Source organism: Ursus arctos, unplaced genomic scaffold, assembly GCF_023065955.2.
Source record: "Ursus arctos isolate Adak ecotype North America unplaced genomic scaffold, UrsArc2.0 scaffold_31, whole genome shotgun sequence".
NCBI classification, from domain to species: Eukaryota; Metazoa; Chordata; class Mammalia; order Carnivora; family Ursidae; genus Ursus; species Ursus arctos.
Window position 1 is genome coordinate 30,859,131 of NW_026622997.1, and position 137,080 is coordinate 30,996,210.

The 137,080-nt window shown below is 40.8% G+C and overlaps 3 protein-coding genes, 1 long non-coding RNA gene and 1 pseudogene across 4 annotated transcripts in view; 2 read left to right on the forward strand and 3 right to left on the reverse strand.

The window, feature by feature from the left end:
- The window catches only part of CLPS (colipase), a 1,894-nt gene extending 197 nt beyond the window's left edge, over positions 1-1,697 (reverse strand). The window contains exons 1-2 of the mRNA XM_026482447.4: positions 1,612-1,697; positions 458-580 (exon numbers count right to left, since the gene is read on the reverse strand). Of these exons, the coding sequence (XP_026338232.1) occupies positions 458-580; positions 1,612-1,695 (207 nt within the window). The 5' untranslated portion in view covers positions 1,696-1,697. The remainder of the gene's footprint in view (positions 1-457; positions 581-1,611) is intronic.
- Positions 1,698-11,245: 9,548 nt separating this feature from the next.
- Positions 11,246-17,943, forward strand: LHFPL5 (LHFPL tetraspan subfamily member 5). Its single transcript, XM_026482462.4, has 3 exons — positions 11,246-11,657; positions 16,905-17,141; positions 17,831-17,943. The coding sequence occupies exons 1-3, from the start codon at positions 11,246-11,248 to the stop codon at positions 17,941-17,943; spliced, it is 762 nt and encodes a 253-aa protein (XP_026338247.4).
- Positions 17,944-29,896: 11,953 nt separating this feature from the next.
- Positions 29,897-110,722, reverse strand: SRPK1 (SRSF protein kinase 1). Its single transcript, XM_026482739.4, is given in 16 exon segments — positions 29,897-32,416; positions 33,882-33,974; positions 37,746-37,815; positions 42,585-42,692; positions 49,952-50,052; positions 52,011-52,430; positions 52,810-53,023; positions 53,451-53,476; positions 54,989-55,154; positions 56,030-56,136; positions 62,930-63,017; positions 64,559-64,646; positions 65,602-65,710; positions 67,185-67,303; positions 110,101-110,629; positions 110,632-110,722. Coding segments are annotated over 16 exon segments (2,499 nt in total). The 5' UTR covers positions 110,708-110,722; the 3' UTR covers positions 29,897-32,231.
- LOC130542214 (uncharacterized) lies at positions 61,728-62,894 on the reverse strand. The gene is made up of 2 exons (XR_008956589.1): positions 62,236-62,894; positions 61,728-62,140 (listed from the first exon to the last, which is right to left on the reverse strand). It is a non-coding gene; the product is annotated as an uncharacterized LOC130542214 (long non-coding RNA).
- Positions 110,723-119,637: 8,915 nt separating the features above from the next.
- Positions 119,638-122,742, forward strand: LOC113243695 (suppressor of cytokine signaling 5-like; annotated as a pseudogene).
- The last annotated feature ends 14,338 nt before the right edge of the window (positions 122,743-137,080 follow it).

A 137,080-nucleotide genomic window follows, 5' to 3' on the forward strand; every position in this document is an offset into this window, starting at 1 on the left:
CAGAGCCAGTGGAGTCACAGGCTGGGGGCGGGGGTCTACTTCGGGCATATCTCCCCCCCGCCCCCCAGCCTGACCCAGAGAACCCGAGGCCCGGCTCTTTTCAGTCTGTCCCCTCCCGACTGCCACGCCAGGGGGCGCTGTGGGCCTGGAGGACCCAGGTTCTGGTTCCCACTCTGTGCTGCTTTCGCGCTTCCGAACTAGATCTCTCTGGGGAGCCTCTATTTACCCATCCGCGAAGTGGGGATGACGAATCCCCGGCCCCACCCACCTCACTGGTTAGTTGTGAGGATCAAAAGAGATGAGCGGATGGTCAAGCCTGTTGATCTCCCTCTCCTGACGCCAGCGTTCGACGTCCAGGCTGCCCCTCCCCCCTGCTCGTACCCCCAAGCCGGAGGGCCCTCCTCCTCTGGGGTGTCCCCCTTCCCACCAGCAGCATACCGCGCTCGCCGGCACCCACCTTGGCAGAGCACTCGCTGTTCTCGCTGGCCTTGGGCGCGCAGCGGGCCAGGCTCAGCCCGGTGTCCCGGTGGCAGCAGCTGCTCTTGCACTGGGCGCTGTTCAGGCAGAGCTCGCCGTCTTCCTGCCGGGACAGCCGGTTAGCCGCGACCCCTCCCCTCTGTCCCTTCTCTACCCCCACCCACCCCCGCCCCGGCCCCCTCTACCGCTGACAGGGCCTCCCGGAGCGGGCGTATGTGGAGGAACCCGGCCGGGCGGCTGACGGCCGGTCTGCACCCCCACCCCGCTCGTGGGAGAAACGCGCGGGGCCGTGGCTGCGAGACGGGACACGGGTTCTAGGACCTGCGGGGCCGCGGGCAAGTCACTGCCCCACCCTCTGCCTCAGTGTTCCCTTGGAATGTGCACAGGTGACTCAGAACAGGGTTTCCAGACGTCTCTGGCTCCCCCGGTCCACTGAGGAGTCTAGGGAGGTGGAGGACCGTCTCCCTGGAAAACGCTTCCCTCCCTGGACAGACTTTTACCTATAACCTCAGGGGGATCCTGGCCCCTCTGAGCCAGGCAAGGCTCTGAGTGAAGAGCCTTTGGGTAGAGGGGCGACGTGGGGCAGTGGGAGAGCGCGGCTCTGAAGCCACCAGCCGGTTTCCCAGCGCTGCTCCGTGCGTTCCAGCCACGTGCCCTCGGGCAGGTGGCTTCACCTTTCTCTGCAACTGCTTTCCGTCTGAAAACGGGCTGGATGTTGACAGTACCTGCCTCGCGTGGTTGGTAGGAGAACCCAAGGAGTAAACGTTCCCGAGACACTTTGAACTGTGTCTGTGTGTCCCTTGAGGTCAGAACCAGAATCACTGGGGGAGCTTTTTAAACTGCTGGACCTTCTGAGCCAGGGTTTCCAGGGCGGGGGCCTCGGGCTCTGAACTTTGATAAAGCTCCCTCAGCCAGGCCAAACTACGGCTCTGAGCATGCTCCCTGCTGATCAGCCTTGTCGGAGGCCCCCAGGGGAAGAGGCACAGGGCAGACATGGGCAGGAAAGGGAGAGATGCCTCGCCTCTCTGCCTCTGGGCAGCTCCAGGTGGAGACATTAGAGGTAAAGACCTAAGTTTTAAAAAATCCCCACCTGGATCTTCAGATGACTCCTCCCCTGACATCCGTCCCTCTTACCAGGTTGATAATTATCCCCCGAGGGTCAGGAACTGCATAGACCACTGCAAGGGCTACAAGCAGAAGGACAAGGACCTTCTCCATGATGAACGGGGACAGCTGGGTTAGGTAGCAGCTGGCAGGTCAGGTGGCAGAAGACAGCCAGCCAGGGCAGTGGAGCTATAAAAGGGGTTCTGCCCACGTGTGACCCACCTTCCCGGTCCCACAGGGCTGGACCTGAACAGCGGCCCAGCTGTGGCCAATCTGCTGGGGGGCGTGTCCGTGATAAAGCAGCTGGGCGGCACCTGGCACCGTGTGTGTGTGTGTGTGTGTGTGTGTGTGTGTGTGTGTGAGAGAGAGAGAGAGAGAGAGAGAGATACTGTGTCATGGTTCATTGTGGACTCTGGACACTTGGACTTGTACAAGTTATAAACTGGGCAAGTTATCTGTTCTGAGTCTCAATCTCCTTATCTGTCAACGGGGGATCATTTCAAGGGTCGGGGGGCTGAGGGAATGAATGTGTTAGATATATCTTGACACACATAGATCTCACTCTGGGTGTACTTCCTTCCTGCCCTCAATCAGCGGGCTGCCTCCATGAGTCATCTCAGGGGCCCTAGGACGGTGCTCCTCAAACGATCCTTTCCTGTTTCCTTTCCACTTCACTTAATATCTGCAATCCCAGACTTAAAGGCTCAGCCCTGCAGTGAAGACTTCCACTCCCCCCGCCCACCCAAGGCCACATGTGAGCATGTACTGTAGTCGGTTCTGGCTGAGAGCGAGGCGGTCTCGTGAGGTTCGGTGGCCCCGGGGCTGGAGGCTGGGAAGGGCGCAGCTGCCCGAGTGTGCTCAGCTGCGGGACCAGGGCGGCTTTCCCTGGAGGAGCGGTCATTGCGGCCAAGGCCCCCTCCGCATCCCGGGGCGTGGAAGAGTGCTCCACGGCGGAGGCCCCAGATGGGGTTGCTGAGAGCAAGGCTTTGATCCAGACAGACCTGGCTCCCAAACTCAGCGCTCACAAGCTACGTGGCCCTGGGCAAGTCATTTCGATTTGTAAGCAGTCTGAGCCTCCGTTTCCTCATCGAAGCAAGGAGGATGATGGCTCCTCCTTTGTAAGGTCGGGATTGAGTGAGACAATGAATGTGGGAGTGCCTGGCCCATAGAACACCAGCCCCCTCCCATCCCCCTTACACCACTAGAGGGTGGAATACAGGGGAGCACCTGGAGGAACCACCCAGGAGACCCTCAAACTGGGAGAAACCCATCAATTCCAGACACAGAAATACCACAGGTAAAGAAACACTGCTCTCATATTTATGGATCTCAGTGTCTAAAAACCGCTTCTCCCCCTTGAGCTCATTCTGGCCCCTCCTTCGCTCCCCCCCCCAATACCCCTGTGAGCTGAGCCACAGGGAGGGTAATTATGCTTTCTTTCTCACAAGTCAAGGCCAGGAGGCCTGGGAAGGAACTGGAGGAGCAATTTCCATCTGTGAAGGGAGCTGCGAAAAATGCATCAGTCTTCTCTCCAGCTGGTCACAGCCAGCTTCCCACGGGAGAAAGAATGGGCTTTTCCTTTATAAATGAAGAGTATAGCAAAGAGAACTTTGACAAATGTTTGTGCTTCCAAAATGTAAGCAAAAATTAGATTTTTTTAAGTGGGCCCCACGCAGGACCCAAACTCATAACCCTGAGATGGAGACCTGAGCTGAGATCAAGAGTCAGACATTTAACCGACTAAGCCACCCAGGTGCCCCAATTAGATGCTCTTTTATTTATTTTTTTTACCAAAACCTCGTAAGGTTTAACCACCCCTTCCCCCATCTAAAGAGTGTTGTGCTTTGAGTTTGTCCTCTTCAAAAAGGAACCCCACATGCAATCACAGGGATTAACCTCAGAGACACAAAGTTGAGTGAAGAAGCCAGACACAAAAACATAGATGGTGTATTACATCTACGTGGGGTTCAAGAAAAGGCAAAACTGGGGGCGCCTGGGTGGCACAGCGGTTGGGCCTCTGCCTTCGGCTCAGGGCGTGATCCCAGCGTTATGGGATCGAGCCCCACATCAGGCTCCTCCGCTGGGAGCCTGCGTCTTCCTCTCCCACTCCCCCTGCTTGTGTTCCCTCTCTCGCTGGCTGTCTCTATCTCTGTCAAATAAATAAATAAAATCTTAAAAAAAAAAAAAAAAAGAAAAGGCAAAACTGAGGGGCGCCTGCACGGCTCAGCCGGTTAAGCGTCTGCCTTTACCTCAGGTCATGATCTCAGGGTCCTGGAATGGAGCCCCACATCGGGCTCCCTGCTGAATAGGGAGCCTGTTTCTCCCTTTCCCTCTGCTGCTCCCCCTGCTTCTGTTCTCTTGCTCTTTCTCTCAAATAAATAAATACGATCTTTCTTTTTTTTTAAGTCTCTTATGGGGGTACCTGGGTGGCTCAGTTGGTTAAGTGTCTGCCTTCCACTCAGGTCATGATCTCAGGATCCTGGGATCAAGTTGCCCATTGGGCCCTCTGTTCAGCAGGGAGTCTGTTTCTCCCCCCACCTTCTCAAATAAATAAATAAATAAATAAATAAATAAATAAATAAAATCTTTTTTAAAAAAGTCTCTTATGGTTTATTTCCCTATCTCTCTTTCCCCCCACCCCTTCCCATATGTTCATCTGTCTTCTTTCTTAAATTCCACATGAATGAGATCATATGATATTTGTCTTTCTCTGACTTATTTCGCATAACATAATATACTCTAGCTCCATCCACGTTATTGCAAATGGCAAGATTTCATTCTTTTTGATGGCTGAATAACATTCCTATATATATATATATATCTTCTTTATCCAGTCATCAGTCGGTGGACATTTGGGCTCTCTCCATAGTTTGGTTGATAATGCTGCTATAAACATCGGGGTGCATGTACCCCTCCAAATCTGTATTTTTGTATTAAGATTTTATTTTTAAGTAATCTCTACACCCAAGGTGGGGCTCGAACTTACTGAGCCAGTCAGGAGCCCCTGATCCCATGTTCCTTTTGCTCTCGGTCAGGATCTCTGCTGATCAGAGTTCTTTGGGCCGTATGGGGGCCCAGACCTTCTATTCTTGAGATGTCTGGGCCTTGATGGGCCTGCCCCTGTGTTGGGTTACTAAAGTCTTTATTAATTTATTCCTTACTTCCATTAATTTCACAACTACACCTGACAGCAACGGGAGGCAGTCCAGGACTCCCCCGAGCTCTACACGCATGCCTTCTGCTCCCCCTTGTGTATTAGCACCCTCTCTCCCCTGGATCCTCAGGATTCGGCACCCTACCAACATTAGTAACCTCTTTTAAAATATTACAGCATAATTGACACAGAAAAATTCATTCACCCTTTATAGTGTACAGTTCTGTGAGTTTTGACAAATGCATACATCATGTCACCACCACCACAACCAAGATACAGAATGCTTCCATCATCCTAAAAATTTTCCTTGGACTGCCCCTTGGTAATCAACCACAGCAGCAGAGCCGAGCTGGCAACTGCAAATAGGTTTTATTTTCTATAGTTTTGCCTTTTCCACAATGTAATAGAGATGAAATCACACAGTATATACTTAAAAGCTTTTTTTCTATTTTTGGTATGGCTTCTTAGCATAACACATTTGAGATTCGTGCATGCTGTGGCAGGTTTAAGGAGTTTGTTGACATCGCTGACTAGTAGTCTGTTGTGTGGATGGAACCACAGTGTGTTTATCCATTCCCCAGCTGAAGGGCAGCTGGGTTATTTCTGAAAAGTTTTGGAGAGTTATTAATAAAGCTGTTAGACATAGGGGTCCCTGGGTGGCTCAGTCAGTTAGGTGTCTGACTCTTGATCTCAGCTCAGGTCTTGATCTCAGGGTTTTGGGTTCAAGCTCTGTGTTTGGGCTTCACACTGGGTGTGGAGACTACTTAAAAAAAAGGGGGGGGCGCCTGGGTGGCTCAGCCAGTTGAGCACTGGGCTCTTGATTTTGGCTCACGTCATGATCTCAGGGTCGTGGGATCAAGTCTCAAGTAGGTTTCCAGCTCAGCAAGGAATCTGCTTTCAATTCTCTCTCTCTCTCTCTCTGTCTCTCTCTTCCCCTCCCCCATCCATGGGCATGCACTCTCCCTCTCTCAAATAAATAAAATAAATCTTTACAAAGAGAGAGAAAATAAAGCTGTTATACATACTCATGCATAGGTTTCTCTGTGTGTGCACGTTTTCATTTCTCTGGGACAAATACTCAGGAGTGAGATGGCTGAGTCTCATGGCAAATGTCTGTTTCAATTTCTAAAATATGTCAGACTGCTTTCCAAAGGGGCTGAACCAATATGCATTCCACCAGCAAAATATAAGTGTTCCAATTGTTTTCCTCATCCTCACCAGCACCTGGCATTGCTGGTGTGTGTGTGTGTGTGTGTGTGTGTGTGTGTGTGTGTGTGTTAAAGATTTGCTTATTTATTTGAGAAAGAGAGAGCGTGGGGGGAGGGGCAGAGGCTGAGACTCTTCAAGCAGACTCCCCCCTGAGGCTCTCTCCTTACAGGACAGGTGGTGTACTTGCTGAGACTGCCATAGCAAAGGACCACATACCTGGTGGCTTAAAACAACAGAAATGTGTTTTCTGACAATTCTGGAGGCCAGAAGTTGAAACCCAGGTGTCAGCAGGGCTGTGCATTTTAGAGGTTCTAGGGGAGAATCCGTCCCAGGCCTCTTCTAGCTTCTGGTGGCTGCCACCTTCCTTGGCTGAAACCACAGCATTCTCTATGGCTATGTCACCTCTGTGTGTCTCTTAGAAGGACACTTGTCATTGGATTTAGGGCCGACATAGATAATCTAGTAGGACCTCGTTATCTCAAAATCCTTAATTTAATTATACCTGCAAAGAACTTTTTTCTTTTTCTTTTTTTTTTTTAAGATTTTATTTATTAATTTGACAGAGAGAGACAGCCAGCGAGAGAGGGAACAAAAGCAGGGGGAGTGGGAGAGGAAGAAGCAGGCTCCCAGCAGAGGAGCCTGATGTGGGGCTCGATCCCATAACGCTGGGATAACGCTGGGATCACGCCCTGAGTCGAAGGCAGATGCTTAACAACTGAGCCACCCAGGCGCCCCCTGCAAAGAACTTTTTTCTAAATAAGGTAATGTTCACAGATTCTGGGCATTAGGATGTGGATCATTGGGAGTAGATAATTATAGCACTAGAAGTTCTACCTTCCAGGAAGATTTCCCTTCCTCGCTGTCCCCAGGGCTGTCCTGAGTGAGGCTGTCATGCCCCAGCAGTCCACTGCCCCCTTGGCCAGCATGCCATCAGAACTCTCTCTGGAGTGGGAGAAGAGGCCCCACTGTACACCAGGACTCAAACAGCTGGGTATCACCCCCACATAGGAAGGAGGTTAAGATGCTGGTCAGCCAAAACCAAGAATAAACAATGTGACAGGTGCCCACTAGAGATTGCAGTCCCCCCCACCCCTGCCTTCATCTTTCAAGTCATTGATAGTGACTCATTTCTACAGCTCTCTTGGGACATAAAACTGCTTTTGATTGATTATTTGGAGACTAAGAGGGAGCCATGGGCTTTCATTTAGCCCTTCCTGGTACATTAACTTTTAGCTCAAGGGTCAGGGGGCCAAGGTGAGGATTTGACCAGTTCCTCAGGAATATAGGATGGATTTCAGGCCTTGCAGTTCGGTACTCTCACACCCCCTGAATCTTGTTTTAATGGTCCTATGCCTTATAGCAACAGGCCTTAAAAGATTCTTTGAGCTATAGCACGTAAAGGTCTTGACTTTCTTTCTTTAAGATTTCATTTTTTAATTTTTTAAAATGATTTTTTAAAAAGATTTTATTTATTTATTTATTTATTTATTTATTTATTTGACACAGAGAGAGAAGAGCACAAGTCGGGGAGAGGGGCAGAGGGAGAAGCAGACTCCCTGCTGAACAGGGAACCTGATATGGAGCTCAATCCCAGGACCCCAGGATCATGACCTGAGCAGAAGGCAGATGCCCAACGAACTAAGCCACCCAGGTGCTCCTAAAGATTTTATTTTATTTATTTATTTTTTAAAGATTTTATTTATTCGACAGAGAGAGAGACAGCCAGCGAGAGAGGGAACACAAGCAGGGGGAGTGGGAGAGGAAGAAGCAGGCTCCCAGCAGCGGAGCCTGATGTGGGGCTCAATCCCATAACGCCGGGATCGAGCCCTGAGCCGAAGGCAGACGTTTAACCGCTATGCCACCCAGGCGCCCCTAAAGATTTTATTTTTAAGTGATCTCTATACCCATTGTGGGGCTCAAACTCACAACCCTGAGACTAAGAGTTGCAGGTTCCTCCAAATGAGCCAGCCAGGCACCCCTTATTTTATTTCTTGAATCAATAATCTAGATATTTGAGCTTGTGTTGCTTGATATTATTCAATGCCATTTTAAGCAGCCACCCCACTCTGTGTTCCTAATTTCTTCATTCCCCTTATTTTATTTATTTATTTTTAGTAGGCTCTACACCCAACATGGGGCTTAAACTCACAATCCCTTGACCAAGAGTCACATGCTCTATGGACTGAGCCAGCCAGGGGCCCCTTCTTTATTCTCTTTAAGTCTGTTTAGACCAAAGCCACTCAGCTCCCAGAACTTGACCTTTCGGAGGACACATGATCTCTGGTGTTCACAGCTGATAATTTTATTAGCTATTTCTCCTCTGTGTGCTGTGAGATGCTGTTTTCTCAATACTGACCGTAAACAGGAATCTCAGAACCTTTTGCCTAAAGCCTAGGCCTGAAGCCCTCTTTCTGGTATCAGTATTTGGATCAGTTAGGGCTCTTTGGTGCCAATGGCCAAAACCTACTCTGGCTAATGAAATAAAAGGAGAAGGAGGGACGACTGGGTGGCTCAGTTGGTTAAGTGTCTGCCTTCGGCTCAGGTCATGAACCCAGGGTTCTGGGGTTGAGTCCTGCATTGGGCTCCCTGCTCAATGAGGAATCTGCTTCTCCCTCTGCCGCTCCCCCTGCTTATGTTCTCTCTATCTCTCTCAAATAAATGAATAAAATTAAAAAAAAAAAAAGAAACAAAAAGAGAAGGGAATAGAAGGATATTGGGTGGGTCACAGAGCTGAAGAAGGAACAGGGTAACCTGCCTTGGAGTGGGAATTGCGGTGGCTCTGAAGCTCCCATAATAGGAGCTCATGGATTGTTTCTTAAGGATGTTGCCAAGACCTGACTAAGCAATAGCTTTTTCTCCTTTTGTCAGTCTACCACTAATTCAGATTCTCCAGGGAGAGACTCATGGCCTTGTTGGGGTTACCCACCCATCCTTGTCTCTAGAGTCTGCAAGCGCTGTGATTGGCTGTCTCACCAGAGCCTCAGGAAGCAGGAGAGGCTGTTCTCAGAGGCAGGGGAAGTTGTGCCGGGCAGGCCAAACATGGCCCCAGCCTCTGGCCTTCTCTGAGTGGGGAAAGATACAGTCCCTGCTCTAGGGAAGCTGCCAGTCGGATGGTGGAGACACAGCTTCTGCCCTCAATGACCTTCCAGTTTGATGGGAAGACTAGTCACAAAACCAAAGAGATTTAAGAGAAAGAGGAAATGTAGGTAATGGCACAAATATGTTCAAGACAGGGTTTTGGGAGGGGCCCCTGGGTGGCTCAGTCGTTAAGCCTCTGCCTTCGGCTCAGGGTGTCATCCCAGAGTCTTGGGATCAAGCCCCAAATAAGGCTCCTCTGCTGGGACCCTGCTTCTTCCTCTCCCACTCCCCCTGCTTGTGTTCCCTCTCTTGCTGGCTGTCTCTCTCTGTCAAATAAATAAACAAAATCTTAAAAAAAAAAGACAAGGTTTTGGGGAAAAAAAAGAAGACAGGGTTTTGGGTTTTTTTAGTAGTGAAAAATCAGAAACTGCTAAAATACCCTAAAAAGGGGAAATGATTAAACAATTAAATGATTAAATGATTACATACTCTGAATCAACATACAAGCATTAAAATCATGCTTTTGAAATAATAGTAATATAAGAAAATATTAATGGTGTAATACTAAGTGAAAAAAATTGTCCAGCTGTGTAAAGCAGTATAGACAGTAGAGAAATACACCAAATAAACATTTTGAGTACTTTTATATGTGAGGCCCTGAACCAAACAGTTTACATATGTTATTTTACCTAACCCTTGTGTGATAGATACTATTTTTAAAAAGATTTTATTTATTTATTTGAGGGAAGGGGAGGAGCAGCGGGAGAGGGACAAGTAGACTCCCCACTGAGCATGGAGCCCCATACGGGGCTTGATCTCAGGACGCTGAGATCATGACCTGAGCTGAAACCAAGAGTCAAACACTCATCCACTGACTGAGCCACCGAGGCACCCCTGTGATAGGTACTATTGTCCTCCCCATTTTATAGATGAAGAAACTGAGGCTTGGGAAGGTTAACTCCACAGATGGTCGCTTAGGTAGTAAGTGGCTAACTCAATTCAGATCCGTCTAAAGACAAAGTCTGTGTTTTTAAGATGATCTTGGCTTTCCTTAGCTCCCAATGTTGGGGTTATGAGTTATTTATATTCTTTTATGTAACTTTCCTGAATTTTCCTATCTATCTACACCAAACATGTATTTACCTAGGCAGTCAGGAGAAATATATATTTTGAAAAAAAGGGGTAAAAAAGAAATATGTAACAAAAGTATAAGAGAAAGATACTGTATTGAACAAAAACATATGTAAGGTCTGGGAGGCTTCCTTTGTGGTACTATGTTTGTTATCACACTTTCAGTCTGCATTGCAAATATACATATGCATATACATATATGTAAATATCACACTGTCTTTGAGGGCAGGGGCCCTGTCATTTTTGTCTCTGTGGTTTTGCTTAGGGAAGATATCCTCCAACATAGGGCTTAGGACATAGTACGCTCTTAGTAATTGTTGATTAAGAGAAACCAGAGATGAGAAACCACTGACCGGAAGACACAAGCAGAAAAGGTTTTGCTGGACTCCAGGAAGTTGGGAGTTCTGAGAGGGCGACCAGGGAGCCAGGGAGGGGTTGGATGGGTGGGGTGGGGGTTGAGAATGGGGGGACGGACAGTGCTCAGGACGAGGTTTTGGTTTTGTGGCAGGAATTGAGCGGGAGGAATGTGACAGTGACAGTCGCAGCCTCCCAGTTTTTGTTCCTCCCCACCCCCGCGCTCAGGAAAGGTGAAGAGGGGTCTCAGTTCCGCGGCGGGAGTGCGCGGCGGGCGGGCTGGGCGCTCTCGGCGCCTCCCCGGCCGGGTCTCGGTTTCCACTCCCTCCTCCGACCGGAGTCCCTAGGCGCTGGCCGCGGTGCTGAAGCAGCGCTCTCGAAGGCGGGAGGAGGGAGGGGCGGCCGGCGGCGAAGAGGCGGAGCTCTCTGGAGCTCTGAGCTGGAAAGGGGGGAAGGGCAGGGCGGCGCCAGTAGGCCTGAGACCCTGGCAGGCTGGAGGGCAGGCTGGAGAGGAGGCAGGAGACCGGAGACAGCCTGGCTAGAGCGGACAAAGGCATCTGGACAAGCTTCCCCTGAAGAAACCAAGGTTGTCTTCCTTGTCTTATATCCTCTTTCTTCTTCCTTGGAGGGACCTCATCTTGTACACCCGGCTAAGGAGTGACCCATCCCTAGGCCTCTGTCTGCAAAGCCACTGGCTTACAGCCCACCGGATCCCAGCCCGGGGCCTACCTCCTCACCATGGTGAAGTTGCTGCCTGCCCAGGAGGCAGCCAAGATCTACCATACCAACTATGTGCGCAACTCGAGGGCTGTGGGTGTGATGTGGGGCACGCTCACCATCTGCTTCTCCGTGCTGGTCATGGCCCTCTTCATCCAGCCCTACTGGATCGGCGACAGCGTTAACACACCCCAGGCAGGCTACTTTGGCCTTTTTTCCTACTGCGTGGGCAACGTGCTGTCCTCTGAACTCATCTGCAAGGGTGGCCCGTTGGACTTCTCTTCTATTCCCTCTAGAGCCTTCAAGACTGCTATGTTTTTTGTGGCCTTGGCCATGTTCCTCATCATTGGCTCCATCATCTGCTTCAGCCTCTTCTTCGTCTGCAACACGGCCACTGTCTACAAGATCTGCGCGTGGATGCAGCTAGCTGCAGGTGAGCAGGGTTAATGGGAGAACAAGCAGAACCCCCCGCCTGGCCCCACCCCAACCCAGACCACAGGGAAGCTGCACAATTTTACCCTCTGTGGAGGCTCTGGGTTTCCTACACAGCTGTTCTCCTTTACGTTTATTTTATTTTATTTTTCAAAGATTTAATTTTTTTAAGTAATCTCTACTCCCAACAAGGGGCTTGAACTCACAACCCCAAAATAAAGAGTTATATGCTCCACCAACTGAGCCAGCCAAGTGCCCCTCAGCTGTTCTCCTTTAGCCCAGGCCTACTCAGTGCTCTGCAAAAGCTTCTGAGGAGTAGAGAATTTTAGAATGGCTGAGACCGAAAGGATTGTTGAGATCAAATTGTTCAACCCCCTCATCTTGCAGATGGAAACTGAGGTCCAGAAAGGGGAAGTGACTTGCCCAGGAGCACACAACTAGTTGATAGAAGGTGTCCTGACTCCCAGGCCACCTGGGAGCTGGTTGTTGTTGCTCTGGGAAGGAAAAAGAAGGAAGCTTCCATTGTTTTCCATGTGGGAATAGGCCCCAACCCGGGGCAAAATAGTCAAGTACATCCTAGATGTCTCCATCTCCCACTTCTGGGCATTTGTTCTTTCTCCTTTAAGGATCCACAGATCCCTGCCCTCACTCCTTCCCTCCCACCCAAAATTGCTCTCAGGGAGATTCTAAGGTCAGTCATTGATTTGGAGTGTTATGCTGTGACCTTTCCCATAGAAACTTGCATTTAAGTTCCCTCTTTCATGGTGGAGTGAAAGTTTTTGTTCCCTAGTTATAGGTTTCCATACTTGAGGCAATAAATGGGAGTGATATTTTGTGATGGGGGAGTAGGGTGGTGGCTAGGGTCTTTTAAAACTATGTGGGGTAGGTGGCTACTTATGGTGCCCAGAAGCAAGGCCTTCCCTGCCCCTTTTTCTTGCTCCGGGCCCAGGCAGACCTCTCAGTCCTTGAGCCAGCTGGTCCTGTTCTCTAAAGCCTTGTCCTGCAGCCCTTGCTCCCGTCCTACTCCAAGGACCATGCACAGGCTGCCCGTACTAGAACATGTCCAGGAGCAGTGCTAGGGCTGCAGACTAGAGAGAAAACCATCTCTACATCATTGGTTAGAAGGAGAAGCAGTATTATCCATAACAGGGGGAATGGAGCAGAGATCAGAATCCCAGACAACCAAACACATAGACTCAATGCTCTGTCAGAGTTGGAGGGGGACCCAGAGAGCTGTAGGTACCCCCCACCCCCAACTACAGATGAGGAATCTGGGACTGAAAAAGAGGAAAGGACTTGATCAAGGCTATGGCAGATCAACTAGCAACTAAGGACCAAGGGGAATTAAGGCAATGTGTTCCAAGAAACTAGATATATTTCAAAGACATTTTTATTGAGTCATGCATTTACATAAGTATGACTTACAAAGCACTTTCATATATATCATCTTGGAGGGCCCCCATCTCTACCTTAGTGAGGGAGATACTTCTCTTATTTTATACATAAAGCTCTTAGTGGGTAACTTGTCTTTTAGCACAGGTAGTGATGGACACAACCTTTGATTCAAAATCTTGTACTCAGCCTATCCACCTGGCTCCAGAGCTGCCTCCCCAATCCATCTACCATCGCCCTCTCCTCTGGTCTCTCTGTATGTTGAGGAAGAGGCTGGGGCAGGGGTGAGGTAAATCTTGGTGGGCAGTGGGGAGAAGGAGAGGGAATGAAGATTTAGCAGTTTTGTGACAAAGAGGAGTAGAATGGACCCTGGCATGCTTACCAGCTGGTCCTCCATATCAGAGCTATGGAATGCTGGAAACACAACCATTCCTCTCATTCTCTACACTGCTCCCTCCCATAACATCCTGCAACAGGTGCTGTTTGCTGAACAGGCAGTGCTTGGGAAGGCCTGGGTCAGGGAGGCATCAGCAGATCCCAGGTCAGGAAGCTGGCGACATTGAGAGTAGAGGTGGCCAGATGCCATCCTATGAAACATTTATGTTGGGGGAGAGTGAAGGTGGTGTCATGTTCCATCCTTTAGTGTAGGGGAATGGAAGATGAGACAAAGGGAGGGATGAAGAGGGCCATGTGCTCTGCAGACAGCAGCTGGGACATGTGTCCATTTGAAGATGCCTAAACCAATTAGTTTAACCATGCCAAGAAGCCTGAAACCAGGGATGGGAGCAGGAGAAAGGAAAGAGGATCAATGACTGGGGCAGTGTGGGGCTGTAGTTTAACAATGGTAATCGAGCTTCTGGATGCCAGGTGTAAGCTGTGCATGGTTCCAGCTCCTAGAAACGCAGGTGGGGCAAGTTGCTTGTCTCTCTGAGTCTTGGTAACCTCATCTGTAGAATGTAGCAACAGTACTTCCTATCACAAGGTTCTGGTGAGGATAGGATGTCTAATGCACGTAAAACACCTTCTGAGTGTAGGTGCTCAGTAAACGTGAAAAATACAAAAGCAACTTTATCAGTCAGGATGGGTGGCGTGACAAATAACTCCCAAATCTTAGTGGCTTAAAACAAAGCTTTATTTTTTGCTTGTGGTACATGCTCATTGAGGATCAGCTGGGGGCTCTGCTCTCACTGTTCTCTCCTAAAACCTTGGCTGATGGAGCATCAGCTGTCATCTGGCTGTCATCATTGCAGAACTAAAGGGAGCTCTGGAAGGTCTCTCCCTAGCAGTTAAATGCTCTGGCCTGGAAATGCACACATTTCCACTCACATTTTGTTGTCTAAGGGAAGTCTTATGGCCTTGCCTAACTTGAAAAGAGGAGAGCAAGGAAGTATAATCCTACTATGTGCCTGAAATACTTGTGGACACCTCTAATGACATCCACATCCACTGAGGTTGCTTCCGTTTGACTTTAATGCCAATAATATAGCAACAACTGACAGTATCTGGCTGCTTACCATGAACCAGATGTCTCGGTGAGGGTTTTCTCTACCTGACCACACTTAATCCTCATAAGTCTGCTATGAGTCAGGCATTATTATCCTTGTTTTACAGATGAGAGACTGGAAGTCAGAAAGGGTAAGTAAACTTGCCTGAGAATACCGTGTTGGCCTCCTGTTGGAGCTCTGAGACACTATAAATGGGGTTGACCTCCACTGTGCCCAGGAGCTTGGGTCAGGTGCTCACAGAGGGCCATGACACCTGTAGTAACAACCTGCTTCCAGGTTAGAGGCCCTGGGCTATTTTCCAGAGATGCTATGGAAGGAGAATGGGGCCAAGGGGAGGAGATGGAGAGAATGGAAAGTCCAGAAGGGCAGCTCCTTTCCACATTGAACTGTTCCCTTCCCCCACCACAGTTAAGGCGCGAAGCACTTGTCTTACACCAACTGGGGAAGGCCATAGGTTTTACCAAAGAACTCTAGGAGGGTTCTTGCTCCCCTCCCTTAAGTATCTTCCTGAAACACTTCTCATTTTGTCACTAAGTCTGAAATGTTGGCACCAAATACATTCAGCTCCTTGGAGAGGTGTGTCTGGGAGTTGAGGGAATTAACTTTGAGCTCAAAAAGGTCAGGAGCCATGAGTTCAGGTACTGGCTCTGCTATAGTTGGATGACTGGGCAATTCACTTGGTTTCTCTGAAACCTCAATTTTCTATGTAAAATGGGAGATTAAAACATGGCCTACTTCATGGAACTGTTGTAAGGAAAAAGGGGGAAAATGGTACATGAAATATTTTGTGACCCATAAGAGAACTATATAAGTAAGTTTGTCCTGTATAAAATGAAAGGAGAGTTGATACATTTAGGTGGGGAGGTGGGATCCTGATCTTTATACTTTCTATGCATTCATTTGATCTGCTGACCTTCCTTGCAAGTGCAAGCTGAGCCCAAGGTAGGTAACTGGGTCTTGTGAGGTGCTTCTCAGGTGCTCCTGAGTAGGGCAGAGCCTTGGAACTAAAGAGCCTCTGGGCCTGTGGAAGGAGGGTGAGGGATGGGAAAGTGGCACAGATAATGGAAGGCGCCCCCTGCCTACATGGTGATTGTCCTTGGGGTCGCCTTGGTCGCGTTCCAGGATTATGTCACCTATCTATGCAGCTAAGGTGGAGTGGTCATGGGTGGGAGGGCATGGGAGAAGTGAGGAGAAGGTAGAGAAAATGACATTTTTGGCTGTAAATACTAAGTCAATGAAAGCGCAGGATGGGATAATCATAGCTAACACTCATGAAGTACTAAGTATGTGCCAGGCACTTTTCCGGTATTAACCATTTAAACCTCACTACAACCCAAACAAGAGGAACTATTCATACCCCCACCTTATAGATGAGGAAACTGAGGCCAAAAAAGCTAAAGTGGCTTGCTCTGACCCACACAGCTAGTTAGCAAAGAGCTGGGCTTGAAATCCAGGCAGACTGTGCTAGTGTTTCCTAGCTTTTCCAATTGAATTACCGGAAAGAATGCTTTTGAAAGCAGAGATTCCTGAGCCCAACCCTGGCCTGGAAATCAGCATTTTAAATAAATACTAGGGATTCTTAAATTCAGGGAAGTGTGAGCAACTGCGCTGACCTGTGCTGGGTCAGGATGAAGAGACCTATTTGCTTGAATGCAAGGGTCGTGAAGGAAGCCGCCAGAGGTGGGGCTGGAAAACTTTGTGGATTCATTAAATCTAAGGTGCCAAGTTGTAGGGCGTGCCATTATTCTATGTGCTGTAAAAAGGAAAAATACTTTTTCTTTTTTTTAAGTAGCCCAATGCGGGGCTTGAACTCATGACCCTGAGATTAAGACCTGAGCTGATATCAAGAGTCGGATGCTTAACTGAGTCACCCAGGTGCCCAGGAAAAATACTTCTACTCCAACCACAGCCTGAAGCTTTCTTATTATACTTATTTCAAAGATATTGGAGTATGAACAAATGTACATCTTAGGAGTGATGATTTCTCTGGGCTGGGACCAGATTTTGGAGGGATCTGAGGCCAGGGTGGCAGTGCCTTATCAAGTCCAAAGTGGGGGGCATGGCTGAGGGCCTGGTAGGACCACCTGGTGCCATGGCAGAATCTTCCCTGGGCTGAGGAGCTCCGCTTTCTGCCTCTACCCCTGACCAAGGGCAAGTCTTTTTAGCATTTGGATCCTCAATTTTCTCCCCTGGATTCTATAAGAATGGGGGGGGGTAGGAGCTGCCCCATACCTGTCAAGGCTGTTGACACAAAGAGAAGGAAGGTAACAAGACGGCAGCAGTGCAGGGTGGGAGGTAGCAGGCTGAGCACACCCAACCTGACACCATCGCACCCCCTCCTACCCCCTCAGCCACAGGCCTGATGATTGGCTGCCTGGTCTACCCAGATGGTTGGGACTCAAGTGAGGTGCGGCGCATGTGTGGGGAGCAGACGGGCAAGTACACACTGGGTCAGTGCACCATCCGCTGGGCCTTCATGCTGGCCATCCTCAGCATCGGAGACGCCCTCATCCTCTCCTTCCTGGCCTTCGTGCTGGGCTACCGGCAGGACAAGCTCCTCCCTGATGACTACAAGGCAGATGGAAAAGGTAACTCACTATCCCCCAGGGAGGTGGGGCTTCCTCTCAGCCAGTCACCAGAGGATTGGTTCCTGGCCAGGGGTTGGGGACACCAAGACCAATAAGAGACAGCCCTTATTCCAGAGGCCAAGGCCAGTGGGGGTTTGCAAGCCAGCAGGTGACGAGGTAATGACAGAGGCTGTCTGTGGTAGAAGGGTGTCCTCCTGCCTCCCCCACACCCCCAGTCCTGTCAGGGTCTACAGGGGAGAGAACCCCGATCCAGCCTGGGGAGCTGGGGGTGGCCTCCTGTAGAAGGTGGCACTGAGGCTGGGTCTGCAGGTTCACGGGAAGTTTGCTTGGTGGAGAGAGAAACAACAGGTTAGCAGAGGGGCTGATTGTTGGGGCAGGAGGAGAAAGGCAGGTTAGGGGGCAGACGTGACAGCTCCTGGAGTGCAGATGGTGGGCGCTTCCTTGAGTTGGGGTGAGAGTTTTGGGGTTCTCTGCATGCCATCCTGTTTTAATTTCCTGCGGCCCAGATCCTATCCCTGAGTCGTAAGAGTCAGTTGTAGCTGACCGAAAGCCAGGCACACCCTTCAGCCTTTTCTGTTTCCCATTGACCTTTCTTCCTCCTACGGTACTTTCTGCTCCTGTCTCTCATTAGGCGCTTCCCTTGTGTTAAGGGGCTTTTTCCGGGCATAAATTTTATCTCCTTGTCATAGGGCAAGTTCCTGTCTCACACCCTTGCGAATCCCAAAATGCCTACACCCAGCAGGTGGCCACTGTGAGGGGCCTGTTGCACCTCAGGGACCTCTCCAGTCTCCTTTCCCCATAGTTGTCTTCACCCCATTGACCTGAAGTAGAAGAAAGAGGCAAACCCCCTTGCTCCCCACGATCAAGGACCCTTCCCAGATAAGGAACTTGAAGCCCGGGAGGCAGACCCACCCAGAGGTACACAAAAAGGTGGTGGCAAGGAGGACCCATAATTCTGGCTCAGCCCAGGGCCCACTTCTCCATAAGGAAGTAATCAAACTCTCGCCCTTCCTTGGGGGTAGAAGAAGGTGACTCACATACCTAAGTTATGTGGTTAAAGATGAAAAGCAAATTACTAGAATGAGCTGGGTCAGGGAGGAGAGGAGAGAGGTATCTTTCCATTGCAGGAGGAAGCCTATAGCTTCTAGGTTCTGGGAACACTTAAGGCCTGGGTCCCTTGCAAACCCCATAAAGGGAAGGGAAATGGAACTAGTATTTACTGAGCCTTTTCCACGTGCAGGAGTGATGTAAGTTTTGTTCACAGGAGCCATTTTTCTTTAATCTTCACAGCAACCCTGTGAGGGCAGGTTGGAGGTGGGGGAGTCCGGCAGCAATTTGCACATCCAGCATTTTCTCCAGCGAGGGTTTCTCAGGGAGGCTTCAGCAGGAGCTGCTGGAGCATTTTGTTCAGCTCTCAGCCTCAAGGCAGGGCCAACCTTAAATCTGTCTGGACACATGCAGAGAATATTTTTACATTACTCATTTGCATTCTTTCCTTTCCAGAAGGGATTCTTTCAGCTGGCAAGAAATTTTATTGACTTTATTCATGCATTCACTCATTCATTCAGCAGGCTACATGCATGGAGCCCAAAGGTCTCGACCCTGAGATCAAGACCTGAGCTGAGGGGCGCCTGGGTGGCACAGCGGTTAAGCGTCTGCCTTCGGCTCAGGGCGTGATCCCGGCATTCTGGGATCGAGCCCCACATCAGGCTCTTCTGCTATGAGCCTGCTTCTTCCTCTCCCACTCCCCCTGCTTGTGTTCCCTCTCTCGCTGGCTGTCTCTATCTCTGTCGAATAAATAAATAAAGTCTTTAAAAAAAAAAAAAGACCTGAGCTGAGATCGAGAGTCAGACACTTAACTGACTGAGCCACCCAGGCGCCCCTACATAATTCTTTAAAGTACTTTCTTATGAAGAGATGGTTTTGCCCCTTTGACACTTTTCTTTACAAATAAACATGTCAGTTGGCTGTCCTCTCCTTCCTTGTCCTTCTCCTTTCGTATCTCATGAGCCTGTCTTCAATCTTTTCAGATTTTTTCTCTCCATATTTTAGTTCCTTCACTATCATGCAGGATTTAGTTCATCCTTTTTGTTTATTACTTGTTAGAAAACACCCACATAACCTTTCTGAATATATTTAACTACACAGTGAAGTAGTTATTGCCTCTGTCAAAGCACAGAATTGGGTCAGGAAAGCAGAGGTTGAGTCCCAGTTCTTCGAAGTCACTTTCTTCAAGGTAAAAAGGGGGACACCAATTCCTGCTCTGCCACCTCTATGATTGTGTGGCATGAACGAAACAATGGTAGCAGAAATGAAACCTTGCACAAGCACATGGTTGTTGATCCACTCCTGAAGGGTTAAGGAGGCAGAGGAGAATGAGCGTGGGCTTTGGAGTCAGAACTGGGTTTAAAATTTGGGCTCTGACAAACCGTAAGACTCTTAAGCATAGGAAACAAACTGAGGGTTGCTGGAGGGGAGGTGGGTGGGGGGATGGGGTAACTGGGTGATGGGCATTAAGGAGGGCACGTGATGTAATGAGCACTGGGTGTTATATAAGACTGATGAGTCACTGACCTCTACCACTGAAATCAATAATACATTCTATGTTAACTGAATTTAAATAAAAATCTAAAAAAATAAAATTTGGGCTCCACTGTTATCTGGCCGTGACCTTGCAGAGATTACTCAACTTCTCTGAGTCTCAGTTTCCTCATCTGAGCCTCATTTTTATGGAGATAGGTGGCAGGTTTCTCCTCATTTGTAAAAAATACCTACTTCAAAAACTCGTGAACAGCGAGAAGATAAGGATCTCTGCTCTTGTCACTGCTGCCCAAGACTGTTCTGGAGGTTACAGCCAGGGTGATTAGGCAAGAAAAAGAAGGAAAAGAAATCCAGTCTGGAGAGGAAGAAGTACAACTATCTCTATTGGCAGATGACATGACTTTGGATACGGAAAGTCCTCAATAGTCCACTAAAAACTACTACAGCTAACATACAACACCGGCAAGGTCGCAGGGTAGAAGCAGCGTACAACCATTTACTGCATTTGAACACACCAGCACTGAACAATCTGAAAATGACATTAGGAAAACAATTTCATTTACAATAGCATCCAAAAGAATAAAATACGTAGAAATAAATTTAACAAAAGTGTAAGATTTGTACATGAAAATGAAAAAAACATTGTTGAAAGCTATTAAAGGCCTAAATAGATGGACATCCATATTCATTGATCAGAAAACTTAATATATGAAGATGGCAGTGCTCCCCAAACTGACCTGCAGATCCAGTGCAATCCCTATCAAAATCCCAGTTGGCTTTTTGCAGAGATTGACAAACTGATTCTAAAATTCATACAGAAATGCAAGGGACCCAGAATAGCCAGAACAATCATGAAGAAGAACAAAATTGAAGCACTCACATCCTGATTTGAAACTTACTACAGAGCTCCAGTAATCAAGATGGCGTGGTACTGGCACGAGGACAGACATACAGAGCAATGGAATAAAATTGAGAGTCCAGAAATAAAGCCAAACATCTATGGCAAAATGATTTCCTTTATTTTTTTTAAAGATTTTATTCATTTATTTTGAGAAAAAGAGAGAGAGAGAGCACGAGTGAGGGGGAAGGGCAGAGGGAGAGGGACAAGCAGGCTCTCCGTTGAGTGGGGAGCCTGATGGATGATGGACGTGGGGCTCGATCCCAGGACTCCGGGACCACGACCTGAGCTGAAGGCGGACGCTCAACCGACTGAGACATCCAGGCGCCCCTGGCAAATTGATTTTCAACAAGTAGAGGGAAAGAATAGTCTTTTCAATAAATGGTGCTGGGACAACCAGATATCTACTTGCAAAAGAATGAAGTTGGATTACTCACCTCACATCATGTACAAAAATTAACTCAAAATGGATTACAGACCTAAATGTAAGATGTGAAATTATAAAAATCTTAGAAGAAAGCCTAGGTATAAATCTTTATGACTTTGGATTAGGCAGAAGTTTCTCAGATGGGATGCCTAATACACAAGCAACCAAAGGAAAAATATATAAAAATTAGATTTCATAAAAAATAAAAACTTCTGTGTTTCAAAGGACACCAACAAGAAAGTGAAAAGACAATGCAAAGATTGGGAGAAAATATTTGCAAATCATGATTCTAGTATCCAGAATATATTAAGAACTCCTACAACTTGACAAATAAAAATATAGATAACTCAATTTTTAAAGTGGCCAAAGGATTTTTTTTTTAAGATTTTATTTATTTATTTGACAGAGAGCACAAGCAGGGGGAGCAGCAAGCAGAGGGGGAGGGAGAAGCAGGCTTCCCACTGAGCAAGGAATCTGATGCAGGGCTCCATCCCAGGACCCCTGGATCGCGCCCCAAGTCGAAGGCAGACACTTAACTGACTGAGCCACCCACGCTACCCCTGGGCAAAGGATTTGAATAGACATTTCTCCAAGGCAGACATCCAACTGGCCAATAAGCCAATAAGCCTTCGGCTCAAGGCGTGATCCCGGCGTTCTGGGATCGAGCCCCACATCAGGCTCTTCTGCTATGAGCCTGCTTCTCCCTCTCCCACTCCCCCTGCTTGTGTTCCCTCTCTCGCTGGCTGCCTCTATCTCTGTCGAATAAATAAATAAAATCTTTAAAAAAAAAAAAAGATAGTCATGTCAATAGTCATTAGGAAAATGCAAATCAAAACCACAGTGAGCTATTATAACCCAGCCACTAGGATAAATAAAAAACGATGAACAACAGGTGTTGGTGAGCGTGTGGAGAACTTGGAACTCTCATACGCTGCTAGTGAAAATGCAAAATTGTGTAGTTGTTGTGGAAAACAGAAGGGCAGTTCCTCCAATGGTTAAGCATAGATTTAGCGCGTGGCTCAGCAATTTATTCCTAGATATGTATGCAAGAAAATTGAAAACATGTTTGCACAACAACTCGTATACAAATGTTCATAGCAGCATAATAGGCAAAAAGTGGAAACAGCCCAAATGTGCATCACACTGATGAGGTGGAGAGATGATATGTGCACGTCCATACAGAGCAGTACCATCCCGCTCTAACAAGGAATGAAGTCCTGATAGTTGCTACCATGTGGAGGAACCCTGAAGATGTGAGAGGAGCCATGAACAAAAGACCGTAGGTTGTATGATCCCGATTATATAAAATGTTCAGAATAGGCAAGTCCATAGAGACAGAATGTAGATTTTAGTAGTTGCCTGGAGCTGTAAAGAGGGGGAACTTGAGAGATTGAGAATGGGCATAGGGTTTCTTTTTGGGGTGATGGAAATGTTCTAGCATTGGATAGCAGCGGTGGTTTCACACCCCAGTGATTATACTGACAACCCACCAAGGTGCACACCTTAAATGAGTAAATTTTATGTTAGTGAATTATACCTCAATTAAAAAATAAAAGATAGTGTGAAGGATTAGACAGTGTGTGTAAAGCACTACCAGTGCCTGCGTGTTATACAGGCGATTAATAAATATCAGTTCTGTCCCTCTTTTGTCCTCCCAGGCTCTCAAGCTTCTTCTTTTTTTTTTTTTTTAAAGATTTTATTTATTTATTTGACAGAGATAGAGACGGCCAGCGAGAGAAGGAACACAAACACGGGGAGTGGGAGAGGAAGAAGCAGGCTCATAGCGGAGGAGCCTGATGTGGGGCTCGATCCCATAACGCTGGGATCACGCCCTGAGCCGAAGGCAGACGCTTAACGACTGAGCCTCCCAGGCCCCCCCCAGGCGCCCCCCCTCTCCAGCTTCTTAAATCATCCATCCGCCCACCCAGTAACAGTCCTGCGCCCACCGACACCTTCAGGCAGGGGCGGGGGGAGCACTGAGGGAAGAAGTCTCATTGGACATTACCATCTGATAAGGGACACCACATGCAATATGGAATCACAAGCTGATGAACACTAGCCTTGAGAGTGAATAAAAGAAATCTGATCTACTTTGGAGAGAGAGCAGTGTGCAGGGAATTATCCTGAAAACAAGGCTTGTTGTAAACAAGTATGCTCTCTTTTTCCTTGCAGAGGAAGTCTGAAGCAGCTGGGGTTCGGTGAGTAATTCCATTGTTGGGTGGTCTGCGTGCCTTTGGAAGGGCTGTGGCCTCCCTGTTTCCTTATTGACTCATCAGGCTGCAGGGCTGGTGGGGGGCTGGGCTGTAGGGGCTGCGGTAGGGCCTGGGGAGAGGAGCAAGGACTCTGGCAGGAGCTGGCCAGCATCGGAGACCCTCTAGTTCTACTTCTGTCTTGAGAAGGAGAAAAAGAACAGGAAGAAATAATTTAAAACAGGCAGGTGGTTTCCTAAACTCATCTTTTTCTGGAGCCTGGCAAACAAGAACAGACTGTTTACAAGTCGGCCTTCTAATTGGGGCCTTTATTTTCAGAAAGATTTTAAGTGATTTGCAAGAAACATAGTAGAAAACTTAATAAAATAAAAAAATAAAAGTCATGGAGAGGAAAACAAATATTCCAGAAAGCTAGGCTAATAGAAATACTGTATTGAGTATTAAATTTAGCTTTCTGCTTCCTGATAGCCGAGGCAAAAAGAAAAATATGATATAACCTGTTTCAATGTCTGGTTGGAAAGGAAGCACAACGTATCAATTTCCTTATTGTCTTTTAAGTTTCCAAAACGCGATTTGGCAAGAATAGTAAGGAACACTTAAAAAGAAAAAAATAGAAGCCCATCATAGTATCACCTTCCAAATGCTGCTGTTCACTGAGGACCCCCGGTGGGCCAGGCACTTTGTGTGGGGAGGAGGGATTATCTCCATTTCAACTATTTTAATTTTTGCAAAGTACCTTCCAATATTTGACCAGATAGATACATTTTTCTGAATAATTATAAATTCGCACTGCCCCCCCATACTTACTAGATGATTCTCAAACTCAAATATGCATACTATCCACCTGGGGATCTTATTAAAATGTAGGCTGATACAGGTAGAGTGGGGCCATAAACACTGCTTCTAACCTGCTTCTCCTAATGGTCGCACTTGGAGTAGCAAACTGTGAGAGCGTATGTGAACACACATGGGGAAGTTGTTTTGTTCTGATTGGCTTTTTAAAAATGTCAAATTTTATACTCTTGCAATTTTTTTTTTTAATACCACAGGTCATCTGTTTCTCTGACAACGGAAAATTAAGGAATCGAATTCTTCAGAGATAAAAACTTGTTCCTTCCATGCTTCCCTGTCCCTGGCTACTGCAGACCTGATGTTCTGAAGCCTTTCACTCTAGGATTAGGACCTGACATTGAGACAGGGCCTCCTACTGTATACAAAAGGCTTTCAGAGGAAGAACTGCAGTGACCCACATCAAAGATATTCAGAGAGACGTGGGCGGTACTCTCCTGACGGGCCCCAGCGATCACTTTACCCTCTGGAGGCCTCTCCTCTGTACAGTGAGCGGACTACATGAGTCCACGTCTCGGGGCTCCAGGTCTGAGTCTCCCGCAGCCTGCCTGCCTGAGGAAACGTTCGTTTGCAGGCACCCTAGAAACTGGCACCCAGCTCTGAAACGGCAGCTGAGGAAGAGGTGGTTGCTAGGGGGGAGGTTTGGGGGTCCTTTGTTTCTCCTTGCTCACACTTTTTCTTGTTGATGATCGGGGTGGGTAAGGAATGGACGGGCCACCAGACCCTGAATCCATCAGGAAGTCCTATAAAGACTGGGTGAACACAAGATCTGAAAACTTAGGAGACTAAAACTGACTTCCTCTCCTTTGGACCCCAACATTACATTCCCTTAGTGCCCACCCTGACCCAGTAAGAACTGGCCACCGGCTTGAGAAATTTGTTACTTACGCCCAGCAGTTTGTTATGGATTACATTTCTTGCAAAAACAACAACTTTCTATTTGGCCCTTTAAATGGTGCATCTTTTGCCTGCAGACGGGAACTGGATTTTGGTAATACCTCCTTGTAGCCAACGCCAGACAGAAACAGGGTCTTTAGGCCATTCCCTGCCTGGGGATGGTGCATAGAAACCGGGTTTCGTGGATCATCGCAGCGGATAAACCCGACGAACGGGTGTTTTTTCCTGGTCTTGTGCATTCACTCTGTGAAGAGAGAAAGTGGGTGCCGGTCGAGAGGAGAGGAGGGAAACGCTGAACGAAACTGTATTGGATCTTGTTACTTGATCCAGGAGCACGCACCGACACAGCCAACAGTAGGTTTCTCATTCCTGGGCTGGAAGGGATGCTTTTTTTTTTTTTTTTTCTCTTTGAAGTAAACTCTACCCCCAGCATGGGGTTTGCACTCACAACCTAGGCGAGAGTCCCGTGCTGTACCGACTGAGCCAGCCAGGGGCCCCGTAGGACATGCTTTTTAACCAATGCCTTGACAACCTGCCAGAGAGTGGAATGAGTACCCCAACCCTGTCCTGTCGTTGGTAATGGGAACTACTGGGATGGGACTTAATAATCACATTAATATTTTCTTGTGTTGATAAAATTATTTCAGTCAGGCACTTACTTTATGCAAACCTGATGAATGACAGAATCCAGCTAATTCTGTAGCTTAGTGCCTCTTCCAGTTATATTTGTTTACGTCTCATAATTTTACTTTTTATAGGAAGTTAACTTTCCTAGAAGTCTACCTTCTAAAGCTCTCTGGCTAAAATAGTAACTATAGTGGTCCACAGAAGCTTCTGGGGGACTTAGGGTGCATCTGCCGACAGCCTGCACCTTGCTTTTGCCAGGAACAGCACATTTCACCAGAGCACTCGGAGTCGGTTTACCAACGACCCGGTGCTGGGGGAAGGATCTGCAAATCTGCCTGAGTCGGATGACCCAGATGACCTTTTGCTTCATCTTTAAGAAACGCAGAATTCAGCCTCTCCAATCACTGTATTGATTTAGGTTCCCCTCTAGTAACTCAGGTGGTTTTACTTTGACATAAATTCCTAAAGGCGGGAATCTCATCTTTGAAAGTATGTAGAAAATCAATAAAATCAGCACTCTTCTAACCAGGCCGCCTTATTCCTTTCTCCCTTCTGGCTTTTCCTTCTGGCTTATTCCTTTCTCCCTTCTGGCTTTTCCTTCTGGCTTATTCCTTTCTCCCTTCTGGCTTGCCTCTGCCTTGGGCCGGGCTGTTGGGATGGTTGCGATGCCTACGCTTTACCAACGCTGACTAGGCCTGAGCAGCTACGGTCAAGAGAGGGTTAGTCATTTGTATCTGACAGGTGGCTGGGAAGGAGACTTTAAATGCTTTCATTGCCTCACATCCCTGTATCAGTTACCTATGCTGTACGCATAACACATTCCCACAGAACTCAGTGGCTTAAAGTGTTTCAGTTTTTGTGGGTTAGGGGTCTGGCAAGGCTGAGTTAGGTGTCTCCTCCTTGAAGTTTCTCACAGGGCTGCAATCCATGTGTCGGGTCTGCCTTCAAGCTCAGTGGTGTCTGCAGGATGCAGTTTCTCACAGGCCGTTGGGCTGCGGGCCTCCCCGTAAGGCGACTCACATGGCAGCTCACTTCCCCAGAATTCCAAGACAGAGCGAGAGGGGGCACAGAAGACAGCAGCCACAGCCCTTTGTGACCCAACCTCGAAGTAACACCCGTCACTTTTGCCTTAATCTGTTAGAACAGTCACCAAGTCCGGCCCACATTCAAGATGAGGGGATTATAGGGGCGCCTGGGTGGCTCAGATCATGATCTCCAGGTCCTGGGGTCAGGCCCCACATCGGGCTCCCTGCTCAGCAGGGAGCTTGCTTCTCCTTCTCCCCCTGCTTGTGCTCTGTCTCTGACAAAAAAATAATCTTAAAAAAAAAAAAGATGAGGGGATTATACAAGTGTGTTAGTATCAGCTGGGAATCATTGGGGTCCTTTTTCCTGAGGATCAAACAAGGGCCCTAACCCTCAAAACTCATGTAACCTCAAGATGACTCAAGGGCCCACTAATAGCCCACACCAACGGCGCCTTCCGCTGCGTCCACGAACTCCAAAGCGACCAGGGCGTCTGAAGGCACAGCTCCTAGCACAGTCCAGCCGCGGGCAGCTGGCGTGCTGCAACAGTCCAGTTCTGTCGGCTGGAGGGCAAGGCTTGCTACTGCGTTCAGGTGCGCAGAAACTGGATCGGAATTAAGGACCAAAGACGATAAAAAAGCCTCCTCCCTCATAAGGAATGGCACAACTGGCAACACAACTATATACTAACGTAAACTTAATTAAAACTTCCAAACACTTAAAATGATCTCACATGTTCTGGCTTTTTAACTAGGATATCTGATACCACAAGGACTTCGTGTGGATTAATATTTGCGCAGTGACTTAAAGACAAATGTGTATCATACACGTAGTTTCTAAATTCCAATTTTTAAAAACAAGACTTTAGGGGCACCCGGCTGGCTCAGCCCTTTAGGGGTCTGCTTTCGGCTCAGGTCATGATCCCAGAGTCCTGGGATTAAGCCCTGAATCAGGCTCTCTGCTCAGAGGGGAGCCTGCTTCTCCCTCTCCTTCTGCCTGCTTGTGCTCATAAAATCAATAGAATCTTAAACCAACCAACCAACCAGACCCCCGCCCCCTGACTTTAGTGACATAAAAACAAGCTTCCTCCTCAGGTCTCAAGGCTCATATATATAAAAGTTATATATATTTAATCTTCATATACTGAAGACTGCAAGCGATCTAGTAGTTACCAACGCCTTGCCAAAGGCGCCAAATTGGTGAGCAAAACACAAAGGACTATTCAAGCTTCTCTGGTGTCATTAGGCCTTATTTTTGGAGTAAATATAATTTTTAAAAACAATTTTATGTATTTATTTGACAGAAATTGAAAGAGCACAAGCAGGGGAAGTGGCAGAGGGAGAGGGAGAAGCAGGCTCCCTGCTGAGCAGGGAGCCCAACATGGGGCTCAATCCCAGGACCCTGAGATCATGACCTGAGCCGAAGGCAGATGCTTAACTGACTGAGCCACCCAGGGGCCCCTGGAGTAAATATAATTTTGACTCTATTATCAATAAATCATCAGTTCTGTGATATAGTAATCTAACAGCAAATCTCTTCCCTCGTAAGGGCAAACTGGAAGACTCTACAGTCTTCAAAAATAAAAGAACAGGCAGTAATAAAGTTCATTTGTAACCTGGGCCTCTCTGGAGCAGGCAAATGGTTCCCCCGTGGACACTCAGGGCAAATGAAGAGTGAAAAGTAGGGGCCCTAGGGGGTGGGGGATTAACTCAAACCCCAGTTTGCTGATTCTTATTAGATACAAGCTCTCCTAGGACAGCACTTAAGTTTTCCAAAACCTTCCGAGTTCTAGGTCCATACATTTAACATAAGGCTTAGAGAGACTGCCTAAACTGGTCAGTCTGGTGAACATACTGGTCTGATGAATTCCAGTTTAATTTTTAAAGATTTTTGGTTTAAAGATTTATTTATTTGACAGAAAGAGAGAGGGAGAGAGCACAAGCAAAGGGAGTGGCAGGCAGAGGGAGAGGGAGAAGCAGACTCCCCGCTGAGCAGGGAGCTCAATGTGGGACTCGACCCCAGGACCCTGGGATCATGACATGAGTTGAAGGCAGACGCTTAACCGACTGAGCCACCCAGAGCCTCCGGGTTCTTTTTTAAATGTGTTACATTCTCTCCTGGTCAACACCACAATATGAACACACTACGTATGCCTTAATTATGTCGCAATTAAATTAACTAGAAGGATTTATGTAGCTCAGGGTTGGGGAAGGACTTTCTATGAATAACACTAAAAAACACAAATAGGGGCGCCTGGGTGGCGCAGTCGTTAAGCGTCTGCCTTCGGCTCAGGGCATGATCCCAGGGTTCTGGGATCAAGCCCCACATCAGGCTCCCGGTTCTGCTGGGAGCCTGCTTCTTCCTCTCCCACTCCCCCTGCTTGTGTTCCCTCTCTCGCTGGCTGTCTGTCAAATATATAAATAAAAATCTTAAAACAAAAAAACTAAAAAACACAAATAAAAATGAAAGGCAAATTAAAAACTGGAAAAGTGTATGATGGAAAAATGACAAAAATGCATTATCTTTAATACAGAACAAATCCTTACCAAATAAATAGGGAAGCACACAAAAAGAAAGCTGGCAATGTAGCAAATAACCAAAAAATACAAATGGCCAACAAAACCCATGAAACGATTTTCTGACTTCACTAGTCACCCAATATGCAAATTAAAACAAGGCGCTCTTGTTTTTTGGCAAACTGGCTACCGGGGATAAAACGAGTGTGGTCGTAACAGGCCCATTCAAATGCTGCTGGTCACAGCAAAACAGCCCAACTCCTCTCCACATAAGTTACCTGACTTCTACTACAAGCCATGAAAATGTGCTTACTCTCTGGCCCAGCCATTCCATTTCGAAGAATTTATCCTAAGGAATGAATCAGACAAATCTATGAAAGCCTGTGCACAAGAGGGCTTGTCATGCCAGTGCTTTAGGCAGAGTTCACAAATCTCTGGCATTTTGCATCTACTGTGACTGTGATTGTAATCTGAGGGGGGGAGTGATAAAAGACATACCACAAATATTCTGGGAAAATACTACTGGATATAGGGAGTAATGACTTTCCTAAGATTTTCCAAAATGTACTTTGTTAATCTCACCTACCCTCAATCTAAAAGACAGAAGCAAAGCTACCAATGTCATAAAGTGGTGCGTGTGTTCCAGCCAGCCAGCTTCACTGCATATTGACGTTCAAAAAAGCATATTCAACAATCCTTCCCTCCATCCTGAAGCCTGGGTCAGACCAACTTGGGCAACAAAGGTACAGAAATGCTCTGGAAACATATAGGTTATTAAATAATTTGTTTATTGTACTGCATTTATAAAGAAAACAGACAATGCACCCAGTAGAAAGAATAAAAATGCATCGGGGGTTGTAACTGACAGCGATAGAAATCCTTTAGTGAGATCGTGGCAATTTGACAGTATTATGATTAAGTTCGATAAAGGTACAGGGGGTACTTGGAAGATCAAATTCTATAGCTGCCTCTTTCTACGGCTTCTAATTCATCTGGCTCCTTAAATGATAGGGGGAAAAGCCCTTATTTGGTGGGAAAACATTTCCAGAAAGAAGTTATATAGGTTCTCTCTTACTAAAATTTCTTCTGACATCAGTTGTTAAAATAGGGCCTTCTTTTTGTGTTTTGGTTATTTCACTTTAATATCGTCACCAGAATTCCTGTAATTGCGCAACTGGTATTTTACAGTGTAGACAAGAATTCAGTTCTAGTCTGCTATTGCTTTAGAAATATATATCGCTGAAAAGCCAAAGTGGATTAGAATTGCCGAAGGATTTTCCCTGCCGTTGTTGGATACAATCTATTTTCTTTATTCTTGATAGGTGCATAGACAGCCTCACTTAAAATTCTTTCTACAGGAACATGTCTGATTTCAGGACTACCCAATCAAGGATCCGATGAATGGCTGGCCATGGTTACTCAAGGTTCTGTTTATGGGTTAAATGGATCGCATGATTGCACCACTTTTTCCTTTGCTGTTGTTGGTGGAAAAATGGCAGAATCTGGACTCCAATCTCCCACACAGAGAGTCGGCTACCTGAAAGTCTCATCGGCAGCTTTGCAAGTCGCACTTCCTCGGCTTTCTGTAGACCAGTCCAGGAGCCGCCTCCGCAGAATGCTGTAATCCCCAAGGCCCACTTGGTCCGTGTGAACAAGTGGCTGTGACCCCAAACCTGCCCCTCTTTTGCTTTTCAATATGACCCAAGGAATATGTAATGTCTAGGGCAAGTCTAGGAGAGGCCCATTCTAAAGTAAGATTCACAAAGACTTTTCTCATTAAAAAAAAAAAAAAAAAAAGCCTCAAGGACATCTCAATTATCTCAAAATTGCAGTTTAAAACTTCCATTATACAAAGAAATAGCAGCAGAGAATGGCTAACCTTAAAACAACCAAAAAAAAAAAAAAACAAAAAAACAAAAAACCAAAACAAAACAAAAAAACCCACGAAACAAAAACAAAACCCAAATTGCTATCCCCCCACCCTTCCCCTTGGCCTTGGCTCTTTTATGCTGGGATTTCATTTAAGACCTGAAGCCTCTGAGAAAATGAGAAGGGCAAAGCCACAGAGGAAAAACGCTTCAAGGTTAAATTTTGGACAAGGTAAAGAAAAAGCTGTAAATAAAAGTAGGGGACTGACTGGAAAAGAACCGGGAATTCTAGGACATTTTCTTCTTAGATGGGAAATCTCTGAAACCCAGATCTCCTTTCTGGAGTCAGCCTCAATTCTTTAGTTATGGGGCAGTAAACTCAAGTGCAATGAGTAAAGTGCCAGCCAGGGATTAAAACAACAAAACCCAAAATACCCAATCAAAGTAACTCTGCAGTTAGGGTGACAGAAGACACACAGGAAAGGACTGTTTTTGCAGAACACCTGGTTCTGAAGAAATCACTAGTCAATGGTTCCATGTCTGTTTCCACCAAAAATCAGACCAAAGATCCAAGGATCTTAGAGTTATGGGAGGGTGAAAGGAATTCGATAGTGCTTTGAACAGTGATAAAATGGTATCCAAATTTGGTGTCAGTACAGCTCATTTAAAAAGATAGTAGCTTCAAAGTCACGGGACAAAATGTGAACACAGAGAACAGAAACAATCCAGGAAGATGATGCAGCCTGGATACAGGAAGTTTAATGTCTCTGCTGTACACAGAAGTAACACCCTTTCCCCTTCTCATCCTTATGCTGGCAACAGGAGATGCACTAGAAAATTTGACTCTTAGAGTCAATGAATAAAAGGATGAGCTCGTCATCTTCACAGCTCTTTTTAAAAAGGATGCTTATAATTTAAAGGGTGTTTTAATGGAAAGACAAGGGTACAGAGTGAGAGGCTGTTTCACGTTTTAGTCTATTAGTCTTTGGCAGAGCCCAATCAAGGCCAAATTCACCTAGGATGCCCAATGGCTGTGGGGGATCTCCGCAGGGTCAAGCAAGCAAACCCAAATGAACATGTTGGATTAAAAAAAAAAAAGAAAAGAAAAACAAACAACAAAAAACCTAGGAAACCCTTGAAGGAAGAGCTTCACCCTGAAAAGGGAAGAGGGAAATGCTTGGCAGGGAGGGGCGAGGGTCAGCATGTGGTCTCTGCTGCAGTGCAGGGCTGGGGCTTAGGAGTTGAGCCAAGGGTGCCGGAGACAATCGGCGGCAGTGGCTCTCTTCTCGGGTATCAGCTCCAACATGGGCAGTAAGAAATCCGTGAAGCCAGCTGCCTCTTCCTGAGACCACTCGTACTTCTCCACTAGAACCTCAAAAAGGCCCCAGGGTTTCAGTTTCGTGATGTGTTTCAGGTCACCTATGGTAAAGATAATACAAAAGAAACTGACCGACATTGACAAGTGACAAGATCCTTTTGTGGAAATCCAGGAACTAATCCAGGTGCTCTATAAAGAATCAAATTTTGCCATCAGAATCTAATCCCTTTCTATTCACAAAGCTCTTCTTTAACACATTCCTTGGAAGTGTCCCCATTTTCCGTGAGGGCCTAAAATCTTAACTTGTTTGCTCCACCATTCCAGGATATTTTGTCCCAAATTGGGTAGGCCTAGCAGGAACAAGGTGTTCACTAAAATGACTATGAAATGCCGATATGTGCAACATGGTCTCATACGGTGTTCAAAGACAGTTTATCATCACATACCAAGAACAATTTGATTTTTTGGCTTAATAGTCTAGTAAATGTTGCTTCCAAATAAAGCAGTAATTAAAAAATAAGGAGCTAACACCATGTCAGACCTGTATACAAGCAACAAGACTAAAACAACAGACCCCACACAGCTTTCAGATACAGCTCCATCAACGCTTTTTACTATTCTGAAATGTCATTCTAATTCTTGCTTCTTTGACCTAACCATTTTTACTTACACAACACTTATTTGAAGTCTCTTTCTGTAGGCAGCAAGTGCCTGATTATTAGCCACTCGGTATACACATGCCATTAACTGGTCAGCACAAGGAGGAACTCTTAAGAAGCACTTCATGATTCTCCTCTCAAAAAGAAACATTAAGAAATGTTTCTGAGGATGCTTGCTGTCAAGTGTAGAGGTCATGAGGAAAAAGGGAACTGTGGCAAACAGGGAAAAATGGCCAGTTTTCTAGTCCCTCCTAGGTCAGGTCTTCAAACTTCAGCTTTTAAATTTTATTGGGATGCATAAGAAATACACAAACTATGCCAACATATATAATCGAGTCAAAAATTTCAGGTGAGAGTATTATCTTTGTTTCTTTCACCAATTGGTGATAACAAACTTATAAAACTGCAAAGGGTGAAGTTAATTTGTAGGACTGATGTGCTGAAGTGACCATATTAGGTGTCACTGTGCTACAAGATGAGTGAGATGTAGTCCTGTCCTTAGGAAGCTTAAACTGAACTACTTGCCCTTTGTTAGAGGCAGTTCTTAGATCAAATGCTAGCAAAAATCTGCCCATTTTTCAGAAGTACTACAGTAGGAGTAATCAACCAATTAGGTGCCAGGTACTATAGACACAGTTAACTTATTTAGTGTGAAGTAAACGCTTAAAATCCCCATTTAGAAATCAGCAGACTGAGGTTGGGGTAGCAGCTGGGATTTGAATCCAGACAGTGAGGCTCTAGTCCCTGCTCTTGGCTGCACTATTTCACCTCCCTGCTGTTACAGCTCGGCATCCAAGGCAGGACCATTCTTCCGTAGGTGTTGGGAACATGTACCCGGCTGTACTCACCTCCTCATTTTTAAAGACTTTGCCCCCTTAATGTCTGGGAACAAACACATTTAGTTTACCTTTTTTGGTGAAAAATTCCTTGGAATATTTTCCTGCCACAATGAGCTTGCGAGGCACCTTCCCCAGAAGTTCTATGATCAATGCAATGTGATCTGTATGTTTCAAACATTTCAGGAGAGGGGAAAAAAAAGACATACATAACAGGAGTAACAAATGCAGTTCTAGACAATGGCAGAAAGAGTAGCATGCACACCTCTTTGTAAAGCATTTCAGCCTTGCTTTCTGTCCTGAATAGGAAGAGGACTCTATCCATCTAATGGAGAATCCAGAAAAGCATAAAAAAGTCAGGCGCCCACTCCAGTGGGACTTGAGAGATAACTAAAAACAATCTTGGTGTGAATGCTCTGCTTCCTGAAGTTGTATCCCTGGGGCCTAGATGAAAACTCATGTTAATAATACTACCTCTGCGATTGAAGAAGTCCTGTGAGTATTTCCCACTGAGGGCAAAGCGTCTTGGAATTCTGCCTATCAGCTCTATAATGTGCGCAATGTGGTCTAAAATAGAAGGGTAAGAAGAACAGGATCAAGGACAAGCTGTAGAAGAGGTTTTTTTTTATGAATAGCTTTTTCAGGCCTAGCTGTTTAAGAGTAACTACAAATATAACCAAGGATACTCCAGGGGAGACTGGGAAGGTCAAGAATTATTTCAGGTGGTTGGTCACCTGAGAGCAGCTGGCAAGTCCCACTCTAGAGTTTGGAGGCTTATCTATATCTTTATTTCTATTTTGTCTACACATCTAGGTTCAGGTGGGTTTTTAGATAAGGTAAAAAACTGTACCAATATGCTTTAAACACTGTTACTTATTTATGATACTTCTCTGGGCTTCAAGTAGTAATAATATCACTTTATTTAACAAAGTTCATGACAATTAAAGCATTCATATATGATTGAGTTTTTACAATCACCCCGAAAAACAGGTCAAAATTAATAGATACCCCATTTTAATTATGAGAAAACAGAACCCTCTTCAGAAAGAATAAATGGCCTACTTGAAGGTATAGGGCTAACAGGAGCAAGGACTCAAAATGGACCCACACCTTATCATGTGTAGTTCAGAGCTGTGTGTTTGTTTTAAAATAAATCACACTTTTAAAGTAGAAAGTGGCACAGACATTTTGAAGTATAACTACTTGACTTCTGTAGGTCACTAAAAGATGTCCGTATCATAGCAGTGCCTTGCAACTGTCACAGCATGAATACGGACTGTGAGCGCTGCCAGGGAAGTGTGCACCAGCCAGGGAGCCTGCGACCAGCCAGCAGCCACATTTACAGGCAACTCTACCACCTTCTTACTCTACAGTTGACAGCAACTAAGAGGAGGAAGAAATTTTAAAAAGTGATGGCTGTGAGCCACAAATGTGCTTTATAAAGGACTTTAATCCTGTAGTTATAGAATCATTAAGGTCAAAAGGGATGACTATAACGTTTCCGATACTATTACCTTACAGGGGAGTAACAATACGCCAGAGACACCACTAGGAATTTGTGAAGGTCTCAGGTCCTGTTTCTCAAGTAAAGGACGCAGTGCTATCATTTAAAAACAGCTTTACATTCATTAGGTCACTACAACCTTCCGGCAGTTTTGACTGAATTTATGGTTTGCTAACAAGACTTAGCCGCCAAGAAATTTCTGCCCATTTTAGGCAAAACCTGCAAATAATTGTCTTTGTATAAATGAAACTACAGTTTATCTTACGGTAAGGAATCTTCTTCTCTTGAATGTGTTACTTTACATTGGATTCCAGTGGTCTATCTCTGGCTTATCAATTAATCACAGGACTGATATACCCGATAGGCAAAATTATCAAGTATTATTCCAAGACTTAGGGCTGTAGAACATCAAAAACATCAGAAAATATGCTTCGTGGGTAGGCCCCAGCTCTACCATGACTTATAACAAACTATGCACATACTGGCTGGGGGATAAGGGTTTGGTTTTTTCCTGCTCTTATGGGTCAAACTGCAGTAGTTTGAAGTTTCGTTTAAGGACTATTAGTACTGACTGGTATGGGAGGAAATAAATTTGGATCTAAATATCTAGAACAGACAGTTCTCCCTTGCCCCATACTTGGGACTTTTTATACACATTTCAATTTTCAGGTTTGGTAGTGTAAGACCCTACAGAGTATAATTCAGCTGCGATATGTGTTCTGTACCACACACTATTTACAGGGAGTCTAGGAAAGTAAAGAGAAAAAAAATCAATTATTTGCTCAAACAGATATAGTAGGGCATTTCTAAAAAAGTCCAAAGCCCCAAACTCATAACCGGAAGAAAAAACAGAGATTAGGGAAAATTAAGTATGTACATAGATAGTAATTACAGTATATTCTTAAAAGGGCTTATATATAGAAAATACGTCCAAACTGTACCCACTAAAATAGGCATTTGGTGATTGGAATTAGTGTCACTTTTCCCCAACAGTTTGTGTTAGCAGTATCAGCAGGCCCCGCTAACACTGCCTATTAATATCCCAAGGGACCATGGTTTAAGAAATGGAGAGCATTCTTGGTTCTACAGAGCACAAAGCCTGATCTCCCTATGAAGTGAGGAAAGCACAGAAAATAAAGGACATATTTTCCACACTGGGAGGGTACATTGCTAGTGCTCTCAAAGTAATCCCCATTAATCCTAAAAACAAAACCTTCTGAAACTGTATAATAAATAAGGTAAAACATTTCTTAAATAGTTCTTTCATTCACATTATTATCTAAGTTATTTGGACACCACCATGATTAAAAAAAAAATCACATATTCAGTTGTGTGCTTTCACAGCCTCTCAGATGGAGCAACTGACAGCTTGGGCCTTTCCCATCAGCTATTACAAAATGTAAGTCAATAACACTGTTTTATATTATTTTATTTTTTTAAAGATTTAAAAATTTATCCGAGAGACAGAGACAGAGAGAGAGAGAGAGTAAGAGAACACAAGCAGGGGGAATGGCAGGCAGAAGGAGAAGCAGACTCCCTGCCGAGCAGGGAGCCCGATGCAAGGCTTGATCCCAGGACCCTGAGATCATGACCTGAGCTGAAGGCAGATGCTTAGCAGACTGAGCCACCCAGGTGACCCACTAACATTGTTTTAAAATGGAATTCTAAATGTTAGTATCATTTACAAAGAAAAAAGTATGGCTTTCATTTTTTTTCTTTTTAAAAAGATTTTATTTATTTATTTGACGGAGAGACAGCCAGCGAGAGAGAGAACACAGGCGGGGGAGTGGGAGAGGGAGAAGCAGGCTCCCAGCGGAGGAGCCTGATGTGGGGCTCGATCCCAGGACTCTGGGATCACGCCCTGAGCCAAAGGCAGACACTCAACGACTGAGCCACCCAGGCGCCCCTGGCTTTCATTTTTAAAAAGGGAAAAACAAACAAACAAACAAACAAAAAACAAAAAAACAAAACAAAAAAAACCCCCGCTAAATATTGTAGAATTTATATAGACAAATAGGATACAGTGTCTGCATTCACAAACACCACTCACGTAGTATGTTGGCATATAAAATTACTGACTTCCAAATGAGGTTGCAGGCATAACTGAGTAACAAGTTGATGAACAGTAAATTCAAAGTGGGTAAAGAATGAATCACTGATTTATACAGAAAGGAAGATAACTAGATGTTTTAGCAGAAATCACCTGGCAAATACAAGTTTTAGTTTAACCAACTGTGGCCTTTTCTCTAATCCTCATATAGTTCTTTAATAGCTATTATAAAATACCTAGTGTATCTAATACTTAATATAAAACATCCTATATTTCTGTCTTTTCTGGGATTTACATATTCTTAGCACACTGAAGAGACTACACTCTTCAGTACTAACAAACCGTGCTGGCCACGCACGGATCCTCGCTCGGGAGACTCACCTTCATCTCGAGTGTACTCTTCCCCTGAATGAGGTTCAAACAAATAGTCGCCTGTGGCCAGTTCAAAGGCCTAAGAAAAGAGGAGCATATGGAAGCATTAAAACAAAACAAAAAGGCAGCTTTGGGAAGCTTACTGCTAACTATTTGGATCAATATGAAGTAATTTTTTTCTTCTTTGAAAAAGCTGCAGATGATCATTTAAATAAATGTCTGAGATTATTCCTAAGGAGTTTTCCTTCCACGCCTGTTTCTTAGTAAAATGGAGCATGAAAACAGCAAAAACTGTTAACATCAACGTATGGATTCTGCCATCCCATCCCCCTATCAGCAATTCAGCTCTCTTGAATTTCTCTTTTTGCTTAGAGAGGCCCACACGTGGATATTAAGGTGATTCTAAGTTATTAAATTATTCGTGAGAAGAGCAGGTCTTATTTTCTTACGTTATAATTTCACATGGTTTAAAGAAATTAAGATTCTGTACACAAAAGCAAACCAAAAAACTCAGACATCTCTCTACCTATGACTCTTAATTATTTGGCAAAAAGTACATTTTTAAGTTTTGCTTTGGGAAGTACTCCCTAAACTGTTCCAGTAGAATCCCCATTTCCTAGGTCTATAGAAAAATTAGAAAAAGATGAAGTGAAAATGCAGTGAAGAGCCATTTGTGTTTTATGTAACTGGCAGGTTTGGCATTCACCCACCAGGAAAAGAAAGGCACATGTCTTCCACACGAAAACCTCTTGTAAACAGTGTTAAGAAGTATGAAAAAGTGATTTCCTTTAGAACACATGCTGAACATTATGGAAAGACAGCATCTGAGTGACAGGGCTATATTTTCACTGATTAAAAAATGGGCTAAAAAGAGTACTGTAACAGCAATTTTATAAAGGACCATATTGGTATAAAAGTACAGTTGTAAGTCAAGTGCCGGTTTTGACTAAGTCAACAGTCTAGACAATTTCAGGAACTGTGGGGTGGATTCTGGAGCACAGTCTCTAATTCAGTCCTAGGTTTAGGTCTCAGTGGCTTGCCAGAGTCGGCTTCTGCAGTTTCATGAGAGGACAGCTGTTCTCAAAACTACATAACCTGAACTGGGCACTAGCCCCCAGGCATAGCTAGCTGGTTTTATATTCTAGCAGTTCAGTATGAAACTGAAACGGATACTCGTTCTACCCTCTAACTGTCTTGAGGCTTATAGTCCCAACGCAGAACAGAAACAAACTGTGATGCTCATTCATCAACTTGTTAATCTCTTCTGAAACCAGTATTTTCTCAAAGCCTCATAGTGGGAGTTTGGTAAAAATACTGAAATTAAAATTCAAAGAAATAAAGAATTTTTTTTTAGAAGATTTTATTTATTTGACGGAGAGAGAGACAGCCAGCGAGAGAGGGAACACAACCAGGGGGAGTGGGAGAGGAAGAAGCAGGCTCCCAGCAGAGCAGGGAGCCCGATGCGGGGCTCGATCCCAGGACCCTGCGATCGTGCCCTGAGCCGAAGGCAGACGTTTAACAACTGAACCACCCAGACACCCCCCAAAAATTTCTAAGATTTTAATATTTTCTAAATTTTTTTACCTAGATACTTATAACTAGTTACCTCAAGCTCTCTGAGAGAACTTTATTTTTTGGAACATATGGTAGTTGCTAGTAGTTACAATTCTGTAAATAAGATAACAGCAGAAAAACACAAACCAAATAATCACAATGTCAGAAGTGAAAACTAGAGAAGCTCTAGTTACAAACAAAACACTTTAGTTGAACACCCTTCCCTTTATAGATGAGAAACCTGTAACCAAAACTGACAGGCAAGAAAGCCCATCCTGAAATCCAGGGTTCCTGACTGCCACTCCTGTGCTGGTCTCACACTGACCAAAGAGCCTGTTCTGTGACAGTCAAGGTCATGCTGACAACCAGAAGCAACATCAGTTATGAAATCCCGGTGTGCTGGTATATATTCAGACGGTGCAGTCTTATTTAGTGCTAAAAATGCAAGAGAGCTACCAAGTCATGAAAAGACATAGGCAAACCTTGTATTATGAAGTGAAAGAAGTGTATTAAGAAGTGAAAGAAAAGAAACCTTGTATTATGAAGTGAAAGAAAGAACACTCCCTTCTTATAACTGCCCTCTAACTTGTAGTCTCAATCACTAAGGTGGCAGGCAATCTCTTTCTCTCTCAGAAATGGCTCCAATCTTTCCATCAGTTAATTGCATTGGATGCAGAATGATCCATCTTTCCAGACACTTCTGATATTACAGGATTTATTTTACTTTCTGGTTATGGCTAAATGGAAAGCAACATTTCTACATCTATTAGCAAAATAAGAGAAACTGAAGGGAACAAAGGGGGTTCAAGTTTTCATGATATTGTCTCTTGTTAGATAAGTGCTTTCCCTCCCTTAGTCAAGAAAATTCCTACATGTGAGCTGGTCCAAACAGGGGGCAAGGTTAATTCCTCTTTTATCTTTTTGCCTTAGTATTAATATACTAATTAGCAAGCAGGACCTACTCCCCCCCCCAATTAACCCACTACTAAGAACAACATCATAATAAATCAGATGTCATCTATAAACTAGTTATATTTTGTACTTGGTGGTATCTCTTATCACTTATTTTCTTTAGCAAATCAAATTCCTCAAAATACAAAGCTTTAAGGTATGGCAAGAAAGAAGTGAGATTTTACTCCAATGTTCTTTCATCTTGTGCACACAGTGCCAAACCTTGCATTTCACACAGTCCACCATCTTAACAGACCACTGATATGCCAAAACACAATGATTTCCTAGGTCATGCCGTATTAAAAACATGGTTTTAACTCTATTACCTCTGGAAAACAAAGTTTTTAAGGAATGTGGGTCTCAAGAAATCTATGACCTAAAATGGGGCTTCTAGTTTGTAGCTCCTCAAGTTTTGCCCAAAGTTGACTATGAATAATGTTAATTATTCAGGTTAATAGGTTAATGACAGTTTAATAGGTTTCTGGTTTAGTTTACTCATTTGATGGCCCATCAAAATTTATTAAGTACTGCTATATAACAAAGAATTTGTTTGGTCTTTGTTCCTGTTTCCTGAGAGGAAGCCTCTAAAAGCTTGGCATTTCCAAGTGATGATGACTTTTATCATTCACGTTGTCCCCCTACCCTCTAATCATTAAACCAATGAGGTGACTCATGGTAGGTTCCTAGACAGTTTTAAGAAGAGGGATGGATATGCCCCCTGATTGGACAAGACCCAACTGCTGTGTTAGGACTGAGGCTATGAGCCGGTGTTATCCTAATCTCCAGGGAAGGAAAGGGGACTGGAGATTGAGTTCAACCACATGATCAACATTCATTCTATCAATCACACCTAAGTGATGAAACCTCAATAAAAACCAGGGTACCTGAAGCCCATGTGAACTTCCCTGGCTGGTGGTACACACTAATGTGCTGGGACAGTGATACGTCCTAAAGACACAGAAGCTTCACCTTTGCGACCCCTTAGGCCTCACCCCATGCATGTTTTCATCTGACTGGTTCTAATATGTAGCCTTTTATGACAAAACTGCAATAGCAGTTTAACACTTTCCCAAGTTCTGTGAGTCACTTTTTTTTTTTTTTTTTAAAGATTTTATTTATTATTTGACAGAAAGAGAGAGATAGTCAGTGAGAGAGGGAACACAAGCAGGGGGAGTGGGAGAGGAAGAAGCAGGCTCCCAGCAGAGCAGAGAGCGCGATGCGGGGCTCGATCTCAGGACCCTGGGATCATGCCCTGGGCTGAAGGCAGACGCTTAATGACTGAGAAATCCAGGCGCCCCTCTGTGAGTCATTCTAATAAGTTACTGAATCTGAAAGGGTAATGGAACCTCCCAATTTGTAGCCAGTAGGTCAGAAATGCAGGTGGTTTGTGGACTCCAGAGCTTGCAGCTGGTGTCCGAAGGGAAGGGGCTTCTGGAAAACTATGTCCTTAACCCATGAAGTCTGCCGTAACTCTGGGTAGTTAGCTTCGGACTCGCACTGTAAGCACCCACTCAGAATGAGCCAGGCCCTGAACCAGACACTTAGCTACACTAACAGACATGGTTCCTGTCAGCATGGCACTTACAACCTTGTGGAACAGAAACAAGTAAAGAAACACACAATTACAAGTTGAAGAGTACACTCCATTTCAGGAAACAATATAATACATTCCGACAAAGGCTACTTGTGGGAAACCATTCAATATCAACCAGATCTGACTACTTGAATACTTGTTTGACGGGGACAAAGCAGCAATTTAAGACTCTTTGGAAGACTGGGCTTTCACATCTTTTGAGGTGCAAAGGTGTCTGAGGAACTGTCAGACTATACAGAATGACGTAGTTTCCAGGCGTTTCCCTAATCTGAAAACAGATCAGGGCCGCAAGGGCACGGGCGCTGGTAATCTCCTACTCAGAAGTGGTTGTTTAATCCCCTCTGCCGACCCCCACACTGAGAAACGTTTGGTGCCTTCAACCAACAGCAATTTGGCATCAGAAAATGGAATGCTAGATGTTTTAGTTTTTGAGACAGAAAATTTCAAGCAGGCTCCACGCCCAGAACGGAGCCCAACGTGGGGCCTCGATCTCACGACCCTGCGATTATGACCTGAGCCCAAATCAAAGAGTTGGAAACTTAACCGACTGAGCTACCCAGGTGCCACAGAATGCCAGATGTTCTCAACTAGCTTTGAATTCCTACCTCTCCAGACATAAGATTTAGAGTGCTAGTGGTACATCACAAAAAAATTTCTTTTCGTGTTTGCACATCTGCTGGTCTACTGAGATTACATAAAAGCGACCATATAGCAAGTTTAACAAGTGAAGGTCAAGGGGAAACCCTTACCATGCACGCTGTGCTCCAAATGTCGGCCGGGGTGTTATAGCCGGATCCTAGCAGAACTTCCAAGGAGCGGTACTGCCTTGTTTGAATATCTTCAGTGAAATGTTTGTGCTGAGTAAATGGAGAAGGAAATAGTACATTAAAATTCACTTATTCTAAAAAGTAACAAATCATGAAAAAAATGGAGATTAAAATAAATCTCTTAAGTTTTCCTCAAACTAGTCTTCATTTAGCTAGTTTCCTCAAAGTATCATTTTGATGCTATTAGCTCCAAACAGTACTTTGCTTTCATACCCCATCCACTCCAAATTATTTTTGCAAAATATAAGTTTCACCTTAATATACATACACAGATTAGGGAATAACAATCACTTTTTAAGAAATGGAAAACTATTACCCCAAGCAAAAATTAGGTTGGTCATTTGTCTATAGTTAACAATATTGGTGAACTGTCAACTTTTTAGGTGTAGCAGGTGTCAGGGTTACCTGAAAGAATCATCTTTCAGAAAGCCATATTTAGGAATGAAAATAAGATACCAGGGATGTAGTTCAAAATAATCTGGAGTGGGTGGCAGAGTGGGGGTATAGATGAAAACAGACTGGCAATGAGTTGATAATCGCTGGGCGATGTTAGTATAATGACATAGGGTTTCGTGTTCCCTTCTATTTTAGTATAGGTTTGAAGTTGGCCATAATGAAAAATATTGCAGAAAAAAGCTTAAAATGAGTTATAGACACAAAACAAAATCCAGATAATATTAAAAAACATGTAACAAAAAAGTGTGAAAGATGATTTTTTTTTTTAAAAGATTTTATTTATTTATTTGACAGAGACAGCCAGCGAGAGAGGGAACACAAGCAGGGGGAGTGGAAGAGGGAGAAGCAGGCTCATAGCGGAGGAGCCTGATGTGGGACTCAATCCCAGAACGCCAGGATCACGCCCTGAGCCGAAGGCAGACGCTTAACGACTGCGCCACCCAGGCGCCCCGAAAGATGATTTTCTAATCCTACTGGAATTCAAAACCTAGGAAGATCATTTTTTATTTATTTAAGTAATTTCTACACCCAGTGTGATGTAGAGAACTCATGACTCCAAGATCAAGAGTTGCATCTTCCTCCAACTGAGCCAGCCGGGCACCCCAAGGAAGAACCAGCCAGGTACCCCAAGGAAGAACATTTGTGGAGGGGAGATACTAGGCAGAGAACGCTTCAGGTAGAAAACCAGTTTTGACCAGAGCTCCAAAGGGCCAATGACTGATCAAAAAGAGCAACTCCTGTACACCCTGGTAGAGGGAGCATCACCAGTAAAAGCACAGAGAGACATCTGCTAGAGCCACATGCGTTTAACTGCTAGGAGAGAGTCTGCATTTCACCTGGCACCACTGTGTGTTAAAGCACAGGACAGTGTGCTGCAGCGAGACTGACAAGACATCTGAGGACACCATTCCAGTCATGTTCTGGTTGGTGGCCGGTAATGAAAATCTGAACACTGGTCGTAGAAATAGAGGGAAGAGTAAACCCAGGGACAGTCAAAGACAGAATAAGCAGAATTTAAAAATTCAACGGCTCCATGTGGGAGACAGTAGGAAGACCCAAAAGGAACTCAGTGGCCGAGGCCTAATGGGTTAGCTGTCTGCTGACAAAAACAGAGAGTGAGAGACTTAGGGAAGTGGTTTTGCAGGAAAACAATGGGCTCAGATACTGAGTTTGAAGTGGAAATGTACTGCGGGTGATTATGATACTATGATTTATAAGACATATATAGCTATTCAGGTGTATAAGTCATTCAAAATGCATCTCTTATACATTTGGTCTTTAACCACTCTTTTTGGCTACAACTCCCTAAGCCCCAGGAGTTTCTGGAGCAGTAAGAGCAAAAGGGAGTATATTTGTTATATATGGTCTCATGTCCTCAGTTCCTGAAAACACTTCAGAGCTGTAAAGGTAAAATGGGTATCTTACTCTTAAGCCCCTTTCCACCACAACTGAGTTCATGTTAATGAGCTGACTTTTGGAAAGCACCTAAGAATGGGCGCTGGTTGCTAGAGGAACTAACTAACCATGAACAGAGTCCCACCCTCTGATTTTGGGCGGGGGGTGGGGGGGTGGGGTGGGGAAGAAAGGCTAGAGATTGAATACTCACTAATGGTCGGTGAATTAATCAATTATGCCTATGTAATGAAGCCTCCATAAAAAATGCAAAAGGAGGGGGTTTGGGAAGCTTCCACACTGGGGAACCAGAATGCTTCCACATGCCATGGGGGAGGGCCCCAAGCTCCATGAGGACAAGCTCCTTTGAGACCTCACCCTATGTATCTCTTTCTCTGGCTATGGATTTGTACCCTTTAATATCCTTTGTAATAAATCAGCAATGTAGTGAGTAAACAGGTTTTTCTGAGCTTTGTTAGCCATTCTAGCAAATCAATCAAACCCAAGGAAAGGGTTGTGGGAATCTCTGATTTATAGCCAGTTGGTCAGAAGTACAGGTAACAACCTGGACTTGTGATTGGCATCCTGAATTGGAGGGGGTTGTTGGAACCTCCAATTTAGAGCTGGTTGGTCAGAAGCAAAGGTAACTTGGGCCTGCAACTGGCCTCTGAAGTGGAGAGAGGTCTTGTGGGACTGAGCCCTTTACCTGTGGACTCTCATTTTTCTCCAGGTAAAAAATGTCAGAATTGAGCTGAATTCTCAGACTAGTGTCCAAGAATTGCTTGGTGTGGGAAAGCCTTCACACACACACATGGACTTTAGAATTGGGTCCAGACCTCCTTTTCAGTGATATATTTAGAACAAAGAATATGCTATTCAAGGGAGTTGTCTTTACTCCTTGTGCCTCACTACTGCCTTAAAAAGATGCTGTAAATGATAAATGAGGTCAAGAATCAGCAGGTGGATCAGACACAAACACACACATCCACTCACTCCTAAAACTCCACCTTAGTAAGAACTTAGTGTTAATTTTTAAAGCATAAACGGACAAAGACAGAGAATGAATGACAAAGAAATTAGAGCAATAAAATTTGCAAGTTGAAAAACAGATCACTGGTAAACATCTTAGTGGATCCAGGAAAACTGAATATGCCACTGGTGAAAGCTGAGAAGCACGAGGACGTATACCATAGTACTCCTTGCCTCAGCGCTCAGGGTTTGGCAGTATCAGGTATCACTGCAAGTGAGGGTAGGATTTAACACAGAAACACTGCTTTAAACATCTTTTAAAGGGGACCTGCCTGGGTGGCTCAATCAGTTAAGCATCTGACTCCGTTTTGGCTCAGATCACGATCTCACCACCCTGAGATGGAGCCCCAGGTCAGGCTCCATGCTCAACGGAGAATCTGCTTGTCCCTCTCCCTCCACTCCTCCCCTTCCCCCCACCTCGCACTTTCTAGTGAGTTCTCTAAAATAAATAAATAAAATCTTAAAACAACATCTTTGAAAGAAACAGGGCTCCAGAACACAGGGCATGATGCACTCTAACAGCTTCTTCCCTGGCCAGACAGGTCATTTGGAGGTTTTCTCTGGAGTGGGTAAAATAGGGTCTCTGGAGGATGCTCCACACAACTGAGTGGAGAGTATCATTCTGAAAACAGGGCAGTCAAGTGACTATGTAACTGCATGTTGAACCCCATGTTTTCCTGCAGAAAGAAGGCAACAGACATCACATAGGAAGAAAAAAATGTCAAAAATGGGATAATAAATTATATCCTCTGAGAGATAATCAGAGAACCAAAGAACTCTTGAAAAGTAAAAATGTAACAGGAGAAATGAGAAAAAATAATGCTTATAATAACTAGTCAAGAAATCTCCCAGAAAATAAAGTAAAAAGAAAATGACAGAAATAGGAGAGAGGTAAGATAATACCTGTCTAATACTTGAGGAATGAGATTTCAGAGCTAGGTAATAGAAACCAAGGAAATATAAGAAAAGGAAAAACCCAACCAACCAACCATCCAATCAAATAACAAAGAAAGAATCAAAACCAAAGAACCAGAGTTTCAAAATTGAAAGCACACACCAGGGGCGCCTGGCTGGTTCAGTTGGAAGAGCGTGTGACTCTTGATCTTGGGGTTGTGAGTTCAAGCCCCACGTTGAGTGTAGAGATTGCTTAAATAAATAAACTTAAAAAAAAAAAAAAAAAGGGCACACCAAGTCCTTAGTATGATGGATAAAAACAGACCCAAGTGAGGCATAGCACTGTGAAATAACGATCCTAGAGACTTTCACAGGGGAAAAGGTTTTGTACACGGATCAAGAATCAGAATGGCAATGGTCTTCAGCAGCAACAAGTTAGGGAACTAGAAGATAATTGAGCAATGACAAACATTCTGAAGGAAAATTATTTTCAACCTAAAACTTTGCATGCGGCCAACTGAGTGTGAAAGTAGGACAGAGACATTAGCAGACGTGCAAGGTGCACCCTCCCAGTCTCACACACCCCTTCTTGGGAAGCTTCTACAAGTTGTATATACTCAAAAACAAAACAAAACAAAAACCACAAACAAAAAACAAAAAAATAATCATTTTACAGTAAACCAAGAAAGATGACCAAAGAGACAGAAAGTAGGGGATATAAAGAAAGAGTAAACATAATCTCCAGGATGATGGTGAAAGGAAATCCGATTGGCGGTAATGCCGCAGGCCTACGGGACAAATCCAACAGGTGAACACAGTTTAGGAGACTCCAGGTTCCAGACAGAGCTCTTCAGGAAGAAGCTGAAAGGATACTCAAGGTATCTGTATGCATTAAAGTATACATATTTACGCCACTGGGTGAAAGCGGGGGGTTGAATTAAGTAATAAACAGTACAAAGATGACTAAGCAAATGAAATACAGTGTTAGGCAGAAATGGAAAGAGAATCAAGATATGCTCAAGATAGTGTTGGGTCCCAATAATGCAAACACGGAATGATTAGCCAAAATTATATTAAATTGGGAACATGGGGGATGGGTGAAGTGATGGTACGTAAATCCTGTATAATGCCTAAAACTGAAAAAAAAAAAAAATTGGGAGCAGTACAGCCAAGTTATTTGTTAGCAATATGAAGGTAAATACTGTTGTGTGGGGAGTAAAAAACTGGCAAAGGGAGGGGACAGATTTTTGAATCAAACTATATACATACATAAAGATAAGTATATAGTATTTTAAAAAATCAAGCAATCTGAAAATCATATCCAATTCCATTACTGAAGGCCAGATGCTGCTCTGTTGCAGAGATCAGTAAGATGTGGCATCTGACTAGGATCCAGCAGGACAAGACACTGATGTCTAGTTCACACTGTGTCCTAGTACCAAGGTCAGAGCATGTGCCAATATATTTGCTGAAGGAGTAAATGAATGAAAAGAAGGGAAAGTATAGGGACACATTTAGCATAGGGACACATTTTTTAAAAAGAGAAGAGACACGTAGACAAAAAAAGAGAGAGTTGGGGCGCCTGGGTGGCACAGCGGTTAAGTGTCTGCCTTTGGCTCAGGGCGTGATCCCGGCATTATGGGATCGAGCCCCACATCAGGCTCCTCCGCTATGAGCCTGCTTCTTCCTCTCCCACTCCCCCTGCTTGTGTTCCCTCTCTCGCTGGCTGTCTCTATCTCTGTCAAATAAATAAAATCTTTAAAAAAAAAAAAGAGAGTAATTGTGGTAGTAAAAGTGATGTGAAAAGTCGCAGCAGAATAAAGAAGTGTGCTAATTGGGTAAGAAAATAATGGAGGAAGGTGTTCTAAACACAAAGGCCCAGAAGCTTGAAGCAGCTGATGTTTGTACCATGTGATATCTGTGACAGAGCCAATGTGCTTCTCACAATTCATTTACTTAAATATTTATTGAGCACCTCCTAGGTACCAGGTTCTGTTCTAAGTACTGTGGATACAGCAGTGAACAAAAAAATCTGTTGTGATGGGACATACATTTAGGGAAAGGGATAGTAAGGAAACAACCATATAGTATCAGACTGTGTGTGTGGTAAGTGCTATGGAGAAAAAAAATTGAGGGGGGAGAGGAAGACAGAGACAATACATGAATGAGTATAATAAAGGTGTATGGGTTTGGAGAATGGTGGTTTGCTAATTATTTTAGGTGTTCAGGGGAAGATCTCCCTAATGACAGCCGAATAGGTACTTGAAGAAAATGAGTGAGTTGTACACATTATCTTGAAAAGAAATCCAGGCAGAAGGAGGACACCATTTGCTTGGTGGTGTGTGAGACATGGTCAAGACTTCGGCGTTCATTTTGAGGGAGGTCACTGCAACTCACATTTAAAAGGATCACTCCGATAGCTGTGTTGACAACAGTCTGTAGGGGGCACGGGCAGCTGAAGGGAGAGAGTGAGTAGGCTACTGCACTCATCCAGGTGAAGACTGGCTGGCCCAGACCAGATTGTGGTATGGTGGAGTAATTCTAATTACTTGAAAAGTTTTTCCCCTTTCCTACCAGTCAGTATAAGCTCTGACTTCATTTTTTTCTAAAAGGTTATCGCAATATCCTAGAAGTGAGATCCTTCTAGGGTATGAATCATTAGGTACAGGATGCCATACGGAATAGAGAATTTGAAGTATAAAAATAAATGTAAAACCTATTAAAGTGGATTTTAAATAATGCACAGTTTTTGCTTCAGCAATCTTCAACATTCCTGTTTACAAAGTATATGACTCCGAGTAGTTCATTTGTGCAAATCATTCTACTGTAGATTTCTGAGGTGTCCATTAAAAACAATGCCCTCCCCCAAATTCTTAACTAGGTAAACAACAGTATTAACAGGACACTATACAACAAAAATCCATTTTTAAAAAAGCACCCAACTTTTGACTTAGGAATTCTATGTTTAGGTCATGTCCTAAGGACAACCACACAAAGATTCATGAGTAAAGATGCTATCACAAAGAGCTATCAAAAATGTGTAAAAACTAAGTACATTAGAGAATACTACATAACCAACTGAATTTGATATAAATTTCTGGTTGATAAAGAAAGTGTCCAAAATATGTTAAATGAGATAAAAGGTCACAATCAGTAAGTCAGATTCCAACTTTGAAAATAACGGGGAAGTATGAACATAAGCATCGTTGAGCATGAAAGTGAATTAGGATACAGATGAAACAAGACTGGCCAGGAGTTAACATTACTGAATCTGAGTGATAGGTACCTGGAGTGGGAGTGGGGGCTGCTTTATTATACTACTCTCTCTACCTTTGTAAGTATATTTGAACTTTCCTATAATGGAAGATTAAGAAAAACGTGAAAAAATAGTCACTAAAATGTTAACTGGCAATCTGGGTATAGACCCGCAGATGTTTTCTTCCTTCACACATTAAAGTTCAAATTTTCATGCATTCCTAGTCACTTCAAAACACAGCACTAAGGCAAGTTTAACTTACCACCCAACACGCATTTCCAAGATCAGCAATCTTCACTTGGAGCTTTTCTGCATTTTTTGGCTCAAGGGGATTAACAAGAAAATTTCCAGCAGTGGATTTTCCTATAGACAAAGGGTATCATTAATAAGAGTGTTTAGTGAACACAAAAATACCCAAAGGTTAATAAAATTCTCTGAAGCAATATACCCCAGGCCTTCAACTGGAAAACTTCACTAAATTTTGTAAGATAAAAAGACTACAAAAACAAAGCTGGGGGCATCATGATGCCGGATTTCGAGCTGTACTACAAAGCTGTGATCACAAAGACAGCATGGTACTGGCACAAAAACAGACACATAGACCAATGGAACAGAATAGAGAACCCAGAAATGGAACCTCGGCTCCTTGGGCAACTAATCTTTGACAAAGCAGGAAAAAACATCCGGTGGAAAAAAGACAGACTCTTCAATAAATGGTGCTGGGGAAATTGGGACAGCTACATGCAAAAGAATGAACTTGACCACTCTCTCACACCATACACAAAAATAAACTCCAAATGGATGAAAGACCTCGATGTGAGACAGGAATCCATCAAAATCCTAGAGGAGAACATAGGCAGCAACCTCCACGACATCGGCCAAAGTAACCTTTTTCATGACACATCTCCAAAGGCAAGAGAAACAAAAGATAAAATGAACTTGTGGGACTTCATCAAGATAAAAAGCTTCTGCACAGCCAAGGAAACAGTCAAAAAAACTAAGAGGCAGCCCACGGAATGGGAGAATATATTTGCAAATGACACTACAGATAAAAGACTGGTATCCAAGATCTACAAAGAACCTCTCAAACTCAATACACGAGAAACAAATAAACAAATAAAAAAATGGGCAGAAGATATGAACAGACACTTTTCCAATGAAGACATACAAATGGCTAACAGACACATGAAAAAATGTTCAAAATCATTAGCCATCAGGGAAATTCAAATCAAAACCACACTAAGATACCACCTTATGCCAGTTAGAATGGCAAAAATGGACAAAGAAACAACAAATGTTGGAGAGGATGTGGAGAAAGGGGATCCCTCCTACATTGTTGGTGGGAATGCAAGTTGGTACAGTCACTCTGGAAAACAGTGTGGAGGTCCCTTAAAAAGTTAAAAATTGAGCTACCCTATGACCCAGCCATTGCACTACTGGGTATTTACCCCAGAGATACAGACGTAGTGAAGAGAAGGGCCATATGCACCCCAATGTTCATAGCAGCATTGTCCACAATAGCTAAATCGTGGAAGGAACCGAGATGCCCTTCAACAGATGACTGGATTAAGAAGTTGTGGTCCATATATACAATGGAATATTACTCAGCTATCAGAAAGAATGAGTTCTCAACATTTGCTGCAACATGGATGGCACTGGAGGAGATAATGCTAAGTGAAATAAGTCAAGCAGAGAAAGACAATTATCATATGATTTCTCTCATCTATGGAACATAAGAACTAGGAAGATCGGTAGGGGAAGAAAGGGATAAAGAAAGGGGGGTAATCAGAAGGGGGAATGAAACATGAGAGACTATGGACTCTGAGAAACAAACTGAGGGCCTCAGAGGGGAGGGGGGCGGGGAAATGGGCTAGACCAGTGATGGGTAGTAAGGAGGGCACGTATTGCATGGTGCACTGGGTTTTATACGCAACTAATGAATCATCGAACTTTACATCGGAAACCGGGGATGGTGACTGTATGGTGACTAACATAATAAAATAAAAAAACATTAAAAAAAAATGATGGACATCTCTTTAAAGAAATAATAAAAAAAATTAAAAGCTTAAAAAAAAAAAGACTACAGCAACACCCTCAGTTTATACAGTTAAATCCGACCTCTGCCTTCAGAGCAAGTGACAGGCTGTGCACCCACTATATGACCAATACAATTCAAAATTAGCTAAAAATTTATACATTGAAGGTAACTTGGGAACCTGCTATGAAGCTTTATTTACAAAGACATTGGTAGATTTAGAGTAGAAATTCATGAATATGCTATTCAGGGAACGAGTCCTGGGGAAGTATGTCTGTTCAGGTACCTTTGTTGTCCAGTGGTCCATTCTGTTCTTGCTCTTGCTCGTCCTCACAGGGGATCTCTGCCCGAATGCTTTCTTGAAGTTGGCTGATGTCCTGTTCACTGAATGACTGGTCTACGTTTGGTGAAGCCTGGCACATCATGGTATCTGACACCTCAGAGGTTACAGGTGTGCAAGAGTCTGTTTCTTGAGATGTGCTGCTGTCTCCATTTTGGGAGCTTAGGAAACTAGGTTCCTGCTTCAAATTTTGGACATCACAGTCATTAGCATTATGGAGATCCTCTTTAAGCCTCAATGTTTCTTTATTACTGTTTTCAGTATAATTAACGATTTCAATTACTCCATTGCAATTAATTTCTGCTGCACCACCCTCTACACCACGTTCCATAAGTGTTTGATCCTGGTCAATGGTACTTGACTCTTCTAAGGAACAAACAGACAAAAAGGATGTATGTGTATGTGTATGAGTGAAAGAACAAAAAAATTTCTCCACAAGATTAAAAACGTTTTCTAGAACTTATATAGGGTGACATAAAAACATGACTGAACATCTAAGACCTATTGATGGAAGGACAAAAAGATCTTCTTATCCTTACTCAACTGCAAAATGAAGTCTATGTTCCATTTCCACAGAAAAGTCAGAAATTACATTTGAATATTACCTGCCTGACATTTATGAAGGTTCTATACTCTTACTGTATAAGGACACCCCCAGAGATGTGTTGTATGCATGAAACCACTATATCATAGAACAATGATAAATTAATGTTAAAGTAAATTTTTGTGTATGCTCTATTTATACCAAGTTTTTCTTGGGTCATTTTATTAGGTGGGTTCTCTTTCAAGGGTCTTTCAACAGGACTCTCTGATTCTTCTTGCTTGTTTGGTCTTTTTTGCCCAGGGCCCGACTCTTTCTCCATTTCCTCAATTTCCTGCATTCGCTTCTCTAGTAATTCTGCCTGGCGCTTCTGCTTCTTCTTCAATTTCTTCTTCTTATTCTTTGACATTTTGTCAGCCTGGGCGGAGATTACAAACAGATAAAGCCTTCAGGTGGCTAATCCATTACCCCCAGTTGGAGATAACTGTTAACTTTAATATTTCCTAATTAAATTTCACTCTTTTCCTAACATAGCACTTAAGTTTCTCATTAACTTAAACAATGTGGATACTCTTATGAAACCAAATAGAAACAAACTTAACAATAAATTTTGGTCCTCTGAGCCGTCTGTGGGGCTGGTGTACTCTCAGACACACTCATGTTTATAGAAGCCTCACCAGTACAAACTTGTTAAAGATGCGTGGCATTTATTGGAGAAAATATAGAAGCGCAGGAATATTTTTTTCTTTGGTTTTCAAACTCTATACAAACTGTGATCCCTAATAGAAGAATCCCTGCCCACTGCCCATAGATCAGAATTAAACATAGAAACACCTTATACTTACTGGTTTAGGCTGGGGCGCAGTACTGACTGAAAAGAAAAGAAAACCAAGTAAGAATCCTGGCATTCAGCAGGCCATATAAGTTTATGTTATAAACTACTGTTTTTAAGCAACTTTGGTAGAGGTACCATCTTTTAAAAAAGAATAATGCATATGAAAGTTGGCAAATTTAAACAAGTTAAATTCTTCTCCAGATAAAATCCGTATATGCAAAAAGCCAAGTCCCCATTTCTGGTTTCCACTATTAATGCTGCAAAAATCTCATTCCCACATATGCTTAAAATAGACAATGACAGGCAACAACCCTCATCCCCACCCAGAACCCCCATCTCTTAATTCTTTCCCTTGGCGCTGGTCAGTTTTAAAAGAAGCGTGGCATTAAGAGCTACATAGTAATTTGTAACATAGCATGTTATGGATATTAGTTTACATTAGGTGGGAGGTAGAATCTTCCTTAAAAACATTTTTTTTCTTTAATTGTGGTAAAAGCCACACAAGGTAAAATTTCCCTCTGAACCATTCTTAAGTACACAGTTCAACAGTGTTAATTACATTCACATTGTTGTATAATATTTCTAGGGCGTTTTCATTTTGGAAAAACGAAACTCTATGCCCATTAAACAACTTCTCATTTCCCCCTTCTTTAGTCTTTTTTAAAGGAAGCCTATGATAATTGACATTTCAACTTGAGATCAAGAAAGTTCCTCCAAAAAAAAAAAGTTCTTCAAATATAATAAAACTACTAAAATTAAAATCTATACCCCAAATGGCAAAAAAATCATCATAATCATAGCCATCATTTATTTAGCACATAATACTGCGTGGCAACCTATGAACTGCTTTAACATGGAACTAATAACAAAAATTCCTGCATGAGGAAAAGGAAGCCAAGACACTTGCTCAAAAACACCCAGCCAATGATGAAGCCAGGATTCAAACCAGGTCTGTCTACTCCAGTGCTTAAACTCAAGTTCTTGATAGCAAAGTTATCCTGCCCCTGCACAGATCACACTGATCTATAAGCAAGCATGTATGTGTGACCATAGTCAGAGGTAAACACATCAAAAACGGCCACCGAATCATAAGAGAAAATATTTTAAAACAAAGAACATGAATCAGCTTTTACAGTATACAAAATATCTGTACCCAGAAGACACAATTTCTAGACTTTTTTCTACAGAAGAGCAAGACTAAAGATTAAAAAAGTCTTGAAGGCTGAGAGATTTCTTAATAGTACTTAATACTTAAGTACTTGCTGTTATTTTATTGTTAAGTGAATGAGTGATGCTTAACTGCCTGGTAATAGAATAAAAATAGGAACTTCTCAACTTTTTTTTTTTTAAAGATTTATTTATTTGAGAGAGAGAGAGAGACAGAAAGAGTGAGCAGGGAGCCTGATGCGGGGCTTGATCCCAGGACCCTGAGATCATGACCTGAGCCGAAATCAAATTGAGTCGGACACTTAACCAACTTAGCCACCCAGGCGCCCTGGAACTTCTCTTAACTTCTAATGAGATCCAAAGTACTCAAAGAAAACATACCTGCAGATCCAGAAGGTGGAGGAGCTCCAGATCGCTGCCATTCTGTTGCTTCTGCAGCCAGTCTTCGGATATACTGCTCGTTCACTGACAACAAGATGTTTTCTGGTTTAATGTCAGTGTGGATGATACGGCACTTGGTGTGTAAATAATCCAGACCCTGTAACACCTGGATGGGAATAGAGCAGTAGACTTGCAAACACAGAATACAAGTCTTTCTGGAGAAGGAAGAAATCACAATACAACATTTAAAAAAATAAAAATATAAAAACAATATGGTACTTTTCAACAGAGAATAAAGCATTTTAAGTAAGGCACAAAGAAACTTCCCCAGAAAGATTTACTTGTAAACTATGAGCAAAGGCAAGAGCTTATAATAAAATTTTTTAAAAAGCTAATTGTTTTAAAAAGCTAATTGTATTTGGAGATATTTAATGAAGAACATAAAGGCTGAGAATAAAAGTCAATATGCTCTTTAAATGTTGAAATACAGGTGATGAAAGAGATTTAGATATCTCTTAATGCAAATTTCCTTGTTGAACTGAGAGAACTGAGGTCTCTTGATTTCCAGTTTAGAGCTCTTCCTACCAAAACACATTATCCAAACAAATTATTTGCCCTTTGGAGTATGAATATTTTTCCTGAGAGTAAACTTCTTTATTGTAAAGCTATTTAGAATATTAGAAAGCATCCTAGAATAATGTTCTATAAAGAGACAGTAATAATTTGACATAGCAATTCCCTATTAATATATAATCAATATTTGCAACCAGAACTTCCAGATAAGGGCTCCAAATTTCCAGCACCAGTCACTGAACACATCTTCCCCTCTAATGATTATTATAGGAGATGAATCTGGGAAAAATGGTTTATTGCGAAAACACTTAAAGACAGAATAAACACTAGGGGCTGAATAAAACACCTAATTTTGGCAATTAAAAAAAATCCCTAGTTTTTAAAATAAAAATTCTATTGGATATAAGAAACTCCTGACACTTTAAGAATATAAAACAATCACCACATAGAAAATATTAGGATACATACTTGCTGGATAATTTTTTTGACACAAGGCAGTGGAAGCCCTTGATAATTGGACTTGATGATCCACTTGAGCAGATGATGCCCCAAAACTTCAAACACCATGCAGATATCTAGGAGTTTGTTAAGGAAGGAAAAGGGAGGCACAAGAGAAGAAAGACGCCAGGTAAAATGTGTTCTACTCCAACGATATTGTTACTGTATTATTCTTTCAGTATAAAAAGTTATAGAGTATGACTAAAAAAATAACTAGCTGTTAATATACTGAATTCCAAAGGCTAATGAATGCTTTAGTTACTGAAAACATTCAAGAAATGGAAAATTCGGGGAGGGGGTGGTTTACTGATAAAACTATGCACATTAAAACACTCAGAGTAAAAGAAAAGTGAAGCCTGCACATTCAATTAGTGAAAGCACTAGCCTTAAGTTGTTGATTACTTGTCCCCCCAGTGCAAAACTAATGCTCAGGGTAACAACTCCTACTCTCATGGTCTCAAAGCAAGAAAAAATAACTTCTGCTTTAGCTACAGGAGATAATGTACCAAAACTTAACCTAAAAAAATGTGAAGGCCAGTATTTTTTAAAAATAGGAAATGGACTATGTTCTGTAGTTTAACAGAACTAATCTTGATTCTAGTGCCACCGAGTGTTCTCTTTATGTATCAACATCCAATCACCATAAGCAGGAGTAACTCTATGAGCCTACTAGTGTGCAGGGCACCGCTGGGATTTTAGTATGTTGCTACCTTACACCTCCAGAAATTTCTACATATGGGAAAAGTCGAGATATACATATGTAATAATGTAATAGTGCCCAGACTTTTCCTTTAAATAAGATTTTCCACTAAAGGAAAACCTGGGCTCCTTGAGGAAATGGCCAAATTCTAGATGAACCTGGAAACCTTGCTATGTGAACAGTAATGGAATATATCAAGAGGAACAGCTTGGACAGGACGCCACTGGCCAAGTTGAAAGCACTTTAAAAAATGAAGTTATGCATTAACTATAAATAAAAACTGAACGAGTACAAACAGATACCTTAAAAAGTATGTGTTGTGGATAGGGAAATATCTTTTTAATTTTTTTAAGATTTTATTTATTTATTTGACAGAGACAGAGACAGCCAGCGAGAGAGGGAACACAAGCAAGGGGAATGGGAGAGGAAGAAGCAGGCTCCCGGTGGAGCAGGAAGCCTGATGCGGGGCTCGATCCCAGGGGTCTGGGATCAGGCCCTGAGCCAAAGGCAGACGCTTAACGACTGAGCCACCCAGGTGCCCCTCTTTTTAATTTTTTAATTATTTTTAATTTTTAAAAAGATTTTAATCTTAATTTTAAAGTAATTTCTACACCCAACATGGGGCTCAGAATCACGACCCTGAGACTGAGCCAGCTAGGTGCCTTTGGAAATATCTTTTTTAGAGAAAAAGTCAAGTAATAGATATACAAAGAAAGACAGAAATAGAAAATCACCATTTTATAATTAATATAGTAATAATTGATTCAAGTAAGAGTCAACAAACACTAAAACTACCGAGTTAAAGATTGTTGGGAATAAAATAACAATGTCACAATATCACCCCAGATTGCTTATTAATTATGAAAGGACAAAGGTACTTCTAAACAGGGAAATCGGGAAGACTGTGCCTTAACCTAGTGATCCAACTTAGTACCCACTAATGATAAAGCACATACTGATGTCAGGTACCCTCTGTATGTAATACACTGAGAAGAATAAAACATCATCCATGTAGTACATGTGACAAAAATAATCTGGATTTAATTTTCAGGAAATCATCAGACAAATCCAAATTAAGACACAAAATATCTGCTCTGGATTCTTCAAAAAAAAAAAAAAAAAAAAAAAGGTCGATGCCATTACAGGAAGGCAATGTTCTAAATTAAAGAAGATTAAAGGGACATACTACCTCAGGGAAACACAACACTTTAATAAGATAGCATTTCAGATTCACTAGAATAACTAAAATAAAAAGACTAACATGACCAAATGTAGGGGAGGATATGGAGCAATTAGAACTCTCATATTTGCTAATAGAAGTATAAAACGGTACAACCACTTTGGAAAACTGGCTGGCAGTTTCCCAGAGTTAAACATACCTAGGAACTTCTGCTTCTGTCAAGATGGAGTTAACAGGGCATACATTTACCCTTTTGCTTAAAGTAACAACAACAAAAGCAGACAAAATACATAAAACAACAGATTTATTGACCCTGACATCAGGCAATAAAGGCAGTGATCCTTGAGAAAAGAGAAACAAATGAGCTGAATCCTATGATTGCCCCATCTTACCGCCTTGAGACTTTCCAGATCCCTTGAGTTTAAGGGAAGGAGTTAAGAGTCTTGGGAGACCAAGGCAGCTACAGAAAAAGAGAACCTTGGAGATCTGTGGAGGGATCCCCTCAAGTATTTAGCAGAGTACTAATCAACGTAAGTATACAAAGAAACTACCAGAGGCAGGGGGAAAATATCACCTGAAGGGATTAGAGGGAATAGTGGCCAGCGTCCCCAAAGGGCTCCAACAATGTCTGTTCTCATCAAAAGTGCTAGACAAATTCATAGTCATAGTCATGGGCCAGAAATATACCCATACCTATAGTCAATTTGTTTATGACAAAGGAGCCATAAATATATATTGGGGAAAGAACAAGTCTCTTCAATATACATGGTGCTGGGAAAACTAGTCAGTCACATGCAAAAAAATGAAACTTGACCACTCTTACACTACATAAAAAATCAACTCAAAAATGGAGACTTGAATGTTAAGACCTGAAACCATAAAACTCCTAGACAAAAACATAGGCGATAAGCTCCTTGACACTGGTCTTGGCAATGATTTTTTGGATTTGACACCAAAAGAAAGAAAAGCCAACAAAAGCAAAAATGCACAAATAGGACTAAATCAAACTAAAACTTCTGCACACCAAAAAGAACCCATTAACAAAATGAAAAGGCAACGTAACGAATAGAAGAAAGTATCCGCAAACTATGTATCTGATAAGGGGTTAGTATCTAAGGAACTTGCACAACTCAATAGAAAAACATTTTATTAAAAAATGAGCAGAGGATGTAAATAGAAATTTTTCCAAAGAAGACATACAGATGGCCAACAGGGACATGAAAAGGTGCTCAACATCACTAATCATCAGGGAAATACAAATCAGAACCACAACAAAATATCACCTCACACCTGTTAGAATGACTATTATCAAAAAGACAAGAGATAAGTGTTGGTGAAGCTGTGGAGAAAAGGGAGCCCTTGTGTGCTGTTGGTGGAAACATAAATTGGTGCAGAAAACGATGGAAAACACTGTCAAAGGTTCCTCAAAAGATTAAAAATTGAACTACCATATAATCTAGCAATTCTACTTCTGAATATTTATCTGAAAGAAATGAGAATGTTATCTCAAATTCATTAAGTTAGCTGCATCCCCATGCTCATTACAGCATTATTTACAATAGTCAAGACACAGTCCACTGATGGAAGAATAGATAAAGCTGTGGTGTGTGCACACACACTTCTAGTTTAAGATGAATAAGTCCTGGGGATATAATATACAGAATGGTGACTACAGTTAACAATACTATATTGTATATTTGATAGCTGCTCAGAAAGTAGATCTTAAAAGTTCTCATCACAAGAAAAAAACCTGTAACTATGAGGGATGGTGGATGTTACCTTACTGTGGTAACAATTTGCAAAGTACACATTTTTCAAATCATTATTATGCATAACACCCAAAACTAATGCAATGTTCTATGTCAATTTCACCTCAATTAAAAAAACATAAAGAGTAGAAAAATTCATATTCATGGGGTTTTGGGTAGATTATTCAGGAAGGTCTTGCCTCAGTATAGGGAGTAATTAGTCCTCAACTGAACACTACCCTGGATCTACCCAACAAATCATAAATGTACAATCTGAAACGGATCACACCGTCTCCATGTGACATACCTGCATCCCAGACAAAGCTCAAGAAGATTTATGGGAACACAAAGTATCCAGCAGCCAAATAAAAATCACAATGTATCTATCAAAGATTACAGGCAGGAAAAATGCAGGAAAACATAGCTAAAAATTACAGTAATCAATCCTTCAAAACTGAACCAGCACTGACATAGATGTCAGAATTAGCAGACAAGGAAATTAAGCAGTTACAGCTATAGTCCATATATTAAAAAGTAGAGACACAGAATATATATCTATGTATAGATATTTATCTATATCTACATAAAAAACACCCAAATAAGAATGAAAAACTCAAAGAAAAAAAAAAGTATGCAACATCTGGAAACACCATCAGATTAGATACTGGATGACTAAAAACCTGGTTCCAATTTTTTTAGGTAATTGTATTGAGGTTATATTTTAAAATCCTTGTCTTTTGAAGATAACATTCTAAAATAATTATGGGTGAAATAATATACCTAGGGTTGGCCACAAAATTAGTAGGCGGTAGAGACAAAACAAGATTAAACAAGATCCTAAAATATGTAAGGGGTCTGTGGAGATTCATTAAACTATTCTACTTTTGTATACATGAAATATACCAAAACAGGGTTTTTAAAAATGCAGATTGTTTAAAAATAAACCCAGAAAACGGGATTTTTAAGTTATTCTATTATGTTCCTAGTTTCAATCTTTGATTTGTTGAGAGAAGCACTGCAATTTGACAATGGTATTTTAATCTGTAAGCAGTGATATAAAAATGACCAAACATTTAGTAGCTTAAGAAACAAAAAGAATTGGATAAAAGGATACATGAAAAAATCTTCTTGGGGAGATGGTGTAAAGAAAAAACACAAAGGGCTGAACACTAACAGGAGTCACATTTAGAGCACATCATGAGTAAGAGGAGCTAGGAAAAGAGGCCAAATACATACTAGAAAAAAGAAGTTTCCTAAAGACATAATAGGTCACATAGATGGCCAAAAAGGATACTTACTCTCTGGCTAATGTCAATAGTATATATAGAACAGCTGTTCCTCTAATCACTCCTCGCCCCTTACCACCCACAGAAAGTAGAATGAACCACCTACACTGAAGTATACTGAAGTCTGCATAACTGACTTTCTATGTTAGGGCCCATTATATTTCAGTATGAGAAGGACAGTGCTCTGGAGATGCTCAGATACAAAGAAAAATACAGATATATGGCTCCATGCAGACATGCTTATGTTGTGAGAAGAGAAGCATAACCCATTAACCCTTAACTCAGTGCTCTGACTTTTATCCTTTTCAATCCTAGTAGCAGCAAATAATGCAGTAGCCAAGATAGTTGGGAGACAAGTAGGAGGAAGAGCAGAGAGAAATGGACTCAGGACAAAGAGAGACTCAGTGGATAAAACTACAGAGAAATTACCTGGTAATATTCGAAAAATACCTTGCAACTTGAAATTCAAACCCACTAACATTTCAAAAGTTAAAAAAAACCCAAACCACCCTTCTTCATTGGAGTCAAATAAAGATACTCAAACATTACTGAGGAGACTATTTAGAATATTTCTAGTTTTATTTGTAACTCTCCCAAATTAACAGAGAGAGTTGGCATGGTAAACATTACAAGATCAAACAATAGGGAAACAGAATCTAACAGCATCCTATGTATATTTTTATATCTTGGTTAGCCTTATTATATACCCCCGGAGTAAGCCATCTACAAAGTGACCACAATAGCCACAAGCTTCTTTTTTTTTTTTTAAAGATTTATTTATTTGTCAGAGAGAGAGAGAGAGAGAGAGAGAGAAAGCACAAGCAGGGGGAGCGGCAGGCAGAGGGAGAAGCAGACTCCCTGCTGAGCGGGGAGCCCGATGTGGGACTCGATCCCAACACCCTGGGAAAATGACCTGAGCCGAAGGCAGACGCTCAACTGACTGAGCCACCCAGGTGACCCAAGACTGTTTTAAAATGGATGATTCTTGAAGTAGTTTTCTTCAGACATCAGGGATATGTGATTTGTACTTCTCCAAGGAAATAACTCACAACTAAACTCAGAATGACAGACAAAATTTTTACACATTATCACCTGTTCTCTCCCTCTTCTCCATTCAAATCTCTTACCATAGTCCACATGATGCCAGAACCATATGCAGACCACCTCCTTAAAAAGAGATAATTGGCAATTAACAGTGTGTGTTAAGAGAAGCTAAATATGCAGGAAAAGCAGAATGAGAGATGAAATGTCTTTCCTTTTACATTTTTCAGTAGTTCATGAATAGGTAGTTTTCGACTCTCCAATCCAACTGCGCTGCCACTTCATCCTTTATTCCGACAAGTCTGATAAGCCTTCATAAGCACGGCTGTTGCAACAACCTCTTAAGCAGCTCACCACATGTCACTCTGATATTAACTTACGAAAGAAATCAGCTAAGGTTTCTTCCAACTCTAAAAATTCTAAAAATCCAGATAAAAACATTAAACGAGTCAGTTTTTTCATTTTGATAGAACACAATCACACCTGTTTAGATTCTAAGCATAACCTATACGCACGACCACTTCAATGTTGAAGGCTGGTAGATAATACAATGTGTTAAATTTTTCCTTGTACAGTGTTTATCATGAAAAATTACTTCCATTAAAATTTCCGTGCGAATTAATAAAAATCACAGAACCTTTACTAATACAAGGCTAATTAAAGAAAAAAAAAGTTTTTCTTCTGACTTTGGTTTAATTTGCCTGGAAAGGAGAAAGAGCCTAAAGCAATACCCTGACAAGTCACAACATATAAACATTATTCACATCTGTGTTCAGAAGTTGACAATAACCCAAAGTAGTTTGATTATACTTTGCCTTGAGAAAAGAGATGAATGCTATTTATATAAATCTGGTTTCCTTTCTTGGAGATAAGGTTATAATGTGATTTATTTTCAAACAGTTCTTAAAAGGATACGTGTTCCATTAACTCCTGATATTTTAAAGTCATCTAGTAGTTGAACGACCATTTCTCTATTTGGATCGTTAGGGTCTGAATTACGAACCTACAGTGGGAAAGAGCAGAATTTAGCAAAAGCGAAAGCACCAAAATAAGCCAAAGAGTGGGGAAGGGAATACCTGCAGCACATATAACAAAGGATTTACTCCCAAGAAAGAGCTCACACGAGGAAAGGAAAAGGAAATATAACTGACAAAGACTATTGCTCTAATTCAACCATTTTTCTACTAAAAGTGTGACTCTCAAATTAATTGCTGGCTACCAGCCCATGAGGAATTAAGGAGCTTTTACAGGATGCAAAACAACCACGAAACCAACATTTATCACAGTGTTTACTCAGCTGAGGTTTTTTTCCCCCCATAAAAAACCTTCTCAATGAAGGAAGGAAGCACTAACAACTTTCGGGCACAGGCTCCTATTTTGTCAGACTGGCACTCAGAAAATTACTTTCTCAGAGCTCTCCTGGTCTAACCCCCTCACTTTACAAATGAAAACCCAAGGTCTCAGAAGAAGTGGAGTGATGAGGTGGGGGATATACTGGCCTAGGGCTGGTTTAGTGATTGATCAGTTGCCCATAACACCCAGTGCTCATTACATCAAGTGCCTTCCTTAATGCCCATCACCCAGTTACCCCATTCCCCCTGCCCTCTAGCAACCCTGAGTTTCTTTCCTATAGTTAAGAGTCTCTTATGGTTTGTCTTCCTGTTTTTATCTTATTTTTCCTTCTCTTCCCCTATGTTCATCTGTTTTGTTTCTTAAATTCCACATGAGTGAAATCATGATACTTGTCTTTCTCTGACTTATTTCACTTAGCGTAATACCCTCTAGTTCCATCCATGTCATTGCAAACGGCAAGATTTCATTCTTTTTGATGGCTGAGTAATATTCCATTATATATATACATATACGTATACATATATACGTGTGTATATATATATGTTTGTGTATATATATATGTGTGTGTGTATATATATGTGTGTGTGTGTGTGTGTATGTATATATGTATATATCTCACATTTTCTTTATCCATTCATGTTTTGATGAACATTTGGATATTTTGGCTATTGTCAGACAACTTTACTTTTAACCATAGCAGGAAAGTACAACATTTCTTGTGCTCTCTGGTACATAAAATATGCTCAATAAATATTTTGAAAGTTTTTTTTGGTGTTTATGATGGGAATCCACCACTTCCCCTACCATAAGCACAGAATTTATAAATATTGTCATCTTCCTGTACCTCTTTTTTTTTTTTTAAAGATTTTTTTAAATTTATTTATTCGACAGAGATAGAGACAGCCAGCGAGAGAGGGAACACAAGCAGGGGGAGTGGGAGAGGAAGAAGCAGGCTCATAGCAGAGGAGCCTGATGTGGGGCTCGATCCCATAACGCCAGGATCACGCCCTGAGCCGAAGGCAGACGCTTAACCGCTGTGCCACCCAGGCGCCCCCTTCCTGTACCTCTTTAAGGATATTGGAACTTTACAACAAAAATTAGTCATGCTAAAGAGTCTACAATTGGTATGTCTTAATTCAGTAAAACTTCGTTTATATGCTTTGTGGTTCACACATAAGATCTAATACTCACTGATTTCAGCAACCGGATTTCATCTAGTGCTGTTTCAGTATAATGTTCAGCACTTTTAACTACTTTCATTGCCACAAACTTCTTCCCCCTAAGAAACAAACACAGGCAGTTAAGACTAATGCCCTATCCTCACTTCAGGAAGGTAAAATTTAGCCATAACTGGGAGGCAGTGACAAAAGTACAAATATTGATTCCATGTTTCCCTGTATTTAAACATAGACTATGTCTACACAATCATGTGTACCTGTTAATGGTACTAATTGGCCAGATGTCATTTATAGGAGGAAGAAAATCTGTTCTCAGGTAATCTTAGCACACATTTTCTCCAAGTTAAAGTCTACCTTCTGAATGCCTCTCTGAATCCAAGTAAAACCATGAAATGGTAATAAATACGGGGCGGGGGGGGTGGGGGAGAGAGCATCAAACCAGAAGTATTCTGTATATCTGCATGTCAAAAGCTAAAAGGTTAAAACCTTTAACACTTTCCTAGAAGAAGCCAGAAGAAATACCTGGGGTGAAACCAAACTGATAAAAAACAAAGTGCATAGATCTCAATTACTGTCTCATCAAAGATAGTACACTTGTAAGTAAACATCCAATGTTAATTACCTGTGATTTTTATGTAGGAAAATTTTTAGACTACATGGTTAAGCAAATCTCTTACCAAAACAAAATACAAGAAAATAATTTCATAGGTTGGTATAGGACATCGTCTAAAAATTTAACTCTACTCCAGTAAAACAAAAAACAAACAAAAACACCCCATGAACTTACATATCATACTTTCATTGAACATTTGTAATGTTTTGAATTTCTAAGTTCCAAGTGGCTTATAGATACTAATGTAATCAATCTTTTGTCTCTAAGGTGATTCTTCCTCACAGGAAAGACAAATTGCCCAAGAACATAAAGATTATCAACAACAAAATATTGATCAAGAAATCGGTGTAGAGCTAGACAGAAGACTGATCATCTCTGGAAAATCAGATGAAAACTCTTAGGCATCTCCTAAGTAATTCTTTGGCAGGACCACTACAACTTACTGAATATCCCATGATAACCACACTGTTGAAAAGTGTCCCCAGCCCAACTTTCGGATCACGTGATATCTCCCATTGAATAGATCTCCAATTTTCACAAGATGATAACCTCCTGGAAGAAACAACAGGAAGGAACAGTCACTTATGTAGTAAGAAAAGATAGTTCACATTCCATTTTTCAACATCTATACACCGTTTATCAAACAAAAATGGTTTCTTCCATATAACCATTTGAACAGAAAAAAATTTTAAGTCAGCCACACAGTATTACTGAACTCATGTTATAAAAAAATTCTTAGGGGCGCCTGGGTGGCTCAGCTGATTAAGCATCCAACTCGTGATTTTGGCTCAGTCATGATCTTGGGGTTGTGAGATCGAGCCCTGTGTTGGGCTCTGCACTCAGCAGCAAGTCTGATGGAGATTCTCTCTCCCCCTCTGCCCCACCCCCTTCATGTGTGTGCATTCACGCTCTCTCTCTCTAAATAAATCTTCATTCTTTAAAATAAATAAGTCTTTAAAAAAAATCTTAGAGAATAAGATTAATGATTTAGAGTAAGCAAGTGATGTTTTGTTGAACAACCAAGTTATTACTTAAAAAAATAAGTCATTCTTTTTTTTTTTTTTATTTAAGATTTTATTTATTTGTGTGTGAGAGAGAGAGCACGAGCACACACACAAGCAGGGGGAGGAGCAGGCAGAGGGAGAAGCAGACTCCCCACTGAGCAAGGAGCCCAATGAGGGACTCGATCCCAGGAACCTGGGATCATGACCTAAACAAAAGGCTAATGCTTAACCGACTGAGCCATCCAGGCATCCCAAAATGAGTCACTGTCAAACAAAAATAGGGTTATGTATCACAATATTCCTGCCCCTCAATAATCTAATAGATTTATCTAAACATATAAATGTTTATAAATAAAATCTATTTATAGTTGCAGTCTCAGGATGTATTTTTATGAGTGAGATTAATGAATTCCATTTATTTAACTTAAAAAAGAAAAGAAAAGAAAAGAGAGTTTGTTTTCCTAAAACACAACACAACAAAACAAAAACAAGGAAAGCCTGAAAAGGCTGCCAACAGTGGCAGGAATCATGATATTTCTACGTCTTTGCTTAACACAAACCAGGTTCTCCCAGATGGTAAGATACACTCTGATATCACCTGCTATTAAGTACCTATAATTCCAGTTTAACTTATCTTAGCAATCATTACTATGAGAAAAAAGTAATGAAAAGGTTTTCTAAAAAGTCTATATACCACATCTCATCATTGGTTATTTCTGGGTGATACAGTGTTACAGATGGTTTTTATTTTCTTTTTGTTAAATGTTATGTCTGAAATTTTCTAAGGTAAATATGCACTATCATTTTTAAAAAGAAAAAAGGTAAAAACAGATTTAATATAAAACCAAGCTTTAATAAATTAAATTGAACTGAGGGGAAATATTATTTCTTATACCTCAAGTAAAGGATGCAAGAAGCAGAAAACATCAAAACAGCTTACACTCATAGACCAAATATTTAGGTGAGGTACTGCATACACATGAATCATGTCTTACTTGGTATCTTCTTATCAAAAGTCTCACCTTTACAATAATCATTGGGATCTTCTTGCTCATCATCATCAGACCCCAGAATCTCCTCTTCCTGCTCTGGTAGATCACTTTCAGAGTGGGGAGCAGAGCCTCGGTGCTGAGTTTCAGATCTAAGAAATAATACAAACACGTTCACTCCATATGGACAGAATAAAATAGGACATCAAGAGAACGTCATTATCAAAATGTCTCTCCACTTAACAGATAATATAAACAGAGTATTATCTAGTGGTAGCCTAAGAAAATATTAGCTATCACTTTATCTTATGTTAGGAAAATACTTTAAAAAAAAAGATTTGAGAGAGAGGGAGAGAGCAAGTGTGCAGGAGTGAGAGGGGCAGAAGGAGAGGGAGAATCTCAAGCTGACTCCATATCGAGCCTGATGCGGGGCTGCATCTCATGACCCTGAGATCATGACCTAAGCTGAAACCAAGAGTTAGATGCTTAACTGACCACCCAGATGCCCCAGGAAAATAATACTAAAAAAAAAAAAAAAAAAAAAAAAAAAAAAAAAAAAAAAAAAAAAATTCAGTACATGATTAAATAAAATCTGGGAAACACATAAAAGTACAAAGGGAAAAAATTACTTGAAACTCAATATCCAAACAAAATTGCTGATAAAACTATTATATTTTTCTTTCAGTATTTTTCCTGCATTTTAAGAAAATATGTATCTGTATTCACACACTATATAAACAAATTGGTATCCTGCTTTTCCTATTATATTTTAAAGTTTTCTCCTCATTCCTATGCAATCTCTTAAATCTTACATATTTTCCTTAGAAAAATTGTGTCACCACTTACTTTCGCACATTCTGCTCAGCTGGACATTTAACTTGTTTCTAATTTCTTTACCACTAAAAATAAAGCTGGTGAGTATTTTTGGATAATCTTTATTCTGCATTCAAAATTATTTCCCTGAAGTTAAACTACCACGTAAGGATAGAAACATTCTCCCCATTTATAAAAACAACATGTTAAATATACAAAATTTGGAAAGTAATTATTTTGTTTTAAAACACTTCTATTCTGAACAAATTAATATTTTAAACTATTTCTTTCCAGCCTGTGGCCATGAACAGCTTTTAGAATTATTATGTAAGTATGACTTTTCTAAAGAGGTTGTAACTGAGCTGCATTTCCTGCCATATATGGGCTTTTGGTATGTAACTAGTAACAGGTTGGGAAAACTTAGCTTATTTGATAGGTAAAAACGGCTTCTCATTTTATAATGAATGAAAAAATTTTACTAATTCCTTTCTCTACATGCCATCAATTAGTTGTATCAAAATTTCTGTGCACTGAGAAGTTCAGAAGCAGAAAGACTTGGATTTGTATTCAGGTTGACACCTATTAGTTGCCTGCTTTATAAAGTTTTAAGCAAATTAAGCAGGGTACACAACATTTCTTTCAGTAGCTGCAGGAAAAGGAATTTTAATCTCTATTTTTCAATATTTTATTTACCTTTTTATCATTCTGTCTCATCAGATTGTTTTTCAAAAGATAAATTTAACAGAGAAAAAATTTTAATAGCAAAACCAGTTACGTGGGCTATTGAGACATAAGAAATACCTTGGCAAGCATGACTAATGATTCAGATTTAGATTTTTGGTGACCTTTCCAACCTGCCTCAATTCTTAGTACTTTTTTGTCTTCCAGGAATAAAAAAGTAGCTACAAACTACACTATTCAATGTGTTCATTTTTAGTGAAAACATGTCCTTGGGAAACTTATTTAGTAAAGAACTAACTGGCCCACTTTCCTAGGTGGAAATAATGAATCTGAATGAATATTCCTAAATTTAAGATTAAGATGAATTTCTAAAACAGATTCTCTAACTTCAAACTTGTGCCTTTTATAATTAAAATTACAAAAAATAAAATAAATAAAATTACAATTTGACTATGAGAACTGCAATTGTGAAACTTTTGAACAGCAGTGAAATATTAGTGAAAACCAGACATAAAAATGCTGAAATATTAGAATTTACAAATATCATGGGATTAATAATGTTAAAAAATTATTTTTAAAAGATTTGGACATTCTTGGAAGCAAATAGATTTGTGAAGAGTTTTTTTAGTTATAAGAATTCCCAGTTAAAGGATTCAAGATTGAATTATGAATTACAAGTCACAATGTGAAATACAAGTCTCTACCCCGACATGTGGGGACAGAAGAAACGCTCCTCTTATTCTAAAACAAGAGAGAGGGGCGCCTGGGTGGCTCAGACGGTTAGGCGTCTGCCTTTGGCTTGGGTCATGATCTTCAGGTTCTGGGACTGAGCCCCACGTCCGGCTCCCTGCTCAGTGAGGAGTCTGCTTCTCCCTCGCCCTCTGCCTCTCCCCTTGGCTTGTGCTGTCTCTCAAATAAGTAAAATCTTAAAAACAAAACAAAACAAAACAACAATAGAGAAAGATTACTTAAGGGGGGGAATCCTACTTTTTAACTTTTAAATGTCATTTTAAAAACATAACTAAATTTACGTTTAAGTATTAATTTCAAATATATAATGTTTTAATATTCAGTCATCTCTCTGTGATGGATGTCCTATCCCTTCAGTCCCACAGTCTTCCTCTCTCTTGATTTATTCCTTCATTTCCACAGTGCACATTTATCTGTAACTTCTGGAGAATGAGCACATGGGACGTAAGTTTAAGATCTCTTATTATTTTATCCTCACCCTTGATTGCTGGTCTGGGTATAAAATAAATGCTCTGTTGCCTTCTAGTTTTCAGTGGTGCTGTTGACAAGTTCAAACAATGCCTTCTGATTTCCTGTGTCTCCAAAGAGGGCTTGTTTTTCTCCCTTGGTATTTTTTGTTTCTTTTTTTAAGGACTTTCTCTTTAAACCCCATGTTCTGAAATTTCCTGAATGGCTTTTAAAAAATCCAGCTTGCTAAGTACTTTCTGTGTAATTACTTGCAAGACAGAGATTCATTTAGTTCTGAGAAAACTTCCTGTATTTCAATGTAAATTTAATTCTCTTCATTTTGACTATTCCCTCTGGAACATGTTTTTTCAGGCACTGGACCCTCTGACTCACTACATTAATTTTCTTACATTTTCTACCTCCTTAGATTTTGTTATTGTTCTACTTCCTAGATTTATCTAACTTGTGTTGTCTATTACATTTCTACCATATTTTTAATTTCCTACACTTTTTTTTTTTTTAAATAAACTCTATGCCCAACACAGGGCTTTAACTCACAACCTTGAGATCAAGAATCGTATGCTCTACCAACTGAGCCAGCCAGGTGCCCCATTTTTGCTCTTGAATGTTCCTTTTTTACAGACTCCTGAATAGTTTCAATGACACACTGTCTTTTACCTTAAGGATACTAGTTATAGTTTTAAGTTTTCTTCTGATCCTGTATCATCTTGGCTTTCTCAAACTACACATGTTTTACTAATGCCATACTTTTGTAAATGATGTCCATCAAGGAATATCAGACAATTGAAAAAAGTGTCATAAAAAGACAAAAACAAAAAGAAAAGTGAAAATTTGAGGAAACAGAGTTACTATTAGTTAATGAGGATAATATGGTGATATGATTAAAGAATTCAAAAACACTGTACCTTTCACTGATGATGGGTGTTAAGAATAAAGAGTTGGAACAGAAAGAAATTTCAGCTTATTAATATTAGGAACTAAAACCCATTCTTCCTAGAACAGAAGAGGGGAGTTCTAAAATAGTTTCAGTCTGTGCTTTTAAATTCTTCATACCTACACTTCAGGTCTCAAATTTTGCTATTCATGTTCAGAAGAAAAAAATTATGTCAGCACTTTAAAGCTCTCAAAGCACGTAAAATTTAACCCAGTACATCTACAAAATCACATATAAACTGAAATGGACAACGGATCAAATTTTAGTAGCTGTATGATTTCAAAAGAGATAACCTGATCCAAACAGCAGTACTGTTAGAAACAGGAATGTACTTGGCTAGGGCACAGAATGAAGCCAAGGCAAAAATCTGTAAGGAAGGCAGAAAGCGATGGAAAAGCTTCACAGTTTTGCTCCTCTTATATTTCCAAGCCAGACTTGACACAGAAGGAGTAAGAACAGACAGATGATAAAAACCATATTAGTCAGGGTGTTCCCCCTTATTTCTAAGGATCTTTCCTTTCTTTTCTTCTTAAGATTCTATTTATTTATTTGACAGAGAAAGACAGCCAGCGAGAGAGGGAACACAGGCAGGGGGAGTGGGAGAGGAAGGAGCAGGCTCCCAGCGGAGGAGCCTGATGTGGGCCAGAACGTCAGGATCACGCCCTAAGCCGAAGGCAGACGCTTAACAAGTGAGCCACCCAGGCGCCCCCCTAAGGATCTTTTCTTTTCTTTTTCTTTTCTTTTTTTTTTTTAAAGATTTTATTTTATTTATTTGACAGAGATAGAGACAGCCAGCGAGAGAGGGAACACAAGCAGGGGGAGTGGGAGAGGAAGAAGCAGGCTCATAGCGGAGGAGCCTGATGTGGGGCTCGATCCCAGAACGCCGGGATCACGCCCTGAGCTGAAGGCAGGCGCTTAACCGCTGTGCCACCCAGGCGACCCCCCTAAGGATCTTTTCAATTCAGATTCCATTTCTGGTATAATCCTCATTCCTAACCATCCTTTACCCCAATCTCTAATCGGCCAAATAAATAGTAAAACCAAAGTGTCAAACAAAAATTTACTGTCTTGTGAGCAAATACTATATATTCATAATTGCCATATAGAATATGCTACTTATGAGTTTTCACTTATACATTTCATGAATTTATATACTAACATTAGTTACCTGAGCTCCCCACTCGTCCATTTTTTTTTTTTTACAAAGTTTATTACTAACCCACTAAATTGGTTTATAACCTACTAGTGGGTTGGTTTGAAAAATACCATCCTAGAAATTATTTTTAACTTCTTTAGGGAGAGATAATTCACATGTCATAAGTTCACCAATCTAAAGCATATAATTCAGTGGTTTTTAGTATATTCAGAGTTGTACACTCTTACAACCTAAATTTAGAACATTTTCATCACTCTCACAAAAAAACCAATCCCATTAGCAGTAACTCACCATTATACTCTTCCCTTAGACTCTGGAAACCACTAATCTTCTTTCTGTCTCCATGAATCTTACTTTTCTGGACATTTCATGTAAGTGGAACCACTCAATATATGGTCTTTTCTGACTGACTTCTTTCACACAGTGTAATGTTTTCCTAGGTTCACCCATGTTGTATAATGTATCAGTACTTCATTACTTCTTATGAATAATATTCCATTATATGGATAGATCACATTTCATTTATCCATTCATCAACCGATGGACATTTGGGTTGCTCCTGTTTTTTGGTTACTGTGAGTCACGCTGCTATGAACACCCTAGGAGAAGCACATGTGACCATGTCTACAGCAGCACTGTTTGTAATAACCCAAAGCAGGAAACTAAAGGTCCATCAAGAAGAGAATGGAGAAGTCATGGTATTTTGATATAATGAAATATTATATCTGACAAAACGAATGAATTACATGCATAAAACAGCATGAATGAATTGCACAAACAAGATGGACTGAAAATAGCAAGATGCAGAATATATACATACATCACTTTAACCAAATTTAAAAGACACACAAAATGGCCAACATACAGTTAAAATATAAAGAAATACAGAACTGTAACTAGTAAAGATCTAATACACTGTAGAGTTATTACAGATAACAAAACCGTATTACACACATTAAACTTTCTTAAAAAAAATTTATTATTTATGTAACATCTACAGCCAATGTGGGACTTGAATTCATCACCCCAAGATCAAGAGTTGCATGCTCCTCTGACTCAGCCAGTCAGGTGCCCCCAAACATTAAACTTTCTGAGAGACTAGATCTTTTTTCTTTTCAAAAGATTTATCCATTTATTATTTGAGAGACAGAGTGCATGAGTGGGACGAGGAACAGAGGGAGAGGGACAGAATCTCAAACAGACTCTGTGCTGAGCTTGACACAGGGCTCAATCCCACAACCCCGAGATCATGACTTGAGCCAAAATCAAGAGTTGGAAGCTTAACCACCCAGGCTAAGATCTAGATAAGATCTTAAAAAAAAAAAAATTTTTTTTTTTTTAAATTTAAAACATTTAAGTACACTTTTGCTCCCCCCCCCTTTTTTAAATTAAAGTAAGCTAGCCCAGCATGGGGCCTGAACTCCTGGCCCTGAGATCAAGATTCCCATGCTCTGGGACTGAGCCAGCCAGGTGACCTGAAACTAGATCTTAACTGTTCCCACCATTAGAAGAAATGATAATTATGTGGCACGACACGTTAGCTAATGCTACAATGGCAGTAATATTGCAACATAAATGTATCAAGTAAATATGTTGTATAGTTTAAACTTACACAATATTATATGTCAATTATATCCCCCAAAAAGCTGAGGAAAAAAGTAATTAAAACAAGAAAAAAAGAACAAATTCAGGGTAACTATAAATTCTACAGTGGAGCTACAATATAGGGATATGATCAAGGAAGAGTACACATGCGCATCAACTGTATGATAATTTAATATATTAAATTGATATACTTTCATGGGTAACTTTGTATTTAGTCTTTCTGAACAAATCCCAAAGGCAAGATGAGATCCCCAAATTGGGCATACCATAAAATACAATAAAAATATCTTAGATCTTGATTTAAAGAGGAAATGAAATTTAAAATTTCAAAGTAGGGGTGCCTGGGTGGCTCGATCGGTTAAGCGTCTGCCTTTGGCTCAGGTCATAATCCCTGAGTCCCAGGATCGAGCCCCACATCGGGCTCCCTGCTCAATCGGGAGTCTGCTTCTCCCTCTGCCCCTCATCCTGCTCGACCTCTCTCTCTCACACTCACTCTCTCTCAAATAAATAAAATCTTAAAAAAAAAATTTCAAAATATTTAGAAATGAGTCTATTACATGTTAAACTCTGTGACAGTTTCACTTGAGAAAAATTTGTAACCATGAATATACCAATTATAAAACAAAAGCTGTTACTCATGAAATATTCACATCATTTAAAAAATAGATAAAATTAAAAAGATACAACTCAATGTTAGGCTGGTAAGAGTGCAGGGACAGGATTGCTACTTTCATACTCTGCTTCATCTTCTGTCCAGCATCATTTCCTTTTAGGAAATAACCCTCTACAATTTGCCAAGGCTGCAATCATACGGCCCTATCCACCCTATCTCCCTCCAGGGGTAGACACATGATCCAAGCAAGATCTAGGATCCTTTTGAGGGGGAAACGATGGATAATGGGAGCTCTATTTTGAAATCTTAAGCAATAAGGACCAAGGAGTTGTCCAAGATGATTATTGCTGCCAAGTAGGGAGAGAATTCTGAGAATAAAGAAATAAAGAGAAAGAAAGCTAAGGTATTTATTGGCTAGGGGTGGAGGAAAATGGGCACTGAATGCATCTCCAGGGCCCACAGACAACTCCCTACCTATTAATCCCTCTGGATATAGCTTAAATGAGTTTCAATTTGGGTACTTATAACAAGAAGCATTCTAAATAAAACAAATGCATAAACATAATTAGGCAATAATCACAAAAATTTTAAATTATTTCACTTCTAAATATCCCATAAATTAAGATAAACACACACTTGATACCAATGTCAACTTCCTAGTTTTGATATAGTTACATATGAAGCAACTATCGGGGGAAACAGGAACCTCCCTATACAATCTTTGCAACTTCCTGTGAATCTGTAATTATTTTAAAATTTATTTTATTTTAATTTTTTAAAAGATTTTATTTATTTATTCGACACAGAGAGACAGACAGCGAGAGAGGGAACACTAGCAGGGGGAGTGGAAGAAGGAGCAGGGAGCCTGATTTGGGGCTCCATCACAGGACCCTGGGACCATGACCCGAGCCAAAGGTAGAAGCCCAATGACTGAGCCACCAGGCGCCCCTATTTTAATATTTTATATATATATATGTGTATTACTTATTTGAGAGGCAGAAAGAGAGAGCGCATGCGCACAAGAACAAGCGAAGGGGAGGCCAAGGGAGAAACAGCCTCCCCACTGAGCAGGGAGCCTGATGTGGGGCTCGATCCCAGACCCCAGGATCATGACCCGAGCCGAAAGCAGATGCTTAAACAACTGAGCCACCCAGGTGCCCCACCCTATTTTAAAATTTAAAAAGCTTTAAACATTTGTGAAAAAAATTAAGATATGCACAAAGATTTGGACATAATGATGGTTATCACAGCATTTATTATAGCCAAAAACTAGAAACAAACTTTAAGATGATGGATTGCACAACTATTTATATCATCTTTCTGCTCAAAGCCAACAAAAATAAAATAAAGGAATATGGTTCTAAATCTAAAACAATGTGGAGACAGAAGGAGCAATGTCCTGGCAACCTAGAAAGACAAAGGTAGGGTGAGCTACAGTGGTGGAGGGAGACAGCCAACCTGTGATACCCGATTAAAGGATGGATACACAGGTATGATGGAATGCAGGTATGAGATGAGGGATAATGAAAGAGATTAACTGAAGGTTTGTAAAATAACACTGACACCCTAACACAGCACGGTAGATAGCCTAGCATTTAGCCTGTAGGGCTATTGTCTAAAGAAAATAAACACAAATGGAATAACAGGCTGTCAGTGTGGATGCTGGTATTCCAGAGTAAAGTTTTCCAGATGCTGGTGCCCAGCATCATGAATAACTCTCTACTTATTCACCTTAAAGAAAAATCCTTGCTAGGGACACAAGGCTTTCAATCAGTTCTCTAATGGCTCATTTCATAAATATGAAAAGCTTACCAAGTAATAGTAAACATTTGAGGAAAGCCTCCAACCCCCAAAGATAGAGACCAAGATAAACAACTGGAAAACTGATTTGACAGAAGTGCATTCAGGAAGAACACAATTTTTTTAAAAAAGGTTTTCATTCATTCATTCATTCTGAGAGAGAGGGAGAGTGTATAAGAGCACAATGCACAAGCAAGGGGTGGGGTGGGGGGACAGGGGGAGAGAAAGGGGAAGCAGACTTTGCTGAGCTGGAAGCCCAACACAGTGTTTGATCTTGGGACTCTGAGATCATGACCTGAGCTGAAATCAAGAGTTGGGCACCCAACTGACTGAGCCACCCAGATGCCCCAGGAAGAACACAATTTTTAAAGCTACATTTGGGGGCACCTGGGTGGCTCAGTTGATTAAGCATCTGCCTTTGGCTCAGGTCACGATCTCCAGGTCCTGGGATCAAGCCCTGTGTCGGGCTCCCTGCTCAGTAGGGAGTCTGCTTCTCTCTCTCTGCCCCTCCTTCCTGCTCGTTCTTTCTCTCTCTCTCAAGTAAATAGATAAAAATATTTAGAAAAAAATTTTAAAAAATAAATAAAAAATAAAACTACAGTTGACCGTTGAACAACATGGGACTGAACTATGTAGGACTACTTACATGCAATTTTTTAATGATAAATACAGTACAGTCCTGTAAATGTATTTTCTCTTCCTTATGGTTTTCTTAGTAACATTTTCCTTTCTCTAGCTTACTTTATTAAAAGAATACAGTATATAACACATACAACATACAAAATATGTGTTAATCAACTATGTTCCTGGCAAGGTAAGGCTTCAGTAAGCATTTAGTAGCTGAATTTTTGGGGAGTCAAAACATACATGGATTTTTCACTGTGTTGGGGTCAGCATCCCAAACCCCCGTTTTTCAAGGGTCAACCATAATTTATGTGAATAGAGAGATCTAATATCTTAAATGATATTGACTTCAAATGGAATAAGGTGCTCTAAAGATAAGTAATGTAGGAAAGAAGCTTTGGAATATAAATAGTCTTCTAAATGTGGGGGAAAATCACCTATGGAGATGACAGGTGTACCAAAAAGAGGCAAGAGACAAAGACAATAAATTCAGAAGGTCCAACATCTGAATAATGGCAGCTGCAGAACAAGAGACTTCAATTTGGAGGGGAGGATATTATTAAAAGAATACAAGAAATGTCTGAGGATTAAATGGAAAAAAATATATATATATAATTTTCTTTTACTTTATTTTATTTTATTTGGGATAGAGCAAGATGGTGAGTATAAGCAGGGCAGAGGCAGAGGGAAAGGGAGAAGCAGGCTCTCTGCTGAGCAGGAAGCCCGATGTGGAGCTCAATCCCAGGACCCTGGGATCATGACCCGAGCTGAAGGCAGACATTTAACTAACTGAGCCATCTAGGCGCCCCTAGAATCTCCATTTAAATCAAAACAGCCCTCCTGGTGCTAAACAGGATTACTTTTACCTACATATAGATATATTATTAGGGAAATCTCAGAATTCAGTATTAAGATCCTAACAGCTTCTAGGGGGGAAAAGAGGTTTAAAAGAGCAATAATCACACCAGCATCAAATATCTCATTAGAAATCCAGGATATGAAAAGACCATGAGGCAATGACTTCTAAATTCTGAGGAAAATAAATTTTTTTTTAACCCAGTCTAGCTCTGAATAGCATCTGAAGGCAGAATCTTTTAAATATGGAGGGATATAGAACTTATCTATCATTCACCTTTTCTGAAGAAGTTATTTGAGGACAGGGAACAAAAGGTTAAAGATAGAAGACATGAGATCCAGGTAAACAGTGAATCCAAAACAGATGACAGAAAAAAAAGTTCCAAGAGAACAACTGTAAAGAAAACCTATGGGGACTAAGGAGTGCACTTGTGATGAACAATGGGTCATGTATGGAATTGCTGAATCACTGTATTGTGTACCTGAAACTAATGAGACTGTGTATGTTAACTATACTAGAATTAAAAAAAAAAAAACCTGAAATGCATTTACTCTGAGATTAATCTACAGTCAGAGGCTTGAGGGCTCTAAGAGGGAGGTCTCAGGAAAAACATACAGACAAGAAAGTACATGTGAGACACTGGAGATACATGATAAAAGGAGATGACACAAAGGGGAAAAATAATAAAAATTCCAAAAAACAGCCAAAAGCCAAACAAAAAAAGTATACAGAATTATAGGCCTAACAGTTAAAGTAACATAAGTTATTAACAGATTATTGATTTTCTACTTTCAAAATCAGCATAATTAAACATGAATCTAGGGCTGACCAGTCCTTTCCAGAGACTTCAGAAGATGGGCACTACCTCTGCACTCTCCTGCCATGCTCTGAACACCGCTGCCTCCTAGAAGGGAATGTTACATGCAGTTGGTGCCCTGGTTTTTGCAGCTGCCACCAGAGGATGCCCATCATCACCTGGTTCCAGTGGCCAGTGGGGCTTGCATTCTTGGGTCCCATAGGACTGTGGTGATCAAGGAGATGGGTCCTGGCAGGAAGCTACCTCCAGAGCACTGTGCAGACTGCATATCAAGGCACAGTCTTTCTGTGAAGGCCTCCTGGCTTGTCCTGGAGCTTCATTCTGAGCAGCAGGCTTCAGGTTTGGCAAACAGTAGCCTATGGAGTTGCCCTCAAGGAATATAGTCGCAGATGCCTCTTGGCACTCTTCTGCCACGTTCCAGCTCACCAGCATCTCCCAGAAAAGAGATTATACACTCATCTGGAGGCCTGATTTTTGCAACTGCTGCCCAGGGGACACTGCCAGATTGCCTGGCCAGTGAGGCTTATGCTTGTGGTCCCACAGGAATGTATACATCTGCACACATTTAAAGCTGCTGCCTGAGGGTCCGGCTTCCAAAGAGCCTGATTCTAGGTGCTTAAATCCTCCCCTTAGGGTTATCCTCAATTACTGGGAGCTATTAAAAGTTGTCTGCCATATCCTCAACTACTGGGATCCATTAAAAATATAACAGGCTGCTTGGACAACCACAAAGATCTGAAAGACAACAAAGAGTTGGGGCAGGGTTAAACAACAAGGTTCATATCCTACATGAGGCCACTCCTTCAAGACTTGGAGAGGTGGCTGTTTCCAACCAACCAACCAACCAACCAAGAGCCAAGCAAAATGATGAAACAGAGGAATATGTTCCAAATGAAAGAACAAGATAAAACCTCAGAAAAATAAACCTTAATGAAACAGAGACATTCAAAACAATGGTCATAAAGATACCTACCAACCTTGGGAGAAGAGTGGTTGAATGCAGTGAAACTTTAACAGAGATAGGAAATACCAGAAACTACCAAAGAGAAGTCACGGAGCTGAAGAATACAATAAATGAACTGAAAAATACACTAGATCCTACAGGCAGATTAGATCAATCAGAAGAAAGGATCAGTTAACTCAAAGGTAAGACAGTGAATCAAAGCAGGAAAAAAAAAGTGAAGATAGCCTAAGGGGCTTATGCAACAACATCAAATGGACTAACATTTGCATTATAGGGGTCCCAGAAGGTGAAGGGAGAGAGAAAAAGGCAGATATCTTGTTTGAAGAAATAATGGCTGAAAACTTCCCTAACCTGGGGGAGGAAACAGACATCCAGATGTAGGAAGCCCAGAGAATTCCAAATAAGATAATCCAAAGAGAACCACACTAAGACACATAATTAAAATCTCAAAAGTGGGGGTGCCTGAGTCAGTTAAGCATCTGTCTTCAGCTCAGGTCATGATCCCAGGGTCCTGGGATCGAGACCCATGTCAGCCTCCCTGCTCAGTGGGGAGTCTACTTCTCCTTCTGCTCCTCACCCAGCTTGTGCTCCCCTTCTCATGCTTTCTCCCTCATGCTCTCTCTCAAATAAATAAATAAATAAAATCTTTTAAAAAAAATCTCAGAAGTTAAAGACAAGGAGAAAAATAACTCATTATGTGCAAAGGAAGCCTCATAAAACTATGAGCAGACTGTTTAGCAGAAACTATGCAGGCCAGAAAGCAGTAGCAACAATATACTCAAAAGTATTGAAAGAAAAAAAACTTCCAGCCAAGAGTACCCTATCCAGCAGTTATCATTCAATATTGAAGGAAAGATAGAGTTTTCCAGATAAGCAAAAGCTAAAGGAGTTCATCACCATTAAACCAGCCTTACAAGAAATGTTAAAGGGACTTCTTTAAGCTGAAAAGAAAAGGCACTACTTGGCAACAAGAAAATATATGAAAGAATATATCTCACTGGAAAGGTAAAAAGATTGGAGAGAAAATGAATTAATCACCTATAAAGCTAGATGGAGGTTAAAAGACAAAAGCAGTCAAAATAACTATGATTACATTAAGGGATATACAATAAAATGTGACATCAAAAACAAAACATGCAGGTGGGAGAGTAAAAATGTTAAGCTTTAGAAGGGGCTCAAACTTAAGCTGTCAGAAACTTAAAATAGATGATTAGATATAAGTTGTTATATGTAAGCCTCATGGTAACCACAAAATAAAAAGCTATAGTGAATACAAAAAAGGTAAGGAGAAAGAAATATATAATTATACCACTAAAGAAAGTCATCAAATCACAAAGGAAGACAGCAAGAAAAGAACAGAGAGGAACTACAAAAACAGCCAGTAAACAATAAACAGTAAGTACATACCTATCAATAATTGCTTTAAATGTAAATGGAGTAAATGCTCTAATCAAAAGACACAGAATGGCTGAAGGGATAAAAAAGACAAGATCCATCTATATGTGGCCTACAAGAGACTCACTTCAGATGTAAGGACACACACAGACTGAAGTGAAAGTATGGAAAGGTATTCCATGCAAATGGAAACCAAAAGAAAGCTGGAATACCTATATTTTTATAAAAAATAGACTTTAAAACAAAGACTATAGTAAGAGACGAAGATGGCATTATAAAATGATAAAGGGGTCAATCCAACAAGAGGATATAAGATTTGTAAGTATTTATGCACCTAATGTAGGACCACCTAAATATATTAACAGACTTCAAGGGAGAAAAAAACCACCAATACAATAATAATAGGGAATTTTAATATCCCACTTACATCAATGGACAGATCATTCAGACAGAAAATCAAAAAGGTAACTATGGTCTTAAACTGACTTATTAGACCAGATGGACTTAACAGGTACATAGAGAATATTCCACCCAAAGGCAACAAAATACACACTCTTCTCAAGTGTACATGCAACATTCTCCAAAATAGATCATACATTCACAAAACAAATATTGATAAATTTTAAAAGCCTGATATCATATTAAGCATCTTTTCTGAGCACAATGGTACGAAACTAGAAATAATTTACAAGAAGAAAACTAGAAAATAGAGATTAAACAACATGTTACTGAACAACCAATGAATCAAAGAAATCAAAGAGAAATAAAAAATACCTTGAGAGAAACGAAAATTGAAATGTACCAAAATTTGTGGGATACAGTGAAAGTAGTTCTAAGAGGGAAGGTCATAGTGATAAATGCCTACCTTAAGAAACAAGAAAAGTCTCAAACAACGTAACTTTATACTTCAAGGAACTAGAAAAAGAAAAACAAAGCCCAAAGTTAGTATGAGAAAGGAAATAACAGAAACTAGAGCAGAAATATATAGAGACTAAAAAGACAATAGAGAAGATCAATGAAACTAAAGGCTGATTCTTTGAAAAGAAACAAAACTGACAAGCCTTTAACTAGACTAAGAAAAAAAAGAAAGAGGACTCAAAATCAGAAATGAAAGAGGAGATATTACAGCTGTGCTTAAAAAATACAAAAGGTCGTAACAGACCACTATGAACAATTATATGCTAATGAACTGGACAATCTAGAAGAAACTGATAAATTGCTAGAAATGTACAACCTACCAATACCGAATCATGAAGAAATAGAAAACCTGAACAGACCAATAACTAGTAAGGAGACTGAATTAGTAATCAAAAATTTCCCAACAAACAAAAACAAAATGGGTTCACTGGTAAATTCCACCAAAAAGTCAAAGAACAATACCAATTCTTCTCAAATTCTCCCAAAAAATAGAAGAGAAGGGAACTCTTTTGAATTCATTTTATGAAGCCAGACTTACCCTGATACCAAAACCAGACAAGCATACCACAAGAAAGGAAAATTATAGGTTAATATCCCCAATAAACATAAATGCAAAAATCCTCAACAAAGTATTAGCAAACCAAATTCAACAATGCATTAAAGGATCATTCCTACAATCAAGTGGGATTTATTCCTGAGATGCAAGGATGGTTCAACATTCGCAAATCAGTCAACATGATACACATAAACAAAACGAAGGATAAGAATCATATGATCATCTTGATAAATAAAAAGATTTAACAAAATTCAACAGCCATTTATGATACAAACTCTCAACAAAGCAGGTATAAAGAGAAAATACCTTAACATGATAAAGGCCATATATGACACAGAAAGCCTTTTCTCTAAGATCAGGAATAAGACAAGGATGCTCATCTCACTGCTTCTATTCAACAGAGTACTGGAAGTCTTAGCCAGAGAATTAGGCAAGAAAAAGAAATAAAAGGCATCCAAATTGGAAAGGAATAAGTAAAACTGCCACTGTCTGCAGAGGACATATTATATACAGAAAAACCTAAAGACTCCACCAAAAAACTGTTAAAACTAATAAATTCAGTTCAGTTGCAGAATACAAAATCAACACACAAAAATTGGTTGTGTTTCTATATACTAATAATGAACTATCAGAAAGAAAAATTAAGAAAATAATGCCATTTACAACTATATCAAAAAGAAAAAAAATACCTAGGAATAAACCAAGGAGGTGAAACACCTGTAAACTATAAAACATTAATGAAAGAAAATGAAAAACACACAAATAAATGGAAAGACAGTCCATGCTCATGGACTGGAAGAATCAATATTAAAATGTCCATACTACCTATAACAATCTGCACATTTAATGTAATTCCCATGAAAATTCCAATAGCATTTTTCAAAGGAACAGAACAAATAATCCTACAAATTGTATGGAGCCATAAAAAAACCTAAATAACCAAACAATCTTGAGAAAGAACAATGAAGCTGGAAGTATCCTGTTCCCTGATTTTAAACTACATTACAAAGCTACAGCAGTCGAAACAGTATGGCACTAGGCATACGTGGGTGACTCAGCTGGTTAAGCGTCCAACTCTTGAGTTTGGCTCAGGTCATGATCTCAGGGTTGTGAGACTGAGTTCCACATTGGGCTCTACACTGAGTGTGGAACCTGCTTAAGATTCTCTCTCCTTCTCCATCTGCTCCCCTTGCTCGCTCTCCCTCTCTCAAAACAAAAACAAAAACCAGTATGGTACCAGCATAAAAATAGACACGTAGATCAATAGAACAGAATAGAGAACACAGAAATGAATCCACACATATATGGTCAATTAATTTATGACAAAGGAGCTATGAATATACAATGGGGAAAGGACAGTCTCTTCAATAAATGGTGCTGGGAAAACTGGACAGCCATTGGCATAAGAATGAAACTGGACCACTATCTTACACCAGACACAAATGGATTAGACCTTAAACATTAAGACTGGAAACAAAGAAACTCCTAAAAGAAAACATAGGTGATAAACTCCTTGATGAAGGTCTTGATGATTTTTGAATTTGACACCCAAAGCAAATATAACAAAAGCTTTTTAAAAATAAGTAAGTGGGACTACATCATACACTAAAAAGCTGCTGCAGAGAAGGAAAATCAAAGGTAAGCTATTGAATGGGAGGAAAAATTTGAAATCATATATCCGATAAGGGGCTAATATCCAAAATATTAAATAATTCATATAACTCAATAGGGAAAAAACAAAATTCAATTTAAAAATGGGCAGAAGATCTGAACATTTTTCCAAAGAAGATAATACTGATGGCCAACAGGTACATGAAAGGGTGCTCAACATCAGGGAAATGCAAATCAAAACCATAATGAGATAACACCTCACACCTGTTAGGAAGGCTATTAACAAAAAATACAAGAAATAACAAGTGTTGGTGAGCATATGGAGAAACTGGAACACTCATACATTGCTCATGGAAATGTGAAATAATGCAAACACTTTGGAAAACAGTTTGTCAGTTTCTCAAAATGTTAAATATTAGAATTACCATTTGACCCGCTAATTCTACTTCTAAGTATACATCTAAGAGAAATGAAAACATGTGCCCACACAAGAAATATTGTACACAATGGTTCACAACAGTATTAATCATAACAGTCCAAAAGTGGAAACAACCCAAATGTCCGTCAACTGATGAGTGGATAAATAAAAGGTAGTATATCCATGTGATGGAATATTATTCAGCCATAAAAAGAAAAGAAGTACAGACACATCCTGCAACATGAATGAACCTTAAAAACATTATACTAAGTGAAAGAAGTCACCCACAGAAAACCACATATTATATTATTTCCTTTACATGAAATGTCAAGAATAGGCAAATTCACAGACAGAAAGTAGAGTAGTTGCCAGAATCTGGGGGAAGGGTATAATGTTACCATTATATGACTGCTAATGAGTTTGTTTGGAGGGTATTGCAGGGGTGGTGAAAATGTTGTAAATTTAGACTGTGGTAAGACCGCACAACTCTGTTGTAGGAACGGGGAGAGTAGAGGTGGGATAAGTGAATTAAATCTTCTTTAATCATAGTACAAACTGATGGCAATAGCTAAAGCCGATCAATCAAGAAATAGCAATAAGTATGATGGAGATATGCATTGAACAAAAGAATATGAAATGAATACGTTACATGTCAATTACACCTCAATAAAACAAAACAACCAACTACAAAGAAACAGGTAAAAATAGTTGCTTTAAGGAAGCAGGCCCACGACTGGGGAAAAAGGAGGACAGAAGACTGCATAGCTTTTATTCAAAGGGCTTCCATTCTATATATATATGTATTTTTTAATACTGAGTGACATAATTCCTTATGGGACAAACTAGAAACCTAAACATCCAACAAGAGAGGGCTAGTAAGTTTACTGGCTGTTTAAATCACCATTTATGTAAAATTTGATTGCCAATTTGTTCGTTTAACAAAAAATTATAATTGCTGAAAGGATTCTCTATTTGTACCCTTTAATCAATACATTCTATTTTAAATGCTCACTGTTTTTAAAAAGGTTTCTGTGCAATGCACTTCTAAAGTATGTATTACTATCTTCTTTTAAAAAGCTTATTTATCACACTCACATTCTTCCAGTGTCTCAAACCTATCTTCTTGTCTATGTGTTTTCCCTAAGACCTCCGTCTTAGAGCCCTCTGACCTCTGGCTCCAGTTCAAATTTTCCAAAACAAAACAAAAATGACAACAGAAACATTCTAAACCAAACACTTGCAGAAAGAAAAGGAGTTATTATTATATTATTATATATTATATAATTATATCATTATATTATTCCTATATCTTCACAGTCCCAATAAGATTAAGGGACAATATCAGGGAATACACGGCAATTCAGATTATGCAGAAAAAGAAAATAGATTTTCCTCTATATGAATTGACCATAAGACCTTTGACATTTGATGCTACAGACATGTATGTGCCCTATCGTCCCCCCTCTTCCAGAACCTCAATGCCAAACATGTATCCTATCTTATGAAAGACATTATAACACAGAGTGTAAGAGCATGGAGTGCAGCATAACTTGTCTACAGTCAAATCCTGGGTTTGTTATTTATTCCCTGCATGATCTTAGGCAACTAACTTAACCTGTCTCTGTTTCCTCACCTATAAAGTCATAAAGATAAAAGCACTTAGTTTATAAGGTAGCTATGAGCATTAAATGAGTTAGTAGTACTTATAAAAAGGCTTAGTATAGTGTCTGACAATAAATACTATTATTTCAAATAGAGAAATTTGGACAGTCTCTTTGGCTGGAGCTCTTCTCTGTGATAGTCTAATATTAACAAATATTGGCAGCAAGGCTGAGGAATGCAACTTAAAAGTTCTGGGAGAAAGGTACCTGCATTTAACACAAGTACAATTAAAGATATCTCTATTTAGATAAAAATACTACCTGGACTTAGAAAATATTTGTTAGATAGAAGTTTTTTGTTGTTGTTTTTTTTCCTTTTTAGAGTGGCATTTTTTGTCATAGTTGAATCATCACTTATTAGGATACTTAAAGCCAAGATGCACTGATTCTATCCCTATCCCTGTCAATAAATAAGGGATCTTATTTTGTCGCTTGCCATTAAAAAAAAAAATTTAAGTGAGTTCAGGAAAGCTTCTTGTGTAATAATGTACATGAAAAGCACTCTGACACTGAGAGAGAGATGGCGCTTTTTCTTGTAATTATGAAGTTGCTTAGCTGTGCTCATCTATTTGTGCCTGATGCTTAGCACACACCGACGTGCCAGCAAACACAATTCTGTCACTTCTCACGGAAGGGTAGTTGTTCACTAAAAGTAGAACAGGAAGGAAAAAAGTCTGAACTTTTGTGATTTTCCTCCCCTTTATTATGTGATTTGGAGACAGTCAACTAATTCATGACTGTACAATTAATTTGCTGGTACAATAACCTTAAAATATCTCTTGACTTGAAATCATTACACATCGCTTAAAACCTTATTGAAAAGGAAAGTGACAGCTCCCATCTAGGACAGTTCCTGCACTTCAAAAGAATACAGTTTAGAAATTTCAACTCCTAAACCATGTTAAAATCTCCCCTCTTCAAAGAGGGATCAGATTTAAAAGAAGCAATAGGTTTTAAGCAACAAAAATATCAACTTTAAAAACTGCATACACATCTACTTTTCAAATTAGTGATACCAAAAAGACTAAGCCTCCTTGTTTCAGTCTAATTCAAAACACAAGGATATTAAGCTCCACCACTGCTTTATGTAATGGGTATATACGTAATGAAGGAAAAGTTATTTTGAGTATTTTACCAAAGTACATGGGAATATAGAACAAGATTGCATCGCTGATCCAGAAATAAAGCCTATTACTTCCTGTCTAGTTCTTCGTGCACTACTGAAAATAGCAGTCCAGGAGAAAGTATGCAACAAAATCAAAACTTGTTCTCCCATTTGGGGAACAGAAAAAGCCATCAGGTTCAATATATTCACAAATATTAATGTTTTCAAATTAATCAAAGGGGATTTTGCACTGTAACAAGGTTTTACCTTAAAAATTATTCAAAAACTAGATTCCAATAACCATACGGTCAAACTTCTCATTACAAATAATGATTCAATATGAAGTATACAGCAGCATCTTGACTACTGTAATCAAAATGTTTAACTGAAACCTAATCATTCTTTTGGTCTGAACTTTGTTTTAAGGAATACAAGGGAGAGAGGAACAAGTTAAACAAATCCAGAATGTGGGCTATTTTCCAAGACAACTGGCCTAATCTCTTGGAAAAAAAAAAATCAGTTATTGGGGTGGTGGGAGGCAGGGAGACTGTTTTAGATGAAAAGAGATAAACGTACACACCCAAAATATGCGAACCTTGTTTTAATCATGACTTAAACAGCAAACATTTATAAGGCAACTGGGGAAATATGACTATAAACTGTCTGTGAGATGATATTAAGGAATTACTGTTAACCATAATACCATTACCACAGTCAAGACAGAAACATAAAAGAACATCCTTATTCCTAGGAGGTGCAAGCAAGCTGAAGTATTTAGGGATATGGTGTCATGGTTCTGTAACTTACTTTCAAACAGTTCAGTCAAAAAAAAAAGTATATATATATATATATATATATATATATACACATATATAAAATTAACACACCTAGATGGATAAATATACAAAGTATTCACTATGCCAGTCTTCCAACTTTTCTAGATTTTTGAAATTTCGCATAATTGAGAAAAAGGACTAGGATAGAATCAAACCGTTTTCTTATGCTTTATATGTGTTTTATTCAACATTTTATAGTCACTATTATTACATTTAAAAACATTAATATTCGGGGCGCCTGGGTGGCTTAGTCATTAAGCGCCTGCCTTCGGCTCAGGGTGTGATCCTAGGATCCTGGGATCCAGCCCTGCATCAGGCTCCCTGCTCTGATGGGAGCGCTAGGAGCCTGCTTCTTCCTCTCCCACTCCCTCCGCTTGTGTTCCCTCTCTTGCTGGCTGTCTCTCTCTGTCAAATAAATAAATAAAATCTTAAAAAAAATAATAAAAACATTAATATTCCACACAGATGCATTATTTGTTATTTCTGCTTTATTGGAAATTTAGGTTTCTGCGATTAACAACTTCAAACATTAAAAAAAAAGGGATACACAGGAAAGCATTAAATCCACTTTCTTGACATGGTACAACTATGAACTAATAAATGATTTTCTTGTGGCTTATAGAAATCTAGCGCAGGTATAGTTATGAATTCCATTTACGTAAACCACCAGAGTGTCAAAGCAGAGATTTCCTTTTATAAAGCAGTATTTGTTCAATAATGAAAAATATGTTCTCTTTTGTGTGTTTTCTTTAGAGAGAGAGAAACTCAAGCAGGCTCTACATTCAGCTCAGGCCCAACTCAGGGCCTGATCTCATGACCCCTGAGATCATGTCCTGAGCTGAACTCAAGAGTATGACGCTGAACTGACTGAGCCACTCAGGTGCCCCAGTGAAAACTTTTTTTTCTGACACCTGGTTAACCAGAGTTAGTCAGCCGGTAGGATATCTGTGCAACAATATTAATTTTTCTCTGCCCTCAACCAATCTGAAACTAGGCTGTAATTTTCACAAGGACAGGGACTGTGTCTTTTCCACTTTTGTTTTACATACTCCCTAACATTTCATAGGCATTCACAAATTAACTGAATTGAACAGACTTATTTCTTCGGCCCCTGTTAATAAATCATAATCATCCTTCAATTTTACAAAAGGTTTCATTTTATCTACTGATTTCCATGAAAAGGAATGTTTCTCCTAGGTCCAATCCTAATGAAATGAAAAGATATGTTCAAAGGTTTATTCACAAATTCGTAGAAACTTGATTCATAATAGGCCCAAACAGAAAATAACACAAATGGCCACCAATGGAGAAAAGATTAAAAACTGAGGTACGGTCATAGAATAGATTAGTATTCAGCAATAAAAGGAACAAACTACTAACAGGTAACAAACATGGGTGAATCTCAAAATCATTATGCTGAGCAAAAGAAGACAGACACTACAGAGTACATCCTGTATGATCCCATTTATTTAAGTTTGCTGACCAATCAAATTAATCTACAGTAACAGAAGGAAGACCTGGCCCAGGATCAGGATGGGGAGGGGGGTAATTACATGGATGCCTATGTTTGTCAAAATATACTGAACTATGAAAATGGGTTCATTTTATTGTTTGTAAATTACACCTCAACAGAGTTGACTTTAAAAAAAGGCACGGTATTCCCTTCCTTCCGTTTTTAATAGAAATTAAAGCTAGGTATTCCCTTCCTTCCGTTTTTAACAGAAATTAAAGCTATCCCTGGATTAATACAAAGCCAAGGAATTGAGGTTTTCCTTGCTTATTGAGAGTTCTTGCCCCAAGGGCGGCGAACTAATAGCTCTTCATAAAGAAAGGTCCTGCAATGGAGCAAGAAGAGCAGCAACAGAGACAAAGGAAGCAGTAACAGCAGATCTGAAGACCAGCACTTAATTTTCAAAGGGCACTTGAAAGAGCACAAAGAATGGAGTGCTAACTACAGAAACGAGCAAAACTGTGGGTCAGCTTAAGTCTCTACAAAATGCCGATCTTCATGAGGATACGTTGCAGAACAATTTCCCCTAATTTAGTTAGGAAAAATTAATAAATTTGAAAGTCTGCTTAATTTCTATGACCTCAGGTGTTCCTTTTAATAAAACCTACTTGAAAACATTTCCATACCTAATACTTTTTGGAAACCTAAAGTTTAGTTTAGTGTCCTGCAGTCACTTGAAATCCCTCTATGATTTCTTTTCTTTTTTTTTTTTTTTTAAGATTTTTTATTTATTTATTTGACAGAGATAGAGACAGCCAGCGATAGAGGGAACACAAGCAGGGGAAGTGGGAGAGGAAGAAGCAGGCTCATAGCAGAGGAGCCTGATGTGGGGCTCGATCCCATAACGCTGGGATCACGCTCTGAGCCGAAGGCAGACGCTTAACCGCTGTGCCACCGAGGCGCCCCGAAATCCCTCTATGATTTCAAGCAACTGCCATTCAAAGGAACTAATGTACTTCCGGATTTTCAGGGTAAACTAAAAGCTTTATTATACTAGTTAACTATTTTGCCATATGGCTTACTTAACCTTCAGACTGGAAAAAAAAGGTTTAGGTTATCAGACCAACTGAGACTGCTTACACAACAAAAACTTCAAACTATTACAATAGGATATTATGGCAGAGACTGCTATACCACTTTCCATTTTATTCTTCTACAGTACTACGTTTTTAGGTCAGACACAGGGACTACCAGAGAGAGACACATTTCCCAGTCTCCTTGCAGCTATTTATGGGCCACGTAGAGGGAAACTCTCCTCAAGAAACTGGCAAGCACCCTACGCCCCTTCCCATGACTGAAACAAGATGCCCCCTTGGCCCCTAAGCGCAAGGGCCAAAATTCAGGATGGCAGGACAGTGAACTAGGAGTCTGTGGGTCCACGACACTTCGTGGAGCAGAGCCAGTGTAAACAGCTAAGGGTACATCCCCAGTTTTACCTTGGGAAGAAATAATCTTGTTTCAGCCACTTATTACTTTGGATCTTTTGTTACTCACTGTAAAAAATAAGTCTTTCTTTACTTCAGCCTCCCCATCCCCCTTTTCCCCTCTCCAAAGGGATAAGACAGTTTCTCCTGTATCATTCCGAACAATAAATGCATGTACGGGTTTATATGCACATATACACATATTCTTATTTTTAATTATTGTTAGCATACAATACAATGTTCAAAGCATTCTTTTTTTCATTCAGTAACATTTTAGAATAATTCCTCAAGTAGGGATGCAGGTGCTTCATTTTTAATGGAAGCACGATATACCCTAATTTTTTTAAAGTATGCTTTTTGTGGACATTTCCTTCTACCATCACAAACTTTTAAACCTTGTATTTAATACTTTTTTACACATGTATATCTGTATCAGTGTAACAAATTCCTGGAAGAGGAAATGTCAGGTCAAAGTGTATGTGCAAATTACTTTTTGATAATATTGCTGATGGGCTTTCATAGATGCTACATCAATTTACACTCCCATTAGCGACGTATAACTGTGTCTCTTCGTTTTCTTTTCAATATCATGTATTATTTTTTGTTCTTTGCCAACCCGACGGGGAAACAGAATCTCAAAGGATGGTAAAAGCCCTATAATTCAAGTTGATCACACTGGTAGTTGTGTTAAGTGAAAACACTAGGTAAAGCACATATACTGTAAATAGTTATTTATATAACTTATATATAAAACATGTAAGTGACAGGCCATTTCTTGCATACAGGTGAAGTGACTCCTGTTCCTAGTCACCTTTCTTGCAACCATCACACCCATATGTTATCAATTCTAATTTCCAGTTGGGGTTTCTTTGAAATAAGAATTTGAGAAAACTTGGGACTCCATAAAAAGAATGATGATCTCTAAGAACTGGTATGAAGTGATTTCCAAGATACACTGTTACGGAGGAAAAAAAAAAAGCACAGTGCAAAAGAATGTATGTTTATTACGTTATGTATAAGACAGATGGAGAAATAATACATATATACTTGTTTATTTTTACAAAAAGGGATAAATCAGAAATGAATGAGGAATACCTGGGTGGCTCAGTCAGTGAAGCGTCTGACTCTTGGTTTTACCTTAGGTCATGATCTCAGGGTTGTGAGATCAAGCCCGTCATCGGGCTCCCCGCTCAGTGTGGAGTCTGCTTGAGATTCTCTCCCTCTCCCCCTCCCACCATGTGCATGCTCTCTCTCCCTAAAATAAAATAAATAAAATCTTGAAAAAAGAATGAATGAAATGGTCACCTTTAGGCAGGGTGGGGGGTGTGGGGGGACAGGGAAGAGGGGAAAGGGATGGGAATTGACTTCCTGAACCATGCACAGTATTTTGTTTACTGAAATGAAAGAAAAAAATGATGAAAAAAGCAAACCTTAAAATTGAATGTAAACAGATGGAAAAAATAAACTTAACTGAATATTAAATTAATAAAACAGAGGAAAAAGTTAATTCAATTAATTTCGGACAGTTGTCTATGCATCCTTGAGTGGGATATATCGTTAGGACTTAAAGAACTACAAAGAAACCTTGCACTTTATTGATTTAGTGTTGACAGTGGCACGTAATCTTGAAAGTACTTATGTGTAACTGGAGGAAAAAAAAGGAATAATACAGATTCACTGAGTACAAAGAAGGGATATACCAATACAGAAAGAAAGTAAAGAAAACCTGTCATACACTTGAATTGGAAGTAAAATGAAATGAATATATATATATATTTATATAAATATATATATATATTTAAATACATTTCCTAGCTCTACCCTCTACGCCCACTGAAAGGGCCTAGAAACAACAGAACCCTAATAGCAATGAGCAGGACCAGCACCTAGACCTTGGTTTCCAAATATAATTACTCACTAAAAAGCACCAGGGGGTTCTCTGGAGCAATGGATGATTCCAGTCTGGGGTAGGGAAAGCATAGAGAACCTGGAAAATCTCTTTATGCAGAAAGCTAAGACACAACTACTGCTCAAGAGACATAACCAAATGTAATGCTTGAACTCTGATAAACTCTAGATCCAAAAAAAGAAAGAAGATATAAAAGACATATTTGAGATAATAGGAAAATCCAAATACGGTCAGAGTATTAGATGACACTGAATTAATATTTACTTTCTTAGGTGTGATCATTATCAGTGTAATAACATTATTGCATTTATTAAAGGAAATGTCATTCTTAGGAGATGTATCTTGAAGTACTTATGGATGTGTCATGAGACCTACAACTTTCAAATCGTTCAGCAACAAAATTACCATGTGGTCAAGCTTTATTTCATAAAGGCCAGAAACTGGAAAAAATCCAGATGATCCTCAAAAGGTAAATGGATCAACGACTGTGGTACATCCACACACTGGAATACTATGCAGCAATAAAATGAAATAAGCTACTAATACACACAGACATGGATGCATCTCAAAATCATTATGCTGAATGAAAAAAGCCAATACAAAAGAATACATGCTGTGTATTTACATTTATATAATACTCTAGAAAATGTAAATTGATGTGTAGTGTCAGAGAATAGATCAGTCATTGCCTTGGGCCAGTGGTATAGGAAGGAATGGACCAGAAAGGAGCATAAGGAAATCTCTGGGCACAACGAAATTTTTTGTACTTTGATTACGGTGGTGGTTTCATGGACGCATACAGCTGCCAAAAGTCATCAAATTGTGTACTCTCATATAGAAAGACCGAAGAAAATATGGCAAAATGTCAGCAGTTAGTGAACACAGGAGGAGACAATTACAGGTTATCGTACCATTTTTCTATTCAACTTTGCTATATAAGCTTTAAAAAAAAAGCTGGAGAACAGACAATTCAGAAAAAGAGGTAAAAATGACACTCCACATATTTAAAAAAGGTCAAACTCACTGAAAGAGAAATATAAATTAAATACCGAGATATCATTTCTCACCTATCAGACTGCCAAAAACTAACAACACATCCTGTTGGTGAAGCTGTTGGAAGATGAGCACTCTGATACAATGCTAGTGAAAACGCACATAGCACAACCCTGCTGAAAGGAGATCTGGTGACACTTAATGATAAATCTACTTGGGTTCCAATTCAGCAATCCCACTTCTAGGAATCGACCCTGAAAGATACACCTTCAACAAACTGGAAATACGTTTGCAGGAGGCTATTCATTTCACAGCCTTGTTTGTAATTGCAAAATACTGAAAACAACTTAAGTGCCCACACATGGGAGTGGCTGAATACAGTGTGGTACGTGCACACAACTGAGCACTACGCAGCTGCAAAAAAAAGAAAAAAGAAAGGGCCAAGGAAGTTCTTTATGAACTGATATAGGGTAACAGATAACCACGTCATACGGCTAAATGGAAAGGCATAGTGCAAAGGAGTAGCTATGGTCCTTCCATGGAAGAAAGAAGAGGATATTGAAAAAAAATATATGCACCTGCTCATTTGTGCAAATGAAACACAGGAAGAATAACAGAGAAACTAAAGCAACAATAGACAAATGGGAAAGAGGTGGAAAAAGAGGGGATGGGAGTAGCCAGGATGAGGAGGAAGTGCACTTCTGAGTATCTCTCTTCTTACAGCTCTGACTCTTCAGAACCACAGCAACGTGTCCTTTGATTCCCAAAATTAAAAAATAAAACCAACCAGAATGTGAGGAGAACCCAAAATGGAATGCAAACACTAACAAATGAAACCAACGGCTTGCCAATGAACATCACACTTCAAGCACACGTTCAAAAGTACTTTTTCCCCAGTGTTCTTTGGTTTGACTCTCCTTTTTCCCTTTTGTCATATATACATTTTTTATTCTTACGAAATATTTCAATCTTTAGATACAGTTTTTGGTCACGCTTAGGAGGCCTGCCTTCCTTCAAGATTATTTCACTTTTAACTTTCACATTTTTTCTTATATATTCATAGTGTCTTTTTTAATGTTTAACTCTTTGATCCACCTCTAATTAACTGTGTTAAGAACAGGGCAAGAATAATTTTTCTAATCCCAGCTCTGCCAACAGCAGTGGGAATCCATTTTTTTCTGAATTCATTTGAAATACAACTTTTATGGTGTTAAATTCCCATGTCTTTACTGCTTTTTGGATTCTCTATTCTGTTCTACTGTCTTGTTTATTCAAGGGTAAGTATCAAGCAACTTTAATTATTGTAACTTCACAGCATTTAAAATATCTGGGCAGTTCCCATCCCATCCTTATTATTACACTTTTCACAATTTTTATTACTTTTACATTTGTATTTTTCCATAAAATTTAAAATCTGTAGTTAACAGAATATTGTTACTAGATAGGACATTTAGGGAGAACTAATTATTGTTTAAATGAGTCTTCACGTATTCAATATTTTAGGGGACTTATTAATCACAAATTCTACAATGGCATTGTTTCAAGAATAGAAATATGGAGCTTTACTACAACATTAATTACCATTGCTCCAGTAGCCTACTCAGTGTAGGGTAATGCCAAAGAACAGGTGTGAGGAGGTTATCACAGGTTCTGCCACCTAAGATTTTCATTGGAAATAAAGGACTGTAATGTCACAGAAACCTCCTACTATGCCAATATACTGTCCAACATAAAAATTTTTGGACCTTAAAATACTCAAATCTTGGTTTCTAAATACCAATCTTCACTAAAAGGAACCAGGGCTCCTTAGAGAAAGGACTGATCCAGGGTTGGAGCAGGCAATGTACAAGATGAACCTGGGACATTTTGCTGTGCTAGAAGCATAAGTGCTCAAAGAATGCAGGAGACTTGTCGAAAGACAAGGTACCAGCCTGACGGGGCTCCCACTGGCCAAATATGAAAGAATATGAGCATCAAATGGATTAAAACTCACTGAATATAGCCATCAGGGAAATTCAAATCAAAACCACACTAAGATACCACCTTACACCAGTTAGAATGGCAAAAATAGACAAGGCAAGAAACAACAATTGTTGGAGAGGATGTGGAGAAAGGGGATCCCTCCTACATTGTTGGTGGGAATGCAAGTTGGTACAGCCACTCTGGAAAACAGTGTGGAGGTCCCTTAAAAAGTTAAAAATTGAGTTACCCTATGACCCAGCCATTGCACTACTGGGTGTTTACCCCAAAGATATAGACGTAGTGAAGAGAAGGGCCATATGCACCCCAATGTTCATAGCAGCAATGTCCACAATAGTTAAATCGTGGAAGGAACCGAGATGCCCTTCAACAGATGACTGGATTAAGAAGTTGTGGTCCATATAGACAATGGAATATTACTCAGCTATCAGAAAAAACGAATTCTCAACATTTGCTGCAACATGGACAGCACTGGAGGAGATAATGCTAAGTGAAATAAGTCAAGCACAGAAAGACAATTATCATATGATTTCTCTCATCTATGGAATATAAGAACTAGGATGATCGGTAGGGGAAGAAAGGGATAAAGAAAGGGGGGTAATCAGAAGGGGGAATGAAACATGAGAGACTATGGACTATGAGAAACAAACTGAGGGCCTCGGGGCGGGGGGAATGGGATAGACCGGTGATGGGTAGTAAGGAGGGCACGTATTGCATGGTGCACTGGGTGTTATACGCAACTAATGAATCATCTAACTTTACATCGGAAACTGGGGATGTACTGTATGGTGACTAACATAATATAATAAAAAATCATTTAAAAAAAAACAAAAAAACAAACAAACAAACAAAAAAACAACTCACTGAATAAAATAGACTCCCTAAGTTCATACCAATGATTAGGACTATGATGATGAATGGCGAAAGGGGAAAGTTTTTTCTAACAGAATGCTGACAAATAACTATAGTAGAAAATGAGAGAATTAGGTAATCATTATTTGCAACTGTCATAATAACTGATTTAGGCAAGAATCAACTATGGATACTAAAATAGTGAAATTCCAACGAGGAAAAAGTTATTTACACAGGTCAAAGTATCTCCCCACAAAGAACTTAAATGATATGCAAAGGAGAAAAACATAACATTATGCTGGAGAAAGTGGGTAGTCACCACCTTAATTAAGCAATCGAAGTTAACACCGCCAACACCGGGACAGATATGATATGATGCACCAAGGAAGACAGAATTTACTTAGGTGGTACCAACACGCAAAACTTGAATCATGAGGAAATAGACAAACCCGAACTGAAACACATTCTAGAAAATAAACGGCCTATGTACTTCAAAAATATCAGTGTTAGGAAAGACAAAGGCAGGCTATGGAACTGTTCTAGATTTAACAGACATAAAAACTAAATGCAATGCATGATCCTAGGTTAGATACTAAGCCAGAAAAAAACTTGCTTTTCTGTAAAGACATTGGGACAGTTGACAAAATTTGAATAAGATCCAGATTAAATAATAACGTTGTATCAACGTTTTATTTCTTATTTTGATAATTCTGGTTATATAACGGAATGTCCTGGTTCTAAGGCAATACATGAAGTATTTAGGGGTATGGGGGACAATGTCTTTAACTTACTCTCAAATAGTTCATAAACAAAGGTATTCTTCAGGCATCCACATTTTCCATTTACATGACTGAGATGGCAAAACAAACTACTGACTTCTAGAGCCTTCTTACTGTCTGGAAGGCTCACCCATATTTATGATGAACAGCCACTAGATGGCACTCTGTGACCTCCCAATCCCAGCAGCCTAGGTTTCCACAGGCAGCATTTTAGATTTAATTATACTAAAAAACAGAAACACAACTATCTTTAAATAAATACCAATACCAGGCAACCACTACACTCAAAACAGATGTTTTCACAATGGCCTTACAAGGCCTTTCATGATCTAACTTTTCACTGGCCCCCAAACCCATCTCTCTGACCACATCTCTTTAGTTCTGTGTTTAGTGTTGCCTTTTCAGAGAACTTTGTTAACACGCCTACATAAAACAGCAGGTAGCTGCATGCCCTCCCCCACCCCCTTACCCTGCTATATTTTTCTTCAGCACCTGACATTTTCTTGTCTTCGTTCCCACACTCCCAGAATATAAGTCTCATGAGGACAGGTTTTATTTTGCTCGATGCCTGTATCCCAAATGCCTAGAAAAGGCAGGTATCCTTCAATTGTCCATGACACCCCCCTCCCCAAACCAGTCCCCTAACTGAAGGAGACAGTGAAGAGCCTTAAATGTCAAGCACTGAATTACTTTATGTGGAAGTCATCAAGACACGTAAGCAGCAAAGTAACCCTATAAAAACAGCACTTTAGAAAAATTCCTTTGTCAAAAAGGTGGTAAAAGGTAGCAGGAGTAGAAAGCAAAGATACAGGAGACATTGCAAAGGTATTAGTTACAAGCAAGGCCTCTGATGCCATGAGACTTAGGTTTGATCCTGGCTCTACAGTTTACCAGAGCTCCATGACTTTGATAAACTGATAGTTCAGGAAGCTCTTTGTCCTTCAGCTGCCCAGTGTGTAAAAAAAGGACAGGATAAAAATCTGCCTTATAGAGATTATGCTTATCCTATGGGTCTGATACAGGGCCTGATACATAAACTGTAACATTACATGTAGGAAATAAGGGAAAAGGAATAAGCAATTATCTCTTCATTAGTCAACTATTTTTACTAAGTATTTGTGTCAGGCACTTTTCCAGATGATGGAAATGCAGCCATTAGCAAAAAAAAAAAAAAAAAAAAAAAGCCTAGGGTCTTCATCATGTTTACATTTGAGTATGAGGTGACAAAAAACAGCCCTAAATAATCTGAATCTATCTGTTTCTTGAGTTTTTGCTGGTGAATAGCTAAAGCTGCAATAGCAAAGTCCCATCAAAGTCCTATTTCAATGTCTCTCAAGGAGATACAAGTTCTATAGTGTCAGGCTATGAGAAAGGCTATGAAGAAAAATTAAGGTAAGGGGACAGAGTACACTGACATTATTTTAAATAGGGTTGTAACATTTGAGTAAAGAGGTGAGAGATGCTAGAGTTTAATCTGGAATGATTCTAAGTAAAACTGAAGTCCAGGAGGAAGAACTGATTTGAAGATGATGGGTTTTGGGTCTTAGAAATGATTTAGCTCCGGTTTCAAAAGACAAATTAAAGGTGACTAGAGAAAGCACCCTAGCAGCTCTAGGTTACGTACTTGTAAACTTTAGTCTTCATTTCTTTTGACTGAGGGGAATAGAGAATTGTAGGATCTCCTAATGCAGAGAACCGTCTTCTAGGGCATGTGTTATGGGTTGAACTCTATCCCTCCCAGAAGATACACTGGAGTCTAGCCTCCAGTATCTCTGAATGTGACTTCATTTGGAGACAGGATCTTTACAGAGGTCACCAAGTTAAGATGAGGTCATTGGAATGAACTCTAATCCAATATGACTAGTGTCCTTATAAAAGGGGAAAATTTGGACATAAATTGAGACACACATACAGGGAAGATGATGCAGACAGGGAGAAGATGGCCATCTTCAAGACAAGGACAGAGGCCTGAAACAGATTCTTTCTGCTCAGCCCTCAAAAGGAACCAACCCTGCTGATACCTTGATTTCAGACTTGTGGCTCCCAGAACTGTGAGACAATAAATTTCTGTGGGTTAGGCCACCCAGTTTGTGGTATTTTGTTACAGTAACCCTAGGAAACTAATACAGATGAAGAGAAAATCATATCTGTATACTCATCTCCCTTAAGGTCTCCCTTAAGAGATCACAAGCTCCTTGAGGGGAAGAGCTGACCGTGCTTGAAATCCTCTTTGCATCTCTTCTGAAGTACCTGCTCTGATGCAAAAATTTAATAAGATACTATTTTAAGTTCCAGCACCTGAAGTCAGTACGTACTCAAATTCTCCCACTACTTTTCCATATATTTTTCGGGACAAGTATTTCTTTCTTTTGCAAATTGAAAAGCTGAATTTAACTTCCGAGAGATACTCTAGTAGTAATCTCTACTCAGTAATCCTAAACTGGAGCTAGGGTTTGGCACCGTCAAAATAAAAGTTTGAGTGCCTAAGTTTATCAGGTGTTAATATAAATTATCCCTGACTTTTAGGCAATTATACCTCAAATCAGACTTTATATATACGGATTCATATAGAGGAAACACAAACAGATAAGTTAAAACCATTAGTTTGACACATGAATAATAGTAATAATAAATGTCACAGAAAAGTCAAAGGAAAACCCACCTAAGGGAGTAACCACCAGCACTTTACTCTAGCTTAACACTAGGCTAGGCACTCACATGCCATTTCACCCCCCTCAGGATCTCACCATCTACAGATAAGCCAAGTCAGATTCAGGGAAGTCAAATGACATTGTCCAAGTTCACCCAGCAATGGTGTTGGAGAAAAGCTGGAAGCTGGGACTGTGTGATTCAAAAGGACAAGCTCTTTTTGGTCAATAGCATACAAGCATACCTATACTAACCTTTCACCTAGAAACATGAGCACAACTAATTTAACCACATTACATTGTTAATAGTAGCAAAGAAAAATGCAAAATACAGTTTCTGCTAAATCTATTCTCAAAAGCATAGGTAGTTGCAGAAGAGAAAAGGAGTATCAAGGGAGCTTGCCACCAAGCTCATGTGTAGAAAGAACCTGACATCTTTGATCAAACTCCTTGGTTAAAAGGACATTCAAGAACATTCACAAACTGGAGCAGCACCATAATTAAAAGCAAAGTGAATGAGAAGATAGAGTTGCCATAAATTACATTTATAATCAGTTACAAAATAAGACTACCTTGGTATTTCAGGAAACAAAAGTTCACAAAATCGCCCCCAAAAGTACTGGCAGCCTTTTTAAAAATGCCTAGCCACCCAAAACAAAGAATTTAGAATCTGAGTAAATCAAATACACAAAGGTCATCAATGTGACTCATGGTATCTCCCAACACCAAACTTCATGGCATTAATGTTTGTTCATCATTATTGGTGACAATTCTTATATGGTAGCTAAAATATGTATAAAAGGGCGTCTGGCTGGCTTAGTCGGTGGGGTGTGCGACTTTTGATCTCGGGGCTCTAAGTTTGAGCCACACATTGGGTGTAGAGATTACTTTCAAAAAAACCCAAAATCTTTAAAAAACGTATGTATTAAATGTTCTCAAACTTCTTGATAAGCTATCCTAAAATACCCATCCATATTGTCCAAGGCATTTAAGCCACCAATTAACTTATTTCCCAATAGCAGCAAATTACCCCTGACTTTAATCTCCATCTATACAAACGAACAAGATTTTTACTTATCTAACTCCTGCCAAATGACTGTTGTGTCCGGTACTACTATACTTCTCTGAAAATGAACAAAGTATATTTAACTTATTTTGTGGCTTCTGATAACTTTCTGAAATCATTCTTTGTCAAGAGTTGAAAAACCGGATACGCCAGTCTTCATAGCTGGTCTCATGTTTTTTCCCAAATTCCCAAAGTTAATTCTACAGTAAGGGTTACACAGAACCACAGGGCTCTTCCACAACTGTGTTTACTGTAACTTTACGAAAGGGTACTTGAGATAGTATTAAGCCAATTAATTAGGCTATTAATGTCTGTTCACCATCTATGGCAGAGATAACAAACTGCAGACTGTAAGCCAAATCCTGCCCCTAAACTTTTGTTTACAATGGTTGAAAAAGAAAAAATATCAAAATAGTTGTGAACACCAAATAATCTGGAGAATCACATGAAAACGATGATTTCCAGGGTCTCTTGAAAAATCTGAAGATCTGATTACACTGGACTCATTTTCTCACAGGACAATGAGGGAGAGCTAAGAAGTCTTTTCTTCTTCAGATACAAAGGAGGCCCACTCCACACAATCTAATAATAATCACTATTCCCTTTTGGCTCACTCAGAGTATGCTTTAAAAGCCACGTTCTAAAAATAAATCAACACAATCACAAATTACATGCAATATTCATTTCAAATTAAAAACACAGATGACTCAAATTCTGCAAGAATCGGAAGCTTAAAAAAACGCCAAAGATGATGTAAAATGAAAGCAAAATGACAAATGAATCTGTGTTAACCAGGTGGTAACATAATTACACAGCTAGGAACTGGCCCAAGTAACTTTAAAACTCAGTAATTTGACTCTACATCCCTAGGGAAATGTATCTTAAGGTTTAAGAGCAACAAAAAATCATTAGCTTTCTTCAATAATCCTATGTTGGTGGTAGTGTTGGCATTGTCATTCTGAGGCTATTTTGTATTTATACTGTGGGAAAAGGAAAACAAGTAGTCATGTTGGTGCTGTTGAGAATAAGGGGTTTTCAGTGTGGGAGACAGGAGATGGGAGATGTAAAATCAAAGAAGGTTAAGAAAAAGTCTCTGGGTCATTTAATTTGATTTTTAAGTATAACATGAACTCATGATTTTTTTAAAAAAGAAAAAACACAACTTATTTCCTAGCTCCAATCACAGACAAGGCATAGAAACAATGACTAACTCAGTAGGAAGAAGCACTTTAAGTGCCTAGATTGTGATCTTGAAATGCCATTTCCCACTAAAAAGCTTCTTAGAGAAAGGCCTATTTCCTGGTCTGGGCAGAAAACGCACAAGATAAGTCTGGACAAATTGTCATACCAGATAGCAAAAAAGCTATAAAAGATGGCTCAGATTAAGTCAAACGGAATTTAGGGCCAGGCCATCGAGAAGGGACTCCAACTGGCCAAAGAGGGGCAATCAATAAAAATAACTATACATGCTACAAAATGCATGAATGTTGAAAACGTTACGCTAAGGTAAAGAAGCTGGTCACAAAAGACCACTTATTGTATGATTCCATTTCTATGAAATGTCCAGATAGGCATTGGAGGTGGGGTACTGTTGGGGGGTAATGAGGAGTGACTGCTAATGGGTACAGGGTTTCTATTTGGGGTGATGAAAATGTTTCAAACTTATTAGATCATGGTGATGATTTCACAACTCCGTGAGCATACTAAAAACCACCGAATTATACACATTAAACAGGCAAATTTCATGGTATGTAAATTATACCTCCATAAAACTGTACCAGGAAAAAAAACCCAACTACAATGGATTGAAACACAAATATGTTTAAATCTGTGAATTTATATGAAAATAAATATTGGTCATTTTGAAGGATGCTACGAATCTAATTCATTTTATGAAAACTGGGAAGTACTTATCCTGTGTCTTACATATATGAAGTGTCTCTCTGTGTGACCAAAGAGATGAGGCAAAGTTTTTCTCTTTATAGAACAATATAATTAATAAATTAAAGAACAGAATATTACCACTTTGCAACCCTAATGGATCTCGGCAACATTACAAAAAGTTAACCAGACAGTAGGTGTCTCCTGGGAGAAGTATATAACACCATCTATGAAACAGTCTAGCAAAAACAAATTTGCAGGGAAAAAAAATCCATGAAGAATCTATAGATAAAAAGACCAGAGAGACTTTTCAAGCAATAGCAATATAATGACCTTATGAATCCTGATTCAAACAAACTTAAAAGTAGCAGGAAAATTTGATTAAATATTTGACATTAAGGCCTTGGTTCAAAAAACTTTAAGTGTGATAATAGTACTGTAGCTATGTTTAGAAAACTAAGAGTCCATATCTTACATAATGATATGTCTGCGGTTTGCTTTAAAAAAAGATGGGGGCGCGTAGAAGCAGGAAATAAAGATGAAACATTAGCCGTAGCTGATAATTACTGAAGTTGAGATGGATACACAAAAGTTTATTTTGCTATTTTCTCTATGGTATATATTTGAAATTTTCCACAAAAAAAGCTTTTAAAAAGACAAAATGCTGCCAATTTCACACATCACTGGAATTACTGCATTTCACAAATTCAAACACTAATAGGTCTCCCACCATTTCACAAATTCAAACACAAATAGGTCTCCCACCATTCCCCCATCTCTGAAATCAAGACACATCTTACAGCAAATGGTGTATCAGATTAATTAGTAGTATTTTTTCTATGTGGTACATATAAGATGGTATAATTTAAAATTGACAGTTGTCTCAAATTCAATGAAAAGAACTGCAAGATTATAAATACATCTAGTTATCTATCTCTCCTTAGCTAAATCATTATTTGCGTTGTACTGGAAATGAAGGATTCAAAAAAACCTCTTGGCTATCTGAATTTTCTTACTTGCTTGGAATTAATTCAGTTACAATGAGAGAAGCATTAAAATAATACATTAACCAATATAAGAATAAAATTAGTCCCTAAACTAGTATTAGTGACAGAGAAGATCTAGGGAGCATGGAGCAAAAAGTCTTCCTAAGATGGGGGGGGGGAGGGGGAAGATTGCTGCAGTTATCTCGCCAGGCCTAAAAAATATAGTAAAAACCGAATCTAGTTGACCAGCCTGTCTTTTCTTCATTTTTGATAAAGGAGCTCCTAAGTACTCACGACTTCAGCACTTTTGTAAGTTGCTGGTTTCAAGTAATCTAAAGGAACATAGTAATTTGGCAAGCCTCTGAGCCTCACGGTAGCAGAAAAACATGTAAACAAAATTTACTAACATAATATAAACTTACTGAGGAAGAAAAGAGGACAAGAAAGTATTTCTGACAACTGTAATTCTAGAAATGCAATTTTATAACCACATACTTTAATGGAATCACAAATATAAAACTTTTTTAAAGATGACAATTGACATTGAAAATTTCAATGATAAAAAGCAAAGGAAAAGACAGATTTGCCACATTTTAAAAAAATCAATTCAGGTAAAAAACACATTATAATTGAAATTAGAAAGGCTTGAGAAATATAAATCTGCCACATGACAAAGGTATAGTCTTAATAAAAAGCTCTTAATATCACGAAAATGATCAACAATCCAATATAAAAATGGGTAAAAGGTAGGAGCAGGCCAATAAACACATCCCACAAATGGCTGACCTTATTGGTAACAAAAGAAATTAAAATTATAGATTACCTATCCATAGGTATATAGATTATAAATTAACAACAAAAAAAATAAAATTATAGATTACCGAATTTGGGAAGCTTTTTAAGTAACACTGCCCAGATCTGGCGGCCAAGCAGGACGTGCAAGAATATTACCACTTCCAACACTGTGCCTGGAGCAGTCCTCCTTCATCCCCCTCCAAGTGTTACCTTCTTAATATGACTTCAATCACTCTATTGATTTATTTTTTAATTTTCTTTAAAGATTTTATTTATTTATTTGACAGAGAAAGAGACAGCCAGCGAGAGAGGGAACACAAGCAGGGGGAGTGGGAGAGGAAGAAGCAGGCTCATAGCAGAGGAGCCTGATGTGGGGCTCGATCCCATAACGCCAGGATCACGCCCTGAGCCGAAGGAAGACACTTAACCGCTGTGCCACCCAGGCGCCCCCAATCACTCTATTTAAAACTGCATCCCCATCCCCACTTCTCAATTCCCCTTATCTTCCTCTATTTTTCCACCTTATTGCCTAACAAACCACATAATGTACTTACTACGCACACTGTTTATTCTCTGCCCCCTATCCCCATGAAAATGAAGTTTCCAAAGACAAAGATGTTTTTCTTTCACTGATGTATCACAGGATGGAAAACTGCTGGGATATGGGAGGTGTTCAAAAATTATTTGTTTAATGAATAGGAAAATTCAACTAGTTAATTCCTAATAAACTAGTTAATGTCTCTGGAGAATTTTGTTAATGACATGAATTTAAAAACCTTTATTGGGGATGCCTGGGTGGCTCAGTCGTTAAGCATCTGCCTTCGGCTCAGGTCACGATCCCAGGTCCTGGGATCGAGCCCCGCATAGGGCTCCCTGCTCAGCAGGAAGCCTGCTTTTCCCTCTCCCACTCCCCCTGCTTGTGTTCCCTCTCTCGCTGCGTCTCTCTCTGTCAAATACATAAAATCTTTAAAAACAAAACCTTTATTTATTTTTATTCATTCATTTGAGAGAGAAAGAGAGGGAGAGCGAGTACATGCACAAGCAGGGGGTAGGGTCTGAGGGAGAGGAAGAAGTAGACTCCCACTGAGCAGGGAGCCAGACGTGGGGCTCTGGGGCTCTATCCCAGGACCCCAGGATCATGGCCTGAGCCAAAGGCAGACAGACACTTAACTGACTGAGCCACCCAGGCACTCCAAATTTAAAAACCTTTAAAATGTACATACCAGTAATATCACTTTTAAAAATTTATCCTAAGTAAATAATCACTGATGTGAGCAATGGTTATCCAAAAGCTTATTCATCTTAGCTATGAATTGTGAAAAACTGGAAACAATGTACACTGGAACACAGAAAAGGATATGGAATATTTAATGCTATGAAAAACATGCACGATAATGTTAGCTGGGGAAAAGTATACCCCAAAATTCCACTTTTGGATGTATATATAGATATGCTTAATAGGAACTAAATATGTGTGTATACATATGCTTAATAGGAACTAAAATAAAAGTATGATACATACAATTAATGGAAAGATGGACTGCTAGATGAAGCGTGATACTCACTGTGTCCTGATACGGAACCATTTCTTCTTCTTTTTTTTTTTTTTTAAGTAGGTCCCATTCCCAGCGTGGAGCCCAAAGCAGGGCTTGAACTCACGACCCTGAGAACAAGACCTGCAAGACCTGAGCTGAGATCAAGAGTTGGATGCTTAACCAGCAAAGCCACCCAGATGCCTTAGTGAAAAAGACAGATTTTACAAAAACTGTTAAGGTTACACTGTAAGGAACTGATAGAGAATCAATTCCCAAGGTACACTGTTAAGTGTAAAAAGCATCCAATACCATTTAATTAAAAAAAAATTGTTTCAAGTCTATGTACTCTACTCTCTACTGGATAAAAATGTTAGAAATTTTCAACTATCTTTTCTTCTAAATTTTCAATATGACAAATTTTTTGGAAAATCAGGAAATGAAGCCATCTCTCCTTTGACTCCATAGAGTCTAAGTGAGCAAAATCACTTTTTCAGTGCAAATAATTTTACTACCAAATTTATAAAGTTCTTTAACTGCAAGGAAAGTAAAAATTACTGTCCCAACTATTACTTCCTAAGCTAAGTAACAAAATTCATAGATATGAAATCCATCCTAGAATCATGTTCCATAGAATTTCAAAAGCAAACATAAAGAGTGTTAAATTATAAAAGCTTATGACAAACAGATAAAGGCAGATACCTATTGAGAAATATATATATATATATATATATATATATAATTGAATGATCAAAGAAAGAGAATTGTGCCCTTTTAAAGATACAGCCAGTGGGCCATGAAAGGGTAAACTTTAACCCAGGCATCCTGATGTACCTTATTCAGAAGCCCCAGTTTGTTCAGTTTCTACCCTGTTTGTCCTCAGGAAAAAGGAGCTGTCACTTGGGAGACAGCAATGGTTAGTACCAACGGCTTTGGGGTCTATCAGACCCTGGGTTGAATCCTAGCTTTACAGTTTTCTATGGGAGTAATCTGGAAAATCTCAATTTCTTTATCTGTAAAGTAAAACAGGGATTATCATCCACTAGTTAATGTTAGTAAATAAGAGTACAGTGTCTGAAAAAGCGAAATGGAGACAAAATTCTTCAAATAAGACAACTGAAAATCCCCAAAGTCAAATCTTTCAGCACAGCAAAAGAACCCAAAGGAAACAAATACTACAGAGCACTGAGCCGGAAGGCAGGAACCCTGGATCCCAGTTTCGACCCTGCTACAACCAGCTCCGGCTCCACGGACATATTATCTCATGTATGTAGGTTCTAGTTTTAAGACCTACAATATTAGGGGAAGGAAATCCTTTCCATCCATACTACACCATGACTAAATTAGTAAGATGTGGTTACGGCTGTACTTCCAAAAGTTTCTAAAATTTTTCATTTAAATGCTTAATTTTTGTAACTTCTTAATCAGTTTTCATCATGACTAAGCTTCTAGTCATAAAAAATATAGGACCATTCCCTTAACTAAATTATCCAAGGTCAGATCGCTAAAAGTGGCAAAACTGCAATTCAAACCAGATTTGACTCACTCCGAAGACCAAATTTTACAGCATGCTTCCTCCTCAGACCTTCTCCCTGACTAATCTAGCAGCTTGCCTTTGCAAAACGACTGGAAATCAGGAGTGCAGCCAGGAGTCATGGAGCAGAGTCAAGTTACCTGAGTCAGGTGGGGCTTGAACTTCTGACACAGTACTCTAACCAAGTTAATTAGACATTTCAGCTACTTAAAAGGAGTCTGGAGAAGCAAAAAAAGAAAGGTAAAATTGTCAAGAAAAACTATTAACTGAAGACAAAAACAAAAATAAAACACCCCTGAAACTACAAGTAAATGAGGGTGGCTCATTTACATACAAGTTCAGGAGTTAAAGTTGTACAACACCAAATAGTAAAACAACTGCTAGTTTATCTGTGCTATTCAGTTGCTTTTGTGCAAGTATATAAATAATGAACACGAATTATCTAGCAGTGAGTGAAGGAGTAACAGATAATCCAAAGCACATATATTCGGTTTTAGAAATAAAGCACACGGTCTAAATAGATAATCCAAAGTAATGAATATCTGGTGCTAAAAATATACGATCCAGAGGTGCCTGGGTGGCTCAGTCCGTAAAGCGTCTGCCTTCGGCTCAGGTCGTGATCTCAGGGTCCTGGGATCAAGCCCTGCAACCAGCTCCCTACTTGGAGGGGAGCCTGCTTCTCCCTCTCCTGCTCCCCCTGCTTGTGCGCGCTCTCTGTCAAATAAATAAATAAAATCTTTAAAAATAAATAAATAAAAGCTTTTCAAAAATAAAAAATAAAAATGTATGATCAGGGTGCCTGGTTGGCTTAGTTGGTAGAGCATGTGACTCTTGATCTCAGGGTGGTGAGTTCAAGCCCCACAATGTGTGTGGATCCTACTTAAAAATAAATAAATAAATAAGATCACCTATATATATTTTCCTCCCAAATTACAGGCTATTCAGGCTGGTATGAAATTAATTTCCACGTGGAGAGACCAGGACAGATCACTTCTAAACAATACAGTAAATAATAAAATTACCATCTCCCTACATCAGCAGAAAAGATAACGTTTTATAACACATTCCTATCAGCTCCACAGGGAATAACAAAACTAAGGCACATACAAAAAAAGAGTAACATTTAAATTCCCACTGCAGACAAGAACCCGGTTAGCTCCATGGCTGCTTCCATTAAGCCAATCTGGGATTAAAAACTGGTTTTGAAATAATCCATACATGGATAATCGAGAAGCAAACACACACACAAGCACGTGTAGATAAACTCACATTTACATGTGTGGCTTACCAAACACTTTACAAATAAAAAAATTTCATAGAAATCGGGCAAGAGGTGAGGTCACCTACCACTTTAGCTCTACTGATAGAAGTCATTATGTGCTCTTCTCAAACATTAGGCAGCCACCAAAAACCACAGAGACACACCACCACATCGGTTAATATCATTCAGAAAGGTAACCTAGGAAAACCTCCGAAATGCTCGTTTTATCAGCTCAAGAAGAATGAAGCTGTATACAACTCCACAGTAACATCAAGTAAACGTAAAAGTGTCAAGAAAATGCATTTATTTTTCTCAATACAAATTGCCTAAACACAACTTCCAACACACGGTGCAATTAAACGTTAGCACGAGCTAAAAGTTCTTTAGACTAAGCCTCACTGGCAGAAGCCCTCTACTGGGCGTTTCTAAGATGTGACCAACTTTTGTGTTTCCCACAGTAGCGCTAAACCACGGTTATGCATCCTGCTGATAAAACCGGACATGTGGCACTTAACACACCAAACCAGAATGGCCAACGGTGTCGGCTAAAGAACGCTCCCGCCACTACTGTGAGGCCCACTCCAGAAGGCATGTGCATCGAGCGCGAGGACTTGAGGTTTTGAGAGAAGAGGCGCAGGAAGAGACGCCGGCGGTACACACAGCGGTCTGCCCGCCCGCCCGCTGCAGGGCAGGCGATGCGCCGAGCAGGCTCAGGAAGTTGACTAACCCAGGGGAAAGCTCCATGCCCTCCTCTACGAACGAGAGCGTGTGGCTGGCGGACCGAAATGCGGAAAATCCGCTTAAGAACTCCCTGACGGCCTACCGTGCAGACGTAGGAGTCAAGACTCGGGGAAGCAGGTATGGAAGAGACCAACAGTCCACAAACTGATAATCATCTACCCGCTCCGCCGGGAGGCCCAAACTCGGGGAGTGGTGCCTCCTCTCCGGAGTCGGGCAGCTAACGCGCCGGACGGGCTCTGGTCCTCCTCCAACAGCCCTTTCCAGCAGGCCCGGGGCTGCTAAGACCGAGGCCTGGCCCTCAGCAACATCGGCTCCGTTCCCCATGGTTCATTGAGTGCGACCCTCCAAGGCCACTCCTAGGCCATGTGGCCGGGGCCGCGCAGTGCCCAAACCCGGCGCACGTTCAAGAGGTGAAACCAGAGGAGAGGAGGTGCGGGAAGAAATCCAAAGAATGGGATGTTGGGGTACAAGACTCACTTCCTTTGGGCTTTGTCCTTCTTGGCCTTGGTCCTTTTCTTTCGGGCCTGGAGCGCAAGCACTGCAGGAGAGAGGGATGGATGAAGGGCGAATGTGGAGGAAAGGAGGCAACCAAGGTGAGGGCGGAGACCCAGCAGGGGCGCGAGGCCCGGGTGCGGGGCCTGCCTGAGGGGCGGCTCCGGGGCGAGCGCTGCGGCTCCGGTTCCGGCGAGGCGGCCGGCCGGGCGGCGGGCGGCCCGCGGGGCGCAGAGCAGCGCCCAGGCGGGGTGCGCCGGCGGGGGCTCGGGCCGGGTCAGGGAGCCGGCGGGCGGGGGTCTGCCTGGTTCGCCGAGCGCCGGGCCCTGCAGCGGCCCCAAGGCGCGGGCCGGCCCGGCGGGGAACAAGGGGCGATGACTGCCGGCGCGGAAGGACGCCCGGGCTGAGGGGCGCGGACCGGCAGCCCAGAGGCGGGGGGTGACGGGCGGCGCCACCTCAGAGGGGGGGCGCCGCACGCCCGGGGACCGGACTGCGGCGGTTAGGCGAAGCTCCAGCGCTGACCCGGGCCTCGCCCCGCCGGCCGTTGCCCCTCGTGGCGAAGGCCGCTCCACCGCTCACCTTTCCGCTCCATGGCGAGACCGGTAACCGCCAGGCGCCTGCGCACTCGAGTGGCGGTGACTCCCGCTCCCGCCGCGGCCCAAAACCAAGCCCGCGCACACCCCGCCCCCCAGTTCCCGCCCCGCCCCCGCCCCACGACGGCGCGCGCCTGCGCGTTGAGTGCGGAGCCTACCACCTGCTCGCCAGGAGAGGGGGGGCTGTAGAGAATCGGGGGCTGGGAGGAGGAAAGAACGCGGAGTGTGAATGCTAAAGAGGTGCTGAGAACCAGCTTGGAAGCCTGGAGGGGCCAGGTTCGTTCTCTCTGCAGGGTGGTTGCTCCTGAGGAAACGAGAGGAGCGTGGCTTTGAGGGTTCCCTGTGTGCTGAGTCAGTGTTCCGCAGCCAACAGGAGTCCGCCTCACTTTCCTGGTCTGTAAAATGGATTTAATCCGGCGTGTCCCGGTTTCTTTGCTGAGCTCTTGTGAGGGTCACACCGGATACTATAGAAAGAAAATGAGGACGGGCTGGGGAAATGACAAGTGAGAAAGCAAAGAAAGTTGGAAGAGCACAAAAGAAAGACTGGAAAGAAGGAACCTGTGACCTTATCCTCACTCTAAAAGTGCAAACCTTAAATAAATAAAATTTTTAAAAGAGAAAACCTTAAAATTGAATTTTCTTTTAAAATTTCACGTTTATATGAAGGCTGTAAAGGAAGGAAAGGGAAGAATAAAAACTTTTCTCATCTTACCGCTTTATCATCCTTTCAGTATGTGATACAGTTGTCTTGTAGGGTGGTTTTATACTTTTCTAAGTGCATTATCTCATTTGATATTTATGACAACTTAAAAGCAAAATATTACCTCCACTATACGAAGAAACTAAAAGTTGGCGGGGATGTGTACCCAATCTTGGGTGTCCTGACCCAATGATTCAATCATCAAATCCATGTCGTAAAGCAAGGTTAGCAAAGTTTTTCTGTAAAGGGCCATATAGTAAACATTAAGGCTTGTGGGCCATAAGATCTCTCTCAATTCTTCAGTTCTGCCCCTGGAGCTCAAAAGGAAAATAGAAAATAGGGGCTGTGTTCCAATAAAGCTTTATTTATGGTCCCTGAAATTTGCATTTCATGTAATTTTCACGTGTCATGAAATACTACTCTTCTGTTGATCTTTTTCAACTGTTTCAATCATTCTTGGGTCAGGCCTTAGTTTGCCAACCCCTGTCGTAAAGTACTAAAGCTGGAGAGGGTGTAAACTCTGAAGACCCTTGCTGTAAAAGAAGTTAGAGTGTATGGAGAAGACAAGTAATTGACTGAAAAAGGAAGATGAAAGTATAATAGTACTGTACAAGTGAACCACAGGGGCTTGAGCGGCATTTTATTGAGCAAAGTAAGTAATTAAATTCAGCCAGGGAGGAGGCAGCTTTTGAACTGGGTCTTGGGAAATGTGTAGGGTTTCCATAGGCGGAGAAGGAGATGTTAGGCATTCCTGAATGAGAAAATCAGTTGAGCAAAAAGGCACAGATTTAGAAACTTAAGGGTGGGGGCGGGGCTGGTGATGACTGATGTGTGTCAAGTGGAACGTGAGGACAGAAATGCAGGTTGTCCAAATTTGAAATTTAGATAATTAATATCTGTTGCATGGAACCTGAATGATAGCATTTCTGGACATATTGCAAAAGAGGACAGCACCTGTTGGCCAAGGAAAACTGCATCCCAGTTTCCTCCCCGCTCTACTTGAGAACAAAAGGAGGGTTGGGGCAGACAGTGAGGCCCCGGAGCCTGAGGATTGTGCTAGCTCGGGAAAAACTCACGTGATTTAGAAAAGACAGGAGAGCTGTGATGGCTGACGAAAAGTTCCAGAATTGGCAAGGTACTCTCCACCAGAAAGTAAACTCTATGGGGGTAGGACCCCTGTTTAAAACCTCGGTGCCTACCATAGAATCCAGCCCTCAGGAGGTGCTTATGTATCTGTCTGATCAAAGAATAAATGATGTGCAGTTTATAAGAAAGTTCTGGACGAGAGAGAGAGAAAACACTGAGAGGGACAACGTGAAGCTGCAGTAAGACAGCCAAACAGGTTACTGGATTCATCAAAAAGGAAATCAGTTTAACTCGGCATGAATTCGTCATACCTATTCTGGCTCTGAGTGATCATGGCTTCTTTCTCTAAGAACTTACTGTTTAATAACTCACTGGAGAATATTTCCAGAGTCAGTGTCAAGTTCACTGGATTGAGTTCCCTGAATAGACAATTTTTCCCTTTTTTGTTTTTCTTTCCCATTCTCTCAGCATGCTTCAGTTCTCCACACTTTTTCTAAAATCTGTATAGTTGTTCATATGAGCTAGTTTGTTTCCTCCCCATTCTAAAGCCTATGCCTTTGAGAAACAAAAGAGATGAACATAGAGGGGGGAGAAAAGGCAAACCAGGAAACAGACTCTTAACTGCAAAGGACAGACAAGGTTGCTGAAGGGGAGGTGGGTAGGGGGATGGGTTAGGTGGTCGATGGGTATTAAGGAGGACACTTGTGATGAGCACTGGGTGTTGTATGTAAGTGATGAACCACTGAATTCTACACCTGCAACTGATATTACACTGGATGTTAACTAACTGGAATTTAAATAAAAACTTGGAAAAAATAAAGAATATAAAAAAAAAAAAGCCTGTGCCTTTTTGGTGCTTCTTGCTTTAAATGTAACTTTAAAAATCACTTCCCACCCTCTCATCCCCAATTTCACAGGGCTTGCCCCATTCTGGATTTCACCCTCTTCAAGTGGTGGCTATTCTTGCATGCATATCCCTCTCACGCAACTGCTTTTCTCAAGTTCTTTTAAAAGTAGAATTATTCAGAGAATGTGAACTGTTCAGGAGCGGTGTCAGAATTTAATTTCTGGAGGCGCTTGGGTGGCGCAGTCGTTGAGCGTCTGCCTTCGGCTCAGGGCGTGATCCCGGCGTTCTCGGATCAAGCCCCACATCAGGCTTCTCCACTGGGAGCCTGCTTCTTCCTCTCCCACTCCCCCTGCTTGTGTTCCCTCTCTCGCTGGCTGTCTCTCTCTCTTAAATAAATAAAATCTTTAAAAAAAAAAAAGAATTTAATTTCTGAAAAGATCCCATTCCTCATGAGCTAATTTATTAAGACTGCCCTGGGATCTTCCCTAATGCTTCTTTGAAGTTTTTGAAATTTGATCACCTAAAGTTTAGGATACACGTTTCATCAAACCCTTATACTTTGTCAGAAACCCTTATACTTTGTCCAAAGTTTTGATCTGAATTAAATCCAAAATATCATTTCCCTTTATAGCTTCCCCTTTGTCTTGTGAATGAAATGGACAACAGAATAAAGTGAAAAATACATCAGATGCTTTATTTTGCAGATTCCCAGTAGATGTCTGCATAATTGGAAAACCCCAACAGAATTTTATATAGTTTTGTGAAGTATATTGGCAAAACAATTATATTCTAGGCTGGAGTTTCAGGAAACACATGGCACGAACTGAAGAGAATTGAAAGGGTTGAGGTTTGAGTAGGGTTAAGGGAAACCAAGAAGGAATGGTGAGGCATCCAAGGCCTAGCAATAGTGGGAGTCTTTACCACCCCTAGGCCTGAAGGGACAAGGGGTGGAGGTGTCAACCAGAATCCAATAATACTTTATATTAGTCTGCTCAGGGGGCCATAACCAAGTACCACAGATTGGGTGGCTTAAACAACAGAAATTTATTGTCTCATAGATCTGGAGGCTAGAAACCCGGGTGTCAGCAGGGCTGGTTCCTTCTGGCGACTGTGAAGGAAGGATCTCTCCTCTATCCTTGGCTTGTTGAGGATTCTGTGTCTCTTTACATTTTCTTCATTCTTTGTGTGTCTTAGTCTGTGTCCAAATTTCCCCTTTTCATAAGGACATCAGTCATACTAGATTTGGACCCATTCTAATGATCTCTTTTAACTTCTAATTCTTCTAACTTCTCTTTAACTTTAACCTCTGTAAAGATCCTATCTCCAAATAAGGTCACTTTCTGAGATATCGGGGGTTAAGACTCCAATATATCTTTTTTTGGGGGGTGGAGGCGGACACAGTTCAGCCCATATCAGAATTGTAGTGATGAGAAAGATCTGCCTGCCAGCAGCTGTGCCCTTTGATAAAAGGACAGAACCATAGCCCAGCAGGGAATTAAATGCCCAACTTCTCTCTCCTCTCATCCTTCCAGGCTAGCGCCTCGCATCGACTGGACCAACTGGAAGTTAGAAGGCAATGGTGCCTGGTGATGCAGTCTGTGCAAGCCAGCCTCCCAGGGCACAGAGAGGGTGGAGAAGGGTGGAGGGTTCATCTGGAGGCGCAAACAGAGAATATCCAGCACAGCCTGTCTGGGCAGTCTATAGGATACACCCAAAGTGGCTAGCACTTCCCAAGCAAGTCAGTCAGCCTTTTGGGCTCCCTGGCCCCTGAAGAGGCTTGAGAACAGAAGCTGCTTGGAGATAACCCCCTTTCTGGCTTTTTTTTTCTATAAAAACTTAAGCTTCACAAGGAAATTTTGCTGGAGTGAAGGGTTGGAGAGAGTAGGGAGAAGAGATACAAGAATAAAAACCTTGCCTTGGTGGAACGGGAAACTAAGTAAGTTCTTTGAGGTCTCAACTCTCTGTCCTTTTAGATGCTCTGGCCACAGCAGGAAAGTTGGAGGAGAGAGGGGTTTCTCTAGCAATGAGGAGTTTACAGAGATGGGTGGTCCCAGAGGCAGGTAGAGCCCTTGCTCTGCTCTCCGCAAGTGCTCAGGGGAGACAGCAAGCTGTTGCAAACTGAAATGAGCTGATCATGTCCAACTCTACATTCTGTTTTGTTGGTAACCATACCTGCCAGAGAAGTTTGAAGAGATGAGCAGTGGCCGGCTTCACATCCTCACTCCCAGAATGTGAAGAAAAAAGACGCAGACGAAAATCTGCCACACATTTGTTTAACATTCATAAGCAGGTGGGCACAAAACAGCTCCTATGACTATGTAAGTTCTTTGAGGTCTCTCTGTCCTTTTGGATGCTCTGGCCACTGCGTGACTACTTTACTGCTTTACTCCAGGTGGGTAACCGTATCACAGGGGCAGGACTGTCTCCCGCAGAGTCGGCATCAGGCAACCAGAGACAGAGGCTCCTTTATAATTTGTTATGCTGTTTCAATCCTGATCAACACCAGAGGTGTCATCAGAAGCAGGTTTCCACTCGTGAAATGAGTTGCCTGTTAATTTGTGTAATGGATGTTATTCAAAAAAAAAAAAAAAAAAAAAAGCTGCCGTTGGTGGAAGTTGCGGTAATCGATGACCCTGAACCCCTTTTTTGAAGCCGCCTTCCAATTAGAATGCTCGCAAACAAACCACTCACAGCACGGGAATCACAGATTAGAATGCAAGCCACACCTGGGTGTAAACTATAAGTAAGAACACCTACAAATGTTATCTGGTCTTTGCCAGAAGTTTTAATATGCTCAAGTGTTTTATTTTCAAAAAGTGGGGATTCGTTTTTTGAAAAATGCCAATTAAAGAAAAAAAAAAAAACCCATGGGAGTCCAACCCTACGGGAATGATGAAAAAAGTTTTATAGCACATCCCCTCTGGGTGAGTTGCCAAAACAGGGACGCCTCGAGCCCTCTCTAAGGTTCTGTAAGTACCGGAAGAACATCTTCACCTAGAGGATCTATCTAGAGAGTGACCTAGGGCTCAGTCTTTCCCTGAGTCCAACGGAGAATCCCAAAGTATTTTAAGGCAAATTATAAACATCATGAGGTGGCGGCCAGCCCCAGACGCTCTGCTGAACTGAATGCGTTCAAGGGGCCGCGCGGACTTGGACAAGGAAAATAAAGGATGGAAGATCAAAACTATTTTCCCTATTTTCTGAGCCGAGCTTAAACCTCCCAGGCTCTTATGGGACCCCAGGGAGAGCAAGGACGTCATGACAGGGATTTAATTTCTCCAGCTTGGCAGTCTCAGGGTCCGAGTGAAGACAGCGGTAGGAAATACATAGAGATGGCTTATGCCCTTGAATTCTGATTTCTACCTGCTGCCCTATGTTGAGTCCATTTTGCTTTTCCTTCTTTCGGACACTTCACACCATGCTCCCCCTCATGACGGACATTGAGCAGCCTCCTGCAGGCCAGGGCTGTGAGAAGCAGGCAAGGGAAAAAACCAACGCCTTGCCCTGGAGGACTTAATAGCTAACTCATATAATAATTACTGTTTACTAGGCACTGTTGTCCCTCAGCTGTCAAACCACACCACCAAATAGGTGCTATTCTCAGCATCTCCGGCAGACGAGGAAACTGAGGCACAACCAAGGTCACCCAAGCTCGTAAGAGGCAGGGTTTTGAATCTGGGCCGTCGGGCTCTTGAAGCCACACTCTTGGGCACACACAGTATCACTTATCTCATTTAGTGGGGGATGGCCATCTCGATAAATAATTCACACGGCGCATAATGGTAGGAGCACAAGGTACCACGGGAGCACAAAAAAGAGGCCCACTTAGCTCGGGGTCGGAGGAAGGATGTCTCTCCTGAATGAGATGACACCTGGACAGCGCTGGGGAGCATGAATAGGTGTCAGATGGGAATGGGAGAGCGTGGAAAGGAAGCTCTAGCCAGATAAGACCGCATGGTATTGGGGAGTGGGGTGGGGGAGGGCCTAGACCCCATAGACTCGCTGGAGAATACAATGCAAGGAGGGAGATGGGAGAGAGGTTGTAGGTTGTCCCTCAGACGTCTGTTGGGCCTCTTCTATGTGCAGGACTGTTCTGTTGCTGTGGGTATGGCAGGGATAGAGCATCTAAGGAGCTTGAACTTGAACTTTCAAACATTTTGCTCCCTTACCCCCTGAAATAACTTTTAAACTGCCACCATGCAAAACATTCAACGAACTGGAAACAGAAGGGTACTTCCTCAATCTGATAAAGGGATCTATGAAAACCCCACAGCTCACATCATATTTAATGGTAAGGGATTGAATGTCTTCCCCCTAAGATCAGGGATAAGACAAGGATGTCCACTCTCACCGCTTCTATTCAGTATTGTACTGGAGGTTCCAGCCAGGGTTACCAGGCAGGAAAATTAAATAAAAGCATACAAGTTGGAAAGGAACTTGACACTTTGAAATACAAATGTTACATCAGCTTTGAATGCCAATTTAATACCCACCATCACCCACTAATATATGTTTAAAAAAAAAGTAAAATCACTTTATTAACTATAAGAAAGTTTACATTACTCCTTTTTCTCCTTGAACTTGTGTTTTTAGTCCATTTTACTGTCACAGACATTTATCCTCAAGTGATATAATTTTATGCTTTAAAGTCTTTATTGAAAGTTGAAAATAGAGCTACCCTACGACCCAGCAATTGCACTACTAGGTATTTACCCCAAAGATACAAACGTAGTGATTTGAAGGGGGCACCTGCACCCCAATGTTTATAGCAGCAATGTCCACAATAACCAAATTATGGAAAGAGCCCAGATGTCCATTGACTAATAAATGGATAAAGAAGATGTAGTGTATATATATATACAATGGAATTACTACTCAGCCATCGAGAAATGAAATTTTACCACTTGCAACGATTTGGCTGGAACTAGAGGATATTACACTGAGAAATAAGTCAATCAGAGAAACAATTATCATGCAATCTCACTCATAGGTGGAATTTAAGAAACAAGGCAAAGGATCATAGGGGAAGGGAGGGAAAAATAAAACAAGACAAAGTCAGAGAGGGAGACAAACCATAAGAGACTCTTAACTATAGGAAACAAACTGAAGGTTTCTGGGAGGGGGGTTGGGTATGGAGTAACTGGGTGTTGGGCATTAAGGAGAGCATGTGATGTAATCAGCACTGGGTGTAATATGCAACTGATGAATCATTGACCTCTACCCCTGAAACTAATAATACACTGTATGTTAATTAATTGAATTTAAATTCTAAAAAAAGGGGGTATGAGACAGGAATAAAATCTCACCTGGGCAAGAAAATAACTGCAAAATATTGGAGTTGGAAATAAAGTCCAAATGATTTAAGATGGGGAGAAAAAAAGAAAGTCTTTATTGATCATCCTTTCATACTTCTCTACCACATAAAGGTGCATTTACACTGAAATTTAATTTTTTAAAAATTTTTAGAAAGATTTTATTTATTTGAGAGAGAAAGAGAGACAGCACGAGTGAGAGGGAGAGGAAGAGAGAATCTGAAGCAGACTCTGCACCGAGTACAGAGCCCACTGCAGGACTCGATCCCCCAACCTCGCGATCATGACCTGAGCCGAAAACAAGAGTGGTGACTGAGCCACCCAGGTGCCCCTGAAATTTAATTAATTTTTTTTTTTAAGATTTTATTTATTTATGTGACGGAGAGACAGCCAGCGAGAGAGGGAACACAGCAGGGGGAGTGGGAGAGGAAGAAGCAGGCTCATAGCGGAGGAGCCCGATGTGGGACTCGATCCCAGTACGCCGGGATCACGCCCTGAGCCGAAGGCAGACGCTTTAACGACTGCGCTACCCAGGCGCCCCTGAAATTTAATTTTTAAAAATATTTCCTGGGATCATAATCTTCTAAAACTTTCTTACCTGTTGTTACAAGTACTTTTATTGCAGGATTAATCAAAATAATGTATAGATCATTTTTTGATAAATGACATTTTATTGCAAATGCATCTCAGTAGAATGGTAGGTGATTTTTCTCAAAGAGTCCTGCATCCTTCCACTCCTATTTTTTTTAAGAGTGGCTAAGAAAACTGGTCCATATAAAACAAGTAGATGGGAATAGAAAGGGTTTTGCTATAGTAATATAATTCTCAGAGTTCTTTTGGAACTCCTTCCAAATAATTTGGAAAAAATCATGCAGTAATCATCACCAAAGCTTATTTTAATCACTCAATGGCTGACAATTCCAAGAGGTCCTGATTCAATTTTGTCAAAATCAAATAATGGGAAACCACCTGACTTGCAAAAAGATGTGTTATCCAGTCAGTCAAGTTATTTACTTTCTCAATCCAGACACCAGTATTTCAATATGTCTCTTTGTTTGGACCCTGAACGGAAGTCGGTCTCTGGGACAAAGGTTGCCAGATACCATGGGCTTGTGTTTTTCCATGAGCATTTACAACACGTAGTTAAAGCCCTTCTTTTCTAATAAAAGAAAAATACACCTGTCTGAGTTAATCCTTGCAAAATGCCCTTTTCCTGCTGGCTCAGATTTAGCTCCAAAATGGCATTTGATTACATAGCATGTAGGCCCTGTGAAACCACATTCAACATTTTTCCATCCAGTTGATCCATATTTGGCTTCTACAGAGGATAAAGAACATAAGCTTAGAGAGAGAAGGTGGCCTAGTACTGGGGAAGGAAGGGGTTGACACCCCTCCCAACGCACGAATACATACATTGAAGCCGCTGCACAGGTTAATTCGTTATATGAACTGGGGCCAAAGTTAGCTCATGGAATGCCCGAAATAATCGGGGACAATTTTGCCATCAAGCTAGTTGTGACTCAGAAGAGGACACAACCCCCCTGTTTTGCAGTCACGTAGGCAGAAGCAACATCAGGTATCTGGAGGCACCCGTGCCGGTGTCAGCTCGCTGGGAGCTCGGAAAGTCCGTCCACAGATTGATTACATGCACTGCCTCGCGGCGGTTTTGCTTCCGATCACAGGGAGTCCCTGTTGCCGGGGAGTGATGGGCCGTTGCAAAGCAGAAGCCCTTCTTGAAGCGAAAGCTGCAGGCACATTTTTGCTCGGGGACTCTGCACAAGAGAACCACCTCTTCTCTGTGAGCTTCCTTTGCTACAGCGGATCCCGTCGTGCCCAAGTCGAACAGTGGAACCGCAACCTTCGTTCTGATGTTCAGGACCCGTGTGTGTTTCACTCCACCGCTGTAACAGGACTTTCGGAACATTAAAAAGATCCCAGTTCTTGCATTTTTGAGCCATTGCTTCCTATATCACCAGACAGGACGTTCCCTTTTAGCCTGTGATGTATCTGCCATATAGTAGCCTGCAGATGCCCTACATGTAATGGAACTGATGGGCTTCCTTTACCATCGACGTTACAGAATTGTTTAAAAGAGTATCATTACGTATACGGACCACAACTCAGCTATCAGAAAGAACGAGCTCTCAACGTTTGCTGCAACATGGACGGCACTGGAGGAGATAATGCTAAGTGAAATAAGTCAAGCAGAGAAAGACAATTATATGATTTCTCTCATCTATGGAACATAAGAACTAGGAAGATCAGTAGGGGAAGAAAGGGATAAAGAAAGGGGGGTAATCAGAAAGGGGAATGAAGCATGAGAGACTATGGACTCTGAGAAACAAAATGAGGGCTTCAGAGGGGAGGGTGGTGGGGGAATGGGATAGGCTGGTGATGGGTAGTAAGGAGGGCACATATTGCATGGTGCACTGGGTGTTATACGCAACCAATGAATCATCAAACTTTACATCAAAAACCAGGGATGTACTGTATGGTGACTAACATAATATAATTAAAAAAACATTAAAAAAATAGCACCGATGATAAAGCTAATACATTAAATCAGGCTAATGCAGCCATATAATTTACAAAAAAAAAGAGTATCATTACAGGGGCGCCTGGGGGTCCCGGTAGGTTGGGTGTCACACTCTTGGTTTTGGCTCAGGTCCTGGTCTCGGGGTCCTGAGATTGAGCCCTGAGCCAGGCTTTGCGCTGAGCACGGAGTCAGCTGGGGATTCTCTCTCCCTCTCTCTGTGCCCCTCCCCCACTAGCATTTGCTCTTAAATAAATAAATCTTAAAAAAAAAAGAATATCATAATAAACAAAAAGTTAAGAGAGAACTCTCCTGTTCTCAAAGGGCATTACTAGATCTGCTTTTATGTACATCAGGGAGTCCACGTATAATAAGCACACGTGTCACCTTTAGGCTTTTTTCAGTACGATATACAAACTTAGGGCTAGTATCTGTCAGACGTGGTCTGCTGTTACTTAGATAAGCGTGGTGCCTATTGAGACCACAGAGGATAAAGCCACATGTATAGACATCCTGAAAGGCTACAGCAACATTTTGCAGATTTAACTAACAGTTTGGTTTTTAATGTCTGTGGTAATTGAGTGAGGCAGCTCTGGGGCATTTGCTATGAAGAATCCTATTTCTTACTGAAGAGTGAATTATTAATATTGGATGAGTGTTTCAAAAGTATGACTCATGTTTAAGTTTTTTTTTTTTAAGAATTTTCTATAAACTTCTGAAAGCAGCAGCGGTGCTTGGAGTTCCGTAAATTAAGATTTGGAAGTCCAAAAAATACTATCTTCCTTTTAGAAAAAAATGCAATTTTCTGGCCACAAGGGCATAGTAGAGTTCACTTATGTGTTGATATAGTTTGTATTCAGTCTCCTTGTCTCTTCTGCGAAAGGTACTGTTTATAAACCGGGTATTATAAATAATAGTTCTAAAATTTCAGATTTATAAAGTTAGTAGTACAGCTGTATTGATAGCTTGGGCATTAAAGTTTAATGAGTGCTTTAACTTAAAACAGACATTTGGGGCCCTGTAGACGCCACTGCCCCAGAGCCACCCACGCCGGCTGGCCTTGGTCAGCCCCACCACGGTGTTGACATCATTGGTGAGGGTGAGCCCTTGGGCCCCATCTCCTTTGCATTGTTGGCAGACAAAGTTCCAAAGACAGCAGAGAACTTTTGTGCTCTTAACACTGGGGAGAAAGGATTTGGTTATAAAGATTCCTGCTTTCACAGGATTATTCTGGGATTTATGTGCCAGAGCGGTGACTTCACGCACCATAATGGCACTGGAGACAAGTCCATCTATGGGGAAAATTTGATGATGAGAAATTCATCCTGAAGCACATGGGTGCTGGCAGCTTGCCCGTGGCGAATGCTGGGCCCCACACAAACGTTTCCCAGTTTTTCATCTGCACTGCCAACACTGAGCAGTTGGGTGGTAAGGGCATGATCTTTGGCAAGGTGGAAGAGGGCATGAATATTGTGGAAGACATGGAGAGCTTTGGGTCCAGGAATGGCAAGACCAGCAAGAAGATCACCATTGCTGGCTGTGGACAAATTCAATAAACTTGACTTGTGTTTTCTCTTAACTACCAGACCATTCCTTCTGTAGCTCAGGAGAGCACCCCTTCACCATCTGCTCGAAATATCCTATAATCTTTGGGCTCTCACTGCAGTTCCATGGGTTCCATATTTTCCTTACTCCCCTCCAAGTCTAGCTGGATTGCAGAGTTATGTTTATGATTATGAAATAAAAACTAAACAACAGCAACAAAACACAGAAAAGACCCAGACATTTGGAATAGCTGCCACAATGCAATCCTGTGTGTGATTTTTTAAAAAAAGATTTTACTTATTTATGAGAAAGAAAGAGAGAGAGAGTGGGAGTAGGGGGTAGGAACAGAGGGAGAAGGACAAGCAGAGTCTTCATTGAGCGTGGAGCCTGACTCAGGGCTCAATCTCAGGACCTTGAGATCATGGCCTGAGCCAAATCAAGAGTCAGACAGACGCTCAACCAACTGTGCCACCCGGGCGCCCCCTGTATGTGACTTTTAAGTTGACATGTGCAGTCTGATCATTGATTCCCACGCTGAGCTCCTATTCCCATGATGATTTTGTGAACCGTGAAGGAAGTAAGACTAGAAGAGGCCCAAACAAGTCAGAGAATAGTAACAACAGTGGCCACTGATGTTGAGATTATTGTTAAACTGTAGTTAATAATTTGGATGGCAGTATTTCTCTTGCTGTAAACTCTCATATCCGAGTTGCTTAAGTACAATCTATAGCATTTCAGAGCAGTTAATTTCTAATGGAAAATCTCAAACCTAAATTGCAGATTTGAAAGGTACTGTACGGTCATTGTATCTGTAAATAAGTTTACTTAGCACCTTTTTGTCACTTAGAATAGTATGCAATACTACTTGAGTGAGCTATTTTGGAAGTAATATCCAGTCTAGTGTTTGCTTCTTAGTATTGAACTGAATTACAGTTCTGTCCTGGACACCTAAAGCGGTTGAATCCATTCTTGTGTATTTTTGTGAATGTGCTCAAAACCACTGGTGGGTGCAACTCAGTTTCCTAACTTGCTGGGGCAGAATGTTATTTTACGTCCTTATGGCTATTGCCAAGGCTACAAAAGACAAAAGCTATATTTGATACTCATATATAACACTAACCCTATCGCTGCTAATGTATGTTCCTACTTAATGGGCCTTGTAATGGCTGTTCTTTCGTACCAGTTAAGTATGCTTGGTGTTCTTGTCGAAGACAGAAACCAACCAAACGACCAAAACTAAAATTCTTTCCCGATGCTCCCAGCAGAGGGCGACGTAGAGGCCCGCCTCACAGTTTGCCCTGCAGCAATTTCAAACCGGGGGAATCAGTGTATTTAACATTCTAGTCCTTGGGTTATATGCTGTCTCCTCCTCCCGCCTTTGATTTCCTCGAGAGCAGAGTCATTCTGTAAAAACCCAGACGAGCATAGGGCTTATCAATTGGCAACCACTCAAATGTTGCCTAAGTGAAAAAAATCTGGAGATAAACTGCTGACATCACAGGCTGGCCCAGGACAACTTGCCCCGAGACTGGAGGAGCAGCCATGACCCAAGGCTCCCTAAAAAAGAGGGTCAGAGAATGGTCATGGTGTCTGTCTACTGGCCGGTACTTCCTCGAGCTTATCAAATCTGAAGAAAGGGTGCTAGAAACAAACTTACAGGCCTGGGAGCCGCCTGGAGGGCTGGGGCCAGATGTGGGCTGCCAGCAGCACTTCCCAGTACCCCCTAATTTGCTGAAGTTTTAGAAAGTTCTATAACTTTGGGAGGGAGAATCCTTCCATTACTATGAGAAAGCCCATGCTCTCTAGTAGAGCAAAGGAAGCACCCTGTAGCGTGAACAGAATTTATCTCTAGGGAGCGGAAGTCCAAGGGATTTTTTCCCCTGCTTTTCTATATTTTGTAGATTTTCTACTAAAAGCATGTGTTATTCTTATAATGAAAAACCTTATTTTAACAAACTTGTATCATGAGTTCAAAAAAGTCTCCATCTGCAGATTGATAAAATAACACAAATTAATTAAAGCACGAGGCTCCTTTGACTATGTTAAATCCAATATTTAGAAAGACTTTGTCTCAGTTTAGGGGGAAAATTAGCCCTAGATTCAATGCTGCTCTGGGCTCACCTAACAAAGGATAAATAAGTAATACTTAAAGTCATCAAAATGTTTCCGAGTCATTTAACCACATCCCACAATGAAGATCAAGAATATTTAGAGGAATATAATTATATCTCATGCCCCAAAAGATAAAATCTACAATATCTCACATGATTGGTCCACTATCCAATAAAAGTTAATTCATATGCAAAGAGGCAGAAAAATATGACCCTTAAGGAGAAGGAAAATCAACCAACACTGAGCCAGAAAATACCTTGATGGGATTAGTAGAACACATGAAAACAACTATAACTGTAGTCTGTATGTTTAAGATACTAGAGGAAATGTTAAAATATGTTAAGTAGAGATGTAGAAGATATAAAAAAGACCAACACTGAACTTCTAGAAAAGAAAACAACAATGTCTGAGATGAAAGGATTTACTGTATGGGATTACCACCTGAGTGGACATTGTAGAAGAAAAAAAAAACAAAACCCATGAACCTGAAGATGGAATTACAGAAGCTATCCAAGATGAAAGACAGAAAGAGAGAATAAAGAAAATAAATAGAAAAGGGGAAAACCAAAACCGAAACCAAAAATCCAGAGTATCAGTTTGCTACAGGGAGACTTCAAGTGGACTAATAAGACATATTAGTGGAATACCTGGAGAAGAAGGGAGAGGGACAGTAAATATTTGAAGAATGGCCAAAATTTTATAATTTGATGAAAACTATAAACCAAAAAATCCCCATAGCTCAATGAACCCCAAGCAGAAGAAACATAAAGAAAACTACATCAGGGGTGCCTGGCTGGCTCAGTTGGTAGAGCATGTGATTTTTGATCTTGGGGTTGTGAGTTTGAACCCCACAATGGGTGTAGAGATTACTTAAAAGTAAAATCTTAAAAAAAAAACCCACAACACAACGATTTCAAAGCACATTATAATCAAATTGCTTAAAACCAGCAATAAATAACACATTCTTAATAAAACTAAGCAAAAATAAAAGTTCTGGTAGTCCTTAAAAACAAACAAAAGAACAAATCTTAAAAGCAGTGTGAAATAAAAGACACATTACATACAAGGGAACAGGAAAAGATGACAGCAGATTTCTCTTTAGAAACATGCAAGCCAGGGGGCGCCTGGGTGGCTCAGTCATTAAGTGTCTGCTTTGGGCTCAGGGCGTGATCCCGGAGTCCTGGGATCGAGTCCCACGTCAGGCTCCTCCACTGGGAGCCTGCTTCTTCCTCTCCCACTCCCCCTGCTTGTGTTCCCTCTCTCGCTGGCTGTCTCTCTCTGTCAAATAAATAAATAAAATCTTAAAAAAAAAAAAAAAGAAACATGCAAGCCAGAAGAGAGTGGAACAACCTCTTTAAAATACTGTCAGACCCAGATTCTACTTAGTGACAATGTGTTTCAACAACAAAGATGAAATACAAACTTTTTTGGACATAAAAAAAAGTCTGAAAGACCCGCACTACAAGAAACGTTCAAGGAAATCCTTCGAGCAGAAGGAAAACAATTCCAGATGGAAATACGAATCTACAGCTAGGAATGAAGAGCAATAGAATTGCAATGTGGGTAAATTGTAAAATTTTTTAATTTAAATCTTCTTAAAGATAAGTGACTGCTTAAAGTAAAAATAATAGCAATATATTTGGGGGCTTCTAACATACATGGAATTAAAATGTATGACGACAATAGCACAAAGAGTGGAAGGGAAGATGTGGAAGTATAGAGTTATAAGATTCTTATAGATGAAGTCACATTATTCCTTGAAGGTAGACTGTAATAAGTCAAATATGCATACTATAAACCCTACAGCAACCTCTAAAACAATCCAACAGAGAGCTGTAGCTAACAACCCAACAAAAGGGTAGAATCAAATCACTAAAAATATTTGCTTAATCCGGAAGAAAGCAGAAACAGGAAAAATGGAACAAAGAACAAATGATACAAATAAAAAACAAATAGCAGGATGACAGACTCAAACCTAAACATATCAATAATCACATTAAATGCAAATGGTCTAAATATCCCAAATAAAGATGCGAGATTTTCAGACAGAGAAAAGAAAAAGACCAAATTATATGCCACGGACAAGAAACCCACTTTAAATTTGAAGGTCCAAATATGTTAAAAATAAAAGGATAGAGAAAAGATCGACTGTGGTAACACTATTCTAAAGAAAGCTGTAATGGCAATAATAATATTAGGCAAAGTAAATTTCAGAGCAAAAATATCACCAGACGCAAAGAGTGCCATTTCATAAGGAGTGAATGGGTCCATTCATCAAGAAGACATAACAAAGCTAAATGTTAAGCACCTAAGAACAGAGCGTCAAAATACATGGTAAACAAAATGAACAGAATGCAAAGAGAAATAGCCCAACCTGTGATTAGAGTCGGAGTTTTCTTTTTCTTTTTTAAAGAGATTTTATTTATATTACTTTAAGTAATCTCTACACCTAATGTGGGGCTTGAACTTAGAACTCCAAGATCAAGAGTCACATGCTCTTCCAGCTGAGTCAGTCAGGTGCCCCAGTAGTTGGAGTTTTCAATACCCCTCTCTCAATGATTGATAGAACATATGGACAGGAAATCAGTAATGATTTAGAAGATTCGGACAACACGGTCAACCAACTTCACCTTACTGACATTTATAAAATAGTCTTCCCAACAACTGCAGAATACACATTCTTTTTAAGTGCACATGGACCTTTTTTGCACCATAGAACAAGTCTCAAAGAATTTTAAAGGAGTCACATCATGCAAAGTATGTTCTCTCACCGCAAAGGAATTAAGTAAGAAATAAACAAAAGGTATTTAGAAAATCCCCCAAATATCTGAAACTAAATAACACACTTCTAAATAATCCAGGAGTCAAAGGAGAAATCAAGAGTGAAATCATAGGGGTGCCTGGGTGGCACAGTCGTTAAGCGTCTGCCTTCGGCTCAGGGCGTGATCCCGGCGTTGTGGGATCGAGCCCCACATCAGGCTCCTTCGCTATGAGCCTGCTTCTTCCTCTCCCACTCCCCCTGCTTGTGTTCCCGCTCTTGCTGGCTGTCTGTCTCTGTCAAATAAATAAATAAAATAATTAAAAAAAAAGAGTGAAATCATAAAGTATTTTGAACTGAATAAAAACATAACATATTAAAATTTGGGGAATGTTGCTGAAGGAGTACTCAGATGGAAATTTATAGCATTCTAACACCAGTATTAAAAAGAAGAAAGGTCTCAAGTCAATAACCTCAGCTTCCACATTAAAAATCTAATAAAAGAAGGACAAATGAAACCCCAAATAAGCAAAGAAAAGAAATAAAGATCTGAGTAGAAATCAATGAACTAAAAAACAGAAAAACCATAGAGCGAATCAATAAAACTAAAAGATACATGAATATAAAATAAGCATATGAAAGAATTTTCGACATTATTGGTTATTAGAGAAAAGCAAATTAAAAGCACAGTGAGGGGTGTCTGGGTGGCTCAGTCATTAAGCATCTGCCTTCGGCTCAGGGCCTGATCCCAGGGTCCCGGGATCGAGCCCCACGTCGGGCTCCTCCGCTGGGAGCCTGCTTCTTCCTCTCCCACTCCCCCTGCTTGTGTTCCCTCTCTTGCTGGCTGTCTCTCTCTCTGTCAAATAAATAAATAAAATCTTTAAAAAAAAAATAAAAGAACAGTGAGATGTAACTAGACAGCTATTAGAAAGTCTTACATTAAAAAGACTGAACATAACTAGTGTTGATGAAGATAGGGAGCAACTGAATTCTCCTACACTGCTGGTGGAAATATAAAATAGTGCAAACATTTTGGAAAATTCTTTTTTTTTAAAAGATTTATTTATTTATTTGTTTGTCAGAGAGAGAAAGTGAGGGTCAGCACAAGCAGGGGGAGTGGCAGGCAGAGGGAGAAGCAGGCTCCCCGCTGAGCAGGGAGCCCGATGTGGGACTTGATCCCAGGACCCTGGGATCATGACCTGAGCCAAAGGTAGACGCTTAACTGACCAAGGCACCCAGGTGTCCCCATTTTGGAAAATTCTTAAAATGTTAATCACACACTTAGCATATGACTCAGCCATTCTATTCCTAAGGGAAGTGAAACTATACGTTCGTACAAAGACTTCTGCATTACTGTTTATAGCAACCTATTTGTAATAGCCCCCAACTGGAAACAACTCAGGTCCATAAGCAGATGAGTAAACAGATCGTGAGATATCTGTACCATGGAAAACCAGCAATAAAAGCGGATGAATTCTTGGTACATGCAGCAACATGCATGAATCTTAAAGTAATTATGCTGAATGAAAGAAGCCACCACCACCACCCCCCCCCCGGCCATGCCAGAAAAAGCACGTACTGTATCATCCATTTATGCAGAAGTCCAGAAAATGAGAACCACTGCATGCCGACAGCAGCTCAGTGTTTTTCTGGGAGTGGAGACTCAGTTGGGGAGGCCAGGAGCATTGGCTTACAAATGGGTGTGAGGAAATTTTTTGGGGTGACCAATATGCTTATCTTGATGGTGGTGATGGTTTCGTGGGTGTATACATAAGTCAAAACATCAAATTGGGCACTTAAAAATGAGTCATTTATTGTATGTCAATTATGGCTCAATTAAGCTGTTTAAAATAAAAACTGACCTGAAGTCCAGCACACACACACACACAAAACCCCAAAATTTAATCAAACAAATAAAAAAACCCTCCTTTAGATCAGTATCGATATTAGAAGTCTCTAAGATAGTTTTTTAAAAAAGAAAGTTGTCAAACATATTTAATTACCGTTTAGCCAAGAAAAGGGGAACATAAGACTATATGTTCATATATTCATATTTATGCCTATTTGCATAAAAATAGCCATACTTGCTGTTTTGGCATAAAGACATATTAGAAGGACGTGGAAGCACACAAAAAAAGTAATAATAGTTGTTATCTGGGTGGGGTAAGGAAAAAGGAACTTGGGAATGGGAGTGTGGAACAGGAGCAAGATTTTTCACTGACTTAACTTTTTGAGTAGTCTTATTTTTTGAACTATGTAACTATTTTTACTAATTTATCTTTTTATTTATTTTTATTTTATTTTTTTAAGATTTTACTTATTTATTCGACAGAGATAGAGACAGCCAGCGAGAGAGGGAACACAAGCAGGGGGAGTGGGAGAGGAAGAAGCAGGCTCATAGCGGAGGAGCCTGATGTGGGGCTCGATTCCGGATTGCCGGGATCACGCCCTGAGCCTAAGGCAGACGCTTAACCGCTGTGCCACCCAGGTGCCCCTCTAATTTATCTTTTTAAAACAATAGCTCTAGATTGTAGTTTTATTTTTTTTAATTTTTAAAAAGATTTTATTTGAGAGAGAGAGTGAACGTGAGCGGGGTTAGGGGCAGAGGGAGAGGACGAGGGAGAAGCAGACTCCCCGTTGAGCAGGGAGCTTAAGGTGGGGCTCTATCCCAGGACCCTGAGATCATGACCTGAGCTGAAGGCGGATGCCTAACTGACTGAGCCACCCAGGTGCCCCTATTTTTACTATTTTAAAATTAAACAGTAAAGTAGAACTCAGTTCAGGCTTAGCTACCATGAGAACAGTTTTTCTAACTACGGATCTTGATTAAGTTAGTGAGTCATGAAATAAATGTGATGGGTCATGACCATTAAAACACACATACACTCAGAGAAATAGAAAAGAACAGAAAATATTGAAGAATATCAGGTAACAAGAGGGAAAGTATTATTTCTTGGAACTTTTGTCTCTGTTATATGTGTGTATGTATATTGTGTTGTGATTTAAAATATGGGCTGCAGCCAAAAGAATGGGAGTCTGGAAAACCTGGTCTCTCTCCTTCCTCCCTCTGTACCTATTTCTTTCTTTCTTTCTTTCTTTCTTTCTTCCTTCCTTTCTTTCTTTCTTTCTTTCTTTCTTTCTTTCTTTCTTTCTTTCTTTCTTTCTTTCTTTCTTTCTTTTTCTCCCTCCCTCCCTCCCTCCCTCCCTCCCTTCCTTCCTTCTTTCCTTCCTTTCTCTCTTTTTTTCTTTCTTTCTTTCTTTCTTTCTTTCTTTCTTTCTTTCTTTCTTTCTTTCTTCTTTCTCTTTCTTTCTTTCTTTCTCTCTCTCTCTTTCTTTTTTTAAGTTTTAGTTTGTACATATCGCATTGTAGTGTTGTCATTTATTATTCTATTCATGCTCATTCAGATTAGAAATACTTTGAGGGCAAGGACTATCTTGAATGTTTGATCCATGAATGCATGGATGAATAAGAGAGTAAAAGATTGGGCATGTGAATGAATAAATAAGCTTAACATCCCGAGTAAACGTATTCTGAGCACCTACCATAGGCTGGGAACTCGAGATTTACTCAAGAAAAGAAGAGCAAAACTCAATATTTTTCTTGGTGTCCCACTCACATATTGGTTGTTTAAAAAAATGTTTTTCTCCTTTCTTGCTCCCTTCCTTTTTGATTGGGTCCTTCCTCCCCCATTTTTCCCTTTACTGGTTTGAAAATTACCTAGTTTATTTTAGTGGTTACCCTTAAAATACTGCTATACATATTTAATCTGAAATACGGCTTTAATCACCATCTTTATCCTCTTCCTGAAAAATACAAGGACTTTAGAATCCTTTCTGTACTGAGAGAATTGTGTTAAAAATCTCCAACTTGAGGCGCCTGGGTGGCTCAGTCGTTAAGCATCTGCCTCCGGCTCAGGTCATGATCCCAGGATTCTGGAATTGAGCTCCGCATTGGGCTCCCTGCTCAGCGGGAAGCCTGCTTCTCCCTCTCCCACTCCCCCTGCTTGTGTTCCCTCTCTCTCTGACAAATAAATAAAATCTTAAAAAAAATTTTTTTTAAAAGATTTTATTTATTTATTCGACAGAGAGAGAGACAGCCAGCGAGAGAGGGAACACAAGCAGGGGGAGTGGGAGAGGAAGAAGCAGGCTCATAGTGGAAGAGCCTGACGTGGGGCTCGATCCCAGAACTCCGGGATCATGCCCTGAGCTGAAGGCAGACGCTTAACCGCTGTGCCACCCAGGCGCCCCCCCCCAAAAAAATTTAAAAATCTCCACCTGTGCTCTGAGATTTGTTTATTCCTCCTCTTATTTTTGTCATTTTGATTTATATATTTTGTCAATTTATTTTAAGATTTTTTTCTATTTATTTGTCAGAGAGAGAGCGCGCGTACAAGCAGGGGGAGCGGCAGGCAGAGGGAGAAGCAGGCTCCCCACCCGATGTGGGACTCGATCCCAGGACCCTGAGATCATGACCTGAGGTGAAGGCAGATGCCTAACCGACTGAGCCACCCAGGCACCCCATATTTTGTTTATTTCTAATTTTATTTTAAAGTAATTTCTACATCCAAAGTGGGGCTTGAACTCACAATCTGGAGATCAAGAGGCCCATGCTCTACCAACTGAGCCAGCTTTATGTATTTTGAAACTGTTATTAAGTGCACACAAAGTTAGGATTGTTATGTTGTTGTGTTTCATTGACCCTTTCATCTTTCATCACTGTGGAGTGGCCCTCTTTAACCTTTAGGAATACTTTCTGTCTTATACTATCCTTTGTCTGATATTAACATTTCCACCTCAGCTTTCTTTTGGTTACTATTTGCTTGTTATGTTTTTCCCATCCTTATACTGTGTATATATTTGCATATTTATATTTACAGTGATATATATATATATATATATATATATATATATATTTGGGTTTTTAAAGTATCCATTCAAAAAGTCTGTATCTTAGACTACTTAGTTTATTTAGTTTATGGGTATAGTTGAGTTTGACTGCCATCTTGGGATTTATTTCTTTTCTACTTGTCCCATATATTCTTTGTTTTCTTATTCCAGTGATCCTTTGGATTAATCAAGTATTTTTATCTTCTCTAGTAATTTTTTTTAAGATTTATTATTTTTTTTTTTTTAGAGAGAGAGAGCATGAGAGAGTGCAAGAGTAGGGAGGGGCAGAAGGAGAGGGAGAGAGAGAATCAAGCAAACTCCCTGCTGAACACAGAGCCTGATGTGAGGCTGGATCCCAGGACAATGAGATCATGACCTGAGCCGAAATCAAGAGTCGGATGCCCAACTGACTGAGCCACCCAGGTTCACCTCTTCTCTATTGATTTTTAATTATATCTTTTATGCATTATTATTTTAATAGTTTCCCGAGGGGCACCTGGGTGGCTCAGTCGTTGGGCATCTGCCTTTCGCTCAGGGCGTGATCCCAGCGTTGTGGGATCGGGCCCCACATCAGGCTCCTCCACTGGGAGCCTGCTTCTTCCTCTCCCACTCCCCCTGCTTGTGTTCCCTCTCTCGCTGGCTGTCTCTCTCTCTGTCAAGTAAATAAATACAATCTTTAAAAAAAAAAAAGTTTCCCTGGACATAATAATATGCATCTTCAACTTATAATCTACCTTAAATTAGTTTTTTACCACTTTGTGAACAGCTTATCTCCATTTGCCCTCTTGTCTTTTTTATTTTTGTAGTTATATAGTATACTTTAATGTGATAAGCTGCACAGGATATAGTTATTATTATTGCTTTAAACAACCACAAGCAATATTCTTTTATATGTACCCACAAATATAGCCCTTCCAATGCTCTTCATTCCTTCTTACAGTTCTGAGCTTCCCCCTGCAGTAATTTTCCTTCAGCCTGAAGAACTTTCTCTTTTCTCTCTTTTTTAAGATTTTATTTTTAACTAATCTCTACACCCAACATGGGGTTTGGAACTCACGACCCTGAGATCAAGAGTTGCCTGCTCTACCAACTGAGCCAGCCAGGTGCCCCAGCCTCAAGAACTTTAACGTGAATCTGTAAGTAATGAATTCTCTCAATTTACTCATCTAATAAAATCTTATTTCATTTTCTTCATTTTTGGAGGATATTTTTCACTGGGTACAGAATTTTAGGGCTGCAGATTTGTCATTTCTTTCAGAACTTAAAAGATGTCACCCTTTGATCTTCTGGTTTTCCACTGATTCTGTTAAAAAGCCAACAGTGTTATTGTTGTACTTCTGCAAGTATGTATCTTCTTTCTCTGGCTGCTTTTAAGATTTTCTGTTCATCTTTGGTTTTCAGCACATTGGCTATGATCTGCCTGTGCTTGGTTTTCTTTCTATTTTGCTCTGGGTTTGCTGACCTTCTTGAATCTTTGAGTTTCTGTCTTTCATGGTTGGGCAAATTCTCAGTCATTACATCTTCAAACAGTGCTTCCCCCATTCTCTTCTTTCTTGGACTACTGTAACACATACATCAGGCCATGTGACTATGTGTTACATGTTTTCCATGCTCTCTTCTGTTTTTCCCATGTTTTTCTCTATGTACTTCGTCTTGAAAATCTTGTGTTTACTGTCTTTTTTTTTTTTTTAAGATTTTATTTATTTATTTGACAGAGAGACAGCCAGCGAGAGAGGGAACACAGCAGGGGGAGTGGGAGAGGGAGAAGCAGGCTCCCAGCAGAGAAGCCTGATGCGGGACTTGATCCCAGAACACCGGGATCATGCCCTGAGCCGAAGGCAGATGCTTAACGACTGAGCCACCCAGGCGCCCCATTGTGTTTGCTGTCTTTGAGTGATATAGTCCCATCTTGTGCTGTGTCCAGTCTGTTGCTGAACACGTCCAATGAGTGTTCATTTTCCAGTCCTAGAATGTCCATTGGATTCTTTTTCTATCAAGTATAATTCTTTTGAAATTACTCATTTTATTCGTTTTGTCCATCTTTTACTCCACTTTCTCAAATATATTTATACTAGTTATTTTGAAGTCTTTCCCCACTAACTGTGACACCTGGATTATCTGTGGGACTGCTTCTATTGTATATTTTATTTTCTTTCTTTTTCTTTTTTTTAAGTATGCTCCATGCCCAGCATGGAACCCAATGCAGGATTTGAACTCATGACCCTGAGATCAAGACCTAAGCTGAGATCAAGAGTCAGACGCTTAACTGACTGAGCTATCCAGGCACTCTTATACTTTTTTCCCCCTTAATTTCAGACATTTTTCCTGTCTCTTCAAATGCCTTGTGGTTTTTAAAAGTTGTATGCTGGAGGCCGAGCAAAAAAGAGAGACTGAAGTCAATGTCATTTCTTCCCACATAGGCTACATACTTCTCATTAGGCAAAAAAGCAAGGGACTGATCATTCTAATTGTATTGGAAATTGAGCTGTGTTATGGCTTTAGTTAGACTCAGTCCACCTCTGGCTTCACATGTCTCAAGGGCAAGATCTTTTGTATGCTTATTAAAAGCCCCTTCCTCTAGTGACTTTGTTTCCTAGACGAAGGTACTTTGAGACTTGGTAGATTTCATTTTGCCTTTGCAGGACGATCCCTAGCCTCCTGAGTGGTCCTGGCATTCAGCCAATCAACTTGCCATACCCACTTAAGTGGCCATCAAAAGCTTCATTAGTTTTGTTTTTTCCTGGCAGAGCCCCTCTGCCTAAGGAAAGCTTGATTCCAGATTCTGCAAATAACCCTTAAGAAGAAAAATGGCCAATAATCTCAACTTACCTAAGAAGGAGTCTTTTCTCTCTTACCTTTGAGTTCTTTTACTCTTCTTGGCTTCTACAACTTTCCAATATCTTTTGAAATATTTCATAATTTGTTCATTTTTTTCTTGATACTGAGGGAGTGGTGCTGTCACTTTTTACTCTGAAGCAGAAGTTTTCTCATGTTCTTTTCCAGTTAGGTCAAATCAAGATTCGAACAAGGTCCACACATTCCATCCTTAAGACCCTGAATTTATAGATTTTTTTCATTCTTCTTTGTTTTTGTTTTTCAATGTATTTGTTGAAGGAACTGGCTCATTTGTCCTGTTGAATTTTTTGGATTCCACTGATGGACTCCACTGATTAACATGTTCCTGGCCCCTGTATTTCCTGTAATTGGCAGTTAGAGCTGCAGTATTGATAATATTCAGGTTTAATCTTTTTGGCAAGACCATTTCTTAAGTTGTAATGTGTACTTCCTCTTTTATGAGATAATTCCTATGTATTCTTTTTTCAAAAAAAGTATTTTTAAAAAGATACTTATTTATTAATTTGAGAGGGGGAGGGGCATCAAGAGAGGGACAAGCAGACTCTGTGCTGAGCGTGGAGCCTGTCTTGGGGCTCGATCCCACGACCCATGAGATCATGACCTGAGCTGAAACCAAGAGTCAGATGCCTAGCTGACTGAGCCACCCAGGCGCCTCCCAAAAAAGCTTTTTAATCTAAATATAGTTGACAATTCCTAATATTCTCTATGCCCAGCTCAAAATGCCATCTCTTCTCAGTAGTTTTCCCTGATCTGCATTCTTTCTAACCTCTCTTGTCATCCCTATTTCCATAGTACTTTCCCTCTCATTATCACCTTTTCATTTAGGAGTCTATGACACTCCCTCCCACAATGCCTGTTTGTAGTTTGGGAGCTCCTTGAGGGCAAAAATCATATTTTATTCTTCCTTTTATCCTTATGCCATGGTGTCCAGTCTATTGGGGCAGTTATAACAAGATACCACAGACTGCCAGCTTATAAACAACAGAAATTTATTTCTCCCTGTTCTGGAGCTTGGAAAGTCCACGGTGAGAATGTTGGCAGATTTGGTGTCTGGTGAGAACCCACTTCCTGATTCATAGATGGCGCTCTTCTTGCTGCGGAAGGGAGGTGGTGGTGGAAAGCGGGAGGGATCTCTCTGAGGCCTCTTTTGTAAGGACACTAATCCCATTAATAATTATAAGGGTGATCTAATCACAGGACAAAATTCCTGTCCTTCTCACATGTCATCAACTCAAAGGTCTAAGTCCAAAGTCTCATCTAAATATCTAAATCAGATATGGGTGAGACTTCAGGTCACCATTCATTGGGCTGTGTGGCATTTAACATACTTAGATACAGCGAAGATTACCTGTTTTGATCAGTTTCTTTTCTAGACCTACTTTTCTGCAGGTCTAGTGATTCAACTTAGTTCTTTACATTTAAAAATCACACCCCAACCCGCATTTACTGTAGACCATAAGCTGCTTTGAGGTATTTTTTTTTTCGGTAGTGGAGAAAACTTTGTGCTAAGACACACTTTTGGATTCAGTCTGTACTGGTTTTTCAGTCTTTAGCATTTTTCTCTAGTCTCTCCTTGAAGATAAAAGCTGCAATGATGGCCATGCTATGAAAAGTGAGCTAAGCAACCCAAACTGTACTATTTTATGAGGTTTGAAATATCTTAGAAATTCAGGTGATTTGCATTTTGGAAGAAGACTCAGCCTTCGAATTGTTACTCAGTTTGCATTTTCTTGAAT

What these genes read in the sequence shown, in the direction of transcription:
- LHFPL5 (XM_026482462.4), top strand. Translation starts at nt 11,246, where the DNA reads ATGGTGAAGTTGCTGCCTGCCCAGGAGGCAGCCAAGATCTACCATACC. An exon ending in GTGGATGCAGCTAGCTGCAG is followed by an intron (nt 11,658 to 16,904) that starts GTGAGCAGGGTT and finishes CTACCCCCTCAG; the next exon opens with CCACAGGCCTGATGATTGGC. An exon ending in CTACAAGGCAGATGGAAAAG is followed by an intron (nt 17,142 to 17,830) that starts GTAACTCACTAT and finishes TCCTTGTCATAG; the next exon opens with GGCAAGTTCCTGTCTCACAC.